Source organism: Pagrus major, chromosome 12, assembly GCF_040436345.1.
Source record: "Pagrus major chromosome 12, Pma_NU_1.0".
NCBI lineage: Eukaryota > Metazoa > Chordata > Actinopteri > Spariformes > Sparidae > Pagrus > Pagrus major.
In genome coordinates this window covers 4,115,857-4,258,550 of record NC_133226.1, presented here as the reverse complement: position 1 = coordinate 4,258,550, position 142,694 = coordinate 4,115,857, and the positions used below count along the sequence as shown (strand labels likewise).

Here is a 142,694-nt window from a genome sequence, read left to right as displayed (position 1 = left end):
TGCAGTGATCTCTCAAATGTGCTTATCAAACACTTGTGGCAGATATGTTACGGAGGCCCGATATCTTACAGTTTAAATTATCCAAGCATTAAATGTACAAATAAACCAGTATTGTCTGCGTACATTAAGGTTTTAACTTCAGGACAATCAGATGGAAGGTCGTTGATATATAGACTGGTTCATGATATTCATTTAAAATATCATCATAAATATTGTTACATTAGTTTTTAGATAAAACATCATTGATGTTTGATACAGGTATATTACATTAATCCAAGTATAGTACCATAAGTTGATCTATTACATTTAATATAGGAAAAGTTAGAAATGTTTTTCTATTGATGTTTCCGTCTTGGTTACAGTTCCCCACATTTAGTCCAAGTCAGGGAGAGGATTCGAATCAATGGACAGCCCATTGGAAAAGAGCTCTTCACTAAATACTTCTGGCAGGTTTATGGACGGCTAGATGAAACAAAGGTAGGTCATGATATGTTTATTTTTACAGCACAGCCCTTTTCATTTTTAAATGGAGCTGTTGGTTTTAAGTGACCATGGCTACTCATTCACTTGACTCGATGAAATAATTTAATGGATTAACCTTTGTTCATCTAAAGTAACAGTTGGCATTACAAGCAGTGATTTCTATGAGCTGATGTGAATCCTGTTTGCTTCCCAGCCTGAACTTCAGCCTCTGCTGTGTATTATCAGTGTCACAGGTTGTAATGAGTCTAATAGAAAATGAGACCCATCATGTCAGGATGAGCATGACCCTCATGTGACAGCACAGTTAGATCACATTACCGGTATTCAGTTTGCATTGAGGGTTGCTCTCTTTGGCATAGAAAAGTCATGCCGCTTATGCCGTTTTTCCAGTGTTCATTCAGAAGCTGAATCCAATTGGAAATCTGTTTTTAGGATTTTTGGAACATGTAGTGGCAGTGCACAACACTTTGTCACTTTGTGACTGTATTATCACACTTTCCATCCATCAGAAACAGAGTAACATAGTCATTGATTTGGAGATGTTTGATTATTGATACAGCTTGAGTGTTTACATGTAGTGAGAGTACTGAGATTATGACTTAAAATGTCAAAAACTAACCATCATGCAGCCTTTGCATTAACTGGTGTATATTATTGCACAGACACTTTGCATACGACGTGATGCAGCCTTTTTTTTCTCCTTCTCTTTGGACTCTTCAGGATGCCCATGGGGGGACAATGCCGGCATACTTCCGTTTCCTCACCATCTTGGCCTTCCATGTGTTTCTTCAGGAGAAGGTAGGTTAGCAGGCCAGTGCAGCAACTAGCTGCTATGCTAGCATCTAGGCAGCGAACCAGGGACAGGGTTGCTTATAGATGAACTACACAGAATATATTAACCATTTATTATAAACATCAGTTGCAACTTTACAATAAACAATTGCTAATGATAATATATGGTATATAAAGCATCTCATTGTTTCTTAACTGTCAAATAACTATTAACTAGAGTTTAGTTAACTATACATTTACCATTCTTTGATGATGGCGTGTTTTACTTTGCATGAAACGTCATGGAAAAGATTGATCGACTGATATCATGATCCTCAGGCTCACGAGAAAACAGAAACTTAAATGACTGACTTGACTAATTCCAATCTAAACAACCCTGCTCTTTGTCCAGGTGGATCTAGCAGTAATTGAAGTTGGGATTGGTGGAGCATATGACTGCACCAACATTATAAGGTAAGAATCTCCATTTATAAAGCTGCTTAGTCTGTGACTGATACATCTGTCTCTGACTGGAAATAATGAAGCAGAACTATTATTGGAATATTTTTACATTCATGATCACTGATTTGGTTCAGACTTGATATCTGTTCCAGTATGTACCATATCCAATATGTTCCATACAGCCCTGATTCCAAAAAAGTTGGGATGCTGTGTAAACTGTAAATAAAAACAGATTGCTGACAACATTGAGTGTCCCAACCTTTCTGAATCAGGGTTGTCTTAGAGAAAGAGTGTTATCTTTGGTTGTGCATGACTGTCACTTTGATACACAGACACACATTTGTAATATCTTTTATGACAATGTTTCTGAGCCAATAAAGTGCGACTGTAGTATCACAGTAACAGATCAACATTATCTAACTTTATCAGAGAGCTGAGAACACTTACAAGCAGCTGATTTAGTCCTGATGTATGCCTTTAAATAATAAGTAACTCTCATGCAATGCATTTAAACCAGGTTACTGTACATCTTTGTACACATGCAGCAGGCTTGCTCACTTATTGCCAGATACACATTGAGGTGTACGGTTGGAGTTACTTGTTTACAACTTGATGTGGTTCTGTATTAACAGGAAGCCGTGGGTGTGTGGGATCTCCTCTCTGGGTATAGACCACACTCAGATTCTTGGAGACACCATTGAAAAGATAGCATGGCAAAAAGGAGGCATCTTCAAGGTGTGTTGGCTGTACACATCAATAATGTGGCATTGTAACTGGACTAAATATTAATATGTCAGTAATAAGACCAAAAAAAGTTACGGGGCCACTTACTAGGGTTTTTGTTGTTGCTGTTGTTTTTTGTGCTTACATGCAGAGAGGATTAATAAAGGGTAACTTAACTCTGTTAGATTTTAGTCCTGATCTTCCACTCAGACAGTTGTTGGGGTTTGGCAGCTAAAAGCTGCAGATCAAAGGCAGATCAGCTGTAAACGACGCTTTGTATGTGTGAACTACAGTGGCCAACCTAAGAACATGTAAACAGACGAAACACGAGCAAATTAAGAAAATATCTTCCTCAATTTGACGACACTTGCATTGGAAATGCACTGTGAAATACAACATAACTAATCACAAGAATGACAGCCTGTAACACTTCCATTAGGAAGATGTGCAAATACAGAAGCAATGCAACAATAAAAACACACAAACCCTGAAAACACATGCAACAGAAAAATGTTGCATGTTCAGACACCACAGCAGAAGTGCTCCAAGGCTCTTGTGGGAGCGCTCTGCACCAACTGCAAGAACCAGGACTTTGTTCTGTAACAGAATGTGTGTTGTGTGACTGATGGTGACTTTTAGTAGTCAGAGAGACTAAATACATTTAATTATAAACTAATGTTGCTCCAATTGATTGGCCACTGTTCAGTGGACCTATATTTGTATTTAAATGGTTTGATTGGTGGTAAAGGCCAATCAGAAGAGCTGATCAAAGAAACACGAGGCAGTTTCTGTACTTGCTGCTAAAATCACATAGCGTGCTGCAGGGTTTGAGACTAATAGTTGGCAGAAAATGTGCTTTGAACAAACAGACTGTTGCCTAACAAATGACAAATTTAAGTGACTGCTACTGACCATGCTGACTACACCGAGCTGGTCTTCTCATGCTGTTATCTTTCTCACCACAGTGCTGTGTCAGCGTCATTTACAGTCACTTGCTGGCTTTTCAGTGCAAGACCTAAGAAAAATATAAAGATTCTCAAATACTCCCCCAGCACTGGTCCATCTATCCCCTAAGCCAGAAATGACTCACTGGGAGGACTGGAAAATATATTGCACTGTTTAGAGCAAGAGGGCACTGCAAATCTTACTCAAACCAGCAGGAGGCGAGCTAGTTAGCTATTAGCTGTTAGCAGAGTACTGGATTGTGTTTGGCTAACAGAGCTAATAGCTTACAGCAGAGCAAAACACTTGAGTTTAAACTTAGTGGAGGGATATTGAAGCCCTTTTAAAATGAAGCTACTCATCATTGTTCAGTATTTTTGTACTTCTTCTCCACTGCTCTGTCATCTCACTGGCTGTTCATCATGTTCAGCCAGGGGTTCCTGCCTTCACAGTGAAACAGCCAGAACATGCGATGTCTGTGCTCAGGGACAGAGCCAAAGAGATGGGGGTAAGTGACCATTCAGTCTTATAGTGTTTCTGTCGAAGATTGTTCAGCGAAATGTCAGATTTGAAATAAACTTGGTTGTTGAAATCCTTCCTCCAGCTGTTCAGTTTGATGTAATACAGTGTGACCTGTTGTTGCAGTGTCCTCTGTGGGTGTCTCCAGAGCTGGAGGACTACCAGGAAGATGGTGGACCTTTGCGCCTGGGCCTGGCAGGACAGCACCAGCGCTCCAACGCCTCACTGGCCCTCCAGCTGAGTCACACTTGGCTGCAGAGAAGATGTCTACCAGGTGGGACAGGATGTGAACCAACATTTGAACTGTATGTCAATGGCAGGAAGGACGTCATGCATCCAAAATTGAAAGAGATTGCTTCACTGTTGAGGCATATATGACCAGGAAGCAGCATTATAATACAAATACCGATCTTAAATATGCAAAAATGTAATTTTGTTGAGTAAAAAACATCTTCAGGCACAAGGAAAGAAGTTGGTTGAGACCTTGCAGTACATTAAAGGCCACACACACACACACACCGTCTGATGACATCCATATGAGCTTAATGTGAGAAACAAGCACACCATCGTAGTGCAGGAGGAGCTCACAAGCTATATACTGTTCAGTGTTCCAGCGTACACCAACGTGGGGTCGGCAATAAACCACTTAACCAATCATAGCATTAAAGAAAAAAGACCATGAAGGCAGTGGATCACTAAACAAAAACACATGTCTCCCTCACAACAGTCAATCACATGCAACATTAGATTTACAGCATGCAGGATACACAGTCAACCGCCCCACAAATGTTAACATACACGTACCTTGTATGACACCTCCATTAACAAATTCATTCATTTAATTTCTTTAATGACTGGCAACAATGACCCAAGAACATTTGTGGCCAGAGTCAGCTAGCCAGCATTTCGGCTCCTCCCACAAACATAATGTCTGAGAAAAACATAACTTTCCCCTATTTCTAAATGGGCAAAAGCAATGTATTCCTGTAAATGATTTAAGACTGGGTTCATCATGTCCTCTCTCAACAGATAAAAGCTTTTCATCCAGCAGTGTTGAGAACACAGGTCGACTTCAGGCCACTGGCTTCAAGCCCAGCCCCATCATGTTGAAAGGTGAGTCCTGAAGAACAATCACTTTTGATTAGATCAAAAGGACAATGGTCATTACTTTACTGCTTTTTGTATCTCTCTACTAATTCAACATGCTGACATGTGACAGTTAAATTAAGAGTTGGGACTTAACAGTGTCAGTCAATAAGGCACATTATATAACTTATATATGTGTTTATATATATTTATATAATTGTTTCTGCAACATCAGCAGCTGAGAAAGCAAAAATCGGACTTGTAGTATCTCTATCTTAAAAGGTAGCAGCCAACACATAGCTGACAAACACTCAATTATCCAGAAATGTCATGAACTGTTTTTTTTTTTTTTTTTTTCAACAAATTAATGAATTAGAGAGTAGTGATTTACTGGTAGTTTTGATATTTGTGAATCAGAATTGATGGAAGTCAAACATTTAACAGTTCCCAGGCTAAATATGATATCATCCAATATGTTGTGTATCTGTGTGGTGTCAGGGCTGGCAGACACAGAGTGGCCTGGCAGGACTCAGACTCTGAAGCACGGAGCAGTCACCTACTTCTTAGATGGAGCTCACACCATGCGCAGTATGCAGGCCTGTTTACACTGGTTCAGAGAGACTGCAGCCCAGCATGAGAGGAATGCAAGGTGAACATCTCTCCCTGATCACATGACACTCACAGTGTGGGTTTCTGTATCTGCATCCATCAGACAACTTGATGTAACACTGTTTATAAGTGATGAGTCCTATTCATTGGTAATAAGATGATGAATGTTTCAGCATTCCCGCCATAAAAAACAACCACTGGACACATGTTTTTAAATAGCCACATATAGTGTAAATTTCAACAGCATTAAAACACAAAACACAACAGTGGGATGATCTGCTGGTGCAGAACATTTTGTCTCTTCCCACCAGCTTTTCATCCCAAAATGGTGTGCGTGGTGCACCTGTGATCAGTGCTTTAAGTGGGCTTTTACTGACCGTAATTGTGAGTGCATCGAAGTGCTGCCTGCCTCCTGCCTTCTGCCTCCCCCTGTGCAGAGCTCCACACCTGGCTCACAATCTGTAGTGGTCTTTTTTGTTATTAAACTTTTTATTTGAAGAAAAAATAAGTTATACATGTTGCTCTTAAGTTTGTATACATGCCACAAGTCTTATCCAAGTAAATAATGAAAGAAAAATAGGTAAATAATTCAAAAAAATTAATTAATTAATTAATTTAAAAAGAATTCACATCATTACAAAAGCACCCATACTCTTTCCTATCACAGTACTACAGTACTTTACAAGTTCTGGACTGGTAGGGAACTTAAGAATCCAACAAGTGAGAAGTGATAATGATAACTAGAAAAATAAAAATAGAATAAATAAAATAGATAAATGTACAGCAGTAAATAAAAGTAGACAATAACAGCTCTGAAATTAATCAATTTGTCAGCCCCATATGCACCTTTCTTCATTCATAACTTCTCCTGCAAACAATATCTTATAGTGGGGTAATAACGATTGCGGTGGCAAAATCAACAACACAAATAATAATAATTATAGATTAAATAAAGATAGTTTTCTGCATACATGTATAATGCTGACTGGTAACTGTGTAATTGCTGAAACAAAGAAAGAAAATTGAACCAGATGAGTGGAGTCAAAAACTAGGGGGTTTTATCACATTACCCAGTATCTTGCCTAAAAGTAGTGGTCTTTTTGACATATGTTCTATTTACTTCGCCGCAAGCAAATCTGGCAAGAAAACACAATGGTAATGTATTAGAAATAGTGTCACTGCTGTTTGTGAATGTGTTTTTACATATTAGTTACTCAGAACTGAGTACACACACACATGCACATGAATTTTTAAAGGCCAATATAATAACGATAGTTGGGAGAAGGAAAAGGCTGATAGCTGATTAATCGACCGATGGTCTGGACTCTCTCCTTTCCTGGAGTGAGAGTTGCCAGGCAGGTGTGGGGATACTTAGAAACCCCTGAGCACTGATGTGTTAGAGTTCTCCCCGGAGAACAAGAGGGTCGCCTCTGTGCAGCTGCCAGTCAATCTGACTGTTGTTTTTGCTTCTGTAACGGCTGCTTGGAATACCCGGCCTTTATGGAGTCCCTGGGTAGCGTCCAGGAAGTGGTTCCTTCTGGGGACTCTGTAGTTCTCCTGGGGGACCTCAATGTTCACGTAGGCAACGGCAATGGAAACCTCTCCATGGCGTGGTTAGAGGTGTATTGAGTAGAGGTGTGAATCTTCACTGGCCTCGAAATTCGATTCGATTACGATTAAGATTCCGCTGTCAACGATTCGAATGCAAAACGATTCTCGATGCATCTCATTGCATCCTCACTGATCTATATTACTGCACATGGCTACTTTTTCATCATTCAAATTCCCCTTTTAATCAGAAAGTCTACAGCAGTCTACAAATTCAAAGCTGCATCTTTTCAATACATAAACATTACAAAACAAAGCATTTATCCATCTGCTGTGCCCTTCGACGTTTGTTGTTACCTACAGTAATATTGTTTTAACATGGCAGCTTTGAGATGAGGCATTTATTGTCTCTGCTGCACACACCTCTCAGAGTTGGACAGCAGAGTTGACAGAGCCTCCTCAGATCTTGGCTGATTAGCTGGGCTTGCTGTAACAGTTATTATTTATGGCTGCAGACGTTAGCTTCAGGTGAAAATGGCTAACGTGATAAGTGAGGCAGAAATCACGCTCGGTGTGGGTCTCGTCGGATTTTATGACCTTGCTGGGAAGCACAAACTGGACATGTCCTAGATGTCCGTTTTAAAAAAAATACTGACATACCCTCCGACATACCTCCTACGTAAGTAACGTTAGCCTAATGTCCGCCCACAATTCAAAGCACAGGAGCAATGTTGCAAAGTAACTTATTGTCCAGCTGAGGCCGCTGGCGATGCATCTTATATAATCGAGAAATTTTCACACTTCTAGTATTGAGTCAGGCCACACAGGGCAGTGATATCCCATACTGTATGTGTTGTACCAAGTGAACCAACTGAAATGGAACAGGTTGTAGTTGGTGTTTCTGACACCGGAGCCTTAATACCTGCTGGTCATTGCTTTAACTAAACAAACACTGTTCAAACAGCTGAACAATACTGATGTAAAACCTTGTCATGTCTGTGTTGTAGCGGACCTGTGGCCAGAGTGTTGCTGTTCAATGCAACAGGAGAGAGAGACTCGGCAGCCATGCTTAAACTACTGGTGGTGAGTACAGCTGCCTTCCACAACACAGAGAATGAGGCCAGCGTCTTCGCATTATGTTGTCATTTATATGGATGTCCTTGCAGACGGAATGTAGAAACTAAAGCTTAATTTTCTTTTTTTACATTTGAGCTAATTAACTATTTTTTCATCCCTATTTACAGTAAACATTAATATTTTAGGAATACATTCAATTATTTATTATATTATTCATGTTAAAGCAGCCCAATGTAGTTTAGGTGAAGAAATGTTAATGAGAAGAGAAAGATCTTCATTGGCTGATTTATTTTTTTTTTTTTTTCTGCCTAAACAAACTAAATAATCAAACTCTCTTTGTTTTCATGACTGAATAAACAAACTGACCTTAAAGGACAACACAATTTATACTGTTTTTACTTTATTTTATATTTCTAGCTTCAAACAATGTTCTGGGACCTTATTTTCCTCTCAGAACAGCTTGTTTATTCACTGTTGGAAAAAGTTTGTATCATTACCTCATTAATACTGTAGATATTAAAATTCTGACTTTATTCTCCAAAACTACATAGTGCCCCCATTTCATACAAATAAAATAAACATTTAGAATAGAAGGGTTAGACTTCAGGTTTGCAGAATAAGTCTCAAATGTAAGGATTTTGTTTCATGAATGAAGAATGGGGCAGATGTGATTGGCTCATGCTACCCACAGCATAAATGGGATTGAGGGTGTGATCACTTAAGAGCTGATCTTACACCTCACTTTGAGTAGAGGGAAGTTGATACAGTGAATGTCTTATTCTCTACCCACAGCCAATAACTTCTTTACTCCTAAATTGACCCTTCAAAGCATTCTTTAATTTTAGAAGTTTTGATGATCATAGCGTGAGGTTTACGACATGTGAAATACCTCTTGTCGGACTTGCATTTCCGCCGACAGACGTCTGTGTGTTTATTTTCACTCACTGGAGTCGCCCTTCTTGTCCGAATGCGCTGATTTGATTGGCTACGTTGCATTACGTGAGATAATTTACAGCACATCTGTGGGCCTCCATGGGCCGCTAAACCAGTACTATAAAGGCTGGAAAAGTGGTGCTAGTTATTATAGAAATGCTCCATTAACATGCTATGATTCTCGGTTATTGGTCCAGGTCCCAGGAATTTTTAACAAAGGTGGTGGCCAGTAAGACAAAGGCGACCGCCTTTGAGTTAGATAGGCAGGGAAAACCCTGTATAAGACTCTGCAGATTCAACGCTAAACATAAATGTATGCATGAGGAGAAACATACGGTGGCCCTGAGAGCTCAACGCGCTGTAAATAAAAAAAACATTAGCAAATTAAGAAAACATCACCAATTTGACACACATGCATAGACTTTTGTAAAGATCTGCAAAAAACACAACCGAATACAGAAACATGCTGCAAACACACAAAAGATAACCAAATACAGAAATGCAGCCAGTAGTCCCTTAGCGTCCTTAGGAAGCCGTTCCTCTTCTCATCTGTGCAACGTTTGTGTGTTTGGTTACGTTTCTCACTTTGCAGCGTGTTTTTCTCTGTTTCTCTGTTTTTCAGCATGTGTTGTCAAACTGAGGAAGATTTTTTTCTAAATTTGCTTGTGTTGTGATTATTTGTGTGTGTGAGCTGGAAGGCCACCATAGAAGTGAGAATAAAACCATATGCATACTAAGATACACCTCCCTGTTTAACCTGGTCTTGAGATTAGTACCAGGAAATCTTTTTGTTTTATCTCTGGCAACATCTTCTCTCCCAGTCTGAGCAGACACTTATTTCTTTTTCACTTGTGTTTCTTTTTCAGCCATGTCAGTTTGACTTTGCTGTGTTCTGCCCAAACATAACTGAAGCCATCGCTTCTTGTAATGCAGGTGAGATCAATGAACCTTTTGCTTTTGTGTGTTAGTAGTGAACATTTAACTCTACCTAAAATGAATAAAAGACCATACCAGCTGTATTTAGCCCATGAACTCCAAATCATGTGGACTTTTCATGACTGCTAATGTTCAAAACATTTTGTAGGTTGTAGATGTCCTACCTGCAGACAGCCAGTGGTTCATTTAAAGGAATAGTGGAATATTTTGGGAAACACACATTTTTGCTTTCTTTCTAAGAGCAAGAAGATACTGTAAAACAAACAAACAAACCCAGAACAACTTTGAACTTAATCAGTGGTTCTTTCATTCCATTCCTCTCAGACCAGCAGAACTTCAATGTTTCGGTGGAGAACATGTTGACTCGCTGCTTGGACAATGAGAGGAGCTGGCGTCTCCACAACAGCCTGGGGGACATCGAAGGCCCACAGCTGCTCATCGAGGACAGCCTGCCCCTGGTGCCTGAAAAGAAAGCTGACACCCTGGTCTTCCCCTGCATCCTCAGTGCCCTCCGCTGGATCACTCAGGGCAGGGACTCAGTGGTGGCAGACCCAGCCAAGACTGTCTTACCAGTTAAACCCAGCATCATGGCCAAAGCTGCTCCCCTCTGTGATGCAGCTGAGATCCACGTCCTCATCACTGGAAGCCTCCACCTGGTGGGTGGAGCACTGAAACACCTCGACCCAGCTTCCTCCAAGTAAATGGACCATGTGAAATTTAGTTGAGTGAATTTCAAAGCAGTTTATATAATGATTCTGAGCTCTGCTTATACACACATTTACCTTTTTGTGGAGGGAAATGATTTCTGTCTGTCTGGTTGAGGCATTTGAGAAACTATCTTTTTGGACAATGTCTTTAGGTGTTTACCTGAATGGGATTAGCTGCACCCAGGTGTTGATTTTGTCTTGGTAGCTTCACTGTAGTGGCTGATGGTCGGAAACCGCTAGTTTTGACCAAGCTCAGGGCCTCACAGCAGCCCCAGCTTCACCCAGAGCCTTACAGACGACCACACAAACATGTGGAGCTCGTGTCTTTAGTCTTAACTTGAAGCCAAATATGTTTACATGATGAAGTAGAGAGGCTACATTCATGTACACCACAATGTGCATTGAGTTGGCTCAACTGGAACTATGTGTGCTTTAGCACTCAGTGAGGCCACATGGATGTACCAGAGGGCTGGGATGGTTTTTACATTATCATACAAACATTTGTACAAAAACTGCAGATTAATGGGCACCAGAAGGTGCTTCATGGACTACATGATGTTATGAGTTTTCTGTTTTTTATTTATCTGTTTGGAAAACCTGACTATTACCTTTCACAGTGTTTTTAAATGAAAGCCATTTTGCACAGTTTCTACTTACATTTTGTCAGGATTTGACAAAGTGCTTCACACAGCACTTAGTCATCTTTGTTGTAGATGTGCAAATATTTTAACACTTGTGTTATCATCCTAACTGGCTTCAGTTATGTAAATGTCAATCAAATTCTGTGTCACTCTAAAATTGTGATAATATTTAAATTATCCTTAATTTAAATTTGCATTATCTGACTGTAATACCTACAATAGTTATTGTATGTTGTATGTAAAATAGTTTCACAGGTGGTTCAGCCACATCCATTTACTGTGTAACTTCAAGTGTGTTTCAAATTCAGTTTCAGTCTGACAGAAACTAAAGTGATTTCACTTGCGTGTGGGCCCATCAAGACGAAAAACGCACTTAAATCGAACTCATCACTTATTGTAAGTAAAGAAGATGAAATCTGCTCACATCTGAATTATGAGTCAATAAAAAATTGACAAATTATGCCACAACTGTTTTGATTTTTTTCTGAGAATCTAAAAACTTCATAAGATGTGTTTCCTGTCTGTGGCACTCAGCCCAGTCCTGTTGAAAATGTACATTTAAAAAAAGGGTTAATTGTGCTGGGGCTGGGGACTATTTTCAGCAGTAGATTAAAACACAATTGGAGCTCCTCTGAGTGCTTGGGGCAGCAGGATGGTGCCAGTGGGATTGAGTCAAAATAAATGACAGTGGGGTCCAAAAGGCCACACTGAAGATCTCTAAAATCTTCACATAAACCTGGAAAGAGCCAGAAGGTTTGAAGATTCAGAAGGTAGGTGAAAGAAATTACTATTTAAGAAAAATAATTTGTCTGTATACTTGATGCTTGTGTGATGCTAGGTTTTTGGACCATGTCTCTAGGCATTCACCTGAATGGGTTTGTTGTCTTTCTTCAGTGATTAGTGTACACTTGTTTGTGGGTTGGTTGATCAAGAGAATCAGGTTGTGTTGAAGAGTGGTGGGGACATAAGGACTCGGATGCAGAAAACAAATTTTTAAATGGTCTTCAACATGTAAGAGTTTAGGCAATGCCATGTCCAAGAGGAAAAAGGAAGGAGACATTAGATACTACTTAAATCCATAATATGTAAAATCCAGCAAATAACATGCAATGATCTTAATATGTCTACAAATCTTAGGCTATTCTAGCTAGCTAGCTAATCAGTCCATCCGGTTTATTTACAAGCAGAGTTATGAGCATCAACAACATTAAAACCACTGACAGGTGATGTGAATAACATTGATCATCTCATCACAATGCGATGTTCTGCTGGGAAACCTTGGGTGCTGGCATTCATGTGAATGCCACTTGACACGCACCACCCATCCAAACACTGTTGTGGACCAAGTACACCCCCTCATCACAACAACACTACCTGATGGCAGTGGCCCCCCAGCAGGACAATGTGCCCTGACACACCGCAAACACTGCTCAGGAACAGCTCGAGGAACACAATAAAGGGCCCAAGGTGTTGACCAGGCCTCCAAATTCCCCAGATCCCAATCTGATCGAGCATCTGTAAGAAGTGCTGGAGCAGGTCTGATCCATGGAGGCCCCATCCCCCAACATACAGGACCCAGAGGATCCACTATAAAACGCCCTGGTGCCAGACACCACAGGACACCCACAGGATATTAGGCAGGCGGTCATAATATTATGCCTGATCGGTGTATATAGCTGAATAAATGTGTGAATAAATGAATAACTAAATAGATGAATTAAAATAGGAATAAATAAATACAAATAGAATGTTTATGAATATGTATATAAATGGGTATATACATACAAAAATTAATTTAACATTTATATATTTGATATCTGATTATTTATTTATGGTGAGAATAAACCATCAAATTGCATGATTCATTATTGATTCATTCATACAGGCATTTCATTTTTAAATGTAATGTTTATTAAAGCATTATTAATTATTTAATGAATAGTGTTCTGGCCCTGGTAACCCTCCACATACACAGAGAGCAGAGGGCTGGAGCATCATTCGACCATTCAGCGGCCTTTCAGAAAAGTTGTTGTTCTCTTTATTATGAACGTTGTCCTCTTTATCCCCTCATTAAATGTGCCTTTGAGCTCATGAGCAAATGTCTCGTGTCTCCTGATAAGAGGACATTTCTTCTCATGTTCATCTATTATTTTTGAAAACCAAAAAATGCAGGCGCTTCTCTCAGCAACTATGAAAAGGCGGAAAAACGAGCAATACCTGAACGTCACCAGTCAGTGGAACGTATGACGTACGACGTACGGTGAAGAGACGTCAGTGACGTGATGAATACAGGGCGCCGTGCTGCTGGCGCTGAGTTTAAAGAGTCTGTGTAGCAGAGAGCAGTCGGCCCGGTGGTCTCGGTGCAGCTCACTTCATATCATACACATTTGAACAGAACCGGAGGAGCAGGACACACTCAGGTACTGTCACTCATCTGTTATACTGTATTCATGTCACGTAGCTGCACGAGGAAGTTAATGTTCAATGTCCGTGTGAAAATGAGCCAACGCTGGCTGGAGACTCACATCTGTTGTGTTCTCGGTCGAGAAATGGCTCCTCTTTCTCTCAGAGTCACTCTGAATCAAACTGCAGATGTGGAGACTTAATCTCCATCAGGTCTGAGTGTGAGTCGCTGCTGTGAGCAGGTTTACTTCAAACTGAAGCTCGTCTCGTCGATACCGCGCTTTCCACCGCAGCCAGGCCTCATGTCTGCGCCTCCTTCCTGGATTAATGAACTGCGAAGTATAAACTGAATATGAGAATAAAAAGCCAGAGTAAGGCAACACACATATCTCCAGAAACAGAGGGGACAGAGTATTTGTTTGTTCTGTTGGAGTCAGAATTGGCGGTCACACCGCTGGTGGCTACATCAATATGGCGGGCAGATCGAGGTTGTTCCCTGGAGGAAGCTAGGTAGCTAACGCATCTTTCTCTGAGACGCTGCTGCTAAAGGACAGGATTAAGTGTCGGGTCACCTCGCCAACATTTTGATATGAAAGTGTTTGATCAGTTTGTTCTTCCACCAGCATGCCACTGCAAGATCTGCCCTGCCTGAGTCTTCAGGGCTCCATGCTGTCTCAGTCCAAGAGGACCAACAAACGCAAGTCAAAAGGCTGTCTGAGTGAGGGCCTGGACACTGAATGCACCCCAACAGAGCTCATCCAGCAGTGGTCACCCACCCACAAGCACCAGCGGCTCATCAGCAAGGGGAAAGAGAACGATGACAACCAGTTTGTCCTGGCCAGGAGGTCGAGGAGGAAAAAGGAGTCTACATCAGGTAGGAAACAGTTTTCTGACCTCCTGTAAGCAGCTGCACTGTAGTGTGTGTACATATGATAACTGCCATTTTCTGCTCTTTTCCATCATCATTTCCCTCAGCAGGCCTTTCATGGGACCACCTGCCCGACGAGCTGCTTCTCAGGGTCCTCTTCTACCTCCCTCTGCAGGACCTCCTCAGGATGTCCACAGTCTGCAAGCGCTGGCATCGCTTGGCGTGAGTCTCCAACCACTACACTTCCTTACAGCTTCCACCAAGCAGTAACAGTAAACCCTAGATCTGACCCGAAGCACGTCTGTTACCGGGGCTTCAGAACTAACCTCCTTCACTTTTCCAGCAGTTGGGGAAACTATTTGGTCATGAGTAGCTGAAGCACTCGTACACATTGTAACCTTCACTGTACATTTACTGCCAGATTGAAGAACTTAGTGCTAACCTTCACCTCTGCTCTGCTTGCATCCACATCACTTCTCTGCTTACTTGGTCAACCACACATTCCCTACACACGCACACACACGCACACACTTGGGTTAGGGTGCTTGGCGAAAATGCAGCTGAGGGTTCTTCCACCCAGCCTGGTCCTAATCTACTGCTTTCTATTGTTATTACATTTACACCCAGTGCCACTGATTCACTCTCATTCCCGATGACTCTTGCAGTCCCCAAGATTCTTGATATAGAGCTTAAACCAAACAACACAGTTTAATTGGCAGCCCAACAGAAGTGCATATGTCAAGATATAAATATTAAGGGCCGACCAACATGTTTTTTTGTTCTGTTTTTCAGTGCCGATGCGGATTTATTAGTAATCAAGGAGACCGATGACTGATAATTGGAACCAACATATTTCAAATAAAATCTTGGTGTCAAAGTTAAGAATAACCAGTGATGGAATATAACTTAAATTTCTCGAGTACTTTAGTATTTCCATTTTCTGCTACTTAATACTTCCTCTCCACTACATTTACTAACATTGCTAACTTTAGTTACTCTGCAGATTCAGATTATTCCGTGCTGACGGGCTATTACATGTGATGTGTAACCAATCCGATAGTGTTGTTGGCAGGACATTGAGTGAGACCACAGAGTGGTGACTACAGATGGAGAGGATGCTGCATCAGAGCCAAACGATTACATTTTTAAATCAATTTATTTTATTGGCAATTGGACCCCAAAAATCCTGATATCAGTTACTGGAAAAATGCTGAATATTGGCCACGATAATGGGTCTACCCCCAATAAATATAAAGGCAAATGTCTTTATAATATACCACAAAAACTATTTACCGTCACTATTTTATGTAATTTTTCTCATATTACAAAATGCAGCTGCCTCTTCATATTCTGTTGGTTGTTTTCCCCTCGTTAGAGTGAGCTATATAACATCTGTTGTTAGTTCTGTAGCAGAGGACGGCAGAAAATTAAAATGTCTAGACTTTGGATGGCAGTCATCCATCATTACATTCAAGGTGTGGCTTCTAGAAGTCTAAGTTTCTGCAGCTTGACTGCAGAGAATGCACATATTGATACTTAACAATGTGACCGGATCAAAGAGGGTTCAGTCAGGGCCGGCTGTGTACTGCAGACTGTCTGAGACGTTGTGTCTGCCTGTGTGTCTGTTCCAGGTTCGACGAGTCCCTGTGGCGCAGTGTGGATCTGGAGGGGTTGACCCACATGGATCCAGCTCTGCAGCAGGTGCTGAAGACCGGAGTCAACAGGCTGCGCTGCCCTCGCTCCTTCGTGGAAGAGCTGCATTTCACTGACACGGGGTGAGTCCAGCTCCTGGACAGCTATTAATTCACAGAGGAAAATAGTCCCCAACCAATGCACCATTTCCTCCGTTTCAGTAAATTGCTGATCCCTTTTTTTTTTTTTTAACATGAAACACAAGGTAACTAGTTCAGACAGTCTGTTGCACATATATAGAGTGAGGTTTGAATTCAATTGGGTCGTTACAATTTGAATATTAACTTTTCCTTAAACATTTGAATGACTGTTTGAATTTTGGATAAAAAGTGAGAGCCCTAATGGTCAAATCAGAAAATATTGAAGTACTAATGTCCGTCTGTTGTAGTTGCCACTTTATATATTTGTAAAGGTATGTCAATTTATACATTTAATGCATGAACGAACACTACACACCGACTCAGTATGTTATTTATGTACTGATGCTGTTAAAAGTTTGGCACCGTAAACCTCAATTAGGCTGTCACAGATCTAAACTTTGCTGCTGTTTCAGGTTACTTTCTTCCCTCTGAAATAGAATAGAAAGGAGAAAATGAACAAACAAATTAGAGGTGATTGTGAAAAAACAAAAAACGTGTTGTCCGTTGTTCAGCCCACTGCAGATCGTTCAGCTGGATCTGTCCAGCTCCATCATCCCCACCTCGGCCCTGGAGAGCATCATCTGTCGCTGCAGGCTGCTGGAGAGTCTGAGCCTGGAGGGCCTGCAGCTCTCAGACACCATCATCAGGTATGTTTCAAACGTGTCACTCATTCAACCCCCTAGGAATCCTTTGTGATGTTGCTCATACCTCACTTACTTTTCTAGAATGACAATGATTCATGAATTAATTATATTAATTTATATGACATAAAACAGAAAAGTAGCATCTCCTCACATTGTGGAAGCTGGAAACGGCTTAAGTTTTGCATTTTCTCTTGGAAAATGATTTTAATGATGAATCAGTTATCAAAGTATAGACAGAGGTGGGTAGAGTAACCTAAAACTGTGCTCAAGTAAAAGTACTGTAACTTGTCAAACAGTTACTCAAGTAGAAGTAAAAGAAGTGATCAGAATAACTATTTGAGCAACGATACAAAAGCACTAAAAACGTTACTTTACTAGTGAGTAAGACAACACAATAACAAATCGTCTCCTGATTAATCAGCCACATTTACACCAGGACAATATTCAGTCTGTATCTCTCGAGTATGATCACAAAATATTACATTATCATACACTATTATAAATCAAGCTTCTTGTTACGTTCTTTGGTTGCTGTCTCCTATTTTATATTATGATTTTGTAATAAATCAGCAGATCTTGTGTATAACAGACTGTTCTGTCAAAATGTAGAGTGTCCACATGTTAGTGTCCTTAAAGTTCAGTTATTCCAGTACAGACGCTCACTTCAATGACTTACTCAGGTGAATTAGGAGATAATGTTGTGCCTGTGATGTTTCATCATGTGCTCACTTCTTTACTGAGACCTGAAATAGACCACCTGTGGTTCATTATATTAGCCATGTCCACATTGGTGTTCATCATTTTGTCTCTATTTTTCTGTCTCTTTTCATCAGGTTACATCAATAAGCATGACTAGTCAAATGCACGGCACCAGGCGCTCACACACCATTAGCTTGAATCTTTACATGAGGGCAGACAGCAGAACAGTAGCAGTAGTTATGAAGCATGATATACTGTGTGTGTGTGTGTGTGTGTGTATATATATATATATATATATATATATATATATATATATATATATATATATATATATATATATATATATATATATATATATATATATATATATATATATATATATATATATATATATATATATATATATATATATATATATATATATATATAAAATCATATAATCAAACGTATTACCACAACAGACACACTGACATCTCTGTCAGCAACGGGTTTTCTGATGTTCTACTGACTGTGGTCAGGCATGGCTGTGGTCAGATGACGGAGCACCAGCAGACCTGGGACCAGCTGACCACCTGCCTCTTAACCGAATGAACGCATAAACTAACAAAAGCAGTGCTATTTTAAAAAAAGGGTGATAAATGTTTCCAAATGTAATGAAGTAAAAGACTTTCTCCCGAAATCTACTCAAGTGAGTGAAGAGTATGCTGCGTTAAAACTACTCAAAGTTACTCAAGTCCATGTAACAGAGTAAATGTAACTCGTTACTATTCTAAAGCTGTCAGAGCACGTGTGTCTGGGTCAGTGTGGTCTTTCAGTAACTGATCCAGTTGGATGATATTTGACCATTGTTATTTCTGCCTCAGCGCTCTGTCCAGGAACCCAAACCTGCTGCAGCTCAACCTGAGTGGCTGCTCTGGCTTCTCTGCTCCAGTTCTGTCTGACATGCTCCAGTCCTGCTCCAGGTCAGCTCCTCTGTCCATTTCACCGGTTTAAATCCCGCTGTTGAAAAAATGACAACAGCTCATCCTTCATCTCTGTCAGTGACTAATGCTGTGTGGGTTTTGTTTGTTTTTCCCTGTGCAGTATAGACCAGCTGAACATATCATGGTGCGACTTCGACAATAATCATGTGAAGAGTGTTGTTCATAATGTGAGCTCCGGTGTTACTCACCTCAACTTCAGCGGGTACAGAGAGGGCCTCACGCTAGATGGTAAGTGAGGGATGTTGGTGCCGGATCAGCCATTATTCAGCGTGCCTCATATATTCATTCATATGGTTTTTATTTCAGAGCAGGTTGTTTCCTGTCTCTTCAAATGCAAATAGTATTCAGTGTACTTCAGTTGATGCTACACTAGATTGTTTTCCTCGACATAGTCTGTACAATCGCTGACCTGTTTGTGTGCCTCTGTTCCACCAAAGTCTTCGTCGTTCATCAACAGGCGCAGTTCCACATTTTCATGTGTTACTGCAGGAGTTTATAGTTTCCTGTTGCAGCATAAAAATAAACTGCTTTAGAACCCAGAATTCATTGCAGATGACTCTCCAGGCAGGGTTTTGAGTGTTTAGGGATGCATGAGTGGCCAATAAGCAATAAAATGAAATAATTGTTGTTGTTGTTCCGAGAATGGAAATTCAGTCAGTAATTAGCTTGATAATGTGGAACATTAAACACAATGAGTCGATGTGTTCTTCATTCTAGGGATGACTAAGGCTCTCCAAACATTGGTCTTCTATTAGACAAATAAACATGTCAATTTAAAACAAAGTCCTCTTCACATTTTTGCATTTGTAAGATTCATATTATCAGCTGCAGTATTAGTGTCGGCCACAACAAACAGATAATCTGATGTCACACGCCTGTACAGTGCATGTTGTGTCAAATGACGCTCCCATGAACATATATTACCTCCATGTGTGACTTTGGGCTCAGGCCCTTCTTCAGACATGAAATAAGTGCAGAGATGCACCTTACAAGTACCTGTGGAGGCAGCCCACCTGACAGCTCATGTGACTACAAAAATACAAGAAATAAATGATTCACAATGGACACTACATATAATTCATATGTACAGTATTATCTAAACCACCTACATTTACCATAACGGGAACATCAGGTAAAAAAAACAATGTTATCATGGCCCATTGAACTTACTAAGTAAAGTACAGCGCTCAGCAGTTTATTTTTTTTTAAATTAAATTTTTTAGGGCCTCAAGGCTTTTATTTTTTTTTTATTGATGGCAATCTGATTTTTTTGCTCTTTTTATGAAGTTTCTCGAGTTGTGAAATGCGGTTAGTCTTACTCTGAAATGACTGTACTGTGTGTTTTTACAGATGTGAAGGTGCTGGTGACGAGATGCCCAAATATTCAAACTCTAGATTTAAGGTAAGATTGTATTCCTCATGAACTGTTTGAAACAAACTGGACCTGTGACTAGTAATCATCAGAGGCTCTGACATGTCAGGGGAACTGTTTCATATGAACTGTTTAAGTCTTCTAAAAGTGTTGATGGTAAACATTGACAAAGCAATGTCTACATTTGTCAACTTGAATGCTGTATCATGATCAGCATGTGATAATGCTGATGTTGCTCTGTGTCTGCTGGATGTGTAAATAGGCACCTGTCTGCAAACAACTTTACAAGGTGTGCCATGTGAGACGTGTTTTCTGATTGTTCAGCAGCCACAAACTGGTCAAAATACTCTGACTGCAGCTTCAGAGGATTTATGCATTAGACCTTTTGTTAGAAACATTTAGGCTGATAAAAAGACACAACTCAACAATGGTTAAACATAGAGCATAACTTGTGCAAGTTTGACCGCAGGATCTTTTGTTTTTATTCACGTTAGTGTTTTTCTCACCTCAAACTGCTGCATTACTTTACTGTACATTAGCCATAAGCTAGCAAGCAACAGCACAGTGTTTGTATGTTTGAATTGAGGTGAAGCTCTGACTGAACTCAGCACTCAGCAGAGACTCTAGTTCTCTCTCCTCTCTTTCCCGTCTCCTCTCTGTAATGTTACGTTCATGAAGTAAAGGACATTTGACTGTCGTTCAGTATTCATTGAGATTACTCTGTGTCACAGTGACAGCACTCTGCTGATGGCCGACAGCTTCCCTGTCCTCAAACAACTGAAGCACCTGCGGCATCTGTCCCTGAGTCGCTGCTACCACATCCACCTCGCTGCTCTCACGTAAGTTCCCCTGCTGCTGTTCACTTCTGAGTGACTGAGTTTAGAAGTCAAAAACTGAAGGGGTGTTATCATTGCAGTGACCTGGGTAAGATGTTCCCCCTGCTGGGCCTGCTGGATGTGTTTGGCATCATACAGAACAGCCACCTGCCCTCTCTGAAGAAGGAGATGCCTCACATCTCCATCAACTCCAGGCCCTTCTCCAGCATCGCCCGGCCCACGCCCACCAGCAGGCTCACCGGCTGCCTCAGCGACCGCACCATGTGGAACACGAAATGTCGGCTGAGGTTCAAACTGTAACCAGGTTTCTAAGCTGGGTTTAGCTTCTGTTGCTGAGTGTTTGATCCTGCAGTATTCTAACACTTCCAGGAAGTCGGCCCATTGTATTCGTGATGGAGCCATGTTTCAATGTTTGGTGCTGCTACAGAAGATGTTTTTAGTGTTGGCTGGCATTAACATTACTGAAGGTCACTTACCGGACCAAGCCTTTGAGTACTGAACATGCAAGCTCGTAGAGAAATGTAAGACTTTTATTTAGGAGAGTCACATTTGGATGTTGAATCCAGTTCTTGTTGGAATGTGTTAACACAAAGTTTTAGTGGATTTCTGAATCTGTTTGGTTCAAATAATGTGCTAATTTAAAATATTTTGTAAGGGAAACCTGCTTTTTTTAAAAGGCTGGATTGATGTAGGATGTCTTTAAATGTGTAGGGCAATTGATCCCTTAGACATTTTAATAATACTGATGTCAGAATTGTGCTGTTCTCAGCTGTAATGATGAATTGTTTGAATCAGCGAAGTGGTTTTAATGTAAAATGATGTGTAAACCAGCTGCACTGTCTGCAGTCTCCAGTGTCACTGTGTGCTGCTGGAGCAGTTTATCATTAATGTACAGCTGTTTTTACTATGAGCTCATTATGTCAGTGTTTGGTGCTTTATTTACCATTTCAATTAAAAGTCATATAGACTGAACTGTAACTGAACATGACTTTTAACTTGTAAACTGTTCATCTGAGTCTGAAAGTAAACCACTGAATACACAAACTGTCTGTTTGTTTTCATGGGTTTTGATTTAAGTCCTAGTTTTAAGTCAACCTAAGATGAGAGGTGCGTTCAGAATCTGCTCGAAAAATGGCACGGTGTATAATAATCCTGAGCAGACCCAGCTGATTAAGATTTTTTTGTATCCAGATGGATAAGTGTTTCAATAGTAACAGTGACTGAGGTGACACACATTTAGATCTGTGGGAAAGACATTGGTAGGGCTGAAAACTGATCAACAGCACATTTTATGACTGATGCTCATGTATTAGTGCTCATTGAATGGTTTGAGTATGAAAATGGGATGAATCATATGCTTTGGTCCATAGTGACCGGATATCAACCCAGCTGAACATACATGGGAGATTTTGGCCGAGGTGTTGGACAGTGCTCCACCACCACCATCATCAAAACACCAAGTGAGGGGAAATCTTTTGGAAAAATGTACATCCTTCCAATAGAGTGCCAGAGCCATGCTGCCAGAACAGCGGCTCTGGCCGCAAAGTGTCTTAGTAAGGTGTTAGGCCTCCACGTGCTGCACGTGGAGGCCTAACACATTACTAAATCACTTTGTTGGTTTTTCCTTCGTGTCACCCATGTGCACCAACACAACTGTGTAAACAAAGGTTGGGAAGTATTATCAGCTCACCTTATAGCAGGTGTCAGCAGTGGATCTGCAGTAGAATGGTCTCTCTTACTGATATAACAAGTGACATCATTAGATGTATGCATCAGTGTGTAAGCAGCATTTTACTGTTAAAGCTACAGCTACTGTACATATGTATACTGTATAAACGCTGGGGTCAGGCCCCTCCAAAGGGTCACCAGATAAATCTGAGGGGTTGTCAGATGATTATTAGGAGAGGAAAAAAGAAAAAAAAAACCTGACCCTTCAACTGCTATTTAAATAAAACCATCTGAGCAGTTTAGAGGAGAAATGTTTCGTAGTGGAACAGCTCACAGACATGGGACACTTGACAACAAGGCAAGGCAAGGCAAGGCATCTTTATTTATATAGCGCATTTCATACCAAGGCAACTCAATGTGCTTTACATAAAAAAGGAAGCATAAGACAAAATAAAAACAAACAAAACACTGAAAACAGAGTTAAAAGCAAGAGCAAATAAAAGTAAAATAAAAGAAAATAGATAAAGTTTTAAGTTCTCAGCTATAAGCACGTGAAAAGAGAAATGTTTTTAACCTGGATTTAAAAGTGCTTACAGTTGGGGCTGATCTCAGTTCTGCTGGTAGTTTGTTCCACTTGTGTGCAACAGGCCCCAACTAGACCGTTTTTTTTTTTTTGTAGGGGAGGACAAATGTTTGGGATCCACTGGTTTCATCTTCAACAGTTTGCTTTATTTTGTAAGCAAGAGTTTTCTTTAATGAAAAATCTTAATTTGTAAAGCAACTAGTAACTTGATCTGTCAAATGAATGTAGAGTACCTCCAACAGCACAGATTAGTTAATTGACTTAGTTTTACTTTCCATGGCTGCATTAGATCATACATTACAACAGAACCAAGAAATAGAAAAAGAAAAACAGGGAAAAGAACAATCCAAGAGTTTTGATATCACAAAAGGCGTGGTGGCTGTGCATCCATTCAAAAATCATCAAAATATTTTTTTCTTTAAAATGGTAGCGATCTCCCACCACAGAAAGCAACATGATCAACAGTCATCTCAATACAATTACTATAAAAAAAACAGAACTTGTGGATTGTAATACGTTGTCGTAGTACATAAATTTAAGTAACCAAAGCATGGGATTTATGTAAAGTCCAATTTAATCAAGTAACAACTGAGTTGTTGAGCGGTCTGGAGAAAGCTCAGAAGCAGAGGATGAATCTGCTGAATAAGAAAAGGCCTTTTTCACAGCTCACATTTGGACTTGTAGCACATTAAAGCACAGGTTTTACTCACAACATCAACAAAGACTGTCGTTCCAGCGAGTCAGCATTAACACACCACCACCCTGAAACTGAAGCAGCCACCATGACTTTCATTATTTATTGTTTTTTGGTTAAAATGTCCTCTGTACAAAGGGTTTACCCATTCACTCTATTACACCGTTGTATACATACAATGAAGGTGAACGGAATTTCATTTCAAAGATGTAATAGCAGCCTAACATGTTTTCAGGATCAGTGTGGAATTAAGTACTCTGGATATTAAATCTGACTGCAAACACTGGAACTACTTTCCACCAAAGAAAGTGTGCAAGAGATGTCTCACACCTGAACAAAACAAGAACTAAATGACTAGATACTAGAGCCATCTAGGTTGGTATTTTGGGTGAACTGACCCCAAAGCTCAACCTTTGTAGTCTGCATTTAGCCAAGCCTACGTATATGGACTGTCTGCTGTGCAGTGCCCTTTTTGGTGAGAGAAACCAGAGAGAACATGCAAACTCTACAAAATCGGCCCTGCCCCAACCGGGAATCAGGCCAAGGACCTCCTCTCTGTAAGACGGCAGTGCTAACAGCTGTGCCACACTGCTGCCCACTCACACACATGCATTATCTATGGAGGCTGACGGGGCGTTCCCGTCTGACATTGGGCGACAGTTGGGGTACACCTCGACAGATCTCCAATTCATCACAAGGCTGACACGTAAAGACAGACAACCATTCACATTCACACATACTGGCAATTTATTGTCGCCAGGTACCCTGTTGGTCTTTGTAGTGAGACAGTGGAGTTGACAGTACATTAGTAATAAATGTGCGGTTTGTGTAGGTGACAAAGAGACAGTAATGACTCAAAATAAGCACACAGAAGCTTTTTCTTTCATGTCTTTATCTGATTCAAAAACAAAACACTTCCTAACATACTGACACAATACTGTCATGAGAAAACCCGGTCTTTGGCACGCTGCAAGTTACAATGTCCTGATCATTTTGTAAGCTCAACTACAAACACAACGCTTCTTGGCTCACAGTCCAGGGCAGGGAGGTGTTACAAGGTGCGCCAACAATGTTTTTCTGATCAAGTGGGAAGACAAGTGTCTACAAGATTTCAGATTTAAAATCATGATGACTACAGTGCGACTCTAATTTCAGCATCACACAACAGCATTGTTCAACCATTCAGTGTCGAGTGGCTTTGCTGGTCTGAAATCGTATGTTTGAGTCACTTTATATATGTTGTGGAAATATCAGGTGGTCTGCCTCAGGCACTTCTACAGCTCACTGTCCCGCCCTGAGAGAGGTACAAGACAGACTTTTGACCTAAAACATGGCACAACATGCTCTTTAAGCATGGAGTTCTGTTTTTAGTGCACTTTATTTTTTCCTTTCAAACTTAATAATTAGGGCCAGAGTGGCTCAAACAGCTAGAAAAAATATATGCTATGCTCCAAAAATATCTTTAGTCAACAAACAGCCACTGTGCTTTCAGTTCACCAAATACACTTTATATACTTTGAGCACATATCATTTGAAAAAGAGAAGTCTGCTGATACTCGATGTGTTTCTTGTTGTCTGCAGAGCTCATGAGACGTGTGCCAGAGCTACATTGTTGTCCAAAACACTACTAAAACACATCAGTGAGCCACAATGTTACACTGGCTTATATGTTCCTTCATTACCATGAACACACACACTGTAGTTTCTGTTGACTCAGTCCCACATATACTGACCTGCTGCTACAAGAACTCATAAGAACAGCAACTGTGGATTAATCTGCCACTGAAAATAGTCCCCAACAAATTCACTGTTTCCTTTTTTAAAAAAGGGAAACAATGGACTGGTTAAAGTCAGAAAGTAAGTTGGACTAATTGGGATTTGTTAAAAAAAAGAACAGAATAACTTCATTCTTATCCTTTAAAGTCATTAACCAATGGCTACTCGGGTGTGAAAGCACATCACAATCTTCTGTCCATTTGCATCATCATCAAGGCTAGGTATCAGTTTTATAAGGACCAACATCTAATCAGGGACAGATTTAAACTATTCATTTTCTATTAGCATAAGCCCTCCTTACACCTGATCTGTCATCTCCTCCTCTGCCTACTGACTCACCTGTGATTTAATGCAGTGAAAGACGGTGAATAATGTTATACTTAAACATCGTTTAACACAGTATCTACAAAGTGGATTATAGTCATTATAACCCAGCAGATTCTAACTAGTTATAACCTGTGGATGGTGGGATGAAGATTAAAAAAGCAAAAGGAAAAAATGTCTGATTTCAAAATAATTCTGGAAAATCCACAATGCACACATTTAATAAAATAATAGTAACAATGATACCTTTTTCCCACAGGTATAAAAATATTCAACACTTGTGGAGACTAAAAGCTAAAAACTGGTTCTTCCCTTTGACCACATCCTTTTGAACTCTGGAGAGAAACCAGTTCAGTGTGGCGTGCTCTGGACTCATCTCAGTGTTCAAGAAGGACTGTGCGGAGCTGATCCTCATCACTCATGCTGATTGTAGCGATGGCACCGTCGTTGAACTCGAATGAAGTCCCACCGTCGACCACCATGCAGGCATCCCAACACCGTGAGCGGACACACACCCTGAAGCAGCAGAGACATGGAAACATTCAAACAGGTGCATCATTACAGCTTGTTCACAGTGTGAACTCTTATTCAGCTTCTGTTCTGAGACTGAGGAACATTCACTGACTTGCTGGCGAAGCCTCTCTGCCGACTGCTGGAGAACACTCTGTTGACGATGGGCTCCCTGATGCTGTACAGCAAACGTCTGTCGTCCGGACTGAACACCAGCGACTCGTTGTATTCATCAGTAACTGAACACAGACACAGTCAACATATAAAAACACACTAGCCTGAAAATGTACAACAGCAAATACAGGAGGAGTACCTACTCACCTTTCTGAATGAAGCCCTGATTAAGTGGGATATCAAGACCTGTTTGGGACATTCCTGAAGAAAGACGCATTGTTTGTCAATGAAGTCAGGTGATCTGGAGACAAAACTGCTTTACTTTAGATTTTAGTGTCAAAACCTGCACACACACGTACCAATTTTTAGAACCTCCTCCACAGCTTGTTCAGAAAGTTTGTTGATGTTGTATGACCTGTGGACACCAAGAGGGGAAACCATCATAGAGCAGATGGGTGGATTACTACAGGAGTTAAAGCCATTCTGCTCATTTCAAGCGTTACGCTTTTATTTGGGTGTCTATTAGAATAAGTTTACATGCTTTAATGTTCATAAAACACACATTTTCTTATACTACCCTATGCTGCAGCCCTTCTATTCACCCTGTCTGTATGACCCATTTTAGTGCCTGTCTCTTTAAAGGAACAGTTCACCCAAAAATGAAAATTCAGTCATTCAAATTTTAACTTAAAAAAGGGTGTAAATAACATCTTTTCAGATCAGTTTGTGATCTCGGGGCTTCTGCAGACTTTGATTACAGCAGACGAGCTGTATGGAGCCATTTTATGTTTTTTTGGTTGTTTTTTCCATTTTAAAACATGTCCCAGCTACTTCAGTTGTTTAGGCAAGTAAATCTCGTAAGACTCTCCTCCACACTGACAGTCTGCACTGAAAGTCAGTTAACAACAAACTCTGCTGAGCGTTTCTGTTGTGTTTTGGTGTCGTTTATCTCCGTAGATTTATCTCTGCTTCTCTCCTCTGCTCTCTGTCTGTGCCGGAATTTGACACACTCAGACTTTTATGCCCTGACAATGAAGTCCCTCTGACTCTAACAATAGCATAGCCAAAAGTGCAGAAAAAATATTTGAAATCGAAAACTGAATCAAATCCTGACCTTAATATCAATAGCCAAAGCATGGTATTGGAGAATGAAAAACAACATGGAAATCTTCCTTTCTACCATATGGGACATTTAACACAGAGGATATCCTATCACTATGTGCTCGTGAGTCAGCACTGACACATACAACAGCCCATACATGTCAGGCCAGAGAGAAAAACAGGGCTTCAGGGGAAATCAGGGGAAAATCTATCAGGCAGATAGGGATAGATGGATGGATACTTTATTGATCCCAAGGGAAATTTAGACCCATGTATACCCATAGCACTGATTTTAACTGGAAATAATCAATAATATTTAATAATGAATGTTCATAAATATCCTCTCACAGCTGTTCTGAGCATTTTACTGACAGAGCCCACAACATTGATGTGTAGATGTTAGTTATGTCTGACATCTGATTATAAAAATGATTACTTGTCTAATGGCAGATAAGGCTTGTTCAGAAATATCAATGCTATGTTGTCAGTAATCAGAACAAAAGGATTGCTCCCTTCTGTTGAAATTTAAAATTTGGAGAAAATGACACAAATTTGAACCCTAAATACACAGTGGACAAGGATTAGGCAAAAGTGACACAGCGATTGTCAAGCTGAAAGAACAGTGTTACATTTACCAGGCTTTGGATCCTGTTCCTGTGCAAATGCCGAGTCCTGAACTCTTCTGTTTTTCCCACGGGCCATCATCCACAGAGATCTCGTAGTAAGAAGCCCTATGAAGGGAGAGGTTAACATGGGGTTTGAAGGATTTTAACTTCACCCTGTGGTGGACAGAGATTCTCCAATGAGACAGAGAGACGAGCATGGTGGTGGTGAAGGGGCTGGGGATCAATGAGGGTTACAACATGCGCACAGACACAGGTACATAATGTTAAGATGGAGTTCCATTTATCAGTTCAGATGGCGGCGGTACCTGGAGGACAGAGATTCTCCGATGAAGATTTCATTGAGACTTCTGATGGGGAGGAGACTGGGCTTGGAGAATCTTTCATTTAGTGTTCCTGTCCCTGAGAAAAGGCGTGGGAGAACAAGAACAATATCTTACATAATCATCAAGCTCCTAATTAGAAGTGACAATCTACCCATTATCGTCAGACTAACCCTAATCTACATATTTCATCTTGTGCAAAATCAAGTGAGTCAGACAGGAGAACACAGACAGACAGAAGGACAGGAGGACTGGGACAGGTACACATGGAGGGTGATGCAGTCGTACTCTGCTGGATGTCCATGGTGGTGATACGGTGAGCTTGGTTGTGCTGCTCCAGGCTCAGCTGTTGCTCGTGCAGGTCAACAGGGGTGGGATTGATACCTGTGCCCTCTAAGTGCAGACGGATCCTCTGACGCCAAAGCCACCTGAACACAACACAGGAGAGGTGAGGGGACACGATCTGCTGTACACAGCATCATCAGGCATCAACTAAACCAGAGGACCACTATTAAATATCATACTACAGTCTGGAAGCTGAAAGGTTCACAATTCATCATTTTATCACTTCTTTTAAACGTCACTAGGTGTTTAACAAATGCTGCTCTAAGCACCATCTGGCACTTAATAAGACATTTGTTTAGCTTAGCTGCATTTTCAGTTGACCAGACATTTCCCACTAGACGTAACCCTGAAGCTGCATAAGTCAGTTTTTGGCCACCAGGGGGAAGAAGAACTCCATTACGAGCTGATAGACACACAGCCCTGACATGTTGGTACCTAATATGGTTGTTATGTCTAACATATGGCAAAGCACTGCCTTCTTACAGCTGCCTGTCGCAGCTGGACACAAGGTTGGTGGGAGCGCAGAGACTGAATCAAACAGTAAGTATCCCATTGAACAAAAATAGTTTATTTAATAAACTGCTGTTCGTAGATTCAGGTGACTCAGTAATCTGATTCAAATGCCTTATTTGCTATAAAACTGTTTACAATTGCTTGACAGTCTTTGCTTCACTGGACTTGTGGTGACTTATAAATGAACTCATCAGTATATCATATTACTGATTACCCTGTATTTGCTTTGTTTTGAAAGATTTTTGAAACTGGCACAATTTAAGATGTTTAAAGATGTTCATTTATAAAAAGCATTAGCAACACAACACAAAACAGTAAGTCTGAGTTGAGAATAGATTAGGTTGAAATGTGGTTAGGTTCAAACAATAAAGACCTGCTTCATGTTCACATTCACTTAATAAAATGATGTTGAAAGCACAGTTCCCATCTAAACAACACAAAGTATTTAGGTGTTAACCTAAATGTTTTTTAGACCCAAAAAATCCCTCAATCAATTCTTACTGGTTTTACTAAACTGTATAACTTATACTTTTTTTGCCACTAGAGGGTCTCTCTATCAACACAAAACACTTGGCCAGTTGTGGAGGAGAGAGTCGGTGCAGATTAGGGCTGTCAACGAATATTCTAAATTCGAATATATATTCGAATATTTAAAAAAAACGGAGATTCGATTGTGAAAATTAATATTCGACTGTGGAAAAAAAACACATCAGCGGCTGCTTTGCGAGTGGGCGCACTGCATGACGGGTCAGGGACAGGTCACTTGCACAGCGTCACGCACTGCTGAAAGTGAAATGCGACAAAAACCGTGGCAGATTCAGATGGCAGAGAGAAAAACGAATCGGCAGGAAGTTCAGAGCCCAACTTGGCAGCAGAGAGAGCGGTTTGGACTCCAAACAACCTAAAAATCCCCGTTTGGAAATACTTCGGATTTTGGTCAGTAGACGGCAAAAACGCGGAGCCTCGAGATAAAGTTGTATGCAAGCTGTGTAAGCTAGTTAGCTTACCTTTCCACCACTAGCAACATGAGGGGAGTTTGCGCATAGAGAGAGAGGGGGGCAAGCAAGAGAGAGAGGTCTACGGTCTTAAAAGTTTTACGGTATAGGCCATTAGTTCATTTACTTATTTTGTAACATACCTATGTATGTTTTCATAGACACGTTAAAACTAAAATAAAAATACTTATACAAATAGTTATGTCTCGTTGTATTAGTTTGTCCTCCTGTTATTGACGTAATGCGCAAATCTAGATATTCGAATGGTTCGAACCTATGTGTTTTTTTTAGAGGGAATATTCGAACGTCATTTTGGAGCAATTTTGACAGCCCTAGTGCAGCTCCAGACCTTCTGGAGGAATAAACACCCAGAGTCACAACAGATTCTGCTCTGATCTGGAGCCGTCACCGACGGGACGACTTTTTAACTTTTGGGATTAAAAAGTGGATTTATCTTCACTCCTGTTTATCAACCTGACTGCAGCAGTGATCCGTGGAGGTGACCTCCATTGTCGGGTGTTTATGTTCTGTAATGTTGACTGCTGACCGGAGCTGCAGGGGAAATGTACTTTACTTCATGAACGTAACTTTACAGAGAGGAGACGGGAAAGAGAAGAGAGAGAACCAGAGTCTCTGCTGAGTGCTGAGTTCACTCATAGGTTGACGCTCAGTGCGTGCCGTTGGGAGCTATCTTACAGCTAACGCACAGTGATCTGGCTGTTTGGGGCAAATAAAGACTTGGTTCATTGGTAGTAGATGCACCATTAAACATCCATCATCGCTGATGAAAAACTATGGACCACGTAATGTTTTAAATTTTTATACATATTATGTTTAGTCTTTTTGTCCGACTTCCTTCCTCACTCTCTGAATCTCTGCAGGAAGTTATAGCAACAGGCAACCACTGAGACACACCGTTACTTTGAGTAAACTTTTGGATTTCTCTGGTTTGAAGATCGTTGGAAACATTCAGGAGAATGTAAGACACAACTCAACAAACACATATAAAAACGGTCTAGACTCCATGTTTATCAGAGAGAAGTTGCAGCACGGCAGCACTCAGATTGTTTGTGGGCCAATACACACCTGAACTCACCACGGCAGAGTTTCTCCAGTGCCTCTGGGAAGGCATGAGTATACCGCACAGGCAGGCACAGATGACCTTCTGACCTTTGTTTTAAAAGAGAGAAACGAAAAGAACTCTGCTGAATATAAGAGGTCCGTTAAATAGTAACAGCATGACAATTTGGACTAACGTCCCAAGAGTTAGTGTAAGCTCTAATTGTTCTTTACACATTTAACAATCCAAGCTCTTCTCAAAAAGTGCTGTTCAGTGGTTTACCTCTCAGGGTCTGTGTTTACTCCAACAACTGGTTTGTCCTTGCTTAAAACCTTACTGGCAACAAGTAGCATTGTCCCATCACCTAACAAAACAAACTGCAGTTAGAGAACTTGTATTGTGTATCTGAAGCCTTTGTTCAGGTGACTTTTTGCCCTGTGTTGAATAAGTTAAAGTCCTGCCCATTCTGTGCACCATACCTGGACACAAAAGTTGGTGTTCAAGGAGGATTATTTTATTCAACGTTCATTTGTTCAAACAAATAGTAGATAAAATGACCATAAAAGCCAACTGTCCTGGAATTTATGAAATGTGCGACCAAATCACCATCACATTGTGCTAACAGCAACAGTCACTTCCAGGTGGACATCTAGTGGTTGATTTGCATTGCGGAGATATGTGACATTGGCTAATTTGTTTATTTCTGACATCATTTTCAGCTGTAACATCAACAGTTAAAGAATATATCTGTGTACATCTATCTGACGTTTCTGCTGTTCTCATGCCATGTACTGTGTTGTTTTGCTAGCATCTTTAATATTTACACAACAGTAACATCTCAGACGAACTGCTAATTTGGGTAAACTCATTTTCTCTAATAGAAGTACCTGGAAGTTGACACAAACAAACATTGTGGTTGGTTCTTTACTGTCACAGCAGCTGGAGTACAGAGAGCAGTGAAACCAAATGATCTAAACTCTTACCTCCAGCAGAGATAATGGCATCTGCCCATCGCACTACTTCTTCATTATATTCTCCTCTCTTCACCACTCGTACATCGATGCCTTCTCTCCTGCACACACACAAATATAAAACAGTCTTTTACATGTAGTGCCCCAGGTGCAAACAGACATTACTAGTTTGGTCCACAGGAATGTGGCTGTGTGTGTTCTTCCAGTGACAAGTAATCTCACCGCAGGCTCTTCACAATATGTTCCACATTGTTAGTGTGGATGTTGTGTCTTTCCAGCAGGCCGCTGTAGCTGGAGCCCTTCATGGCGAGCTGCAAAACACAGATACAGTCAAACTCAAGAAAATGAGGTCAAATGTTGGTTTGGCTTGGGATGTCACAGGCATACCTGAGGGCAGTCCTTACCAGCTGTTTGAGGTCCTCCTCAGAGAGCCCTGCATACCGATAACGCTGCTGTTCAAACTCATATCGAGTAGTCTTTGTGACCACTGCTACCTTCTCCGGTTTGAATCCGGCCTTTGGCTGCGATGAGTTGTTGCATGTTGAAGTGTGGAGAGGTCGAAGGGAGTGTCCATACAGCAGGCTGACAGCTCGATTCCCGAAGCACACCAAGTTAACCAGTGAACGGCGAGGCATTCTTACAAGTGAACACACAACCATTGACTCAATCACATGTCCGGTTAGTTCATTAAGTGTTGAATGGGGCCCTGCTCGGTACTGCTGTTACTGGCTCACATACCGGTTCATGTGTCAGTCCTCTGGCCAGGTGTAGCTACTGTCCATTCACAGAAGTCTGGGAGTTAGGAAGTCAGACACACACCCAGCTGTCAGGGAAGGTCACCAGGTCCACTGAGCCCTTTCCGAGCTAGCCGTGAGGTGACCCGTTTATAACTTAGAGGTTTAACTTTCCACGTGCAGCGTGTCTTCAAAACAGCGAGAGCAACAGTTAGTTTAGCTCGCTATTTCACTGTAAGCTAGCTGTCCTGCTAACCGTATTTGGTAAGGTTTAAATCCAGAGTACGGTTACCAGCTGAGTTGTAAAGGCTAAAAGTAGCTAGCAGCTTGCTCACAAACCGCAGGCGTGTGCTCCTGAATGTCACAAACTCCAACTGTTGCTCTGACCACTAACACACCACAGCTCCGTCACCGTCCGCAGGTCCGACAGGTGTCACAGCAGGTCACACACGGCAGGTTAACAATGACCAATACAACAGAACACCAGCGACACTGCACGTCCGGGTAACATGGCACGTACTCCGGTTGTACGTTTTACGTATGGCTACGTCGAGTTGGGTTTAATCTGATTGGCTACGTGGCTGTCAGTTCCAGCGGTGACGTTTTGTTTTGGCTCGTGTTCCTGATGCGTTCGGTGCCACGTGAAAGTCTGGAGAAATCATTACTACCAGAAAGTACTGTTCATCCCAGCAGTGGGTGATAAATGACCCCAAACATGTTTGAAAATGCGTCAGACACCTAAAATGTTATTTTAGGAAACTGTTCAATCAGGCCAACATCTTCTTTAAGTTTTATTTACCAACATGAAGGTCTTAAAGCGGTTCCAAAGCCCTCAGCACACATCCAGAATACAATTCGGCTTGGGAAACACGTAAAGGAGGTGTCTGTAGTTTAAATGAGCTGTCTGTAGTTTAAAGGAGCACTCTGTAGTTTAAGTGAAGAAATGTTAATGAGCAGAGAAAGATCTTCATTGGCTGATTTGTTTCTGCCTAAACAAACTAAATAATCAAACTCTCTTTGTTTTCATGACTGAATAAACGGAATAAACAAACTGGCCTTAAAGGACAACACAATTTATACTGTTTTACTTCAAACAGTGTTCTGGGACCTTATTTTCCTCTGAGAGCAGCTTGTTTATTCACTGTTGGAAAAAGTTTGTATTATTACCTCATTAATACTGTAAATATTAAAATTCTGAGTTTGAATTTCTTCTCCAAAACTATGTACTATATACTTTAATTCTTTTTGCATTTATTTGTTTGCTTGCCTAAACCAATAATAATAATAATAATAATAATAATAATAATAATAATGATAATAATAATAATAATGTGCGTTTGTTTTGTATACCCAGTAAAACAGAGGCTGTGAACTCAGTGTCCTCAATGGAAGCTACAGTCTGTGTGTGTGTGTGTGTGTGTGTGTGTGTGTGTGTGTGTGAGAGAGAGAGAGAGAGAGAGAGAGAGAGAGAGAGAGAGTGAGTGAGTGAGTGTGTGTGCCATCATGACATGATGTGATCCTGATGACACCTTTTGTAACAGGAACTAACGCAGAAGCAGTTTGGAGTACCTTGTCAGGTGTTTATATGTCTGTCTGTCTGTCTGTCTGGATGAGATCCATGAGGACTGAGTACTCTTATCATGGGGTAGTAAGGACTACTGGGTAGCCATGGGAGCGTGAACCTGTTGAGAGGTGTTGTGGCTGGTTTGATGGAGGTGTTGGCCTGAACTGGAGAATTTTCTGACATGAACACTTGGGCCAATTATAAAGCTGAACCTTTTCCATGTTCTGTTTTATTCTGAACACAAGGCAGTTGTTTATCAAATCCAGGAAATATTATTTTGTGTGTTACAGCACTTTGATATGTCAAATTATTAGTGAAAAGTACATGATGAAGAAATGTAATTCATGTCTTCTACTTTTATTTTCTATGTTCTTTTGAAAGTTGACTTTTGAATTGACATCCTTCTCGGTCCATGCATTCATTGTGAACTGTATAAATATGTAAAAAGTAAAAAGAAGTCCGAAGTCACTCTGGTTCTTTAGCTGCTGAATGCTCCACTATGTTCACCAGCCAGTCTCTAACCTTGTCTGTGTGCTGTATGCTGCTGAGCGGGTGGTGTACAGTGGGTTTGTCAGAGCACTGTCTCTAAAAACAGCTGCCTGCTGCTGTTCTTGTTGATGAGTCGATGAGAACAGTGAGACCGAACACCAAAACAAGGAGCTGAAAGAGGCTAAAGCGCTTCATAGAGTTGGGAGAACTGCAGTGTTGGCTGATAATTCTTTGTGGGTTTGTCACTATGAGAGACTCATTTAACATTACACATATTGATTTGATTCACTGCAATACAAATTGTAAATGGAGAACTTGAGTATTTTTGCAATGAGATAGTTCTACTTGTACGTAATACTTCTTCCAACAGTCATCGTCACCTTCAGTATGTTCTCTGATATCCTCGTTAAATAGAACATATTTCAGGTAAAAATAGGCAGACTGAAAGCTAAACTGAAGGATTTAAAACTATAAGTAATGAATTCTAAAATTCACTGAATTCAAAGTACCGACACGAGCACATTACATACATCTACAGAAATGTTTCATTCATTAGTGTGACAGTGACCAGGGAATAGTGTTTGTAAAAGGCTATGTGACCTGATTTTAGGGGTATTCTTCACTAATTATATTGAACTTCACCAGGGAATATTTTTCCATACAGTGAGGTCACTTATTACTGCACAAGCTCCACTTTTTTCTGCTAATTGTGGTGTGTCATTTACTCTGCGGAATTACCCTGAACTATAACACGTCCCGAGTGAGATGATGCGTATCAGTTGAACCTGGTTATTGTCTGATGCCAGAAACGATTCCTTACACGTCTCTACAATGTACAGACTCCAATAAAACAAGAAAAGTCTTTAAAACACAAAGAGGACAGTGGAAGGGAAGAGAGGAGGACAAGAAGTGTGGATGAGACGAGAGGTGAGGAGAATATCTAACTGATATCAAACTATCCTTCCCAGAGAAGTAATTCTATGATGATTTTCATAACAACTCTCAACAAAGTTTTTCATACATCTGGGCTTTACCTGAAACTGTGTCACAGGGCTAACAGTGTTATTATGGGAGCATCATTTTCTAATTCGTCCTCTTCGTCTCCCTCCCTCCCTCCCTCCCTCCCTCCCTCCCTCCCTGGATGTCTCCTCCTAAGTTTTTCAGTTACAGCAGTTGCAGGAGAGCACTCTTTCCCACACACTCAGAGTGTTTCACATTAGAGCTCCAGCTCCCAGTCACTCTGTCCTCCTGACTCCCAGTACGCTCCAGTAGAACCCCAGCACGTCTCACCCTGCCCCGCTGCTGCTTCCAGGACGAACTGCACCACTGAAGAAGATCAACCGTCGGTCCAAACAGGTATGTGACAACCAACCAACCTCTCTTTATGTTCTGCTCTAAGATACCCAGGGTTACAGGTTGCTTCACTTGCAGCAGGTGTTTGATTTTTTTTGGTGGACTCTTGGTCTCAGAACATGAAAGAAGGTGAAAACATTGATATTAAAGGATCAGCTCACTTGATCAAAAAAAGAAAAAATTAAACACACAGGTAGTTTTGCTGTCATTAGTCCATTTTTTGAGACATCTGCCTCCACCCCAATACAATGGAGGTGAATGGAATATCATTGGTAGTGCTCACAACATTGAAAAAATATCTCTGAAACAAATATTTCAAAATCTGGGCAAAGGAAACCCAAACTATTAGCATGACTAGAAACCACTAAAGGTAAGTGAGACGACATGTTGTTATTTGGCTGAATTGACCCTTTATATAGCCGAGTGAATGCTTTATACTGTTACATTTTGTGGTCTAGACCTCTGGTGAATTTATAATGCCATCTTCTTAGTGGTCCTTTAATGTCGTACAACTTTCTACTCAAGATTAAATGTCAAACAATATCTTGTGTTATTTTGTATTTTTTGCTTGAAAAGGCTGTTGGCACATAAATTTTAGCTTGAAATATTAGCCACTCGCATGTATATTAAAAGCTGGGTTTTGATTTTTTCAACTTGATAATATAAATACTTAATATAGTACATATATGCCCATTTGTGCCTTTAAAGACTTATTGGACTCTGTTCATACTGGTCGTGAAGAGATCCATTTCCACTGTGACTTCAGTGTTAGAGAAAGGGGGACACATCTGCAGTCTTTATCCTGAGCAAAAATACTCTTGAAAGTTTGGCTGAAGTTAATTTAAAGGTTCAGCAGTCAGTATGAAATTCACTTTGTGCTTCCCCAAAGCAGTTACTGCTGAACTAACTTTGAGCTGCTTTGAACTTATTATCTTTGTCCATTCATGATCACTCAAAGGACATCAGTGAAATGTATCCACTCATTGCCGGTGTCTTTGGAAACATCCTTGAGGAGCTAAATGTGAATTAGGTCTGTCCTTTCTATGCACAGGGACCAGACCAAAGGTTAGTTAGTGACCTGTTTGGAGTTCAGTCCAAGACTCAGATGTCATACATACACACTCCACACACACACAGTCACAGCGTGTTTTTACTTACCTAATACCAACACCTGTATTATTAGCTTAAATGGCATACTTGATTATTGTCACATGTGGGTGACATTTAGAAAGGCATCACGCTAACATGTACAAATTTCATATTGTTGGATTAACGGAGACTGGAATTCACTCTTTCCACAGTACAGTACACAGGACTTGTATAGCCACCGGTACAACTGGAAGTAGGAAGTGGAAGAATGGCCCTCTGTTATAAAGAAACAGTTTGGCTTTAATCAGACAAAAGAAAAAATGTTTCCACAGCAAAAACTATAGTGGTGATTATAAGGTTAAATGCATTTTCTCAAATGAATCATTGCCAGTGGGCTTTGGGTAAAAGTGAACTAGATACCTGACCTAAAGATGGCACCAATTCAGTCCAATGAGTACTGCTCACCTGGTACATATGCTAAAAAAGTTTTCTATCTTCCATGTTTACTCCTGGTTATGAGGCCCACTGAATATTTCTCATTTTTTTACATTGTGATGACATCACAGATTTTTAATCTCTTTCCTGGAGGAATGTTTTACAAATATAGAACCTCCACGGATGAAAAACTCATGACAGAAAGAGTTCGTTTGCAGGTGGAGGTGTCCTGTCAACAGTCTGACAGACGTCTTGTTTAAAATGGTGCTCTGTGGGAAAATACTTTGTGGTTGCAGGGGAATCTCTTTGCTGCAGCACTGGGAGTGGCCGCTGGGCAAAATTGTACCCAAGGCTGAGTATCGCTGCTGTATCCAGCTTTGGCGCTCATGATTATATAAATGACATTTTCCATTGTTGAACCATTTCATGACAACCAAGCTTTGCATTTTGGTCACAACAACTTTTCTAGGCTTTCCTTTGTGTTGTTTCAGCGTGGTGTCCAGTTCTGTCAAGCACAGCGCTCTGACATGCTGCTCCAGAGGCAGGAAATGCATTTTAAAAAATTACCCACCAAAATAGTTGCACAAGTTGAACTCAGCCCACGTCGTTTGAATGAGGTCAGTCCACTACACAGTGGTGGTGCCAACACAGAAGGCTCCACAGGAAAAACATGAAGTCTAACTGCAAAGAAAATCTCTGTGTGGTGACACTGTGTGCTGGAGAGATTGTTTAACAAACTTTAGATTGCACAGTTTACACATTTTTCTGGATTTTTCTCCTTCAGGCATGATGGTAAGTCTACACACATTCTATTTGCACTAATCAACATATTTGGGTTTACTGCAGCAGGATGCAGCGACTCAGGGAAGGCATTCACATACGCACCATGAAGGCAAAGAGGAAAGTGGAGGAGATCTCCAAAGAGGACATCCAGGCTTTCCTCAAGAAGAATGCCTTTGTGCTGTTTACAGTCGGGGCAGTTGTTGTAGGTGTGTATGCCTCTGCAGTCAGAGTCTTGTCAATGTGATGTAGACACAAACATTGGACACACAGGCCCACACTGCCATTCTCTCTGCAGGTATCGCTCTGGGATTCACGCTCCGCCCGTATAAGATGACCTATCGAGAAGTGAAGTACTTCTCTTTCCCCGGAGAGCTGTTGATGAGGATGCTTCAGATGCTGGTTCTGCCCTTACTCGTCTCCAGTCTCATAACAGGTATGACACATTCTCACATTATCACAAACATTTTACTGATCTGTCAATGGAGAGAGGACTTGTCTTCTGTATTCTCAGAGGTATGATTCAGTTTCTCTTCAGTCAGATTCTTCTATTCAGATGATATGAACATGATGGATATTGTGTTTATAGCCACTTTTTGGTCAGTTGGTGGTTCATGTCTTTTCTTCATCAGCAAGCACCACCTCATATCTGCTGTTTACATGCACTGGATATGAAATGGTGACTCAGCAGTCAAAATAAATCTGACAAAGCAGCTCTGACAGATGTGATCTGGTTTCAGCCATACACTCACACAGCAAGCTTAAATGCAAAATTTGGATTTATTTATTACATCTTTTTGTTCGGCTGTTCACATAATGTTAGCTTCTTGGACTACTTTAAAGTTGTGACTGTATATCCCAAACCAGGTTGCAGGAAATGACATTCAATATGTCCTTGCACCTTTTGTAAAAGAAAATGTAAAATATCAGAAAGTAACTTCATCATATCCCAATTTAACTGACACAGTTTGTTTTTTTTTGTTTTTTAAAAACTTTTGTTGGACACATTGGGCAGGGAGATACAGTATATCATTTTCATAAAAAAGTGGTGGAACTTGGGACATTGGTTAGAAATCTTTTTCACAGACAGAATTATTTTTCATTCAGGTGGACTTTGTTCAACAACCTTCACACTGAGTAATTGTTTTTTGGAAAATCTGAGGCTTTCTATTTCACTAAACTGCAATGGTTATACTGTACATGAGATGCACAAACTGGAGCCGTGGTAACTGGTGACATTTTGTAGACACAAACCTTTGTGTTTTTCAAATTGTGAAAAGATCCACAGTGTGTCAGATTGGTCTAATAACATACAAAAGATTGATTTTGCTTGGTGCCGGGATAGAGGGACAGCTTGGTAGAAGTGGTACACAGGGAGGTCATCTTTACAGCCCAGTAATGAGGAGGCCAGCCTCACCTCCAGCTCACTCAAGAGAGACTCCAGCTGGTTCAGTTATAGGAAAGATTTGGTTCAGATCAATTACAGAGGATGCTTCATCCTTGTGGCCTGTGCACTGGCTCGATTAGATTCTATTCTATTCTATTCAAACAGCAGTGGACCTTCAATTTTTCAAGGCAGTGCCCTCTGCCACGGAGACTTAGGAAAACACTGCACAAGAAAGTGAAACGTTTTTCAGTTTCTAATTTAGGAAAAGTATTTCATTGATCTTTCTCAAAAGCTGAAACATTACTGAGGCTATACAAATGTCTAAATTAGCCTTCAAAGAGACAAACTTTACTGTAAATTCTGAACATGTTTCAACTGTAGAGAAAAAACACGAGGTTTGTTGAACAGGTGCTATAGCTGGGAGAAATGTTGAGATTTTTGGTTGTGTGGTTGTGAACGAGAAGCTGCTGGTTTTTTAAATTTGACTGTTTTTAAAAAGATTTTTTCATCTTTCATACCCATGTAAGAAAACATCAAATCATCATCATAATAATCAGAATCAGCAATCTTCAGTGAGAGCTCAGCAACTCAGTGCATGAGAAAAGAAACAGAAAAAGAAAGGGAAAGCCTCATGAGCCTGTCGCAGTAGTATCCATGATTTCACCCATTAAGTGCAGTTTCTTCTTATGTTTCTCCTCCACCCAAGCCCCCTGGAAGAGCATCAGGCTTTGAAGCCCGTTTTTTCAGTGACCAAACCTTGTAGTTACACCGTCACGTGATGCACTGCGGCCCAAAAAGACTTTTTCCTGTAAGCTTACAATGTGAAAGAGGTGTCTGTAAAAAAGTTGGATACATTCGGCCCAATAAAATTTGAAAAATCTAGAAGAGTCGCGTGATTACATTATTTTATCCGCATTCAAGATAGCCAGGCGCTAAACCAAAGTTAGCCGGCTTGGTCGGTGGAAGTCTCTAGTGCACACGCTCAACGGGCCCCACAAAACGGAAGGTCCGGGTATTTTCATACCTGGGAAGTCGACTTGTTTTGGCTTCATTCACCACTGAGCTGCGTTCATAGGAATAAACACAGTCCCACCTCCAGTGCTGTGTCCAGATTTAATGTAATGTCCTTACCTCCACCTGGTGACAAAAATCGCCGTTTTTATCATAACAGAGGTTTTTATATGCAGTGCTGAGTCTTCTGGCTTCACATTTTGAATGACGAGTGGTGAGAGGTGTTTCCTCTTACACAGGCGCAGATACAAGCTAGTTGGCCATTAGCTGTGGTCTTTGCAGTGTGTAGTGTGCATCTTTTGGCTGAAACACAGACACCAGTGCTTTGATTTCACATTGGTGTGTCTGGGAATATGCCAGAGAAGAGTAGAAGAGTGCCAATATGTATAATTCATACTCAAAACAAATAGGGGGCAGCATATCACAAGCTAACTGCTGCTTACTGTAGGTTCTGTTAGTTAGTTAGCTCAGTTAGCCATGCAGCTAGTGGTCAAGATTGGAATATCGGAGAACCAGGGAAGTGTTGATGTTTACACCGCTAGCACAGGAGCTTTGGGGATGGGGCTAGCTCATTAGCATGCTGACTATAGTAGAAATCTCTGCAACACAGTAAGTAGACATCATAACATCAAAACTGTTATTTTAATAATAATTTTGTTAATTTTTGAATGTTTTTAATTAGAAATCTTATCGCACCTTAAAAGTTTGGCACAATCCATTCAACATGTTCAGATATATAAGATATTTATGGAATATGTGGCGGCAAAGAACCGCCGTACACACTGCAACATGTAATTTTGACACACGACTTGGTGCTGACAGAGCTTTTTTTCTTTCTAAAGAGCATGTTTTGATACTTTGATATTGACTATATTCCCATCCTGTGTCCATTAGGAATGGCAGCTTTGGACAGCAAAGCTTCGGGAAAGATGGGCATGAGAGCTGTGATTTACTACATGACCACGACCTTTATCGCAGTTTTCATTGGTATCATAATCGTCCTCATCATCCACCCAGGAAAAGGATCCAAGGAAGAGTTTGGAAAGCAACAGAAGATAGAGCAAGTCAGTCCTGCTGATGCCTTCTTAGATCTGATCAGGTAGCCTGCATAGCAGAACAATAATGTTACCAAAGTCTGACTGTAACTGCACAGCATCCTCTCTTAACCACTGTGTGATTTCTCATTTCAGAAACATGTTTCCACCAAACCTGGTCCAAGCCTGCACACAGCAGGTGAGCTTTACAATCAACACATATTAAAATGACAGTGCTTTGTATTCATGAACTCTCAAAACAGGTAATTTTGTGGCAAGCAGCTGTGAACCCCTGCAGTGTTCATCACGTCCCAATGAATAACAGATCCAACAACATGCCAGAGTTAAGGTCTGAGGCCACACACTGACTGTAACTGATTCATGAAGGCCCCAGCCATCTTAAAGCCTGACAGCTCGAAAACATTTCAGCTTGAACTTCACTTGAACCCAAAGTCAATGTGTTTGCTCCAAAACTCTGTTTGTCTCCTTCCCCTTATCCTTTTTGCTCTCTCTCCCCTCCTGACACACATGAACTCAGACACTGAGGTTAAGATGCTCAACCAACCCCCCCCATAGTTGATACACTACAAAATCTCCTGCACACGCTCTAGTCTTTTCTTCTAGGTGCTGTAACGTAGGCAACTGGATGTGCTCCAGTTTCTTGAAGACGTTTCACCTCTCATCCAAGAGGCTCCTTCAGTTCTAACTAACTGGAGGGGAGTTGCAGGCTTTTAAACTCTGTGTGGGAGTGTCCTTACAGAGTTGTTAAGGACACGTGAGAGCTCTGAGTTTCAGAGTCATTAGGGCCACTTGTGGGTCGTTGACTCGACTGGCCTTCATGTGGATTGTTAGGGCTAGGTGAGCCCAGGTGTGAATGGCTGGGAACTCAGTACAGCATTGTAGGTGGGTGATAAGTAATGTCGTAGGCCACCTCCTCTTCTCTGTATTTTCTGGATCCGTAGTCTCTAAGTGGCATCTTAACTTGCTAATCTTAAAGCTAATGTTTTAAAGGTATTATTTTGACACACAGAACACATTGTTGTCTCTCTTCATTACTCAACGTTGTACTGGTAAAGCTGAGGGTGAGATATGCCTCGTCATAATACTGACCTGATTGTGCCATGAGAGAAAATGTTGAGTGGGAGATTTTAAAGAATGAGAAAACTTATACCCCAGTAGTAAGGATGAGCCAGGAGGACACAAAACAGTAATTTAGCGTCTGTTTCAGCTGTCAAACTCTGGTGGTATAACCTTGATCCTCTAATTCTTTCATTCTCCAGTTCAAAACCAAATATGGAAAGCGAGTGGTCCATGTGACGGTGACGGTGAATGACACCCTCTTCAACTCAACCAATGCCACCCAGGAGATCATGGAAATCACCCGTGAGGAAGCGATCCCAGTGCCGGGTCAGGTGAACGGGGTCAATGCTCTCGGGCTGGTGGTCTTCTCCATGTGCTTTGGTCTAATAATTGGCAACATGAAGGAGCAGGGCCAGCTCCTAAGAGACTTCTTTGACAGCCTCAATGAAGCTATCATGCGCCTGGTTGCCATCATCATGTGGTAAGAGTTCATTTTCAGTGGGAGGAGCTTCTTGTTGAACAAATGTTACCATAACGTGTCTTCAATAACTCACTGTTCCTCTTCTTCTGTCAGGTATGCTCCTATTGGTATTCTGTTCCTGATTGCAGGAAAGATTGTGGAGATGGATGATCTGACACAGATGGGTGGTCAGCTGGGCATGTATGTCATCACAGTTATCATTGGCTTGATGATCCATGCCATTATTATTCTGCCCACTCTTTATTTTGCTATCACTCGGCAAAACCCCTTTATCTTTATTGCTGGGCTCCTGCAAGCTCTGGTGACAGCTCTGGGGACCTCCTCAAGGTGAGTCATGTCCAACTATGTCACAATTCAACAATTGAACAACACTTATTGCTGAAACAAACAGTCCTGGATTTTGGGAGTTACACTTGTCTGCAGCCAAACTCAAAGTTAGATATCTACTCTTGTTTGTAGCATAAAGACATAAAGCAGGTGGAAACAGCAAGCCTAGGTCAGTCGACAGATAAAAATGTGTTTGCTGAAAGCATCAATATGCTTCAAACTAAGCGTCTAATTGTCAAACAGGCCACCCACAACGTTTTGGCGTTAGAATTGTTGGGCTGCATCAAATGTTTGAAAGTATGTAGGGATTTTAGTAAAGCTTCTGGGCCTGATAACATCCCTAGCCCTGTACAAAAAAAAATTACCATCAACTAGCTGATCGATTTACTGTTATTACTGATATTTTTGACATACATCAGAATGCTGTTTGTTGATTTCACCTCAGCATTCAAAGCAATCTCCACCATGAAACTGATTGGAAAACATTCTGGGCTTGACTGGATATTGATATTGCCACAAAGAATACATTCGATTCTTTGTGGCAGCAAGCTACAATATCAACATTGGCCGCCCGAAATTGATTTTCAGTTTTTGGAACTGCACAGCACGCTCTCTTTCTCTCACATACACATGATATATTGTTTTGCCACACAGACTTACTTGGGCAGGCCACTCAGGTGTATTAAAGGCTGCTAAATTGGTGACCCATTTTCGCACTTCTTATATTTATTTTTTCATCTGCTGCTGTTGGATTAACTAGTGGTCAATCTGCCAATCTATACCTGTAAACCTATACTTATACCTACCGTATATCTATACCTATACCAGTACCTGCTCTCTAAAAAGACTTTTTACGGTATCAACACCATGTCCAAACTGGAAATGCAGACTGATTGTGGTGCAGCCTCTCCTGTTTAATGTAGGCCATTGTTTTGTGAAAGACTGGTAAAAACTGAACTTCCACCTGGTTCGGTACCACGTTGGTTCAGATCATTGCCTGCTGTTGTGAAAATGGAACTGCAGGTGAAAAATCCAAAACACAAGGTGTGTTTTTGGGCAACTTTATAAAACTTACTGCTGATGAAGAAAGTGCACAGAGCACACATGGGACCTTATTTCAGAAAAATATATAATATGCATAAAATATGCATATGTGGTTCGTTGCGAGAGACAGTTCATGTATTTATCTCATTTGAATTCCGGCATAAATTACGCATATGATGTTTGTTGTTTTAAAAGATGGGTCCCTTTGCCTCTTTCTGTGATTGGTGAACATTATTAGATAACAGGGGAGGGGCGGGTCACACACAGACTGGAGAACACACACACACACACACACACACACACACACACACAGAGAGAGAGTTACTTTGAAACAAAATCTGTGACTCCTGTCCTGGTTTTCAGACTAAGTTAATCTACTAAGTCATCATCACTGACTGAATCGTTAGCTTTAACAGTGGAGGTCCTCATTGGTGACTGAAAGTACTGTCAGCTATGATACACAGCACATTACTTCTGCCACTGATAACTGTCACAGATAGTTGGCTGCTGCAATATTACTAAACTGACAGTAGAAGAACTGCACAGAACATGGCATTATGAATGGTGAAATGGGCACGTACTGATACAGTGAAGTGCATTTGAACTAGATGCAATCGCATAGCTCAGAGAAAAGGGAACCAAGTTAAAAGTCAGACTATGAATCTTTATGCAGAATTATACGATAATATTCAAACAAAGTCATTCATAATCTCCACAGTAATGTATCACTGTTCCCTCAAACTGTTTTAATTCTTGCACGTTCCAGTTCAGCCACCCTGCCGGTCACCTTTAAATGTCTGGAGGAAAATAACAAAATTGACAAGCGAATCACTCGTTTCGTGCTGCCTGTCGGTGCCACCATCAACATGGATGGAACAGCTCTGTATGAGGCACTGGCAGCCATCTTCATCGCCCAGGTCAACAATATGGAGATGAACTTTGGTCAAATCATTACCATCAGGTAAAAAATAACAAAAGAGGACAACAACAGAGACTTATTCTGATATCAATAAATACAATCTCTCATCTGTGTATGCCTGTGTGTTTCTCTACAGTATTACAGCCACTGCAGCCAGTATTGGAGCTGCTGGCATCCCACAGGCAGGCTTGGTCACCATGGTGATTGTACTGACCTCTGTAGGACTTCCCACTGATGACATCACTCTTATCATTGCAGTTGATTGGTTCCTGTAAGTAAGCTATTTGTATCATGAACATGTGGACAATAATCTCGTAAATGATCTATTCAAACACAGCTATGTTTGACACATTGCTCTGTGAAGGGCTGTCACTGTAACTTACATCCCCACATCAATCACCTATGTCAGCTTAACAGTCAGAAGCAGCTCTGTAGCTACTACCACCTAGTGACACACTTCTCCTGTCTCCCTGGAGTCTTGTTCTACATCTTCCCTTTTGTATTGAATATTTTTTGCAATGAGTTTTAACATAGAAACATAATTAGGTTTCCCAAATTAATCATTTCAATTAGAATACCCTTCCCAGAAATTACTCAGCTAACTGGGGTAATAGGAAAAAAACCCTTCTCTCCTTTAACTAGGATGGACCAAATATGAGTGTCTGTCAGCCTTCCTTCATGAAGACAAGCCTTTCTTACACTGAACAGAACAAAGTACAGCGGCTAATGAATAAAGACCTGTATGTTTGAAAGCTGAGGGCTGTTAAACCAGGCTAGTGATTGTGACTTATTTTTCAAAAAATTATGTTTGATAATGGAGGTTTAAATAAGTCTAGCCTAAGTTACCATAGAAACTTCGCTCAAGACTAGCATGTTCAAGTCAGGCTACTTTTCAGACATAGTCCCACCTCAGGATTGAAAAAAGACAATAAAATCATTCCTCAACCTGAAGGACGGGAAGGATGAGATGAGGGCTCTATCCAGAGCCAAAAAAGCTGCCTTTCGGACAAGTGACAAAGAAGCATAAATAATTTTATGCTCAAAGACTGTGAAGTCTACTCCGCCTCCAGAGGACCAGCCACTGTCAGTAACCACAGCTGATGTGAGAGAAATCCAACTAAACTGATTATAGATAAGGCTGCTGGTCCAGATAATATACCTGGCTGTGTACTAAAAACATGTGCCGATCAGCTAGCTGATGTTATTGCTGACATTTTTAACATCTCATGCTAACAGGAGGCTGTTCCCTCCTGCCTCAAGACAGCCATCATCGTTCTTGTTCCTAAAAGGTCTGCTGTGTCTAGTCTTAATGACTACCGCCCTGTAGCTCTCACCCCAATCCTGGTGAAGTACTTTGAGAAACTGGTTCTCCAGCACATCAAAGATAACATCCCTGCCAGCCTGGACCCTCACCAGTATGCTTTCTGAACCAAAAGATCCACAGAAGATGCCATATCTACTGCCCTCCACTCAGTCTTCACACACCTGGACAATAAGAACAGCTGTGTCAGGGTGCTGTTTGTTGACTTCAGCTCAGCATTAGGTCTTAGGTCAACTTTATTGTCACTTCCACAATATGTTAAAAACATACAGAGGTGTGAAATATTGTTTCTCCTCATCCTAACTACTAGTGCAACAGAGAAAACTATAACAACAGAAAAAATGCCCATTCAAGACAGGTGTTGTTGTGCCTTCTTAGTGAGTGCTATAGTGTCTGTGGTCCAGAAGAGGTCATGATATCCGAGATGTTCACCCCCAGGAACTTAGTGCTAAACCTCTACGTTTATTTATATAGCATCTTTAAAGAGCAGAAAATCACTAAGTACTTCACAACAAAATGACAGAAAAACAAAAACAAAAACAGCCAGCCAGCCAGCAAGCTGGGGGCGAAACATAGAATATAAAATAGCACACACTTTTAAGTCAGCTTAAAAGCAAGTTTAAACAAATGAATCTTTAACTGTTTTTTAAATGTGTCAACTGTGTCCACATTACGTAAGTTCAATGGAAGAGAGTTCCAGAGGGTAGGAGCTACTACTTCAAAAGTACAGTCAGTCTCCTTTTGTCTTTAGCCTGATGCAAGGAACAGTTAACAAACCCTGGCCAGTGGACCTCAGAGTCCTACTTGTGTTACAGGGCATTAGGAGCTCTTGAATGTAGGTTGGTGCCTCACCATGCAGGGCTCTAAATGTGATTACCAGGATCTTGAAATGAATTCTGAATTGTATGGGCAACCATTGTAAAGACATAAGGATTGGTGATACATGAGATCTTTTAGTGGACTTGGCCAAAGATTTGGCAGCAGCATCTTGTACAACTTTAAAAGGTTTATGGAAGTTTTGCTTAGACAGGTAAAAAGTGAGTTGCAGTAATCAAGTTGCGAAGAAATAAATGCATGAATGATTATTTTCAACTGAGGTCTTGGGACAATGGGTTTGAGTTTGGCAATGTTTCTCAGCTGATCAAAGCAAGAATGAACCAAACTGTTAACATGCTGGTCTAGAGTCATAGTCTGACCCATAAAAACACCCAGATTGCAGATAGTAGGTTTAACTGAAGAGGTTAAAGGGTGAAGACATTCATTCACCTTTGGAACAAAGTCATTAGGGGCAGAAATAAGACTTTCAGTCTTGTCAGTGTTGAACTGTAAATGATTATCAGCCATCTAATCCTTTATACAGATTATGCAGTTTAGCAGAACAGTTGAAACATTTGAGGTTTAAAAGAAATGTATAATTGAATATCATCTGCATAACAATGGTATGAGATGTCTTTAGAAATTAATTATTATCTGCCCAAGAGGAAGCAAATACAGGGACAAGAGCATTGGGCCCAGGGCAGAACCTTGGGGAACCCCACAGAACAGAGACTCAGCACATGAGGCTTAACTGTCAACTGTCACCAAAAAACTCCTGTCTGACAGGTATGAGGAAAACCAATCCAGAGCCGATCCTACAATACCAACCCACTGCCTAAGTCTGTTGGTCAAATAGTTTAAAAGGCAGCACTTAAATCTAATAATACCAACACAGAACAACCCGCTTCAGCTCGCAATAGCAGATCACGAGAGTCACAAGTCACAAAATTGTTCAGTTTTGTGACTTGTGGGATTTTTTTTTCATTTCAGTTACATGCAACTTAAAAAATAACGTCAAAGATAACGTTACCCTAAAAAATAGCCGTAGTTACCTGTACCTTACGTGTTGTCCCACTCATTTGCCCCTCAATTCTCTGTTTTTCTCTGGGTTGTAGGGACCGCCTGCGTACCACAACCAATGTTTTAGGGGATTCGATTGGAGCCGGCATTGTGGAGTTTCTGTCTCGACATGAGCTTCGCAGCAAAGATGTGGAGATGGGAAACTCGGTGCTGGAGGAGAAGGAGAGGAAGAAACCTTACAAGCTCATCTCCCAGGATAGTGATTTTGAAAATGACAAACGTGCTCACAGTGAATCAAACATGTAGTTCAAAACTTTGAAGATCTGCCACATCTGTTAACACGTACAAACACTTGCATCTGGTTCTGTTTTGGGGAGTAGGGACCTAATTGCGAGATGTTGTTGTCAACTATAGTTTAACTGTCATTACTTCACACTTTGGATTTGTTAACATTCCCTATTGTCATGTCCCAGAGGTGAATTTCTTACATTCCTATTTCTTCTAAAATTACCAAGAAGACATCCTTTAATACTTTCATCTTCAAATAGGACTGGTAGTTTCTGCTGTGTATGTTCACTACTATATTGAATATTTTAACTTCATATTAACCTCATGTAGACATTGAGGTGAAAGTAGATTTTTATACATGCTGGATGAAGGATTTAAAAACTAAAGTGGTGTTTTTGAAATAAACCACAGAGCATCTAAGACCAGTTAGCAGGGCCAGAAAGGCTGCAGGGTACAATCAGTCCCATACAGTCATGGCGTCATGAGTTAAGTGATTGCTTTTGAAGATATCATATGAACAAATTATACATTCAGACTTTTACCATTTTGTCACTAGGACATGATCAACTTGACTTAAATTCCAATTCTATCTACATTGTCCCAACATTAGTTGGTTAGTATTGTGGTTATTACAGGTGATTACAGACATTTTATGATTCAGTGGTACAGCTTCTTTCTCACACACCTATAATTGCATGTGCATGTGTGTGTGCACATTCACATGTTGACTATGTGTAACTTGCTGATTTTTTTTTACCAACATTACTAATTCACTGTAGACATGAGACAAGTGAATACGTTCGGTTATTTGTACATGCTAAAGCCTCTGACTTCATTATGAAGGTGGAAAACAGATTTCCAAGTCTTGACTGAAATTCAAAAACTTTTTGTGAGAACAGTTGTCTTAGTTCTTGTTTATTATATCTTCAGAGAAATAAACAGAAAAAACCTTTCTGGCCTGTCTCTCTTTTGTTGAAAAGTCAGGGGTTGTTTCAGTTGGTTAAATAAACTGTATTTTCTAAATTGTTCTCATACAGTATGCATATTTTTGTTTGTCCCTATCACTTACTTTATTTAAAAAATAACATAACTGTCCAGTAAAATAGCTGTACATCATAGTGTATCAAATGAAACACGAGTGCAGAGTGCACACACTGTGAAGACCAGTGTCCCTTCCTGACAGATCATCGCTCCATGTGAAAAATCAAATGGTTGAAATAAGTGAATAAAGTAACACTGATTCAGATTGTTTAAAAGAAATGTGTAGTATCTGAATCTGACACAGATAATTAATGAGCCAACTAGACCTAACTTAAAGGATCCCTCAAAATCAACCTTCATAGACTTCATTATGTGCAACAGGAGTGAAAAAATAACTGCTTCTGGTGTTTTCAGTCTCAGTATCATGACCACTGTCCTTTAGCCTGTGTCAGAAATGCTAAAATAAAAAAATCTCACTCTAAAATCATTATTAAAAGGAATCTCAAACAATTGAACGAGAAGGCTGTGACCTTGCTACAAGTAATATACATCACACATGTGAAATATCACACCTGGACCTACCTCTGGACTACTTTACAAAATCCTTTCTGTCAACCATTGATAAACACCCACCCTTTAAAAAGCTTAGGGTCAAAAACAGATCAAGCCCCTGGTTCTCCACTGACTTAGCATTGATGCTGAAGACAAGAGACAAAGCCTAGGCCCAAGCAAGGTTTACTGATGAAGCAGCTCATTGGTCAACATTTAGACTTAGACTTAGAAATACATGCACTACTGCATTAAGAAAGGCAAAAGCTAATTACCACATCGAACTGATTTCTAGCTCCCTTGCAAATCCATCTAAAGCAGTTAATGTAAATAAAAACAAGTCCTGTGGATCTTTCCCTCCCTCCATCACACTTAATGACCACCAAATTGATAAACCGTCAGAAATTTGTGATGCGTTCAATGCACACTTTGCTGCTGCTGGAAACCAGTTTGATATGGTATATCCTGGTCTTGCTCATAACAGCCACCCACGAAATCACTTGTCCTCAATCCATTCCTCTCTGTTTTCACTGCAGCCGTTCACCTCCTCCACTGTTAAAGACGCTCTTCAGAACATTGACCGCAGGAAATCAGCTTGTGAGGATAAAATAGATCCCTATTTCTTACATATCTGTTTAATCTCTGGCAAACTTTGGCATTCCTTTCACTTAATGATGTGCTGAGTCCACACCAGTCCGGCTTCCAAACCAAACATAGCACTACTACTGCAGTTACATCAGTCACAAATGACATCATATGTGCTATGGATAAGGGTAAATACTGTGCAGTCCTATTTATCGACCTAACCAAAGCATTTGACACCGTTGACCATGCTCTGCTTCTACAAACACTGAAAGATATCGGATTCAATTCCAGTTCCCAAACATGGTTTCACAATTAGCTATCTCATCGACAGCAGTGTGTAACTCTCGAAAACTATCAATCTGCTTTTTATCATTAACAAAGGGGGTTCAACAAGGCTCAACACTGGGTCCTGTCCTGTTCACCATTTATATCAATAAAATTACATCCTACATAACAGATTGTAACGCCCATCTCTACGCAGATGACACAGTTCTGTACTGCACTTCCAACACCCCACAGTCAGCAAGCCTTTGACACTTTACAACGGCCACTTCTCAACCTGAAATTAGTCCTTAATGCAGATAAGAGCAAGAAACCTCAAAGATGATGGTTTACATATCACCACACTATCAGGACACAATATTGACAGAGTTACAGAGTACAAATATCTAGGCATCTGGTTGGATCAGAAACCAATTTCCCCTTGCCCTGCAGGAAACAACTCATCCAAGCAGTCTTTTTATCAGTTCTAGATTATGGTGACATCATCTATAGACATGCCTCTGTCTCCACTCTAAAACCACTGGACTCAGTGTATCACTCTGCACTTAGATTCATTACTGGTTACAGCTACTCCACCCATCATTGCACTTTATATGAAAAGGTTGGATGGGCACCTTTGTCCACGAGACGAGACATGCACTGGTTCACTTTCATCTATAAAGTCTTGAAAGGCAACACGCCATCATACATCAGCACTTTATTAAATAGGTCTCATAGTAACTTTTCAACACGTTCAAGTGATTACTTTATGCTCAACGTTCCCTAGATTAACACTGAATTTGGTAAAAATGCTTTCAGTTACTCTGCTGCATCGTCCTGGAATACTTTACAACAGACACTCAAACTCAACACAATCGTTTCCATGGACCAATTTAAAAATATGATTTAAAAATATGATTTCCAGCTACTCTGCTTTTGAATGTAACAGTTTTTAACAATGTTAGTTTTTGTTGTTGTTTGTCTCTTTGTTCCCCTGTGCTCTCGACATCATTGTAAATGAGGGCTTGCCCTCAATGATCCCCTCAAGATTTAAATAAAGGTTAAATAACTAAAATAAAATACAGGGGCAATAGTGTCATGAAGCAGGTTCAGAATGTTTGATAAAAAACTATTGTCAGAAGCTACTTGAGGAATTAATTTGAAAAATGAAACCATATATATATGATTTGCTTTTCAAGCTGTATATCTCCATCACAAACCAGACTTCAGTTTGAGAGCCACAGAGTAAGGAAGTCAGAAAGTATTGAGTGGCGATTAACACAACTAGTTGGACCTGGAACCCCCTGAAGTCAGAACCGGTAGGATGGCGGCAGGGGCACTGAGCTAGCAGGACATTGGCAGAGATGTTGAGCAGGCTTGACTCAAGATTTCTTTATTGTTATTATACCTACGTAGGTACAGCAAAACCATATTTGGCATTCACTCTACAGTAAATGTAAATAAAATAAAAGACATGTAACAGTAAACAGAATGTAAGGGAAAGACTAATAGACAAATATATAGAACAGAAAAAAAATAAATACGTAAAAGCAGCATCAATAATTAAAAGCAGCATCAGTGCAAAGTGTTTCCAATGAAGTTAGTTAGTGGCTGTTCTGTTCTTGTGGCCAGGGCTTGATCCTCCTCATGGATGGATTGGAAAACCTTGACAATATACTCACTATCAGAGTCTTGAGGATGACTTGATAAACTTATCAAGAAGGCCAGCTCTATCCTGGGATGCCCTCTTGACCCAGTGCAAGTGGTGGGAGAGAGCAGGATGATGGATAAGCTGTGAGTCCCACCCCCTGCAGGTCACTATCACAGCACTGGGCAGCTCCCTCAGCGATAGACTGATACACCCCAAGTGTGTGAAGGAGAGATATCGCAGGTCCAAGTGTGTGAAGGAGAGGTATCGCAGGTCCTTCCTTCCTGCTGCTGTTAGACTGTACAACCAGCAATGCTCCCAGTAGACCTCACATGTGCACTCAAACTCTACACATATCCCGTTCTCATTCTCACTTTGGTTTGAACTAACTGGACAATTTTTATGACCCATATTTATTATTTGTAAATAAAAATGCACTGGCCACACTGTGTATAATTACACTGTTCATATTGTAAATATTATGTATATACGAGTCTATTCTATTTCTTATCTTTTTATTTTATTATATTGTATATTTTTTACTTTTATTATTGTTATTGTAATATTCCTGATGTTTGGCTGCTGTGACACAGAAATTTTCCCGGGACAAATAAAGGACTTCTGATTCTGAATGAGAGGCTGAAACCAAGGGAGGCAAGTCTCTGCTGGGTCCATGGCTGGTCGAGTCACACTGGAGCAGGGAAGTTGGACCCAAATGCACGAGATGGCAGGCAGGAAGCTAAATAACTTCCCTAATCTCCTAACCAATAAAGAAGAGAGCGGGGGACTGGTGAGAAGGGACAATCGTGTTTCAGCACGGTACAGAGCAACTGGGCCAAGTGTGAGTGTGCTCTTTTAGGAGTGGAAGAGAAAGGAGGAGGAGGGTCATCAGCTGGGGTTTAAGAAAGCTGTTGTCATCTCTCCAGTCCAATCCAGAGGGAGCAAGCACCTCGAGGTGACCCATCAGGAGACTCAACCTGTTTCCACCTCAGTTCAAACACACCAATAGTACATGCACACACACGCACACGCACACTCTCTCACACACACATACAAACACTGAGGTGAAGAGAGGGAGATTAGCAGCAACACATATGACCAGGGTCATGACAATTTATCAGTGAGGAAGGTGGAGGAGATGTTATTTTATGATTTTTAACTGGGTTAATGGACTATTTTTGTGGAAAAAACCCATCAGACACTAATATTCAAAGCAATCTGTTTTTACTTGTTACAGAACATGTCTAGAGGGCATCTGGAATTTAACCCAATTGTGCACCCAAACTATTATTGGTGTGATGAGGAAAAATGCCAATTGGTCTTGAAGTGAGACATAATTTGGGCAATTATCTAACGGTACAATTTTTTTAGATCTATTTAAAAAACACACTTTTGTCAATGGTCAGGATTATTTTCAGAAATGAGGAGAAAAAATGATGTTATTGTGTGAATAAATGTCTATATTTCTTTACACTGCATGTGTGTGCTTATCTTTGATATTTGACTTATGAGTTCATAGATATCAAATACTTGATTGTCCTCCTTGTAGTTTCTGAGATACCATAAAGAAACTACATTTTTATTGCTTATTCTATTCAAAGGCTAAATATAGTATGATAAGAAAAAGTCAGCCTTCAGCCAAAATAGTCTGACCCAATTTGAAAATGTCTTCAGATGTTTGCATAGGCGGGCCCGAGAACACTTCCACCAAAGGAGTCAAAATTACAGTTGGGAACACAGAGGCTGATAAAAGTAGCATGAGATATGGCCCATTAGTTTTACTATAAAGGGTGTGGGACATAAGAGAAGCCTCCTGCATCACTTGGTTCTGTATTTACTATTTTATGTGACAGACAGTAAGGCAGACAGACAGACAGACAGACAGACAAACAGACGGATGGACAGGCAGAGAGACGGACAGACTGTCTGTCTAGACAGACAGACAGACAGATAGGCCACAGTACATCAGAAGAAAAGCTTGTGTGTTTTACGGGTGATGTGTTGTAAGGGACATTGTGACATTCTCCTTGTTGAGATAGAAAGTTGCTAATTCTCTGAAGAATTGTAGACTCAGTGTGATGAATCAGATCTCTGTAATACAGGCAGCATGGAGAGAAGACCCACAGTGTTGTCTTCCAAATGTCTCTGACCAACAGAACATTGGTTACATACTTTATGACAGTTGTTAATCACTCCTTCCACAAACAATGACCGCATGATGTTTGTGTTGATCATTCCTTTCCCAGGACAGGGACCCTGTGATGATTAATTGGACAGTAAATGTGATCCTATCTACCTTCCTGTTAACACTGCCCCTCATATGACTTCCTGCCCTGTTCTAATACTAACAAACCCCCACACCTCCTCTCCTCTTAACCTGATATGTTCTTTACCATACATTGATTTCTGAATTCAAAACTATTTCATTGCCACAGCGTGTAATTGAGTGTGTAACCGAGAGATGGCGACAAGACAACATATGGACTCACACCGCTTGTTAATCTATGAAGAAGAAGAAGAAGGAGGAGGAGAGTGTACGGCAGCCACTGGTTGAACAGCTGGTTCAGTCTCCTGGTCCCTGAGCTCACACAGACACTGTCCGGTCCCTCCACCATGTCCTCCACTGACCAGACGCGTACAGACCTGGGCCGGGCGCTCTGTATCATCACCGGGGCCTCCAGAGGCCTTGGCCGGACTGTAGCGAGGGAGATGTCTCGGCTGGTGAAGCCGGGCTCGGTGCTCGTCCTGGCGGCCCGCTCCGCTGACGATCTGCGGGCTCTGAAGGTGGAGCTGGCCGAGTCGGAGGCAGGCAGAGTGGGCCTGGTGGTCGAGTGTGTGGTGGCAGATCTGGCTGAAGTGGAAGGACTGGAGAGTGTTGTTAGAGCATCTGAAGAGGCCTTCACTGAAGACATGGACCACATCATACTGTTCAACAACGCCGGTAAGAAGACACCTGTAGAGCCCGGTACTGTAGACTACCAGCAGGGCTCAGCATCACTGATCCAGCCAGGTTTAAAGTTCATACAGACAATGTCTTCGTTAGAAAAGAGTTTCAATTACAACTATTAGTTATCAAGAGTCACATGGAAACTGACTCTGGAAAGATGATTGTCATTTTCAAAATGTGTAAGTCCCATTCACCTCTGAGGTTTCTGTAGCAATCTAGAGGGATCAGTACCTCTAAACCTGGACAAATACAAAAAATCACTTGCGCTGATGGATATTAAAAGAGAGGTAAGTGAGAAAAACCTGTAGTTTTTCTTTCATTTGGATGAAACTACACTTTAATGCTCTGACCAATGATTGGGCCCGCCGGATGTTCTTAGCTGATAATAATAATAATGATAATCACAATAATGATAATAATAATACTACTACAATGTAAATATAAATTGCTGGTCATGCTGTTTTATTTTTGAGGTAAAATGCTCTTTAAACATACTGCTAGGAACTTTTATCTGGTTATGAAAAACTCAATGTAACACTGATGCCTCTATATGACCTTCATCAGCAAACCAGAGACCATCAGAGAGAAGACTCTAAATTTCTGTGCATCATTTAGCATATTAACAATGCAGTAAAGCTTTCTTCAGCCCATGGCCAGCATTAAGCTTCAGTTTGGGCACCCTGCTCTGCGGTAACATTCAGATTTGACCTGCTTATATGCACAGATACCCATATCATCATTCAAGCTCTCTTTTAACCCTCTTCAATTATTATTTGTGTAACACTAGTTGATTGCGACATTCAGTATGTATGAGGATGGAGACACACTATAACACCTCCTTCCTTCTCACTCCAGCCTCCTTGGGTGATGTGTCCCGCTACACCCAAAGCTTCACCAACATGGCTGAGGTGGATTCCTACTTGTCTTTCAATGTCAGCTCCTCACTGTGCCTCACTGCCAGCATCGTGAAGGCTTTCCCTCAGCGTCCAGGTTTAAGGCGGACTGTGGTCAACATCAGCTCGCTGTGTGCCCAGCAGCCATTCCGCTCCTGGGTGCTGTACTGCACCGGCAAGGCTGCCCGAGACATGATGTTCAAAGTCCTGGCAGAGGAGGAGCCGGACCTGCGGGTGGTCAGCTACGCTCCAGGTGAGGAAGTGTCCGTTTGTGCTTGTTGCATTCAAGTCTACCTCCACTGACATTAAAATTATAACTGTAATATATAATTGTATAATATATTTTGATAGGCAAGGCAAGTTTATTTGCATAGCACAATTCAGACACAAGGTAACACAAAGTGCTTTACATGGGCATGAAAATGACATTAAAAATTGCATTTAAAGTACATTAAAAACAAGCAGGAAGCCTTAAAAGAGACGAGACTAAAGAATAAAAGTCACAGTGCAGCTCACAGCCTTACAGTTGCTTCAAGAAAAGGCAGTGTCAAACAGAAAGGTCGTCAGCCTTGATTTAAAAGAGAACAGCAGGATTCTGAAATCTATTCTTTGACAGACAGGGAGCTAGTGTAAAGATTTGAGAACTGTAGTGATGTGATCTACTTTTCTGGTCCTTGTTCGGACTCGAGCAGTGTATGTATATGTGTATGTATGTATATATCTATATGCATTTATATTTATATACTATTTTTGTTTTTTCTTCTTTTCTCCTTTACTCTCTCCACCACTCAGAGGCCATTCTCCTGACTGCACACACTAATACATGTCACTGCCACTCACACACATTTCCAAACATACTTAAACACACTTAATTCACATACTGTATACTCTGCCTAACCTCTATAATCACTCCCTCTGGACACTTTATGTTTCATTGTTTGTTATTATCTGCTTTTTCTGCCCAGCGTTGATCGCCTTGTCTTCCTTGTTGTTGTTTAAAGTTGTTTTATTTGTTGTTGTTCTGTGTGCACTGGTTTGTTTTGTGAACTAAATCACCAATTAAAGAATAAAAAAGAATTAAATGTACACCTCAAGCAGACAATAACCAGTAATAAACACTCCACAGCTCCTCTGTACTAACCAGACAAATGTGTGCATTCTGTCCATTCCAACCATGATCTCTTTGTCTTGTTTGAACTCTTGAACCTCATTCATTTCTGTGTCCTCTGTACTGAACCAGGCCCTCTGGACACAGCTATGCAGACGGTGGCCAGATCCACAACAGCTGATCTCAGCCTCAGGAAGTCTTTCACAGACATGTTTGCTCAGAGCCAGCTGCTCAGCTGTGAGGCATCCTGTGCCAAGCTGATGAAGCTGCTGCTGGAAGACACCTACACATCAGGAGCTCACGTCGACTTCTACGACCTGTAGACACAGTGTAGGTACTCATAGCCGGTTAGCAGTGAGCCAGATTATTTATGCGTGTGCCTTGATTTTTGATTGAAAGCTTTATACGCTTTTTACTGCCCTGACCTATTTCACAAAGAGTCATATCACCAAGCTACTTTTGGTGTTAATGGACCTTAGATCTGTGAGTGCTGTGATCAGAGGAAAACCTACAGTATCTGTGTCGTTATTTCCTGTCATATCTTCCCTCACATTTATAGTCAAAACTATCCCCCCTAAATCGTTTACTGTATGTTTAACATCATCAGTTGATATTGATATTTTAATAATGATGTTCTTGATGTTCCTTCTTTCTGTCTGATAAATCGTAACTACAGTGGAGTCTGAAGGTGTTAGTTTTAAGGTGCCTTATTTGTGATATCTGTTACAGTATGTTAATGAGATGCTGTCTTTTCTGAATACTTGGACTCAAATAGTAAAGAATGCTTCTGTAATGCTGAACATAGGCATTTTAATGTGTGAGGGAAAATATGTTCCTCTTTTTCTTTTTCACACAAAATTATTTTTCACACATTCCTCTATGAATGACTTGTTATTTCTGTAAAAATGTTGATGAGAAATTTATACTTTGTAGGTGCAAATATAATCTTAGGCTGTTTAAGCGAATCAGAACTGTGAACATGATATAGTGTATTACAGAAATACATTACTGAGGTTATTTTTGTTTTTTTGTTTGCCTTTTAGTACATGCCATTGACTGAAGACATTCCTACATACAGAAAGATCATAGTACATATAAGAATGATTATGCGAAGTTACCAATTTAGAGAAAAATTAACTTTCTATTTTTTTTCTTTAATGTCAAAAATCCCCATTTGTGCACCTTCAAAACTGTACAGTATATACTGTACTTGTAAAATTTGACCTGAGAGTGTTCATAGATGAAAAAGGTTGAAAAAGTTCGATGTGTTTAAGTAGAAAAAACAAAAAGCATTAAACAGCAGACACAGTGAGCTGAACACAGTGATGTGTTTAGCAGCTAAAGAGCCAGATAGTTGTTTCAGGAGGTGGTGGAGACCAAATGAATATTGGACTTAAATTCATCACACAATGCAAAATAAATGCAGATGTTGGGCCATGTGTTCTGCATATAGACAGCTGTTCACCATATCAACATTATATGATGGTAATATGTCAGTGTTGTGTTGACAGATTGTCCTGCTGCCCCACACAGGGCCGCCCATGAGTGGATAAAGGGCGGCAAGTTTCCTGGGGCCAGCAGTAATCATGTACATCTTAATAGAAGCACTGATAACCAAAATTTTATTTTAAAGATATAATATGTAAGATTGATGAATTAAAATGTGTAAAAACTACTCTACCTTTGTTCTATTTGTTGTTGAGTTGTGTTCATCCCAAAAGTTTCCTACAATGTTCAAACCAGAGAAATCCACAGTGTGTTTCAGTTGTTCTCCTGTTCTCACATTTGTGCCTGAGTCACGTACTTAGATTTCCATCAGCAGTGGTTGTTTAATGGTGTGTTCAGTACCAGTGTAATGAGTTTGACTGCGGGATTATGTGTTTATTTGTGCTACTCATGCAAGTATATATTCGCTCTGAGATTACTGCACATTAAGCGTAAACTAGCGAGCAATGGCACACAGTGAGGGTGTGTGTCTGTGTGTGTGTCTAGAAATGAGGTCAACCTCTGAGTGAAGTCAGCACTCAGCAGAGACTCTGGTTCTCTCTCTTCTTTTCCCCCTCTCCTCTCTGTGACGTTACCTTTATGAAGTTAAGTACATTTCCCCTCCAGCTCCAGTCAGCAGTCAACATTACAGAACATAAACAATATAACCTCTGCGGATCACTGCTGCAGTCAGATTGATAAACAGGAGTGAAGATAAATCCACTTTTTAATCCCAAAAGTTAAAAAGTCATCTCTGAGCTCTCCTCTCGTCAGTGAGCGGCTCTAGATCAGCAGAATCTGATGTGACTCCGGGTGTTTATTCCTCCAGAGGGTCAGGCTCTGCACCAGACTCTCCTCCGGAGCTGGCCGGCTCTGAGATGCTGCAGCAGCTATTGCCCTCACCCTGCCAGCCCTTCCCACACAACACTGAGTGAGATACCCCTAGTGGCAAAACTGACATATTGTGCAGTTAAACCAAAATACTTACCTGCTTACTAAAACAACAAAATAAAATGTTTCATAGTGAGAACACCTCCTGAAAATATTATGAGTTATTTTTTGTATTCAGAATCAAACTAAATGCTATCTAATTTTGGTAAACTTTCTATGGTATAACTTTAGACCCAAATAATAATGTCAGGACCAACATTCTTTAGTCAACTCAGAATGTTCCCTCCAGCCAGGCTGAACGTTACTAGCCAAGACGCAGCTAGCGTCAGTAAAGGAGCCACCGCAACCTGTGTGAAAGATGATGATGTGGATAATAGTAAAGACTGTGTGCATGTGCAACAATAATATGAGTGAAACAGATCTGGGGAGGGCCCCTTCACCGGACCTTTTCAGGGGCCTGGCCATTTCTGTCAGCAAAATAATAAATTAAAGATTGCTTTTAAGGCCTACTGGCTGGGGGACAGTGACAGGCTATGAGCAGTTTGATAATGTATATATAAAAAAACATCCAGCAGAAAGGCTGCCACTAAATCTGAGCAGCTCCGTTTCCTGTCATGTGCCTCTGACAGACGGCCACAGCTGCCCCGGACCAAAATACCACAGGAGGAACCAACCCAAAGAAGGGGACTGCACCCACCACGGCACCCATAGACTACCTCTACCTTCACTGCCTCCCCTGCTCTCCCCAGCCCCTCTTATCTCCCCCCTGCCCCTTCCCACACTGGGGAGGTGGTACAACCCCTAGAGGGGGCGAATTTATTTTTGGCTGCAGCAGGGGTCGGGCTAAGGAGAGAGGGGTTGAGTGCTCCTGAGTGAGAATTTGATGAGAGGTGTCCACTCCCTGCCACTTGTTTAGTCCCTTATCCCTCGGCCCGTCCCACCCTCAGCCACTCTCTCCTTCGTCTCTGTCTCCTGTGTTTTGTTTGGCCAGCACAATGACTGTGGGGAACATGGAGAGTGCCGAGCTGTTTGATGCAGGGAAGAAAGGTCGTGGCCTGAGGGCCACCAGAGAGCTCAACACCGGGGAAGTGGTCTTCGCTGAGCCCAGTTTCGCTGCTGTGGTCTTCGACAGGTATGGGCCTCCTGGTTGTATTTTTTAGCTGCATGGATGAGAGGACTGATCTTTTGTCACTCAGCATGTCTTTGCAGAGTTGGCTGACACACTGCAGGTGTGTTGTGGACAGTAGGTCAGGCTTCCTCAACCTTCTCTCTGTGACCTCATTTCTAGGTGCCCAATTTCTCATGACAGCAGCAATGAGAAAGCTGTCAGAGTGTTATGTGAACTTGAGCATGACGTACCTTTGGATTCAGTTTGCAGGAGTAAAGACAGCTCTGCCAAAAGGATTATGACACCTTTCAAATTAATCTATTGTATTAATCAGTGTTAGAGAGTCCAGTGAGCTCACATGGGGTCTGAACCAGAGGGGTGGAAATCTCAGCGGTGGTGTGAACAGAGAAATAATGTTTGTGTCTCTCTACATGCAGTAAAATCATGTCTGTTGAGTCTGTGCGTGCTTTAAGACATTGGTCATACACTTTATTTTTAGACATTGTTTATGATCTTCATGCTACAAGTATTATGTTGTCACAACTGCTAAAATGTAATTCCTGTATCACCTTTCAACAACGCGAAAAAGCCAGTTTAGTGGCAGTTTGCTCTGGATATGGGGACAGTTGGCAGAGCTGAGAGGTCTGGACAGTTCATTATGTGGCAGCAGATAAGAAATGTGTTTTTACCCCTAAACCATTCAGTGGTTTATAAACCAACAGTGGTCTGAGTGAGGACTAGCAGCGGCTCATTGTATTTTTCTCATGTGTAACCTCTCACCTAGACTTCTGTCCTATGGGTCATTCCATGCCAACTCACCCAGAATCCAGACCTTTTTCCAGTTCACGTCATGGATTTCTCAGAAAAATTCATGTTAAAACGTGTATTAAAGTCATGGCACCTTGCAAAATCTTATAGCTATACTTTTATAGCTATGATTTTTTTAAGTTTGGCCCTCTGAGCAAAATTTCATCATTTTTGTGATTCTTTGTATGTGTATTCTAAACCTCACCAATCACTTAGCTTTCATTGGACTGGATTGCAATTTGTCCTGAACATTCAAGAGACCCTAAAGAAACTTGGCAACATGCATTCATTTAAATAGCTGTTGAAGATGTTCACAGTAATCAGATTAATAACAATATATAACGTTTTACCCGAAAGAAGAATCTCATACTTCACTCGCTGTAATATTACCTTTAGTGGTTTTACTGAGGCGGCACAGTGGTGCAGTGGTTAGCACTGTTGCCTGGGTTCGAGACCTGGCTGGGGCAGGGCCTTCCTGTGCAGAGTCTGCACGTTCTCCCCGTGTCTGCGTGGGTTCTCTTCAGGTACTCCAGCTTCCTCCCGCAATCCAAAGAAATGCAAAAAAGTTAGGTTAATCGGTTTCTCTAAATTGTCCGTAGGTGTGAATGTGAGCGTGAATGTTGTTGTTTGTCTTTACATGTCAGCCCTGTGATGAACTGGTGACTTATCCAGGGTGTACCCCACCGGTGTACCCCGCCGTCGCCCAATGTCAGCTGGGATCTGTGTTGTTTTTACATGAATGGAATGAGCCCTACAGGTTTAAATGTCTTCAGCAGGCTATCTGTTTTCCAAAGCTGGACCCAGTAACCATGCAGTGCAATGTTGCTGTGTTTTCTGCAATTTTTAACTATTCACAGAAATACAGTATTCTGTATTTCTGTGAATAGTTGTGTGGATATTAAAGGTGAGTGCAGCTTGGTTTGTCTATGTGCTTGAATGCCAGATTCAGATCTGGTAGCACAGTGTTTGAGCCTTATAAGAGCTAGTCGCTGCAGGATGTTGGCTCACTGAGGCTTTCCAACATAGCAGGCATGCACTGAGACGATCTGCCTAATGTAAGACGGGAGCTGTCCAAAACTACAGCCAGAACAGAGCTGTGTGTGTGTGTGTGTGTGTGTGTGTGTGTGTGTGTGTGTGTGTGAGACAGAGAGAGAGAGAGAGAGAGACAGAGAGCGAGAGAAAGAGAGAGAAAAGCTGCACAGAGCTTCACTGCGTTCCAACAAGCATCAAAAGCATTAACAAGTCTGCTCAGTGTCCTGTTGGACAGGCAGATGGTCTCTGCTGAAGAAACCGTTTACACACACAGACACATGCTGCTGTCAGCTGTGTGTTCACACACACACTGCACTGAGCATCCAAACAGCTGAGAAACAAGGAGAGAAAAATGAAATCATGTTTACAAATATGGATTTACTTTTCTTCACTGTTTAACAAAACTTTCAGAGCTGTGATAAAATGTACAATATATACAACATATACGCATGTGTATGGGTTTTATTTCTGCATTCTTTATCTTTAACAATATTTCATGACATGATTGAATGAATGAGTGAAAAAGTTTATTATTGTGTCATCGAAGGAAGTGCAACTTCCACATTTTCAAACTAGAATGGCACTCAGTAGAGTGCATACCTCTGCCAAGGCCCAACAGTCCCCTTTTGTACTCACTCACAGATACCAGCCTCCTAAATACACCTGATGTTTTTCATCAAGAAATGAAATGAATTACTCCCTGAGAAATTAACGAAAATGTCAAAAGCACGGCCTTATATCTCACAGTCTTTTTATCCAGACCCATTTATTCTGGGCTGAGACCTCATCTGTTTTCGTGTAATCCTGTTGACAAACCAACCAACCAACCAACAGACAGACGCAGGTAAAAACATGATCTCCTTGGTGGAGGTAACAACAAAACATATCTAAAAGAGAAACAACTTAAACAACTTCAACAATGAAACCTTCAGACCTTCATTATTTTGGATGAGATGCAAACATCACTGACGAAACAAACAGTTCACTCACAGTTTAGGGTTTTGTTGAGGCTTTTGAGACGAACTTAAACAATCTAATATTTAACAAACATCTCTGATCTTGATCATCTGTACGCCAGAAAATTTCAGTCGAGCCATTTCATGAAGTACTAGCTCTTCGTTGATCATAAATCGATATCGTCGTGTTGTCTCAGAGTAAGGTTAAGGATGACTCAGAGCCAAGTAACTGCATCCAACTGTAACAACAGTCAAATATGTTACAAAAGAGCTCAGAGAGGAGAGCAACATTTCTGTGGAATTTAAGGAATGACCTAGACATTTTTTTTAAAAAAGGAAGTCTTTAGGTACAAAATGCACTGAGAGACGCTCACCTGTCTTTTCTGACACACACACACACACACACACACACACACGATTGTGCCTCTGACACAAAGTTTTTGTTGACCTATTTAACAAAAGAAGCCAAAGAAGACCATTCTTAACCAAAGTATGTGTTTTAACAGAAACTTGTACAGAGTGTAGGAGGGATACACACCTGTACAGTCTCATACAGCCTGACACAGCAGCTCTGAAACAATCCCTCTCTCCCTGTTTTTGAGGCAGTAGTTTGTGTTGTTTAATTGTACTGCATTGCATTAGAAAGCCTTCCTGCTAAACCAAACCAGCCAAAGTAGCATCAAGCTGTGGCAAATATTGTTTTGATTACTAATCACAAGCACACTGATGTTTTTCTGTCAAACTGTGAAATCCAAAAGGTTGGCTGCACAGCAGAGGTGAGTGTTCTGTTCAGAGAAGGCTGAACTGACTGTAGGTCTTTTGCCTCTTCATTCACTTTAGTTGCCTGTCTTTAAAATCTCGGCCTGCAGTTTTTAAGATATCAATAAAACATGTTTGCGGTGCAGCAGTGATGTTCCCCTGTTTTGTGTGTGCTTCCCTCTCAGTTTGGCCACTCAGGTGTGCCACAGCTGTTTCCGGCACCAGGCCAATCTGCACCGCTGTGCCCAGTGTAAGTTTGCTCACTACTGTGACCGCACCTGCCAGACTGCATGCTGGGACGAACACAAGCAGGAGTGTGGAGCCATCAAGAAGCTCGGCACGGCACCCAGCGAGAATGTTCGGTAAGGAACACCCTGCATTGACCTGAGAGGAAGCTGCAAGAGATAAATCAAAGGAAAGTGGTATGAAACTGTATCCAGACCTCACAACCAGTTGCTCTGTGGTGAACATATTAATGTGAGGTTCTGGATAAAAATGTTGGTCTGTGATGATTTGATATGATCATTTTGAAGGTATTTATTAGGCATTAATCCTACTACTGTACTTCTGTTCGTCATCATATCAGGTTTATTGTCTTGGAAGCTTGATGGGAATAAGACACTGTAGGAGTCTTAATTGAATTAATAAATCATCCAACAAGATCTATTATCAGAGGATGTGCACAGATTTTGATTGACAACACATGACTGTGTCTGTGTGGTAAGTGTAGGGTTTAGAGGTGACTAATGTTGTATCTGGTTTTAATTTGACAGTGATCTCTCTCTCTCCTGCCCAGTCTGGCTGCTCGAGTGCTGTGGCGTATACACAAGGACACGGGCATCGCGTACGACAGTCAGCTGGTGTCAGTGGACCAGCTGGAGGACCACGTGGCCGACCTGCCTGAAGAAGACCTCAAGAAGCTCAAGAGCGACGTGCACAAGTTCCAGGGCTACTGGTCGCATGGAAGAAAGCAACACCCTGTTGAATACATCTCACGCATCTTTGGCATTGTAAGAAGGAATGTCTCATTATGCATTATCATTATATCTGTAAACTGCACATTAAGTCCTCAAACTACAAGATGAAAGACATCCTCAGAAATAAACCATGGTGCTTTATATATCCCATACTCACTCCTTCTCTCCCTCACCCCTCTGTTTGTCCGTCTGTCTGTCTGTCTGTCTGTGCAGATCAAGTGTAATGGATTCACCCTGAGTGACCAGAGAGGCCTGCAGGCCGTTGGTGTGGGTCTATTCCCCAACCTGTGTCTGGTCAACCATAACTGTTGGCCCAACTGCACTGTCATCCTCAACCATGGCAAGTAGGTATCCGAAGCAATGGCGTAGTTGTGTGTGTGCCAGGGTGTGTCTGTGCCACCCACAGAGGCAGCTGACACACCCACCCATAGCCTTACCAAATGGTTTTGTTCTAAACTTGGGCTCCAATCATAATATATGTTCATTTTAAATAAATTCAAAATTATTTTCGTCAAAAAACTAAATTCACCATCATACACAGCCGGCCAACCAATCAGTTTTATATAAGTTGATACATGCGCAAATAGGCATTGACCTGCATCCCCAGCGAGCATCATGAGAGACTGACGTTAGCAGTGTAGTAAACAATGCAATGCCTGCAACTAATGCGAGAAAACGCTAGTTTGTCAAAATGAGACAGAGGTCGCGGTTTAATTTCTTCAAAAAAACCTTGCATTGATGTCCAGCTGGACACGAGGCTGACAACAGCTCAGGAGGATGTTTCTCCATTATCCTGCTTCAGTACAGCTGGCTGTGCCTGGAGAAACTGAATTCATGTTGCAGAAATGGCGTAGATGTATAAAGATCCATGTTTATCAATGTAAACTGCAGTTGGAAATAGCTGATGATCTCTGTTTATTTTTACACTGACATCTGACATTCTTTGAACTGGCAGTTTTATTAAATGCCCAAAGACCCAGAAACCACCACTGCTGCTGTGCTGGAATAACGCTGCCTGGCTCAAGGTGTTGTGTCAGTTACTGAACATTACTGTATTTAGGAATATAGATTGTGAAAACATAACATGTAGTACAATCATAAAACTAAATTTTGACTGATTTTGTGGAACTTAATGCTTTAAGTCTCTCTCCAGTCAAAGATATGTATTTAATCTTGTTTCTCCAGTTGAATGTTTGAGGTTCTCTGTGTAGAATGATGTGTGTGCAGAGTTTGACACTAAAAGGCTATTCTCACATTCGTTGCTCAAGTGTGAATTTTCTCTGAACTCATTAAAATCTGATTTTGAGAGGTGGAGCTACAAACATGATTTTTGACATCACAAATAGTTTGGAAGTCAGTCCTGGTCCAGTATTCAGCAAACAGTTATGTGAAGACTGGAAGCCTCCAGGTCACAAACACTGAGAATGGACTTCACAGTGAAGGAGGAGACATCTTGTGTCCGGCAGTTACACATGTGAAGTAAAAAACACATTATTGAGTTTTTAATGAGGCACAAGGTACAGGTGCCATTTTAAGAATTAACACTGTAATTTCATTTTTTTACTCCAAAACCGGGTCAGACACACTTATATAGAATTTTTAAGTATGTCTTAATTCATGTGTGGAGGGAACTTTGGGACAGAAGGCTAATGTGACACATATATTAATGTTTAAATGAATTGACAATGATTGTTCCTTTCTTTTACAGCCAGTCAGCTTTGAGTTCCGCTCTCCACTCTCAGAGGAGGTATGTATCACAGGTGTTCACCCCTCAGCCTCTGTCATATGATGTCACTGTCAATTGGGGTTGCAACTGGACACTTGAGTCAATAATCCATCACATAAGTTTTTGTACAAATTAAACAAACAAGTTATAATGTGTCAATGAGAGGTGCTGGTTGGTGGATGTGGTTGTTTCTCCTGTTTGAAGTCTTTTTGCCAAGCAAAGTTAGCCAGCTGCTGACTCCAGCTCCATACTTATCAAACAGAGGTTTATCAACGCTCTCATCTAACTCTGCAGGAAAGTCGAAAAAGCTTATTTTCACAATTTAATAATCGACATAAGTAAGTGAATATTTGGTTATCATACTTAGTATGTAAAAACATGGCAGTACAAGATATGTCTGCTGATATTATGTACAGTCATGGTCATTTCCATCCACTCATAAAGAACATGTTTATCATGGCAGTCTTCAGTTCCAGTAATTTCTACAGCTCTCAGTTTTCTGTGATGAACAAGTGGAACACAAACTACTTTGATACGAAAACATTCATGAAGTTTGGTTCAATAATGAATTTATTATAGGTCTTCTGAAAATGTGACCAAATCTGCTGGATCAATAATATACATACAGTAACTTGAACGATCAGTTTTGATGATTATAGAAAGATGTGTGAATCAAATGTTCTTTGTAGCGTGGCCTCTTAACTTCTTCTGAGTGATTCTGAATGCTAACAGCTGCTGACTTTTCTGGGCCCATTGAACTCAGCATTGATCTGAAAGAGCTCATTATTGATTTGAACAAGTCAGGAAAATCCCTTGGAGCCATTTCAAGGCAGTTAGAGGTTGCATGATCAACTGTACAAACAACTGTTTGTAAGTATAAAGTGCATGTCACAGTTGTGTCACTACCACGATCAGGAAGAAAACACAAACTATCACCTGCTGCTGAGAGAAAACTGTCAGGATGGTCAAGAGTCAACCAAAAACCACCAAAAAGCAAGTCTGCAATGAATTAGAAGCTGCTGGAAGACAGGTGTCCACAGTCAAGTGTGTTTTACATCTACATGAGCTGAGAGGCTGCCGTGTGAGAAAGAAACCCTTGATCCAGACGCAGCACCTTAAAGCTCCACTGAAGTTTGCTGCTGATCACATGGACAAAGAAAAAACCTTCTGGAGGAAAAATCTGTGGTCACATGGAACAAAAATAATAAATATAAATATAATAAATTAATTATTGAACCAAACTTCATGAATGTTTTTGTGACAAAGTAGTTTGTTTTCCATTCATTCATCACAGAATCATTGGAACTGAAGACTGACATGATACACATATACATATATATATACATATATATGTATATATATATACATATATATGTGTGTATATCTTCTTCCTCTGTGTGACAGAGCTCCATTGTTAAAAACACACACATCAGTGAGCCACACTGTTACACTGGGTGACATGTTCCTTCATTACCATGAACACACACACTGTAGTTTATGTTAAATTGATGAAATCCCAGCAGCTGAAAAATGTTTCAGCAACTTAGAAAAACAGGCTAATTTTAGATATGGTGACAGAGACTATTTACCTAATACAGTGGGATCTGACAAGGTTTTATGCACAGCAGTAGACTGTGTAATAGAAGTGGACGTAACCACCGTGATGTCACTGGAAGGGGTTCCATCTGGGGATGGTTCTTCTGGGGGACTCACATTTGGAAACGATGGAGAGACCTGGAAGTGGGGGATTGGGAGGAATGGCCCGCTTGATCTGAACCTGAGCAGTGCTTTGTGACTGGGCTTCTGTGCTAGTCACGGATTGGTTTAACAAACACCGTGTTGGAGCATAAGGCGGTCTACTTGGTGTATTTGGTAGACTTCAATACAATCTGACTTCTTCTTGCAACAGTAGTAGAGTCGCCCCCTGCTCCCCTGTAGAAAGAATGTAGGTTAAAGGCACTTCTGTATTGGCTTCACTTTCTAGACCCAGAAGAAACCTCCACTTAGTTTACTGTCTATGGCTTTATGTGACAGGATCTTCTTTTCAAATTATAGAGCGTCTAAACCTTTTTTGTCAAAATCATCACAGGGATCACGTACTTGGTTTGAACTGACTTTAATGGTACACGCTGACATGCACAGACACAGTATTGGGATTTGCTGCATCCAGATAGTGAAGAGGGGTAGCATAAAACATGTATTATCAGGTCCCAAAAACCCGACCTGATCCTGTCCTCCTCTTTCTCAGGATCGAGCTCCGAGCTATGGGGATAATCCCGGAAGGCGCGGAGCTGACTGTCAGCTACGTGGACTTCCTCAACGTGTCTGCTGACCGCCAGAAGAAACTGAAGGAGCGTTTCCACTTTGAGTGCACCTGCGAACACTGTAGCCAGCACATTAAGGATGACCTGATGATGGCTACCGCAGAGAGCAAAGTGAGTGAGGGGACAGGGGGAAGATTCTACTGATTTAAGATGGGTTTATAACAGCCACACTAAATAAATAATCTCTTCTATTTCTCTGATTCATTATAATAATACAGCATATCCCTGTTAGCTGTTCTGTCATTGTGTCTCCCTCACAGCCATCTGCTGACAAGGTAAAAGAGGTGACAGCCTTCAGCAAAGAGTGTCTGGAGAAGATTGAAAGGTCCCGGGTTGAGAAGGAATATCCAGAGGTACAGAACACTGCTCTCTGCTTTTTTCCCTTCCTTCTCTCTTATTATCTTTCACTGTCTATGCTTCACCTTCTTGTGTCCATTGAGTCTTCCCCCCACATTTTATCAATCATTTCACAGGTGGTGAAGTTATGTCGTGAGTGTCTGGAGAAGCAGGAGAACGTCTTGGCTGACACTCACCTGTATAAGCTTCGTGTGCTCAGCATTGCCGGTGAGGTGCTTTCATACCTGCATCACTTCTCTGAGGCTGCAGAACACGCTCGCAGGATGGTGGAGGGATACATGTGAGTGTTGACAGAGTGAACACTGTGAAATGGACCAACCATTCCAGACCCTGATCAGTAGTCGTCAAGGGGAGTTTATGTTAACAAACCAGACTTTTTCCAAAATGCAGTCATTAGCGGAAATTTCTTTTCCGTTACTGTGACAACCCTGGTATTATCACAAAACCATCTACCATTTATCTGATGGAGATAGAAAAACATGGACGCTCGTAATTCATTCACAACTTCACACAATCAATCAAATCATCAAATAAAAAGGAACACTTTGTCATTACCTGGCCAATAGTGATGCTTTCTACGCCACTTCCCTCTGTAACTTTCACCTCTCTCTGAACAGGAAGTTGTACCACCCCAACAACGCCCAGCTGGGCATGGCCATAATGCGGGCAGGTGTCACCCACTGGCATGCAGGGCAGATAGAAGCAGGTCATGGCTTGATCTGCCAGGCCTACCGCATCCTCATGGTCACCCATGGACCCAACCATGCCATCACCAAAGACCTGGAGGTACGTAAAATACGAGTTTACTTCGATGTTTGCTGAAAAGAAAAAATGGAATATGGTCTAACTTACCACTGTAAGCACAATACTCTCTTTTTTATACTCTCAGTCCATGCGCATGCAGACTGAGATGGAGCTGAAGATGTTTAAGCAGAATAAGGATGAGTACCACGCCATGAGGGAGGCTGCTCTGAAGATATAAAAACATCACAGGCCTCTTCGCTGCATTAATCACCTTCACCACTGAAAACGATGACGATGAAGCTGATGCTCTGACACATGTCTAACTGCACTGACATGTACATAAACATAGCACAAAAAGCAAGGAAATTCATGTTTGATAGATTATTGTTTTGTTGTAACTGCTTCTTGGCAATAAATCTTATACCTTAAGTCTGATTATTTCCCTTTTAAATGGTGCCACATTTGTAAGGAACATGCATTTGTGGGATGAGCAGCAGAACTGAGTATGTGGGTTGCGCCCATGAAAAATTAACCAAATCTTCTCTGCCAAACAGCTTATTCTGCTATTGACTCTTGTTTGGTGTTGTTTGGTGGATTGGATGATTGACGTCTGTAGAACCAGACCAGGCTGGTGACCAGCATGAGGAGGAGGTGCCAGGCTGTTGTGGCTGTGTATGGTTCTTCCACATGCTACTGAGGTTCCTCAGTTTGTTAAATTAATAAATTGTTAAATTGCCAATATGTCTTGTTTCTTCAGACGTCAATCATCCAATGCACCAAACAACACCAAACAAAGGCAATAGCAGAATAAGCCGTTTGGCAGAGAATATTTGGCAAATGTTTCATAAGTGCAACCCACATACTCAGCTCTGCTGCTCGACCAAAAAAATGCATGTTCCTTACAAATGTGGCACCATTTAAAAGAGAAATAAAAAGGCTTATCAATGGTATAAGATTTATTGCCAAGCAGCATTGTTACAACGAAGAAATAATCGACCAAACACAAATTTCCTTACTTTTTGTGCTATGTTATAATGTATATCCTCTAAAGCACTGCACCCAGTCCCTGTGCTGAGTCTCTGAATATCCAGTATGTCTCACGATACACTGTTGCATGTATCTGTATGTACAGTATCTACAATAAAAGTGGAGATATAACATGTATTGTTATCACTTACTTATGCACAAATAATAAGCACTCCTGACAACCAGGGCTCAAGCTAGGAGTTTAAAAATACTGAGTTGATGAGCCCATCCACCCCTCTCCTCCATCCAATTATTATTATTCTGTTATTTATTAAGTAATCAGTGTTATTGTCTGTGAATTTTATTTCTGTGCATAAAAATGTACAGTAGGTTCAGTTCAAAGCTTTCTCCACACTGCCAGGATTACAAGTTTGAAGAAGAAACATTTCCTGTGTTTTTATATCTATTTTACATGCTGAGTCTGAAAAGACAGACAAATGTGAAACTAAAATCACACCGTATGCTGTGAAGAGTCGTGGCCACAGCAGACCAAAGAGGGAATTAAATCACCTACAGCAGCTGATAGAAACTTGAAGCTGCAACCATAATTTTCATATTTACTATGGCAAGAACAATGTGTAAAGTTAAAAGCATTGTTCATAGTGATGAACAGAGAGGCAGTTAGTAAATGACAGTGCAGTGCCCCTCAGCACTGCAGAGCACTTTTAGGCAAATTGTTTTGCTTTTAGGCAAATGGTTTTAGTGCTCTTGTGTGCAGCAGCAGCATAAAGCTATTTTTTAACTGAAACGTTCTGTTGAACCCACTGTAAATATCTCCTCAGAGGCAAATAGACACATTCAGTGACTGGTTGGGGAACACAGTGGAGCATTTACTTTCAGCTAAAGACACCAAACCACAACAGGTGGTTGGTTAGGTTTAAGCACTTAAACTACTTTAGGTTTAGGAACTAAAACTATGCAGTTAGGTTTAGACACTAAACCTACCTGGTTAGGTAAAGGCACTAATACTACTTTAGGTTTAGACACTAAAACCACTCGGTAAGGTTTAGGAAAACATTGGGTTTTTTTGTAATAATAACTATGTTACTACTGTTACTTCAACTTTAAATGTAACATTATGTAAGTAAGTCACATACATAACATAACTTCACTATGTTAGTAACTTTAGACAACAGCTGTCTCCTGAATGAAAGTCCAGTGCAAACTTATTCATTCACTATTTCTGCACACCAGAATTGGAATTATTAGTTTCTGGCATGGGTCAAATTAGCCTGGAAAAAGAGCTTTTTGAAACGGTGAAGGACTTAAAGTTCACTCATCATGTGCAGCACTACTTGCCTGTGACCTTGCAGTTCAAAATGTCTCCACTCACTGTTTTGTAGGAATTGTTGCTCCTTACAACACAATGATCAACATAGTGCTCTGACAAGACTAAGGTTCAGCTTGAAAGCACACAAACACGTTTTTGTACGGAAAACTTTAACCAGAAGAGCAAAGTCCACACTAACATGCACTGGTTTGATGGAATCTTTCCCCAGAGAAATCATTATCATCCCTGTGCTTTAACTCTAACAATATTCTGAACATACCATACACCTGTTGACTAAGTTTGGCTTCGACAAAACCAGGAATAAATACACATATTGTTTTGAATACAAGACAAAGCTATTACATTTACAGACAGTGAAGGTGAGACATTGCAGGGAGGCTTTAAAGGAGCTACCTGAGGCAGCTGTAAAGTAAAATAGTCACTCAGCTGAGATATTTCAGACATTAAAAATCACACTTTTATTTGAAATATTGAAGTACTGTATTGACAGACATATCCTATTAAATAGGACAATAAGAATACACTTTATACAGATTTTTCCATTATTGATACAAAGTTGGAGAGAAGAAGGCAGAAAGCAGGAAACCTACGCATCATACAAACAGTATCAAAAAGTTGAAAATAGAAGCTCTGTGCATCACTGCATAGATCACAGTGAGCCCTGAGAAGCCATCTGTTCATGGGCATCTGCATAGAGGTGAAAGGTCATCCAATAACAGTCTGCTCATTGTAGTAGTGCTTATTGCTTTTAGAAATCTAAGCAAAAACTTGACACTTTGATCAAGTATTCTATCCATGTCACTTTTTCCTATTTTTGATATGCTACAATTTAAAATGGATGTGGCATTGTGCCAATATTGTACACATAATATATCATAAAACATGTATTTAGAGTTACTGAAACAGAAACACAGATATCCCTCATTAAATAAAGAAAATATTCTAAATAAAATTTTAAATTAAGTCAATACATAGCACAACAGGGAGAAAATGAAATTAAGAGGTTTGAATATTTTTCAAAGCCACTGCATATAACATCTGTTAACATTACTGTACATTAGCGTTATCGGGCAAAGGTCCATTTGGAATCACACATCGAAAAACCTCAGATGAGATTTCACAGACTAACTCAGAATTTCAGATCAAGCAATAAAGTGACAGCTGTGTGTTTAGTGTCTTCTCCTGAGATGATCTGTCCCTTCTTCTTCTCATTGGACAACACAGAGCTCAGTGCCGGACTGATTGTGAGTCTCTCCCATCCCCTCAGTGTCTCTGTGAGTCCTGCTGTGCTCGTCCGACACTCCGTCCTGTTCGTATGAATGGGGCTCCAGATTCTGCCTCAGTTCCATCAGCAGCTCTTTGCCGTCACTTGATGGCAGGTTTCCCAGGTAGTACTGAGGAGCCAGCTCCACAAGCCTGCAACAGAGAATGGGTTTACATTATATTTATGTTTATGTACAAAAAGAAAAACTTGAAGTCCCGGAGGTGGTTGTCAGAGGCAGCAGGATTCATTACAGGAATAGTTTTGGAAAAAAACTATTACTCCTGGAGCGCGGGGGCGATTAGCCTAGCTCAGCATAAAGACTGGAAGCAGGTGGACACAGCCAGCCTGGTTCTGTCCAAAGTTCAAAAACACTCTTGCCTGCTTCTCTACAGTTCCAAGACCTCTCCCTCAACAACCACCAGGTAGTTTGACTCGTAAGTTCATGAGAGCACGACTGATGGTTGTTGTCTTTGCAAATCAAGTAGTTTGATTGATAAGTTCGTTAATGAAAACTTTGATGAAAAATATTTATTGACAACCTTTTTTTGCGAATGAAAATAAGAATTAACTACATAAAAAAAACTGAACAATAATTTCAAAGATGGATAAAAAGACTCATGAAATAATTACCTTTTTTAATGCCAAGTCTAATTGAACGACTTGAATGCATCTTTAGAATCATACATCTGCTTGATGCTGCACTACTGTCAGAGTTGGGGAAGCTACTTTGAAAGCATAGTTTTACAAACTACCAATTACTTTACACTGGAGGAAGTTGGAACTATAGCAAAGGTGCCCTAATGTAATTGTGATACAAAATTACAACAAAATATGATTAAAAAAAAATCACCTGCCAGCAAAAAAATCTCAAATGAGTTTATTGCAAAAAGTGCTTGATTGTTCCATATACCAAAGAAACAAATACCCAACTAATCATGGGAGTGTAAGGAATGTCAACTTTACAGTAGAGAAGCAATGATTGTTTGTAGTTTCAGTAGTTAACCGCTCAAAAAATGGCAAAATAGTAATTTAACTACTTAAATAACTACACAAACATATGTAGTTGAACTACGAGCAAACTACTGAAAAATGTAGAAAAACTACTTTTTTGATTACATGTATTCCACTACTTCCAACACTGACTGCAGTAAATAGAAAAGTATTCATTCAGTAAAGTTGTGTCTCTGTTTGTAATGTAACCTGATGTTACAAAATTGTTTCAGATATTCTGTCAATGCAATTTGTAAACTGTGATTTTGTTGTTCTGTTCTGTACATGCGACATCTACTGCATGTCTGTCTGTCCTGGAAGAGGGATCCCTCCTCTGTGGCTCTTCCTGAGGTTTCTTCTATCTTTTTTCCCCTCCTGTTAAAATGTTTTTTCCTCACTCCAAACGATGGTCTAAGGACAGGCGGTGTCGTTCACTGTGCAGATTTGTAAAGCCCGCTGAGACAATGTGATTGTGATTTTGGGCTGTATAAATAAAATTGATTTGATTTGCTACCAGTTCTTGGTAGAAACAGATTTTGTGGACATTCATGTACAGTCCACTGAGGATTAGACAAGAAGCCCCAACAAAACACCTACAAGAACATGCAGGCATCACGCTGATATTTATAAAAAGGTAACAACATAACATTATCAAGCACTCTGGATTTCAGAGATTTCATCTATGTGCTGCTGTTGGAAGGAATGAGAAAGTTCCAGGATAAATGGTGATAGTCAACTATATCAATCTTTCTCTAGATATTCAGTAAAGAATTATCACCATGGAACAAAGACAACAGTATTTTTGTGAACATGTTAGTGATGACAGTTTCTGAATGATAAGCTGCTCCACAGTGTACAGGTAGCTGTGTCAATCCTAATGCTGATGCTAGTTTCTATCCAATCATTCAGAATGATCCCTGGATTCACTAAGGAGCGTCAGTGGACACTGTGTGTGATAACAGCAGCTTTTCCACTGACCCTGTGACAGACAAGAAGATGGCTGTAACCATGGTAACTGTACACAACAAATATGACAACAGCTGTAGCCTCAAAATGCTTAAACATTTACTCCCTGGCATTTAATGAAATTTATGATAACAGAGATTAGTACATACATATATGTGTTGACATGACAATATAGTATTTATTTATTTATTTTATTTGTTTAAATTTTATTTTATATGAGATCCTTGCTGTATTTATTTATTCTATTTATTGACCTTTTGAATGTGAAACAGCTCTCATGTGTTGTGTTATGTGTTAGTGTTTGACACTTTGTATAAATTGAATACTTAAATAAAGAGAAAAAAAAAAAAAAAAAAAACATTTACATTTAAAATGCAGAGAAAAAATGTGACTAAAATGTTTGCTGATTAAAACTAACAATTAAAATGTGACCAAAACTAATGACAAGACTGCTGTTGGTCATCTGTGTGTTTGAGCAAAGAAATCGTCAAAAAAAAGGTGCTGTGTAAAATCCAATGGACAGTAAGTTGCACATCTAAAAGCATCTAATAAATCTCACAGCGTGACTCACATCTGTGGGTGGACTTCAGAAGCGATGCGGATGCAGTTATCGCGGGAGATGGTGAATTCGTGGTAGAGGACCCAGCTGGGGGGGTCTCGGCACGGCTGGCGGCACAGGTAGGAGGAGAAGGGGTGCAGGTGAGCCACATGACGGTGAGTTAGCAGGAGATAGTTGCCTGAGCCATCCACATCATGAGCCACCTTAAGAGGAACAACAACAACAAATGAGCAAGACAATATGCGAGGAGGTGTGAAGGACTGTAACATGTGAAAGAAAGATCTGTTGAAGCAAAAGACTTTAGTAAAACAGTGATCAACACTATGCAAGGTCAGGTTAAGCCAATGCACTAGTTTTATAATAATAGGTTCCACTTTTCCTATTAAAAAAAGACACATGATGGCATATTTATCATGTAAATGACAATACGGAAGTCATATTGACCAATCACATTTGAGTGGGTTTTGTTTACATGCAGGTAAACAGTCCATGTGGAGAGCAAATGGGATGGACACATTGGTCAAAATGATCTCAGAATCCATTGGCTATATCAATTTAGCATTTATTAGCTTTTAAAAATGTACTGCATTCATATGCAGTTATCTGTTTATAGAGATGAGTCATCGCTCAACTTCAACTCCCCCAGTGACCGAATCATTGTTAGATGATCGTTGAAGATTGAAACAAATATAATATAATATAAATATAATGGCATATGTAGAAGGGAGGGTAAGAAATAACAAACTGATGACATTTTTATCACACAGAACAGAGAACAGGCTGTTTACTTTGAGGAAGAAGCCTGAGATGAGAGCACGCTTGATGTTCGTGCAGTTGTCTTGGCATCCAAAGGCAGGAGGAGAAACAGGAAGCTCTATTCGCTGCATAACCTCCAGCAGTTCCGCTCTGATCACCACAGCCAATCGTAAGGCCACGTGACTGAGGAAGTTTGTCGTGCACCACGCCTCATCCTGATTATCTGCAATTACCACACACAGACCCATCAATAATTTATGTATACATTATGTGTTCACAAGACCCGTAATAATACATTATTGCAGAGTTCCCACTGATGTCATCATGCTTCACTTTCTACTACGTTCCATATCCAAATCCAACCCACTGTTTTTGCTTATGCTAATATTAGAAAACATTCCTGATTGTTGATGAACCATCTGCAAGAGCATCTGATGTGAAGTGTCCAGTGAGGATGTAAGAAATAACTTTGAGATGATCGGTGGGAACCCTGTAACCTTCTAATGGAGTTATGTAATGGAGGCTGAAGTGTACGTACGCTCCATGAAGGCGTTAAAAATATTAATGAGCGTCATGTGGTCTCCCTCTGTGTGCATTAGAGGTCTCCAGTGTGTGACAGCAGCCTCCTCTCTGCCGGCCTCTGCTGTCACAAAGCAGGAAGGAGCTGACACAAGACAAAGATCAGAACAAATGTTCACTCACATGAAATAAGGAAAGATGAAAATATGTTATATGAACACATTATGCATTTTCTTGTTTATAGTAAAATGATTGACTGTTTGGAGTTACCTGTGAGCATTGCAGCTATGGTGAGCAGCTCATCCACACAGTCGTACTCGCAGGCAGCGATCAGAGCTTTGGCCAGCGACGGCTCCAGTGGCAGCTCCGACATTATGATGCCCACCTCTGACAGGTTCCCATCATCATCCAGTGCTGCCAGGTAGTCCAGGTCCTCCAGGGCCTGCATTAGAGCCTCAGGGGCTGGGGAGGACAAATAAATATGGAGGTGAGAGGGAGGAGAAAGAAGTTCAAAGGGCTGATATAACACCAACTGCAAGGCACTGAGATGCAAACTGCAGCAGTGCACATCTGTGATTCATGGTTTATATACAGCTGTTTGTAAGATGCATAGCGATGATGTAATGTAACTATGTGTGGCTTCACAAGATTAAAAACTGTGACATGATGATGGTGAAACACAGTAAACTTTGATTAGTAGCCGTTTCCTACTCAAACAGGAGGAAATAGTGCATTTGTTGAGGACTATTTTCAGCAGCAGATTAATCCATATTTGATGTTATAGTGAGCAGTTGTGGCAGCAGGACAGTGTGTGTGGAACTGAGTCAAAATAAACTACAGGGCTCATTACATTTTTGTTAATTACAGTACAATACAGTACAACAAAAAGTTAAACAGCATATGCTTCAGAATGACTCTGTGCTGCATCACAGTCCTTACATCCTCAGTTTTATTCATAGTAGTTCATAAAGGTACCTGGTCTGTCCAGGAACTTGCACTGTCCCATGTCAGCAATATCGAGCCTCTTGAGCAGCAGCACCAAGTGGCTGAGGTTTTCCTCCACCACCCCGGGGCAATGAGCCTCCCCCATCCCCTCCTCATATAGAGACTGGGGGTAAAGACGGAGACACAGCCCTAAAGAGCACATGTAGGAAAGGGTCATGATGACTGCAGTTGTTAAATTGCCAATTACCATTTTGTTTCAAAATGTCATTAATAACTAAAGCAATTAACAACTGAATACAGTAGCTGAACTGTAAAATGCCTTTAATGAGAATGTCATAATGTGGATTGTTCTTAAATGCTTTTGTAAAGCTGAGTGTACACAAAATGTGTGCTGAACCAAAATGTGATGTAGTTATTGGGCATGCAGGGCCGCCTGTCTGCCACAGTGTCTCTTTTGATCCGAGCACTAGGAGTCACCAAAGACAACTCTCAGACAGGAAATGTCTGCACTGCACTACTGCAGCTGGTAAAGACCTTTGACCTACCTGGAAGATGGCTGTTCACCCTTTGAGAACGCATGTCAGCCTGGTGTTTGCTGATTGACCTCAGGACCTGTGAGTTTGCTCTTATTTGTGGGTTGTAAACCTGTGGCAGAATATCATTGTCAGAAAAAATGTCACAAATGGGAATGTCAGGTTTTTACATGATAGCCTGAACATGTTAGTTTTGTTCTCATTTTAATCAAGAACTCCTTGTCATCTACAATAAAACACTATCAAACATTTTGATTTTAAGGTCCAGTGTGAAGGCTTTAGGGGCAGAAATGGAATATAATATTCCTAAATATGTTTTCATCAACAACCACTCAAAGCACTTTACAACACAAGTCAGCATTCACCCATTCACACACACATTCACGCACTTGATGACAGGCTACTGTCTAAGGCGCCTGCTCATCAGGAGCGATAACCATTTCAGTGTTTCCCCTAGGATGAAGTTGTGGCAGGGGAGGTGTCACAAGTGCACATTTTTGTTTTTTTGTATGTTTGCAAAGTGCGCCATCCGGTAGGTTTCTATGTGTCTGCTGGCAGCACAGTTACTCTAAGTACATAATGTACATATGAGGTGTGATGAGCCAGTTTTTTAAACTCACCTGAAAATTTTAATCTGCACAGGCAAAAATCAAATATCACCTTAGCAGGGGACAACTACACAACATTTTTCTCAAGAGCAACTTGAAGAGGACACCTAATGTAGTGGTGTAACTCAAACACTCCAACATTCTGCCAGATAAGAAAAACTACATTAATACTGCAAACACTGCTAGTTGTGTTAACAGTGATATACTGTATTGTGCTGTTTAGTGATAAAATAACTTAAATTCGTGGTCATCTTTTATGAATCCGTCTAAATAAACGTTAATATCTCTGAAGGAATCTGTCTGTCTTTGATTGACAGCGGTCATGTCCCTGTGTCCCTCACGCACAGTAAGGCCTGAGCTGATTGATATAAAAATGTCTTTATATAAACAATATATATCAACCAAATGTTGTTTATTTCACAGAGTAGTGTTCATTCACATTTTCCAAACAAATGACTGCGTTTGCTGTAACGTCACTGTGTGACGCTTGTGTGAAGCAACATTATTCTGCGGGAATGATCCTGACTCCATGTTCAGCATTGCTTGCTTCAAGTGTTCACATTTGCCCGATGTTGTTGAGCTGAAATAATCCGGTATGCGTTAAGTTCATCGTTTATTTGTAGCATTTATTTATTTTTAATTGAAGCGTCCATGGCGCAAAACATCAGAGATAAAACCTGGCCCTCTATACACACTCCTCTTTCCCCCTCCTCAGCAGCAACAGGCAGATTTTAACAGCGCCGCACCACCGCTGCTATCTGTATGTAGGGGAAACGCTGCCATTCATATGCATACACATACAATTTTGGGCTCAATATTATGCATATTATAAGGGCATGTCGACATGTAGACTGTAGGGGACGTGAAGCAAACCACTGACCCTCCGATTGGTGGACGACTGCTCTACCTGCTGTGGCCCAGAACTGGCTCTAGAGAGGGGCTTTCTGCTTGTTGTGTTTTTACAGCCACTGCAGGGCAGGCTGAGGCGAGGGGTATTTGGCTGGTTCCATTCTGCAACCTCACTGCTAGATTCCACTAAATCCTACACACTGGACCTTAAACAATCTATAACTGAATCATGAAATGTGTGAACACAAACTCACAGTTCTGAGTTGACGGCCTGTGTCTATGACATAGCGAATAGCCGGCAGGGAGAAGGAAGCCTCAGCGAGGTTATCCGTGATAATCACCCTCCTTTTGACCCCTGCACCTCCAGCTCCCAGCACCGAGCTGTCCACACCCTCAGAGCTGTTGCTCTCCCTCAGTGTAGAAGCTTCGGGATTGGATTCGTAGACCCGCTGGGTCTGCCCACCCAGTCCAGCATGGAGAGGGAGGATCCTGAGAGGACCAAGCTGAGGACTCAGAGCTACACACTCCTTCTCTAGCAGTGCCACACACTCCTCTGTCTCCTACACAGTCAAGGAAGAGAGATAATGTAGACTCAGTTTACATCCACTCTCAGACTCTTCACATACCTGAGGCCTGAAAGGTGTTTCTCTTTTATGTGTGTGTGTGTGTGTGTGTGTGTGTGTGTGTGTGTGTGTGTGTGTGTCTGTGAGTGTGCGTGTGAGTGTGTGTGTGAGTGTGAGTGTGTGTGTGAGTGTGTTTGTGAGTGTGGTCACGCGCTTCACTGAGGATTAACCAGAACAGATCAGTGTCATCACAGAGGACTTTGGCTTCCAAATGTAGCTTCAGCTAACACAGGCGCACACGCTAGGCTCTGCCCCAATGGAGGCCAGGAGGAGTGGTAATGTTGACACAGAGGGAGGAAAATGTGCATGAAATACTGCAGGTCAATATGTACAGATGAATTAACACATGGCCAGAGAACACATGACCGATATGCTGTGTTCTCTATGTGCTGTTTGTGTGTGTGAAGCAGGACACCAGACACCTGCAATGCACCAGAGGCCTCTCAGGTTGAGCCGTCCTTGTTTCACTCTACAAGACAAAAGGTGGTGAAACTCTACAGCACACCACAGGGTGAATGTTGGTTTCACCAGTTTTTCTTTTGTTAAAAATACAAAAGACAGTTTCACTCTGAAAATGAAACGTTTCCTACCACAAAAATGTTTAATCTATTACTGTTGCTCAACTTCTGTTTTTTTTTAATAATTGTTGTAACTTAAAATCAGCACTACTAACTTTATTTTTTATTTTGGCAAATAGTGAGACAGGAGCAACAATAATACAGCCTTGAAATATAAAACGCTGGATGACTGCTGCAACAGTTTAGATTAAAATGGCAGTTTGGTCTTATTAATAGGGCCCCATGGTGAACTCTGCCAATAGGACTCATAAGGTATATATATACATATACATATACATATATATATATATATATATATATATATATATGTATATATATATATATATATATATACATATATACATATATATATATATATGTGTGTGTATATATATATGCATATATATATATATATAAATATATATATATATAAATATATATAAATTTACTATTATTTTTAACTATTAACAGATGGGCATATGTATGCAATGTATATTTATATGTGTGTATGTATGAATGTAACATTCCTTAATTATACTAACACAATGTACACTTGTAAAGGTTAACTGAACAATGTTAATTGGCCTGCAAGCTCTAGCCACCCATTCAGCTATCACTGTTGAATATACACTTTTTTTTCACAATACTTGGGAAGTTTAAAAAGCATTCTAAGGGGTCCTGTTTCCTCTCCTCCCAGAATAGTATCATGAGGTATATAAAGTAGCACAAAGGACTCTAACATAGTTTTGTTTTTTAAACCCTTGTGTTTTAAAGATTAAAATAAATTTAGTTTGTATAAAGAATAAAACTTGTACCTGTGCACTGGCCAAGAACACCATAATGTCTCCTTCCTCTCCTCTTCTGTGCAGATCCAGCACCATGTGAGAGGCAGCAGCCACCGGTTCCTTCCCAGATGAAAGCTCCCGGTACAATGTCTCCACCCTGTTTATCGCAAGAGGCTTCCTGTCCTCCTCCACCTCGTGTCCATCTTCCTGGTCTCTGGTAGGGGGGTCCGAGAGCAGGCTGTCCAGAGAGAGGTGAGGGACTGATGGTCCCAGGAAGGCGGACAGGCGAGGTGCCAGCGTCGGGTGTGTGAGGAGAACCACTCGGAAGTTATCTGGCCTCTGCCGGCAGACGTCACACAGCAGTCCCAGCATCACGTCGGTGGGCACGGTACGCTCCTGGAGCTCATCCAACACCACAACACCATACTGATGCAGCAGAGGGTCTGACATCATTTCCTCCAGCAGGAGAGTGTCACTGACAAACCTGGGGAGAGGAGAAAGAAACAAGAGATGAGGAAAGAGCCAGCATCCAAACCCCACAAAAATCAGCAGAGTCATAATGTGCTTTGACTCATAATTAAGAGATGAAGTGGCTTGCAAAATGACTTAAGACTTTTGGCTTAAAGCTATGACTACTATGGATATATATTTTTACATAATCATTCAAGTGCAGGAAAGGACACAGAGATCAATTGTCGATGAGTACATTGCTATAACACTTGGCCACTTGCCACCTTGGACAGCAACCTGCAGAGACCAGAGAACAAAGAGTTCATTTTCATTCAGACTCATTTCATTAATTTCTCCTCAGTTTTGGAGAGCGCATTTTTGAGCAGTGATATCTATTTATTATTTATTGTACTTGTACTCAACCAGTTTATACTTTATTGCTGCATTAGATCCAAAGCACCACTTCTTTAATTTAATTTATTTTATCAGATCAATCAGATTAAAAAAAACAAACAAAAAAACACTGATCACGAACGTCAGAAAAATAGAGAATTTGTAATCCGATAATTGGCGAACGTCTCATTATGAAGTAAATGTTGATGGCACAATGTGATGGATATAGAATAATGGAACCAGCAGCATTTTCATTGGTTGCCTATAAACTTCATTATCACTATACAGTTTTGTCTGCCACCAGGTGCACCGTCACCCGGGAAAAGGAAGGTTAACTGGTGACCCATTTCTATTATAGACTAAATGATTGAATAAAGTCACGGTTTGTCCTGTGTTGTTGTTATTTGTGACTCTGAGGGGGAAAGGTGTTTGTCGCTACTTTAAGGACATTTAATGTGAGATACTTTAAGACTCACTCAAGCACTATTTGTGTGGATGACTTTCACTTTAATCAAAGTACTACTTGACACAATACCTATACTTTGACTAGGTAATTTTTACAATATTGCTTGTACGACTTAATCATCTTTAAAAATCTTTAAAAATGCGAGCTGTGAATGTTATTTGTACATTTTTTATTGAGTTTCACACATTGGTCGGGTCCATAAAGACAACTGTGTATTAATAAAATGTTGTTTATTTGACTTTAATGGAAAAAGCTTCTGACAGTGAATTAATACTGTAGATATTATTGGTTTTACTGCCCAGAGGAAATAAGAAATGGAACAAAATTATTTTGACACTGAACTCACCCAGTACGGTTGAGACCATTAAAGAGTTCAAAGCAATTTACCACATTACTATATCTCAGTGACCTCTCCTGTGAATGATTAAAGGGGAAACACAGATTTAGATGTTGTTGTTGGTAGCTGTCATAATTAAAAACAACTGAAAATGAAAGTCAGTTAAGGAGGAAATTAATAGGATGTTATTATCCAGTGTCTGTCGTCCATGTATCCTAACCTGAGCAGGGTGTCGGTTGTACAGCTGTCATCGTGAGACACCCTGTAGCCCACCTCCATACCCAGGCTGAGGTCCATCTCATCAGCCACACGAAGGGCTAGACTCACTGCTGCCACTGAGTAGGGCTGTGAGCAACACACCAGGCCCTGAGAGAACTCATAGGACAAAGCATACTCCACACACCACTGTGGCACCTGCAGGGACAACAGAGGAAGAAGAGAAGGAAGACAGAGGTCAGCAAGAGGAGGACAAAGTAATAGAATACTGGGGACATGAGAGATTATACATAGTTGTAAATTACTTGAACATGTAGGTGAAGTACTTTCCACCCTAGACTTCTTAGACATTTCTTACTTCTTACAGTTTTTAGTTTTCATTGGCAACTCAAAGTGGAAGTTCAGAGTGGTTCAACAGCTCACGCCAGGAGAATGTGGACAGGTCAAGAATCCACAATCACTGGGGCGCTGCTTTAGCCCTCTCTCATCCTGTTTCTCAAGCCACAGACACAAAGTATTGGTCAGTAGGGCTTATTACTTCCATCCACTGTCCAAGTGCCTCTCACCAATCTTAAAGAGTAACTTAAACTGTGTTTACAGGTGTCAGGGAGTACTACTACATATGTGAAAAAAGTAGTATAAAGCCTTTTTGCGGCTCCAGAGGAAGCTGCATGTAATCTAAAAAATTGCCTCCAGTGATGTCGCTCAGTTGCTCAGTTGCATTGTGGGCAATGTCATATGACTTATGGTAATAAATTAAGTTCTCTGTGGGCAAGCAACTAAACTGTCATCCATGGATGAGTAGATGGAAAAAATAAACACCGCCCTACAATGGACCTTGAATAAATATTATCTCAAAGCCTGCATTAGGTCTAATGATGAGGACAGTGAAAGATACAGGCTGAACTGTCAAACAAACACTACAGACATCAGGGAAGATGCCATCACTTTGAGGAAGCGACTGTGGATTTAATTTAAGAATAAAGAACTCATTCTGCATAATATTCAGATCTGCATAAAGGTCTCTGATCTTCAGAGGCTTCAGAGTTGTTATAAAAAAATATAAAATATTACATGTGAGTTTCATTTTGAGCAAGATACCAGTTTTTCTTCTTCAACTCTGATTGAGAGTGAGGGCAGCAAAAGTGAGATATTACATGCAGCAACAGTAACAAGTGTAAAGGTCAAAGTGACAGTGCCCTAACAACAGCGGGAATAAGTCCATGTCACCACAATGATAAAAATCCAGCACAAACACAAAAGGAGAAAGTGTGAGAAGTGTTTGTTTTTCTTTGATTTCTTTAGCGACACTTGGCAGGAGCATTAAGTGTGCAGGTAGAGAAGAAGGTGCTGGAAAGGGGAGCTCATAGTGTTTCTTGATTAAATGAGTGTTCAGGTTACAGCAGAACAGTGTAACTCTGCTGTCATTCATTAGCCTGAGGGGAGTGGAGCTGAGGAGCAGGTGGAATGATAACCAGGCCATCGCAGGGAAAGGCCCCACACTTAGAAACTGTTAGCAGCATAACTCTCAAACCATCAGCTTGGTTTTTAATTAAAACAATTTAAAATACACGCAAATATTGATTTATTTATTCATTTATGCGTGTAAGGGTGACTGAGCTGGGCTAACTGACCAATTAATCACAAAAGGTCAGGGTAGTATGTCCCCCCACTCTTTCTCTCCTCATAACTCATCACCTCTCTGCTGTGTGCGGTCAAGTAAAGGCAAAACACCCAAACCTATACAAAAAGATCAACACATAAACCCATTATTATTGTCTTACAATAACCTGGTTAATCCTCATCTGTTTATATGTCTGGTCTCTGTGGCATGGAAACATCTTCCACATTTGGCTACTGCCATCTGCACATACTGCACGTCACACTGTACCTCAAATACTATAGTGGCAGCCGGTCTCTATGATTGCTCTTCCAGCTACACATTGCACTACCACTACATTATTACGTTTTCACTTTGATCATGAAGATGACACTACTCTATAGATTATAGGCTGCAATATAGTATAGAATTGAGTGTTAAGACATATATTATATAATTCAGAGAACATAAGAGATCCAAAAGAAAACTGAAAGAACCTCTCTGTGACTTCAGCACCACAGACAGCGTCATGGATTTATCGATACACAGAACAGTTAGGCTAATGGCGACTATTTTTGTTAATTTTGCACTGCAGAGTTTCTGTATACAGTATCTGTAGCTGTTTGTGTTGAAGGTGACTGATGCTTATTGTGTTACATGAAAATGGATTTTGTAAAAACAAATTCTACACAATAAATTTAAGTGTTACGTAAAGTACTATTTTATATCAGTATTGAAACTGGCACTGGGCACAAGGATACAACATTTTCACTCATCCGCACCCCTCTCAAACAATGTAATGGGAATACTTTATAGTATTAAAAACATGGCTAAATATAACTGTTTTCTTTCTCATGTATTTACCTAATGCTACTATAGTTGAAACAAACACTGTCCATTTAAGAGCACTAATGGTGAATGATGAGCGTTTGACCTGAATAAATCCAGGTGATTACACTTCATGTTATTTTGCCGCTGGCCCTGTTGGTTCCTGGTTACCTGGGTGCTCTTTCCAGCTCCACTGGGTGCACTGAGCAGCACCATGTTGTGGCTCTCCAGGTGCTCCAGTAGACTCTGCCTGAGCCTCCACACGGGCAACTTCTGCCTGTCTTCCAGCAGGGAGTAGTAGCGCGAAGAGAAGGGCAAATTATCATACGGGTTCACTTCTAGGTCTCCCATCCCTTCCTCCTCCCCTCCTTCTCTTCCCCCATCTCCATCATCATCCAAATCTCCAGACAGGAGAGAGGACAGGGAGTCATGGGCCGTCGAGGGTGGCACCCGGGATCCAGGGGAGAGGGAGGTGGAGGAGTGCTTTGCTGGTGACGATGACATCATCAGCAGGGGGTGGGGATGAGGAAGGAGTGAGGGCCTGGTTCACAGAAAGGCCTGAGATTACCTGCAGAGAGGCAACAACAATAATGATTGATGGTTACATGAGGCAGTGGAAGGTGTCAGGAGAGGTGACGTTAGTCCAGCAGTGATCAGAAACACTTTGTGACAAAATTCTTTGAGCAGGACTCCTGCTGGGAGTGATTTTGAAGTTATGAGTTGCCTGCCGTGCCAATCAGCCTGACACTGAGCTGACAGTACAGTCAGCTGACAGTACAGTGAGAGCCATCGAAAGTCAACAACAAGTCATAAAGCAACAGCTGAGAAGAAGAAAAAGCAAAGAAAATATTATCTCAGTCCACAGTAGCTCCTGTCTCTACGAACATGTTCTCCTTCCCCCACACGGGCCACTCACAGGAACCTGTAGCATGTTTGGTATTTAACTGTGGAATGCTTTCTCCACCCAGATGCCACTGAGTGTGTGTCGGCAGCTGCAACGGACATGATCCGTTCAGAAAGGGGGGACAGCACGCACCTTACTGGTGTGCTGATTTATTCATGTTGGGGGAAGACAGACAATCTGACAAACACAGAGAAACACACTTAAAACACAATTCCAAGCTTCTCCTTCATTGGTCGTCCAACAACTACGGGTGTGAAATATGGGCACAGTCTTTGTCATTTTATATCATCATATTGATATATTGTAATTGAGCGGATGTATTTCCTGAACATTTCAATAGAGAAACCTTTGTGTCAGCTTTTGGGAAACTTTTTTGGTAGAAAAAGTCAGGCATTAAAAAAGAATAATTTTGTGATGTGTAAAATCAAAGTAAAGGTATTATATATGGCTGGGTTTCAGAGCTAAACACTGTTTTGTAAGACTAAATGTGTCTACCCCCTACCCTAGACCACTGAAATCAAAAACTATCTGTTCACTTTCTGGTCAGAGCTGTAGTCTAAATGACATAATCTGAAATCTGATATCTAATTGTTCTCATATAAAGGTTTTTATGTTCAATGTTTATATTTCTCAAAGCAAGCTATGACAAAGCATCACTTTAGTATCTGTGACAAAATGTGGGTATCATTTGGCACCAGTACTGGCACTAGTATCAAAACATCTGATCCATCGTATGATGTATTAAGTTACACAGACATTATGAATAGAGTATTCAACAGATCACACTCATAACAAAAGACATATTAAATAGCAGGGTGGGTTAACAGCAGCAGGTTTATCCAGCAGGAAAGACACAAGAAGTAGAGCAATGGTCATTTAGGGCTATAACTTCCATTGTCCATTAATCTATCGATTATTTACCAATTAGTTGCTCCATCTATAAAATTTCAGAAAATGGTGAAAGATATTTAGTTTACTGTCATAGACGAGGAAGAAAACCAGAAAATATTCACATTAACAAGCTGACAGCAGAGAGGAAATCACTAGGAACAAATCTAACTCTGGAATTATGTAGATATATATTCGCCTTCGGGTCACAGCAAAGGACCCTCTTGCTCAATTACAGAGTTTGTCTCAATGGTGAGCCTGACTAACGGTCTTGCTTCTAAACTGCTCCTTTTTTTAAGATTGGGGGTTGACCCATTATCGGTTCAGCATTTTTCCGATTATCAGTATTGTTGATTTTTTTGTCAGATTATCAATAAAGTAAACTAATTTAAAAATGTGCTCCTTTGGCTCTGATGCAGCATCCTCTCACACAATGTCCCGCCCACAACACTATCTGATTGGTAACACATCACAATTAACAGCCTGTAAACACTGAATAATCTGAATCTGCAAAGTAACTAGTAACTAAATGTTTCAAATAAATGTAGTGGAGAGGAAGTGTAAAGTAGCAGGAAATGGAAATTCTCAAGTAAAGTACCTGAAAATTGTACTTGAGTAAATTGCACTTAGGTTTATTCCACAACTGGGCACAGTTCATTTTTACTACAATTGAACATCTGTCCAAAATACAGGTTTTCAGTCTTCTTGATTTCTTAATAATCAGTATCGGCCCTGAAAAAAGCCCTATCAGTTAACTTCTTTTAAAGATGAAGCCACTGTTTCCCTGGGACATACACATTACCAGTAAGGCTAACTCCTGTGACAGTACTGTAGCACCTTTGTCAATCTTATAATGAACATTTCAATAATAACAGTGTGAGTATTTTGTGTCCCTGCTCTGTCTGGAGATAGGAGTATGAAGTCAAGAGGATTATCTAATATGAATCACCCATGGGTGGAGGCATAATTCCGGTTTGTGTACAGGTCACTTCAGACAACACAAAGGATGCTGTGGAACCAGTGGACTGCTTTTATATCACCAGCAACTCTTTCTTATCAACACTATAATATATCATTTACTACACAATTAATTCAAGCTGGTTGGCTTCATTGTTACAAGCACAGTGTCAAATTATTATGATTTTATCAAATGAATGTATGGGCCTGAATATACACTCTATAATGCGTCCGGGCTGATGTGACCACTGGCCTCTCAGCTCAGCTCATCAGTAACTGGCTGCTCTCTTATGTCTCATGTCTTTGTACTGTCTGTATTCTGCTACGAACAACGTGTCAGCTGGCGAACAAAGGCGTAATAACAACAACACTGAAACGGAGAGGTGAGCACGTACAGCAGCAACATGTCAGAGGGTGGAACTGACCGATCTCTTACCTGTGAAACATATCGGCGGACAGGTGAAGAAGCCAGGCACCAACAGTCCGCCCTCCCTCCGCTGTTGTCTGCCGTCTACTGTGGCTCACAAAGCGCCTTCACATACCGGACAACGACGGAATAAAAACAGCAAAGGCATCAAAGGTGGACGACAGTCGTTCACAGTCACCTTCCGCGAATTTTAACAGGCTCTGGCTGATTCCTGTGCGCTGACAATGACAATAAAAGACGAAGGTGGTGACTGGTTGCTTTAGCTAGCAGCCGCCATGTTTGGCTGTCTAGCTGTCAAACCGCGTGCTACATTCAGGGCTCCTCGGAAAACACAGAATTTGGTTTGAGATCTGGACAGATGTTAACCCAACGAGCACCGGCCAAGACGCTCTCTCTATACAAATGTATTACAGCTTTTATTACATCTTTGCATTATAATTATTTATTCACTTTTTGTGCACCTCAGACACTTGTTGGTACGAGGACAAATACCTAAAAATATCATAACAGCTTAACTTTAATCATTCTATTACAATCTAAGTAATGCTTTGTAATGATCCTCAGTTTACCACTGTTAACCCTTTATCAGTTACATACATCTTGGACGTGGTACCGCTGGCATCGAGTTCATCAAGCCAGTCCAACCAGTGCGACATTGTTATGGAGTAATAATAATAATACTACAGGAGCCTTCTGTGAGCTGTAGCGCCACCCCAAGGCAGAAACCTGGTTTACCATCATGGTTTACTGAGACGGAACTGAACCGTCATTATTGTGAATAATAACACCTGTGCTCTGCTGTGACAAGTCATAATGTGAAAGGGATCTATTGCATTGTATTGCTGTAAGATCGTCCACAAATGGTACTTCATATTAAGTTCCTCCATGTTTAACCTGTCCTGCTCTTGACAAATTAAAGTGAATGAATAGCACTGCATACAGGTCCATCTACTGAGTTTAAGGAAGACAATAAATATAAAATACATGATGAATACAAATACCTAAAACCTCCCTTTCTCTTATGTAGCTTCTCCATGATGGCTTCAGGTGTCTACTGATGTAGGAATGAACCTCTTTGTTCTGTTACGCTCATTGTTCATACAGCATACAGGCAAGAACATCAGCTGAACTCCTGAAGGGTAAATATCAGTCAGTATCAGAAACTTCTGAAATGGTGCTGAGCCCAAACAAGTAAACTCCTTTTTAATTTTAGAACTTCTTGATGTTTCGAGACAGTTAAACTCGTAGAAAACTACTGGAATTTATTCTTTCACATACAATGACATTAGTGTTTTGGCAGGAAGACTGAACATTGCAAATCGTTAATTGGTTTGTGGTGTATGACATCACTGAACAAATACAAAGACAAGTTGTATTACAGTTCAGACCAAAGTCCATCAAAGAGGCGACAGGAGACCTTTCCCATCAACATCATTTACTACATTCAGATAAGGAGGTGCATAGATCAAGGACAGGCTGCCACAGTCACCTGACCTCACACACATACAGTTTAATGTCCAATCAGGGTTTCTGAAATAAAACCTCAATTTACAGTACAATAACACCTACATAATCAGATGTAGTACGTCCCTCTGTTTTTCCTGACTGAACTCACAGACTGGATTTTCTCTCTCAGTCTGTCCTCCCAGTCCTTGCACCAGTTCACGCTCCGTTCCAGGTTCTCGTAACGGGTGGCCAACTTGTCCAACTCCAGCACCGCCCCAGGTAGGTCAAAGGTCAGGCCGGCCTTCTCTACTGCTGCCTGAAACTTGGCTGGAGATGCGGTTGCAATGTAACACCTGCAATAAGAGTTTCAGTAATTAATTAGAAAACTGTCAAAAGTCAAGGAAAGACCATTTAAGTAAAGAGAGGTCATCAGATTTACTGGTTCATGTCTTGCAGTGAAGTGAGAAATGTCTTGTGTGTATGTAGTTTAATAGATGAATACAGAATGTCTGACCTGTTGAGTGTTGGGCTGTGAGGACAGTGGTAGTGATGCCATACAGCCACCGCTGTGTGTGGACACAGCACATACTGGTTTTCGTCCCAGCACCTCCTCATGGTCTCCAGGATCCCTTCATCTGTCACTGTTCCAGTCAATAAAACTTGTGACAGCTAGAATTAAAGAAGAGGGATGGATCACAAACATATCAGGGCGTTAGATGGAGGGTGTGCTCTTACTAGACATGTAGAGGACAGGCATGCCTGGATGTATACAGTAAATGTTGAATGACTGTTACCAGTCTGCGGTGGTTTTCAGGCAGAGAGTGTCTATGTGACTGTTGAAACTCCTCCATCATGTTCTTCACTGAAGCTCCGTCTCTGCCCAGCAGCAACCAGAACACTCGCTCCATGTTGTACGGGTCCTACAGGCCAACAATCAAGCAGAGTGGCAGTAAAGCAGTTTAACTGTTGAACACAACACGTCTCCTACTTCACTGCCAAGTCCATCCTCACTGTATGTGACCTTCATGTTTCCTGGACTGGAGGCAAACAGGAAAAGGAACAGTTCAACAATCACATTAGCAGATATGCAGTAATTCTGTACAGTGGAGGTTTTGATTGAGCATCAGATTTTACCTGTTGATATCACAACTGCAACACCAGATGGAAGTCTGGATCACTGTGCTATTGTGTTCACGTTCTTTTACTTACTTTGTGATACAGAGTGACGATGGGCTACGCACATTCTTATAGAACTTGAGTTACATCCAGGTTACTCACTGCCTGCCTTGTCTCATTGCTGGACAGGAGACTACTCCCATGCATGTTCTTACATTCACTATGATGGAGAGTTTTGAATGTGCACTGGAGATGACTGGAGAAGTGTTACTGAAAAGGGTAAGATTACTTTCTTCAAGTTCTATAATATTCTCTTCACTATCAATAATCTCTACTGGCATAAGACAATTATGGGAGAAAACACGAGCAATCCAATCTGATCAGTCACAGTTCTTGCAGTCCCCACGTGTATCTCTGCAGCTGACCAGCTCCAAAGTGTTGCTAGGAGGCACATGTCAGGATTTTTGTGCAGGCTCAGAAGCTTTAAGCTTTAAACCATTTGTGAAGAATAGTTAAATGTATAGATAGATAGAGATAGAGATAGATAGAGACTTTATTTGTCATTGTACAAAATACAACGACTGTGGGTTTTACAGTTGTTTGTGTAAAATGAAACAGATTTAATCTGATAGATTACGATTAAACAAACAACACAATGTGGTCATTATGAAGCTTCACAAGTGCATTTCTGAACTTTGGATAAAGATAGGCTAGCTGTTTCCCCCTGCTTCCAGTCTATTGCTAAGCTAAGCTACCCATGTCCTGACTCCAGCTCTGTATTTAAAACACAGACGTAGGTTTGATATCCATCGTCTCATCACACTCTCAAAGAGTATTTCTCAATATTAGCACCCCCCTGATATTTCCAACTGTACTACATGAACAGTTCTGAGTATTAATTCAAAAGTCATCTTCAGGCTCATTGATATGAACACCTGTAACTACATACTGTGTAACTGTCTTACCTGGATGTCTATGGCAGGGGCCAAAGTCTGTGTGACATCAGCTGCCATGGAAAAGTCACCAGTGGTTACCGCTCGGTGCACTATGTCATTCGAATTCACCATGGCAACCAGCTTCAGGGGCAATCCCATCTGCTTTACAATGTAGCCAGCTGAGACACAGTGAGACAGTGAGGGGACAGGGACCGAACGTTCTCATGAGAATCACGTTTTCATAGCTTCAAAACATTTGAAGGAAATGATCCCCAGAATGATTATCGACTGCACTGAATCGCTCAGATCAGTGATCAGACTGAAGGCCTTGGCTGTTTAAACTTCTACTACATGGAAAACATGCAGAAATGAATGCTGAAACATTATTATTTGGTTGCTCTGACGTTATCAGCCGATTTGAGCTTATCATCGATGTATCATATAAGTATATGTGTTAGCTGACAAGAAAATGCAGTAAACTATGCCAGAGGTCATTTAGAAACACTGTCTCCATTACACTACAGCAGAGAGCACTGACAACCACCTTTTACTGATTCTTATCATGTGTTAAAGATACATTTGTGGTCTAAATATGATATTAATCATTATTGGATTTAATAAACTCACTGATAATGGATATCTGGTATTAGATAATTCCAATACCAATAATCTTGAGCAAACAAAATCACCACCTATTGCCAGTTTAATGTGAAGATGTGCTTGCTTTTCTGTCAACTAAAAGCCCTCAGAGGTTTTGGACCATTGGTCAGGCAAGACTTTCATTTGAGCTTTTGTAATGTGTGGTAGGAATTTGTCAAAATTTTGACCTTTACAGATAAAGCTGAAAAACTAATTTATGCATGAATGAAAATGCAGAGACAAATAGCCTCAAATATACCGTATACCCTGCTCCCTCCTGCCCTAGATGAACAGCCTGCATGCTGACGGACTGGCTGAATGATTTACCTAACAGCAGTAATCAGCTCACCTGCAATGTTCCCCGCCCCTCCGGTGGGCACCACCACCTCCAGCTCTGGCAGCTCTCCGTCAGCCTCAGCCTCAGCCTGCTCCATACCACTGAGCTCCAGGTAGGCGTAGATGAAGTGGGCCAGCTGGATCATGACTCTGGACCAGTTGACCGAGTTGAGGCTCATGAGGCTGTAAGTCTTGACCAGCTCCTGGTCGGCAAACAGCCGGCGCAGTGGCTGGTCGATGTCGTCAGAGCTGCCGTCGGCTTCAGAGGCAAAAACACACTCAGTCACTCAGTCTGACTGTGATAACTGTGACAAGAATACAATTTTGGCTTTTTGGTTAAATAACAGCCATTAGTCCTTTGGCCTCAGGCTCACCTGCGAACACATGGACATTATCCTCAAGGCAGGTGATCATATGCTTCTCTTGGACTGGAGTGATGCGTCCACGAGGGTAAACCACCATCACCTCCAGCCCACTGAGACCCTTCGCACTCTGGATGGCCGAGCCGCCTGTGTCTCCTGATGTACCTGGAGAAGAAACCCACAAGCGGGCTGACTCAGACCCTCACATTTGTCATCTCTGATACTTTATTCCATCTTTGTGCTTCTTACTTCCTCTTGGGAGTGTGAATGTGCTTGTAAATGCCATGATAATCTCAATGTGGACTGCCAGTGTCACAGTGAAGGATCTTTACCTACAGATAAGTAATGTCCTCTGGCTGAAATACCACTTTCCTGATGTTTCGTTTTCAGTTTCCATATCTTTTCTGTGTATTCTGCAGTGTGTACACTGTTTGCATTCCTGTTCATGGTCTAACAGTGACAGAATAGGATCCAACACTGATGCTTATCAGAACCATCTCTGCTTGATTTGAGGTTTCATTTGTGTTTCAGGACGTCGGCCTCGCAGAAGCAGCTAAATCCAAGTTTACTTCTTAATTTCACCCACTAGCATGAATCATACAAGGTCTCTAGCTGCTGACTGAACATCAAGTTTCCTTTTCATACTAAACAATTCCAAGTTTATAACAGTATTCTTATCAGCACTGCTGTGGGAAATGTTTGTAAAAACTAAAGACCATTCCTAAAAGCAGAGGGCTATATCTACACCATTATATCTCATTTTTAAAATGCTGTTTGGTCATTTTAGTAGAAACCTCTGTGTTCAGTGAAACACAGGAACAAGAACAGAAAAAAAACTGAATCTCTTCCTCTTCTTTTCAGTTTGCTAACAACTAGAGCTGCAAAAATTACTTAATTAATCAATCGAAAAAGAAATGAATCACCAACTATTTTCATTTTTTAGACAAAATCTTTCTGGTAATATTACGATCTCTTTGTTGTTTATCACAGTAGATAAAGACTCTTTGGGTTTTGAGCTGTTGCTTGGACAAAAGGAGCAATGTGAAGATGTCACTTTGGGCTCTGGGAAATCGTGTTTAGTTTTTTGACATTTCTTAAACTAAAAGATTAAGTGATTAATAAAATAATCATCAGATTAAATGACAATGAAAATAATAGTTAGTTGTAGCCCTAGTTGCAAAGCAAAGGGCCAAACACAAACTGTTGACACAAAGTCAGAGGAACATCATTGTCAAAAAACCACTGTATGCTGTAGCACGAAGATCTCCCTTCACTGGAACGAAAAGAAAGGAAAAACAGTCCCCGACCAAAAGTACACTTCAGTATGTGAAGAAATCTGTCCACATACTTTTGACCACAGAGTAACTTTTTGGTTAAACACTTCAGTACAGACAAAATGAACAAAACAGTTGATTTGATTCTTGTTAAGCTGTCATAAATATGTGCTTTCAGCATGTTTCCTACCAAGCAGCACATGATGATGTAAGAAAAGGTGTTTGACTCCAAGGCTTTTATTGGTCTGTAAGACCTGAACTTACACCCCTTGCCACAAACATGAAAGCTGAACAGTATTCTACTGTTGTAGGTTGATTTGGATACATGTCTGGACTGGATCAGTGCATGTTTAAAGCCTTTAGCCGAGGCTGCAGTCAGACTCCAACTGTCATCGTCAGAGGAGCCAGAACAAAACAAAAGACAAATATATTTATAGATATTTCCATTAACATTTACCTCTTCATGTTGTAGACCGTATGAAACGAGCTTTGAAAAAATTGTTCCTTAGTTAAATCAGAGGACATTACAGGTTTTATTTCTCACCTACAACAACAGTAGCTCTGTGATTCTCTTTTTGCAGGAAGTAGTTGAGGAAGCGCACAGTGCAGGTCATGGCCAGGTCCTTAAAGGCCAAGGTCTGTCCATGGAAGAGCTCCAGGACTGACAGGCCATCCTTCAGCCGGGCGATTCTCACCACCTCCGGCACTGAGAAACCAGACAGGGCTTCACCTACCAGGACTGGGACGAGACAAGGGAGGGAAGAGAAGAAATCATTTCCACAGCTCTGGTGTAGTGGAATAGGTTTCCATAAAAAAACGATTTTGTTTAATTTGATGACTTGTTTCTTGTTTAAAGTCTTTGAAATGTGTAAATTTTCTGCCTCATATCTTAAATGAGCTAACTTTGAATGTTAAGGGACTCTTACTGTGTCTTTAGTCAGCTGTGCACTTTACATTTTTGCAGACCTGTTTTTAATGCAGGTTATACAATGTACATTTTTTTTCTTTACATGTATCTCTATGAAGAGGGAATGTATCATACCTTGACATCAAATGAGATGTTATGCTAACAGTGAATATTTGACCAGCTCACCCTCCAGGTCCTTTCTGGGGATCAGCTGAGTGGGGATGAACAGCGAGGCGACTTCCACCACCAGTTTGGTGTAGGGCAGCCCCCTCCAGCCCCTCAGGGTGTCTGGGCTCAGCGTGGGCACACTCTCGGGCATGAACATCCCCCCGTCTGGAGCAAAACCTGAAAACAACACATCCCGGAAGTCCCATCCACGGATGCCGCCCCGAGTACTGCAGTACTGCATCGGAGAGTCCTGCGAATGGAGATGAGAGTCTAATACACACACAGGCTCCACATTCTGTGTCCTATCAGTGACATCTATTTTGGTATACCTATTGTCTCTCAGCCAGTATCATCTCTTACATCTACATCTTTTATTTATATATTTTTTATTTTATATATGGGCCATTCCATGCCACCTCACCCAAAATCATCTTATAATGGATTTTCTTGAAATAATTCCTGTTGAAATTTCTATTAAATCACTGTTCACACTGTATATATCTGATTCTGATCACATCACTGTTCACACTGTATATAGTGTGAACAGACACCACAGCAAATTCCTTCCTCCAAAAAAAGGAGTGGCATTTTATCGTCTACTATTGCACTGATATTTTTGTAAATTTTGTAAACTATGTAATAAATGTGAGAACATGAAAGGCTGTTTGTGTTGACAATAACTGAAATGAAACATTCCAACCTGCTGGAAAGGCTTTTGTGCCAGCTTTACTCAAATGTAGGTTGCCGTGGTTGTGTAGTATGCCTGCTTACACAGACCAACGGAATGAGCTGTTCTCAGAATTTAGTATCAATGTATACCTCCAAAAGTTTTACTTAGCACTAATTGTGTAACACAAGACTGCAACTGAGCAATGTTGAATATATGGGTAAATAAATATATATAAAGCAGTAATTAATTCCCTCTTTACAACTGTAACAACTTGCAATAATGAATTTGCAAAGAAACAAATGAAATACATAAGATAAATGGCAAAAAGGGTTTGAACTAAACCTTGAGAAAGGGGGAAATACTGCCCCCTATTTGGTTGAAGCAGGTGGCTGGAAACTACAAATAGCTCCATTAATAAAATCATGCCTATAAATCTGTGCTCTCAGTTTTAATGGAGTGTTTTTACTTTGTTGTATTGGTTCAAAATAAAGGATCTGAGTATGTCCTCCACTGCTGTCAGCAGGGGCCCAACTGCATTTCTTTAAAGATTTCATCAGACGGTAATAAGCCGGAAGATAGAGTCACAATTCAAATGAGCAATCAACACTGTTTACGTTTCACTTTACTTTAGCCCATGACCTCCTGTATGACAGCTATCAAACCTGCTAAGTCAGCACAGACTGAGTGTACAACTCTATCTGCTACACTACCACAGAGCATGCACAATACTTACCACTCTGGAGAGCAATTTCCTCGTTAATAAAAACAAACTGTGGCTTGGCCCCAGTCTCTGCTGCTATGTTTCTACACTGAGAGGGATAGATCTACTGACAGGTCGTTCACTGTCCCAAGGAAGATAAAACTTGAACTTGAACTTTGGAACAGCTTACCAGAGGAACTACTTACTTATTATGAAATAGGCTTAGTTACTGGTTCACTTAAGACACTGTATCAATAATTTACATTTCACTGATTTTCTCACTCATCCATTCGTGCACTAGCATTTTCTCATTTCATAATAAAATGCACATACTACTTCAATTTGTTTTTCTTTATGGATAAAAGAAAGGTTTATGATTCAGATTATTTTGATCATGTCAGCGCTTTTATGAACAAACTGAATTTGACTTTTCTCCTGTCACTTATTGTTATATAACAATATAGTGTTTTATACGCTTGTGACTAATGGTGCCTTTAATTAATTGCTGCAAATACATTTAGCTCTCTGTCCAGTTCATGCACTGTTTTGGGTATTACAACCCCAACTCCAGAGAAGTTGGGACGTTGTGTAAAACTAAGAAAAGTGATCATTTGCTGATCCTTTTAGAGATAAACTCAATTTAAAACAGTGTATACCTAATGTTTGACATCATCAACTGTGGCAACAAAAGAGTCAATATGAGAAGCAATACTCTCTATATTAGACTACCCCTATTGATGCTAATAAAGGTATTACCTGTGGCTGGAAAGGTGAGGCGCCAATGAATTTATCTTTGCGTCTTTTATCATACTTACCTCTAGATTTTATTTAACCTCAGGAAAAAAAAAATTGCACTCAGGATGGCTTGGGTTTGTGTGTTTTCTCTTCCTCTTCTGTCAGAGGTGGTCCTGGGTGTTGGCTGTCCCTGACGGGTACTGTGGGAGAAAAATATGATTCTCCCAGATCATTCTGTCCTCATACAATAGGACGTCATACGTATCCTGTACAGACGTTAAAGTCTGGATAAGGATAGTGAAGACTGCTCTGTGAGGAGCATATCTCATGGTCTCTGCAACCTGGTCATTCAAAGCTACTGTAGATATGTCTACAGAACAGATGTCTGACGAACCAAGCCAAGGCAAAGCTGACTGTTTGCGTAAAACTCGTAAGGAGGCCTTCGACCTATCTATGTTAGCTGACTTAGTATCTGTGACCTAATTATATCCTATCCCTCTGGCTAGAGGTGGGAAGAACTCTGCACTCACACCCCTTGCTATGTTGTTAAACAGATAACCATGTATGGGAGGGATGCTGCCTGAAGCTGTAGATATAATTTGAGCAGTTGGGAGGACTTGTTAGGATTAACATGATATTGCTCTGTGCAGACAGATGTACTGTTAAGTTGTTCCTCCTTGATCAAGTGTGTATAAACTATCTTAACGTAAGTCATCGGTGTCTCTGAGTCTTCTTCATCTCTCCTGAATGGTCAAGCGAGCCTGTGTGGTTTCATAAACCAGTTAAATTCTGGGTAAACCCAAAGAGTGCACTGCCACGTTATAACTAAATAATGTACTGAATTCACTATTCTGTTAGTATCTATATGTCTTGTACTTATAAATCTCAACAGGCCATACCTGCCATACCTGTGAATGAATACTGTTATTACAAGTATTATACATTTTATTACTATTATTTTCACTTCCCCCTTTTTACTTTATTCCATTAATAATAATATTATTCTAGAGAAAACCAGCAGTGTTTCACTCATGACTCCAGAACAGCTTATCACAAGAATCAGGAGACTGTAGCCCCAACATGACTCATCCCTGAGGTAAAGGTGCAGTCCCACTCACCATATAAAAAGTGCCTCGGTAGCACCTCTGCCCTGATGACGCGACCACCCTGTTACAGTGTACTGACAGTTAGCTAGTTTAAACACAGCACTGTTCGCTGACGTCCGTTTGCCTCAGAGTTTATATGCTAATTCGGACACTTCGGAACACACAGCCTCTTTGAATCAGTACTTGTCTGGAAAACTCTAAATGAGTCGCGTTATGTCTTCATGAAGTTAAGACGCACTTTGTTGTTTTTCTGACACAGTACCCGGATGATCCGTTGCAGGGACTCTGGACTAACACGTCTTCCGATTGGCTCACATGACGGTGGGCGGGACCTGTGCTGAGCTGAGGCCACGCCCCCTGTGGTTTTCCCTCATGTAACCTTTTTTCTTTTCTCCAGATACAAACAACTTATACAAGTTCAACAAACAAAACACATCAAATACAATTCAGAATTTGGAGGTCTGCTCATGAAAAGGAGTAGATTTGAAATGTCCAAATAGTCTAATAGTTTTTGCCAATTTCTGTTTTTTTTCAGATCTAAATTTTCAGCGGAAGTCAAATATGATTTAAAATCTGTAACTTTAAAAGTGTGACAGGAAGGCAATCTTTCAAGCTCATGGGACCTGAGACGACGAAGAGAGACAAATCGTTTATTGATCCTGTTTGAATTGTGTCATGAATCACATATATGATGTTTGTTGATTTAAAAGATAATTTTCCAAGTCAGTAAAGTCTCAGTTTGTCATCAAAATGCACTTCACAAAGAACAATGTTGGATACCATCATTCATTTTTAATGCACATCTGCAAACATGTAAAAACATATATACAAGTCTTAACACTGGAGACGTTACAAAAATGTGCTTACAAAATTGGAAACATGCAATTAACTGACATTGTATAGTGTACATCACCCCCCCACCTCAACACACACACACACACACACACACACACACACACACACACACACAGTCAGGATAGAAATAAATACACATAAAAAAAGGAGCATGTGGATGCCATCAATTAGTAACAGTTCCTCTTTTGCACATGATGACAAAATACCTTCAAATGCAAAATGTCTTTTTGTTTTGGTCTGACAATGCATGTTGTTTCTTGCTCTTTCAAACTAAATAAATATTCTGGACAGTGTGGTGTGGTCATTTTGATAAAGGTCAACTGTGTGACAAAACAGCATTAAGTGTAAAAGTACTGCAGAGCTGCAGAGATGCTCTGGCCTACAAATCTTGTTCTTCCGATGAAATGTCACATCATCATGATTTTAATCAGGGGTTTTTTCCAGTAAAAATGAAAATTGTGATGCAAAAATGATCATTCCCACTATTTGAGAGTCATATCGCACTTGAAATATCTGTCAAATTTATTTTTGTCGTATCATGCAGCTCTAAATCAAACTATACTGTAAATTTGTGAGAAGTTGTTTAGGATTTGCATCTTTAGTAGGAACAATGATTAATTTTGACACATCTCAGAAAAATGACTCAAATACCATCCAGTATTTGACGGGAAGAGCAAAAGATGGCTAGTTTTGGCAAAAGAAAAAGATGCCATTGCTGATCTGTTGTGAGATGCTGACAAAACATTGTAGCTTGACACAATTTAGAAGAACATCCCCTTCAGTTCTGATAAAAGAGAACTTCTGACACAGACACCACAAATAAATGTGTTCTCTGAGTAGCTTAACACATTTTAAAGAGCACTGTCTCGTTACTTACTGTTTGTTAAAGTAAACAGAGCTCACACACACACAGACACACACACACACACACACACACACACACACACACACAACAAACTCAAAACAATGTTAAAGACTACATTTCAATAGTGTATTTTAAATCAGATGATCAAGTAAGATTAGATCTGATCTTCTGTAGCAGAAAAATCAGACAGGGAAAATCAGAAGTATTTAATGCCCCATCCAATTTATAAGGAGTGTCAATAGAATTATGGAAAACATTACATTACATTACAGAAATGCTTCATTAGCCCTGCAAGTGGTGTATGTTACCGTTCTGGGCATGTATTAGAGCAATACTTGGAAAAAATGCTGTACAAGATGAGATGACACTGAGTGAGTTACAATGACCTTTTCAGCTTCTGTGTTTCATATTAACCTGGGGAAGCATTTCAATACCAATGGAGCCTTCATAGGAGTATGCATTAAACAATTCAATAAGCATCATCAACATATTTTAGGCTTTTACGCTTTCCTTCTTTTTCTGTTTCCCCACTGATTAACATGTTACAAGCTTGTGACTGGATATTTTGGCAGTGGTAGATTTAGGCCTGCAGTTACACATTTACATTAAAATAATAGTCTAGATTGAATCAAGCCGTAACACGTCTGCCACAGATCATACAGGATGTGCATAACACAAGATCAGATAATAAAAGATGGGAATCACCCACTTCTTTGAAGCCGTGCTGATGTTCACACTGGACATTATCAGGTTAATCTACACCAAGGGTTTCAAACTCAAACTACTTCAGCTCGCTTGACACTTAGCTCATGAGCTTTTGGTGTTTAAGCTAACAGATAAAAGGGAACAGAGTAAAGAGCAGGAAGAGGTTTTTTTTAATGCTAAGCATCATGTCAAGAGACTTTTTAACACCTAGCAGTCCTGCTTACTTCCTTTTCTGAACATGAAAATAAGCAAGAAGAGAGTTGACCATAACAAAAGCTGAGCCCAGGAACCCAAAACAGACAATTTTTCCCTCAGCAACATTTTTTAGTCTTCATACACAACAGGCTGCCGTCATGTGGCATAATTTCCATTTTGGCCAATGACAGCGTGGAAACTTTGTAGTGGCAACATTTTTGTGTTTCTTTTCTTCTCCAGCATAATGGAAGAATCACTAGCTGTGGGGTATCCATTAAAAAATGTTTTTGTTACGGACCAAAATGTGTCCTTAACACTGAATATTGAAAAATGTCTAATCAGACAATCTTTTTTAGTTAAACTCTTTCATATAATTTCAATTGAGATCAAAGTTTTGTCAATTAAAGAATATTTTATTTAGGCACAAATCTTAGCTTCGCTCAAAGTATCGAAAAAAAGAAGAGCTGTGGTATCTGTACTATTTGTTACCATATTGGTACCTTATCATTTTGCACTAACATCAGTGGATTTCAAACAATACTGAGCATAATTACTGTAGGCTGGTAACAGCAGAAACCAGCAGCCTTCCAACAATGACTATGAATAGATGATGCTGCTGTGCCAATCACAATGAGTGATTGAGAGAACAATGATCAGCTGACCAATTGATAGTAGATCGACAGAATCGGCAATGACTTTGTTAATCAAATAAACATTTGTAAAGTAATTTTTCATGTGAAAATGCTGTTTTCAGCCTCTTAGTTATGGAGATATATTTTCCTGATTTATATTAAAATGAATATTTTTGGGTTTTGGACTGACAAAAGAAGACATTAAAAGACATCACCTTGGACTTTGAGATAGTTGCACGGACATCTATCACTGTTTTCAGACATTTTATAGAGATTAACTGATAATGTAAATGATAATTTGTTGCAGCCCTGGAAACTACTATAGAGACACGTGTAAACACAGGTTGAAAAAAAAAGCTAGGTATGTTCAGTGTGAAAAGCAACACAACTCACTCTGATGGTTCTTGCTCTTCTTTCAGTATTTTGTTGTGTCAAAGTCATATGACTTTCATCTACATTTCGACTGGGACAACTGATACAATATTCATTAGGCAAGGCCCATCACTTCATATTGATTTTACCCAGGCAGAAAATATCACCAGGAATACTGTCTCCTGTTTCACATCATTAAACCGATAAGGCATACATGTTTCTTACATTAAAAATGTTCAACTTCTAAAAGTTAAATAAAAAAAGCCCAAAGAATAAACATGCACTATTGCTCAACCCAGTTAAACATTTGCTCAGTCTGACTACATACATGGTCGCAGTGGGATTTCTGTTTAATTTTTGGCTCCATTGTAAAACATTTCAGGTACGTTTTCATGACAAACTAAGATCGGTAGTGTCAGACTAAGGTGGCTCCGTTCCCTCAGATGTTCAGTGCAAACATTATCTGAGTCTCCATGGGAGAGATGGTTGTGAGAGGAGCCTTTTCCCACAATGCATCAAGAAACAGATGGCATCTCCTCCTCACGTCCAGGAAGGAAAAGTTTCAGCTTGTCCCCAAAGGTTTCACCACGGCAGTCCCCACTGACCAAACATCAGACATAGAGTTAAAAAGCAGAGTGCGGGCTTTTCCCAACACATCCGTTTAGGCTCTTCATTGACGAAGTCCTTCCATGATACATGTTTGACATGACAATGTTTTTTTATGTTTAAACTCCCACCTACCACATCCGAGCTGAGGGCAGGGGGACAAGAGGGAACAGGTTAGGAGTTATCCTGCAGCTCTTTGGCCCTGGTCAGGATGGTGTGGACATCTGAGATGGGGTAATCCTGAAAGGGACATTAGCTGTACTATAAATCTAAACATGACACTTGAAGGTTATGTTTCCCTGTGTATTATAGACAGACTTACCTGCAGTAATCTCATATTCACTGTGAAGTCTCCTGCCAGTAAGTTATCTCGGATGAGTCTGTGAACAGAAGAAGACAACAGAAACCATGATTCACAAGAAGAGCTAGAAGTACCAATGCTGTAGGACAACAGGGAGCACAATCTGTAAAGCTCACATGAGCATGGCGCAGCAGACCAGGATGAGGAAGTGGAATCGGTCCTGGTCAGAAAACAGGGTGTCCCAGATCCGGATGACGTCTGGCAGGAGGAACTCCTGAGATAACAACAAGGTGAGCCAGCGGAATGTGAAATACTGTGGTTTGATGTTCTGCTCTTCCTGTGAGGACAGAAGAAAAGAGGAAATGATTATGGACTAGTGTTGTTTGACTTGAAAAAATGTCATCCTCAGAATGTCTCTCTCCTCTCCACTAAATACAAACACAAAAAAATTATTTTACTGTGTGAGTCACGACTAAATCAGTATCAGTTGAGGATTAGTTGTATCAGAGTAGCATTATACAATATTAATCTCAATGAGGGCCAAACAAATAATCAAAATATAATCCAAATTGCAATGTGGCATAGTGCAATGTCAGATTAACAGAATTGCAATTTTTTGATGAAGGTAAAATGTGTTAACAAATACCTAATAAATGTAGCATTGTAGTGCTACAGAGATGCCCTGGTCAACAAATCATATTCCCCAGACAGAAGGGAACATGTTTGTTTGGTATAGACCCCAGTGAAAATCACATCATTCACAACCATTTGTTTTGTGAAAATTAAATTTAAAAATGTAAAAAAAAAAAAAACACAATAAAAAATTAAAACCATGACTCATATCACAGCATCCGTTGAAATAATTACAATATGATTTTTTTGGCATATCATTCAGGCTTAATTTCAGTGTGCCAAAAAATATGGGGATTTATGTTACGGCTGAAACAATAAATCAATTGACAGAAAATAAATCAGCAATTTTCACGACACTTGTTTTCAAACAAAAAACATGTATCACAGTTAAACGTAGATTTGGGGTTCTGGATTGTTGTCAGACAAGCAGACAAGCAAATTGAAGACATCACATCTTCCTGACATCACAGGAAGATGTTCTGGTCACAGTCTCTTTTAAGAGCTGATGCAATGTAACGGGATCAAGTGGACATTTGTTGTCACAAATAACAACATGGGGTGTGGGTGCCAAAAAAAGTGGACAGATCTGCCAGTTGATCCAGTAGTTGCCTACCAACAATAAACTGTATAGGCTTCAACAACAGGCAAAGCGTTGTGCCTCCCATATTGCAACCTGTCTGATCAAACATCCCTATAGCTTTATTTAACTGAGAGTGGGAAGTGGAGGTGGGAAGGAGCCCTCGACCTTACCAGCTTGAGATAGAGCTCCAGGTCTTTGTCTTTGAGCATGGAGTACACACTCTCCATCTTGTAGGTGATGCCGCACTGAGAGTCATCCAGGCTCTTGATGAAGTTGTCTCTGTTCTCTGACATCAGGTTGGTGAAACAGAAGAATGTATCTGCTTCAGCATGCTCTGAACAACAAAGCAGAAAACAATGCATTTATTTCCTGTTTGTGGAATATGTTCACATTTTCAGTTCAAATGTTACCGACCTTTCCACTCGCTGTTGGGGTCCGTGGCAAAGGTGTAATATATTGGTCCAACAATCTCATTCATGCCCTGTACGTAGGCAATCCCAGGGTTGAGTTTGGCATAGATAAAGAGGATCCGCTCCACCACCTCCCAGTGTGCTTCACTCCCACTGGGCAGCACCTCATATTCGTTAGATGGATACAGGTTCAATGCCTTTCCAGGTGAGCTGACCTGGGAGAACAGAGTCAGTTCACCACAGGGTATCGATTAAATGCAGCACACACAGAAGGTATAGCGTTTACTATATTAGCCAGCTCATTTAAGCATATTAGTATGCTAACATTAAGCTAATTGTTTGCACAGATTCTTGTGTTTTGCACAGACTTAGCGGTTTACTGGTCACTAATGCCACTGAAAACCACGTCAACATAACCCAAAACCCAAACTGTACTGACCACACACAGACACACATCAATAGTCACTTACATTGGTGACTCCACTGCGGTTGCGGTTTACAGTTTGTGCTTTCAAGGTAGTTTGTTCGACTCGTCGACGCAGCGTCTCATAATCGTTTTGAGGGTCCAAGATAAGTTGGCATGGATATTCTGTGGGTCGCTGAAAGAACGCCATGTCTGGGTACAGCCGCCTGCAAAAAAATAAAAGGGAAACACTCCTGTCATACTTACCTCACGTGTCAATTGCTTCAAATAAGCTGTTCTTATATGTTTGGGTATTTTTGCTCTTCTGATCCCTTTAAAAGAAGGATTGTATGTCTTCTATACTGTATACACAATGACAGGCTGTGGACCTTTTCATACTCACATTCTATCAAGAGGAAACAAACAGATCTAGAATAGTTTTTAACAGTTCATACCTTACATCCTTGTCAATTTGTAGTAGAATTTCATTATCTTTGAAGTAGTTATTCCACCTGCTGTCTGGGTTTGGATTTAGAGGCTGAAAAAAATTAAATAAAATAAAAACAAATGACATCACTGCTCCAGTTAGAAGTGATTTGTTTCACCTGTGAGCAAAGAGCCAGAAATGTTTTTTCCATGTATGAAACCTTCATTGCAGACTGTTACTGTTATTTTTTTCCCAGCCCAACACTGATGCAAACATATATTTGCCAGTTACTATCTTCACTGCTTAATACTAAGTTTTAAGTCAAGTGCTTTAGCAACAATACTGATTCTCCAGTTCAGTGAAAGGGTTTCTATGACCGCTCCACCACCTCGTAGTCTATGACAATGATTAAATGAATGTATGTGTCACAGCAGTCAGGGGTCCATGATTTTCTGATCAGACATTTCACAAATTATTTTTACATGATTACATGATTGAATAAAATATTGTAATATTAATGAGACACATTTTTGATATTTATGCTAGATAAAATCATTGTTATATTAATGATTATCTGAGTGATATAAGTTGGGCTTATGTTTAGTAATACTGTATAAAACTAGGCCTATTTTAATATTACTGTGTTTTTAATAAAGTAAAAAAATAAAAAAGTGTTAGCTATTTTTGCTGCTGGAGGCCCTAAACTAAACCTAATGGTAGAACTGCACAGTATACATTATTTAATGTTTTATCAGACAAATATTAATCCAAAAAAAACTGCTTTTGTTGTCCAATTGAGGACAAAATGTATAAACCTGGACGTAATATAGATCTGCAAAGCAGTTACACACACATCCAGCTGGTACAGTTGCCAGTAGGTCAGGTTTACCCAAAGAGAACATTACACAGTTAGTCCGGCCAAGTCACACAAAAAAATATGTTTGGACTCAAGTGACTGGTCTCACAATCTACTCTTCCTGTTTGTGTCTGTTAGACCTGAATGTTTGTTATTGATGAAAATCAACTAGAATCTCATGTAATCACCAGTCTGCACTCTGCCTCATTAAGACGTTTCTAATAAGCATACTCTTAAATGTACAGGCTGTTCCTTTCACTTCCTTCTGCAGAGACTGACAACAGCCACCACCCTGCTAGGTACAAACCACTTCATGTAACATGTAGCTTCTCTAAATCTGGCCTCATTTCAGTTAAACACTGCTGTGAGAAAAGAACAATGGACAAAGGAGACTGGACTCACATGGTCCTCCATCGTCACATCTTCTCTGGAAAGGCCCAAGTTGGCTTTAGCGATACCAGGCTGGATGATCATTTCTTTTAGGAACTGAGAGTACACCTCCCTATAAGACATATGGGACAAAGTGGAGGAAAGAAGTGAAAACTTAAAATACACCTTGAGTTCTTATGTTCATATCAAGGCTACGTGTAGATTAATATACACTCATCTAAAACATTTATTACTAGGCCTGAAACAATTAGTTGATTCTAGAGCTTCTCTGAGTCACATGATTTTAACTTCTAATGGGCATTTTTCACAATTTTCTGTCCATTGAACAAATAATCAACAGATTAATGATAATGGAAATAATTGTTATTTGCAGCAAACCATACATAAACTATTCACTAAACTGTCCTGTCATAGTGTCTTTTCTCAGGAAAGACAAATCAGAATCCCTGTAGGCTGTGACATAAACAAGGACAATGGAGGATACAATAGTGGAGGTGGTTTCTTCCCAGCCAGCTTCACTATGAGAGAGCACCATAATAAACAACCTCAGGCCTGTTCAGTCACAGGTCAAGTGATCGAGGTTTTTTCTTTTTTTAGTCAGCTAACAACATTAGCTAATGTCATCAGCTTCTCTTACTGATGGGTAGCAGCTGATGTCGTACCAACACGTAAAAGTAAGCAACGTGGTTCAAGTCTTCAACCTGACAAGCTGTTTGATCGGGTCTCATCATGTTCTCCTTACCTCTGCTTTTTGAGGAAAGACTCCCATAATGTCTGATCGAGAGGTAGGTAATTGAGAAGGATCTGAAAAAAGGGTCAAACAATCCCATGAGTCAGGAACACAGATCACAACATAAGTATAGACAACATTAATATAGCAAGGCCATATTGTCTGATCTGTCTCACATCACAGTCTAATGGAACATTTTACATGTCACATTTTGTTTATAACCCATACCTTCTTTCTACTGTTATTCCTTTGACTTTAACAAAGAGACACTTGTAAAGGAAAGATGCAAATGACAGTTTTCATGTACATTTCCATGTATAATTTACATGTCTAAAACTTTCCATAATCATCTTCAACCAAGCTGGAGCCACAAACAAGCCCATCATTACCAACTCATGCAAACTGCTGTTCCAACCCACATACAGTAACTTTAACTTACTGAAGGTTTCTATTTGATGTCGTGGTGCAGCCATAAAACCCTGGAGCTTGGCTTTGAAGTTCATGTTTCATACAAAGCTCAATGAAGTGTAAGAGACAGAATGTGTACATGGTACCAAAAAGGGTGGAAAAATGTTATTGTCTCTACAGAAATCTTCAGAGATTAATTTCCTGTTTGTTCCTGTTGAGGAGTTTTCAGAAATATGAATTCATATCAGGTGGGCCACAGACTGATCGCTGGCTCCTCCTGTCAACATCTGCAAGTGAGACACAGAGTTCTCAACGGGCTGTGCCTCGCATGTGGCTCCATCACCATGAGGTTTGAAGTGTGTGTGTTTGTGTGTGTATGGGTGGATGAAAGGTTTGTAAAGGGCTGTGTCTGCATCTGAACTCATTAGGTATGATTTCAGCCTGTCTGGCACATATTCAGACTCATGTAAGAACCAATCATACAAACATTTCACATAAATCATTAAAGGGGCACCACTGTATGTAGTTTTAGAGAAGAAATTCAAAGTCAGACTTTTGATATTTACAATACTTTCTCCATAAGTGAATAAACAAGCTGCTCTCAGAGGAAAATAAGGTCCCAGAACACTGTTTGAAGCTAGAAAGGTGGCAGGGTCCGCCACATATAAGCAAAGTAAAACAGTATAAACTGTGTTGTCCTTTAGGTCAGTTTGTTTATTCAGTCATGAAAACAAAGAGAGTTTGATAATTTAGTTTGTTTAGACAGAAAAAAATCAGCCAATGAGGATCTTTCTCTTCTCATTGAGTGTTCCTTTAACCAATTAATCAAGATATTATAGAAATTGTACTTTGACCTACTGCAATATCCAAATTGAAGAAGCTGCAATTTTCAGATGAAGGTCAAATGAGTAACAAAATAGTGTTAAAATGAAGTACTGTTGAGCTGCAGAGATGACCTGACGTACAAATCCTGTTCTCCATATGTGATCAAACATGTTTATTTTGGTACAGACCCTTGGCATCTAACTTCTTGTCAAGCCATTCTGTTCTAACATCTGTCATAGTGCAGCTCTGTGATGACTCAGCATTCACAACAGTAGGAATGTTTCATGTTTTTTTTCTGACACCACTACTGACACTGCTAATGTGGTCATGTTTGATCTGCTGTCTTCTGAAGCCCTGCAGGTGTTTTCTTTTTTTTATGAATGAAATTTGGCCACTTGAACATGTAGCCTTTGTATAGCAGTTTGGGGGTGTTAATTACATAATTACATAATAAGTTTAATAATTGCACACTACTTCATGTACTTGTGGTGTTCATCAAGTGGAAACAAGCCATTTTCAACCAGTCTGACTGCTGAATCCCTCTTGGAACACTCACATGCGCAATCCTCAAGGGAAAAACTAAGAGAGGATATGAAAACAAAACTGTTCTTGCATGAGGCCCAATGTGTCATACACATATGTTGATTCCAACAACAACAGAGGCAGGGAAACTTACTTTCCAGCAGAGTGCTCGTATGCCTCCTTCAAAGGGGATTCCTGAGTTGAAAAAAGTAAAGGTCAAAGGCAGAACAATAAAATATCTACACCAACGTTATCAGCACAAAAAATATTTAAGTGTGAAAATTACCATTGAAGCACAGCTCCCTCAGTGTCTTCAAGTTTATGTTTTCCTCACTTAAGGATACTTTGAATTCCTGTATCCTGAAATAAGAAACAAGATGAGGTCAGAACTGATTTCATTTCTGAATTATAAAATATCTCTTCTACATTATGAACAATAAACATTTGTCATTACTGTTGACACACACATTCTTTATGAAAAGATGCTTTCTCTGGCATAATGTCCGTAATCTGTAATTAGGTTAAATTTAAAGGAATAGTTTGACATTTTAGGAAAATGCACTTTTTTGGGATCAGATGATAGAATCGATTTACAAAACAACGAGCCACTGCTGCAACTATATTCTAAATCTAAACTCAGCCCTGTATTGCCCATTGTTCTCACACTTATCTGACCATCAAAGCTCAGTTATTATGGATGTGAAACATAAACCTATAAATATAGACCACACACTAAAAGACCACGCACTGCAACCACAAGACATGAACTCTACTCAGTTCAGTAGTAGTGAATGACTTGTTTCGAGTGGTTTGATGATCTGGATCACATTAGATAGAACAGTATTTATGCTGCCTTGTAACTAGCACTGTAATAATATTAATATGAATTAATATTAATAATGCAAACCAAAATCACAACCGTACAAATGACTAAACCTCGACTGTGACATCTCTATTCATCGACTCTGATCATTTTGAGATTCTTAGCATTAACCACCTGTACAGACATAAGTGTTGTCTTTTCCTGGTTTTAAAAGGTTCATTACGGCAAATATGTCACTTTATGAACTCACCACAATGCTCTACTTGTTCTAATACTTGTCTTTACCCAGTTAGTCATTACATCCACATTACTGATGATACTTGATCAAAAAGCTCAGTGTGTTCATATTTAGTCAAAGTACCAGTTCTTACCCAACAATACTGTCACAATATCGAGGTATTTGGTCAAAAATATTGTGATATTTGATTTAGTCTCCTAGTCCTAACATTAATGAAGTGTTTTAGAGGAGATTTCAAAATATCAGGTATATATTCTATATTTATATTTCAGGTACTAATGTAAGGCCATTGCACCCAGCCCGACCTAAACCTAGTCTGTGAGATGAGGCCCTGCACATCTGCTACAGACCTGCAACATGTGTACATTCAATTCCTATTAAAAAGTAAATCCATCCTAAACAGATGAGGGTTGAGAAACACCTATGCCTCCCTATATTATTTTATAATGACCATCAATGCTGTAAATAATAAGCAGAAGTGGAAAATACTATAGGATAAAATAACACTTAAAAAAATAAAAGCGATAAAACATATAGTCAAGTAGTGTTGGGAGTCATTGCAAGTAATTACTAATGGAGATTCCCACTATGAGTCAAAATAACAAATTGCAGCACAGAAAATGTTCAGTGAATTACACAGAAAATTTGATTAACTGTCTTTCCACACTGAGTCCAGTGCATTTTCTAAGGAGCATTGTCCGGCTAATCTGTCATTAGCCAATCAAACGTCAGACGACAGTTTAACTGGAAATTAGTCACATTTGTTTTCACCCTTTGCACTGACAGAAACACACTGTCAGCAAACACAGCTAGCTGGGTGGTAGCTATTTGTTAGCCAGTTCGTGCTTAAGGAAGTATGATGTGTCAGCTGATGTGCTAACAGTTAGCTACCGTAGCTACTAACAATGGTGAAGTTGCTGTATAATTAACTTACAAAACGCCCCGGAGGCCAGCCGTTTATGACATTAAATGTGATGTTTTAAAATGAGCAAAATCATATCAGCATGTACGAACTGTATGTGTTTGCAACTCTTGCCTTAAAGCTAAACTTAGCTTATGTTTGGTTAGCCGAGCTGTTGTTGCTGCTAGCTTACCACTGAAGTTAACACCAGTTTTGCGGGGGGATGCTAGCTGCTACAATAGCTGATGTACCAGCACTTCTTCGTGGTCCGTGTGTTCTGCATCCCACGTGAGAACAAAGATTTACAAGTGTCTCACCTGTTTCTGTACGCAGTAGACATGTCTGGGCAGGCGGCGGTGTATTCCTCTGTTTGCAAAAAAAGAAAGAATTATTGTCCAGAGGGAAGTCCTGCTGTCACTTCCGCCTTCACCTCCACACTGTGGGCACACGCGCCGCTGCTTGGATCCACAGTCAAGTGTCAGAGGATCGTTCCCAAAACAGAGTCCCTCATGTGTTCCCGAGGGCCAGCCTGTCAAGTGTATCACGTCTCTGTCGTCTCAGGGGTTTTCCTCAACACACACGGATACATAAAGGAACAGCTGATATTAAACTTGTGGATGCAGACAGACTTCTAATAAATATGCAGCTGTAGACTACTTCCAAACAACTAAAGCGTGTGTTGTAGGTGTTTTACATGTCATGTCGTGTTTGGTGTGTTTAGTGGATTATTGTTAGTGCTTTGTGTTTACTGTAGAAAGTGACATACCTTCTGACAGCCACTAGAGGGCAAAAGGGCTTCAGGTATTTAAATCAGTAGCTTCTGTAAGTCAGTACTGTGGGATGAAGGTACAGAGTGAAGATCCAGAGGGAACCAAAGAGCGAGTTACCACCTGGGTGTTAGCGCTGCTTTACACCTGAGGCTGTGCACATTTAGTTGATTTTCCTTAATTTAGTTGTGCATTCCACAAGGCTTTTGCCCTGACAGATATTCACTTAAAGGGGCTATATGTATTTTTGGAGAAACTCAGAATTTTAATATTTACAATATTAATGAGGTAATGATACAAACTCAGAAATATGTATTATTTCCATTAGTGAATAAACAAGCTGCTCTCAGAGGAAAATAAGGTCCCAGAACACTGTTTGAAGCTAGAAAGGTGGCAGGGTCTGCCACATATAAACAAAGTAAAACAGTATAAATTGTGTTGTCCTTTAAGGTCAGTTTGTTTATTCAGTTTATTCAGTCATGAAAACAAAGAGAGTTTGATTATTTAGTTTGTTTAGGCAGAAAAAAATAAGCCAATGAAGATCTTTCTCTGCTCATTAACATCTATTCAACAAAACTAGAATGCCCCTTTAATTATTGCATGTTTGTTATCACTTTGTGTGTTCAGTGGTCGTTTTGTGTCTTTTTGTTGTGGTGGACTTCCCATCAAGAAACATTAAAGGGTAACTCCACCAGTTTACACATTAAACTGTGTGTACAGGTGTTGGGGAGTACTACTGTATATGTAAAAAAGTAGTATAAAGTCTTTTGTGGCTCCAGAGGAAGATGCATGTTATCTGACAAACTGCCTCCAGTGATATCTGTAGTATCAATTTTCATCATTTGTTTTTAAACTGTCCATAACGTTATCTTCAGATCACAAGTTAATTATTTGGTCAACTTCAGATAACAAAGCTTGTTTTCTCATGATAATGGATTAATTTATCTCGTCATCTCAACAAAACAAAAGGCTAATTATTGTAAGGGATAGGCTCACACACAGAGGTCAACTGAAAGCAGATGTGATTCTGTCCAGTACAGTACAACCAAAATAATTCTCATTGGCATAGAGAAAAGAAATACACACATCGGTGGGTGTTTGAATGATATAATAAATTATGTATATAAATAAGTATGATTAAAGTACAGTTGATCAAAAATGGATTCTCCTTAATCTGACATCTTAATTCAATTGTTACAGTTGTCAAGATGCTATCTTTGCATGCTGCTGATCTAATAAAAATTATAATAGAGGAAATAACCTTTTATTTTGTCACAGTAAAACGTTGATTATCTTATTATTTAACTTGTGATCTTGAGATAAGTATGTTAAAAAAAACTGCAAGCTCATCGGCTTCTGTAGAAAACATCAGAGAGGTGGTATTACAAATATGTGGCATCTTTCTTTCACTCACTTACAAAATGATTGCACAAGCTGGCCAGATCAAGAACTTTTGACACCATGCAGTCTGCTCATACTGCTTTTGTCCACAGGGGGCGCCAGAATAAATACAAATGAAAGTTTGTTGCAGCTGCTTAAAATTAAGATAAAAAAAATCAAATATATGCTTTAAGGTTGGTTAAAGAGAAATATTACAAAGGAACTAACCCTTCTGTATGAATGGGTTTGAAGAAAAAAATGTTCCCATTTATGATATGTTTTTCTTTCCAGGTAAGTTATGCAGTAGGCTATTTACTACTAGGACTACTGCTACTACTACCACTACTACTACTACTACTACTACTAGCACTACTACTACTGCTACTACTACTACTACTAGCACTACTACTACTACTACTACTACTGCTACTACTACTACGACTAGCACTACTACTGCTACTGCTACTAGCACTACTACTACTACTACTACTACTACTACTACGACTAGCATTACTACTGCTACTGCTACTACTACTACTACTACTACTACGACTAGCACTACTACTGCTACTACTACTACTACTACTACCATTACTACTAGCGGTTACACCCCGCCTTTCCGAAACCCCGCTGTTCCGAAAATAGACTTCCATTCTTCATAATGGCGTGGTTTCCCTTTTTTTCTAAAGACCCCGCTATTCCGGAAAGGCTATTGTGGAACCCCTGACCCTAACCCTATTGGGAAGTAATTGGAACTTGAAAGTTGGATTCGGAACAGCAGTGTTTCGGAGTGGGGGTGTTTCGCAATGGAGGTGTTTCGGAATGGAAGGCCGTCCCCACTACTAGCACTACTACTACTGCTACTACTACTAGCACTACTACTACTACTACTACTACGACTAGCACTACTACTACTACTACTACTACTGCTACTACTACTACTACTACTACTGCTACTAATACTACGACTAGCACTACTACTGCTACTGCTACTACTACTACTACTACTACTACTACTACTACTACGGGGACGGCCTTCCATTCCGAAACACCCCCACTCCGAAACACCGCTATTCCGAATCCGACTTTCAAGTTCCAATTACTTCCCAATAGGGTTAGGGTTAGGGTTTCCACAATAGCCTTTTCGGAATAGCGGGGTCTTTAGAAAAAATGGGAAAACAACCATCTATTTTCGGAACAGCGGGGTTTCGGAAAGGCGGGGTGTAACCTACTACTACTACTACGACTAGCACTACTACTGCTACTGCTACTACTACTACTGCTACTGCTACTACTACTACTGCTACTGCTACTACTACCATTACTACTAGCACTACTACTACTGCTACTACTACTACTACTGCTACTGCTACTACTACTACTACTACTGCTACTACTACTACTACTACCATTACTACTAGCACTACTACTACTGCTACTACTACTACTACTACTACTACGACTAGCGCTACTACTGCTACTACTACTACTACTACTACCATTACTACTAGCACTACTACTACTGCTACTACTACTACGGGGATGGCCTTCCATTGCGAAACACCCCCACTCCGAAACACCGCTATTCCGAATCCGACTTTCAAGTTCCAATTACTTCCCAATAGGGTTAGGGTTAGGGGTTCCACAATAGCCTTTTCGGAATAGCGGGGTCTTTAGAAAAAATGGGAAACCAACCATCTATTTTCGGAACAGCGGGGTTTCGGAAAGGCGGGGTGTAACCTACTACTACTATTACGACTAGCACTACTACTGCTACTGCTACTACTACTACTGCTACTGCTACTGCTACTACTACTACTACGACTAGCACTACTACTGCTACTGCTACTACTACTACTGCTACTACTACTACTACCATTACTACTAGCACTACTACTACTGCTACTACTACTACTACTACTACGACTAGCACTACTACTGCTACTACTACTTTCATTACTACTAGCAGCACTACTACTACTGCTACTACTACTACTGCTACTACTACTACTATGACTAGCACTACTACTAGCACTACTACTACTACTACTATACTAATAACTATATGAATACTACTACTAATAATAACGATGATGATGATGATGATGATGTATTAGGTTAATAAAACAGAGTATAATGTATTGTTGGCCATTAGAGAAAGCAGAATAACATGAATGTACCAGAGGCGTCTTCAAATAGGAAGTGGAAGGTCGAGTGATGGAAGTAGAAGAAGAGGAAGAGGAAGACCAGGAGGAAGAGATGAAAAAAGCAGGAGGAGGAGGAGGAGTAGTACAAGTAGGTGGAGGAGGAGCCTGTTTGTTGACATCGGACGAAAACGAAAATCAGATGAGTGAAGACTGGTGATAATAACTCAATTTCTCGCCCTCATCGAGACATATAGCCCTGGCGAAAGCTAAGGTAGAGCTGATGAGCCATGCACTCAAACACCGCCGACCACTGTTTGTAGCCTGCCTTTCCACACAGCTCTTAGCTAGCGCTAGCCCTACTGGCTAAGTTAGCTAGCATCATAGCTGGGAAAGTCATCGTTAGCCACAAGCTAATTTAGATGCTGTATTGCACTGGTGACACCGTATCGGCAAGTTAAGGCTTAACTTAACATAACAAGTGTTGCTCTTTGGTATTTTGGGTTGTTGTGAGTAAGTAGGTTAACAGTTTTTGTCAGTTTGTCAGTAGCTATTTACCGTTAGTGTTGTTAAAGTGAATTATTCTGCATAGTAGCTAGCGAGCTAGCTAGCCGTCTTAGTAACAGTCTGCTGTTTCTCCCTCACAATTCATTGCTATGTGTGGTTAACTGGCAAACCTGTAGTACTAACCGAAAGACAGTGTACGCTAGGTTACTAGCGTCTGCTTTTCAGCAGTCATTCATCTCAGTGTAAATCAGATAACTTTGTCAGTAAGTTAATGTTGAAATAAGTTGTTGCAAACTAGCCAACATTAGTTGCTAACAGTTGCCAGCCATAGTCATAACGCCTTGGCCAAGTATGCAAAGGTCTCAGTTTATTTTGGCTGTAGGGTAATTTGACAGTAAGGTGCCTGACTTAACAGTTAAATTAGTAGACACAGAAAATACAGTAAGAGTTTGTTATTGACTGTAAGTTAATGTGTCTCATGTACGACTTTATTTAGGATTGATTGTCATTACTGTCATTGCTGTTACTGTTAATGGGCACTGCACAGAACATTTTATACACAAAGAAATATATTAACCTGAAACGTTAATGTTTAGCACAGTGAATGAATAAGTACAATAATGACGCAGATATTAGCCTATTGTTAATTACAGTGACTTCATATATGGTCCATCTTTATTCACATTTGTTTACTTGATCATCGTTTCCAATCAGTCCTCAAATTGACTTTGTCCACTTCACCCCTCCAAGGTCCCCTGCACTGCCCTGTCTTTGATCTGAGCCGGAGAAGAAGAGGCAAACATGGCAGCCAAAGCAGGAGACAACCCTGACAGCCTCATGACTCTGGCAACGGTGTTCTGCCTGAGGAACCTCAGGAAGACCATGTGCTACCAGGGGTTGAGGAACAAGCTCTGCCTGCGCTCCGACATCTTCCTTCCCAGCGAAATCTGCGACAAGCTGGTCAACACGTACGTTACAACACACAACAGCTGATGTTGATCAAATGTCTGAAATTTCAGTCTGTAAAAATGCCCCGTGTTTGTTACAATATTACAGAGACCCTGCCTGACGGGGGCTTTCATTATTATTGTTGTTTTTTGTTTTGTGAACAGATATATGGAGCTGGTCCACACAGACAGTAACTTTGAACCAGAGGAGAGCTTCTTCCAACTATTCTCAGACCCTCGAAGCACCAGACTTACCAGGGTACAGCTGAGAGAAGACTTCGTACGTGACAGAGACTTGGAGGCCATTAGAAAACAGGTGGGATGCTGCAAGTTGGTCGAAGACCAGTTTTTCAGGATAAGCTGATGACGTCTGAACAGGTTCCTTTTCCAGTTCACCTTTGTATAACATAGCATCTACAGTACTTAAATATTAAAAGTACTTGTCATTTACTTTTTAACCCAAAACTAAAGGAACTATTATTGCTGTTTCAACCCTCAGTCTTATTTACATGGTTTTGGCTATAATTCCCATCAGGTTATAATAAAATTCTCCTTAACAACTTAATTAAAGACACATAGACCCAATAGTAGAAGACTACTTAACAGGTTGTATGAAGCAACATAACACAAGCTATCATCTCAACCTTGTAATTGAAAATGAAAACCAAAGAGAGCCTTAAAGTTATTTCTCACACTGTCGATTGTGAATGTTAGTTTTTGGTCCAGTTTTGATCTACCTTAGTGTTTGTGTGTGACCAAAAGTCATATCTCAGTATTTTCAGGCTGAACGGCGATACACGATATATATCTCAGTGTTTTCTTGGAGGTGGGCTTAATAAAACAGACTCTGATCTCCACTATTTTCCATTTGCAAAAACATGGAAATGAAGAATGGTATGAAATAAATAGTCGGGCTGTCTGTTAACGTTTTCTGCACATAGCACCAGTGCTACAAAGGGTCAAAGTTCTGCAGCACAGGCCACAAAACTGAGTATAAAAGTCCTTTGTAGTTTGAGATGAGTTCAAATTCTGTGTTGGGGGAGATACAAATGAATTTTCCATGACTTCAAATGAACATAGTGCTGAGAAAATAGACATTGTTTTAAATATCTGTACCTAGTTATTATTATAATGTATGCACATAGGGTGGACAGAGACAGAGAGAGAGAGACTTTGTCCATCTTACGTATGTCTTGTGTATGAAATGTCTGTATTGTCACTGTGCTGCTTCTTTGCGCTGCATCCGGGCACCGTCTCATCTGCCAAGTAGAACAGCAATATACTATGATTCACCTGACACACAAACGAGCACACAAACACTTACCTCACACAAACAAGTGTGTCTGTCTCACACACGCAGCACAGCGCTGTATTGCACATGTGCTACTGCTGTAATTTTATTCATGGTACAGGCAGACTTTTTGTAGCACGTGTCACACTGTAGAGTGGACAGTGTAGACTAATTAACAGAGTGATTAAAATACAGTAGGAGTGCTGTGTCTCGTTCAGTGTTGCAGGAGAACTTGAGAGTGAGTGAGGCGGAGCTGCATGGAGAGTGTGAGAGGAGAGTGATGCAGACGGAAGAAAAGGGGTTATGTAGCGGAACATCACATTATATCCACATTACACAGTATTGTCTCAAACTGTACCTCATTAGAACATCTATCAGTATATCTTAAAAAGTGGATACACCGCCCTGCCCCAGTGTGTGTGCACGGTTTTAGAAAACAGTGAATGATTATAAAGGACAGTTTAAGTTCACCTTAATTAAGCAGTATTAAGCCATTGAATGTAACATATTACACAATATTGTCAGCATGCTTTTCCTTCATTGACCACGTTGAGGAGAAACTCTTCACTTTTTCAAACCTTTCTTTGTTTGTGCATGAAGGAACACAGTGTAAGCTGTTTCTTATTATGATGCGTGGGATTTACTCAGGAGTTTACGGTTTGCTAAACTAAACAGGTCTTTGACAGAAATGATATTGCAGGGACTGCAGTCAGTTGGAATCTAGAGAGACCATGCACAGTGGAAATGTTCCTGGTGGGCTATTTGTCAACGGGGGCCAGTGAAACACAACATATAGTTTCAGTTAAATATCCATAACCCCTGCTCAAAGAGAAAATCCTCAGTTCTGTGTGACTGCCGGGCCACTGCAGATGCGTATTACATCTTTCAGCCTCTCTCTCTCAACCTATTACTGTTGCTGCAGCCCATTGGGGCTGTACATGGCCCCGCCCCTATCCTGTCACTGTTAGGTGGGTGAATTTAAGACATGTACATTTGGGAGAAACTAAAAGAAAAAATGTAACGGTGGTTCTGAAAAGCCGAGAGAGAAGAGGTTGAAGAACCTTGTGGCCCAGTTACCTGTCAGTCATCTGAGGCTGTGAACCTGAAGGCACTGACAGCAGATAATAGTCCATTGAGCTCAACAATACCAGTTCAACAAGGTTTTGCCTGGATGGGGCGCTACATGAAACACCGTTTCTATTTTCTAAATGTTGAACACAAAACCTTCATATAGCCTTCATTATAACAGACCTACCAAGCTGTATGCATTTTGACATCAAAGTATGCTGGTACGTTTTGTCACTCTAAAGCATGCAAAAAGCTTGTGACACCTTGTTAATCTGTGCATTTAAACACAGTCAGTCTGCTGAAGCTGGAATGACAGAATGTGTAATGTCATTCCAACAGACCAGCTCGATACACAAATCAATAGCAACTCTTCTGACCATTACATTACATTTGTTTCACAGCTATTGTGAATAAGTGTAGATGATCTCTTGGCAGCATACGGCAGAATTATCTGTATCTTTGTGTGGTAGACAGGAGGGTAATGTACTGTGATGGTACTGTAAGTTCACTTATGTCTTCAGTTGATTGTGAACAGCATTTCTATAAAGTATAACCCAGTCTTTCATGATTGAAGCATACTTGGGTACATATGGTCACAATTTAAAAACAATTCACTGGTGTTCAATAATGACTTGCTTTGTGTGTCTGCCAGGACCTGATTGAGCTTCACCTCACCTACTGCAACAGTCTGTCATCCCGCAGTTTGAAAACACTGACCTGCTTCCGTGAGACCTTGGTGTCTCTTTGTCTCTTCGGCTGCAACCACATCTTCTACCGGAAGGGTGGCGCCCCGCTCGCCTGCAATGAAGACACCGAGGATGAGGAGGAGGAAAGCCCTGCTTCTAGGCAAGCAATAGAGACAGACTTTAACTTCCAGGGGTTCAACCGCCTCAGGTTGCTCAACTTAGGGGGCCTGCCTGATGAGGTGGATGCTGAGACCCTGCTCAAACCCCTGATGTCACTCACCTCACTAGATCTATCTAATGTACAGTTGCTGGGAACAGCTTTTCTCACACAATGGAAAGACAGACTGGCATCTCTTGTTCTCTACAATGTGGACCTGTCGGAGGAGTTGGTCAGTACAGTGGTGGAGATCGTTCATCTCAGGTAAGGTGGGAGGGGGCAATTATCTCTAAGTTGTCATTAAGCTCTTCACACCCTGGTGTTGCAGTCCTGCCTGCTTCATGTACAGTATACGTGATCAAATGAAACACAGATTTAACTGATGTGTTGCTGGGGAAGAAAACAGCATTTGTTTTCCTTTTTTCTTTGTAGCTTCAATTTATTTATTCAAATTTAAATCTTGATTATCCACTGGACTGAAGTTGTACCATTGAACGTGTGTATGTGACTCATCCAGTAGGCCTTACTGAGACTCTGTAGCCCTTTTTAGCTGCTCAGCAGTCAGATACATTTTGCTTTTATTTACTAAAGGACCAACTTTTTGCAGTTTTTACCTAAAAGAAAAAGTTCCCGTTGAAAATTGTATGACATGTTGGGCATTTTAGTAGTCATCAACCAATCACACTGTGGCCATTTTCCTCTGATGTCGTGCTCAGGATGGGATAATGTTATGCTGCCTCGTTCCAAGTTGCTGTTCATATGAATAAGGGTGCTCTGATTGATCGGGCATTGATCGTTATCGGCCGATATACGTTGTAAAAAGTTTAATCGGTGGACTCAGCCTCTTTATGCGCTGCTAAATTGTCACAGCCACATAACCACAGGACTCTGCTGCTTACTGGCTGCTAACAGACAACTACCTTTCCTCCTGCCGATATCAATATGGATGTTCAGTGCCCTCTTGGTTTTACCAGCGCGATATATTAGCAAGGTCCTGCCAGCAAGCCGTTTGTGACTGAGGGGGTAGACGGACCGGTACCGCGGAACACCTCTCGTATCGTTAGGTCTCACGTTGAGAGGCCAGCCGGTGACTATAACTAGCACTGACACAGCGCTGTGGAGAGAGATAGCGACGGTAGCAGCAGGAGGAGACGGGCTCCGTTGGAGTCAGAAGTAGTCCGTTCAGTTTCTCATTTGGGATTGTCTGCCGTCCTGCGTGGGAGGAGGAAGCAACGCTGTTTGTTTGCAACCAGAGCTAACAGCTGACTGAGCTAACAGCTGACTGAGCTAACAGCAACCAGAGCTAACAGCTTACAGCAGAGGCAAACAGCGGGACTGAGAGTTTCTGTTCACAAGAACATGACGTGTTAAACAGTGAACTGCAGTTTAATGTGACACCACAACATGTTTACACTAAATAAATTGCTGAAGTAGACTAAATTAGCTGAGTACAGTTGACTTTGAGTTTGGAGTTACAGACACTTCACATAAGTGTTCACTATATCAATCTTCTGTCAGAGATGAATGTAATCAGGTACAAATAGTGACCAGGTGGTGAAGTACTGGCTTCAGGTCACAAATACATCACTAATGAGACTGAGATACAGAATTATTCCCAAATTCTTTGTTACTAAATTCTGTGTCCTGTTTACTTTTTTATATTTAAAAACATGAAATATAATTTTAAGTGCTGTATCGTAGGCAACTGGACTTGTTTCAGTTTCTTGAAGACGTTTCACTTCTCATCCAAGAGCCTTCTTCAGTTCTAACTAACTGGTTCACTTCAAACCTACCAACACACTGAGGGAGAAAATTGTCGTTCCTAAGGCCAAAACACCCAGGCATAAACAGAGTAATGTAATTTATACTGTTCAATGCAGCCAGGACTGCACAGATTTGTACACTGGGGAGACAAAACAACCTCTCCATAAACAAATGGCACAACACAGGAAGGCCAACTCCTCAGGTCAAGACTCTGCTGTCCACTTACATCTGAAGGAGAAAAATCATTCCTTTAAGGACAACGATGTAAGATGGGCGGCTGTAGCTCAGGTAGAGAGGGTCCAGTAATCGGAAGGTCGCTGGTTCAAATCCCTGTCGAAGCATCCTTGATACTGATACTGAACCCCAAATTGCAGTATGAATGTGTGTGTGTGAATGGGTGAATGTAACAAGTGTTGTTAGGTGCTTTGAGCAGTCAGTAGACTGGAAAAGCGCTATAGAAATGCAAGTCCATTTACCAAACAGAAGACAGATGGTTTGAAAGAGGAGTAAAGGAATCCATCTATGTCAAACTGGAACGACCGTCTTTGAACAGAGGAGGTGGCCTAAGACATTACTTATCACCCACCTACAATGCTGTACTGAGTTCTCTCCCCAGACATCTTAACAACCAGTCACACCTGGGCTCACCTAGCCCTAACAACCCACATGAAGGACTCTGAAACTCAGAGCTCACACGTGTCCTTAACAACTCTGTAAGGACACTCCCACACAAAGGGAAAAGCCTGCAACTCCCCTCCAGTTAGTTAAAACTGAAGAAGCCTCTTGATCATCTTGAAATGATGAAACATCTTCAAGAAACTGAAACACGTCCAGTTGCCTATGTTACAGCACTTACAATTACCCCATGACCTGGATGACTGAGAACCTTCATCAACATTAAATATAATTATTATTTCCTCAACATTTTAATGCCACTTAAATGAACCATACCACTAATAACTAACAACTTTAGATGACAATAAAGTAAATAAACGTCCTTTTGATCGATGATCGGTATCGGCCGATACTGCTTCCAGTGATCCATCATTATCATTTCACTACTTCCTGATTTGATTTCAAAGTAAAACAACATATTTAATAACCCATTAGCTAATTATAGCACTCAACCATTTTATTAAATGTGTCTAAAATGTAGGTTGATATTTGAGTTTTTCCTCTTTCCTATTGTATCATATAACAGATCAAACAGTAATGTTAGCTACAAAATGCTAACGTGAGCTGCTGTCGAACAGAAGCTAACAGCTTATCAAATATGTTGTGTTATCTTGAAATGTGGCCTGATGTTGATCAGTCAGGCAGCGATGAAATGTTAATGACTTGTCAGACTTTTATGTGACTTGCAACCTGTAACAGAACGACATTGGAGCTTCCCACCTTTAGCGTGATATCAGAGGAAAATGTCAGCCTCATTGTTTATCCGTCCAGCCACAACTTCACTCTTGTGGTTCACTCTCACCGCTCTGATAGTGTTGTTTTAGAATGCAACAAGAATCTGTTTTCAGTTGAAAAGTTCTGATAAACCCACTGTACATCACCTGACCAGCACAGAGAACTCCATAAAGAGGCGGTCCTACCTGCTCATGAATGCGCAGAGAGCAGGATCTTCCTGTTTGCTGCTAGATGTGGTGATTACCGCTCTGTGTTCCTGTTGTGACGTAGAGAGGAGGGAGCGGATTACTAACTGCAAAACAGACAGGAAGTTAGCTAAAATGACGACAACACTTACAGCAGCTTTCAGGTTGTTCAGTTATCCATTAGTGACTGACTAATGGATAAAATATAGATGGATCTTATTAGAACATCTGTAAAATCTATTCACCCACCACTTTCATCTTTTTTCTGTACACACAGTGGAGTGAGGAGTAGATTTGAATTTTTTCAAGTCCGTCATATAAAATATTCTCCCGTCAGTATTATAACATTTGTAACAGCCAAAACTGAATTTATTTTAACGTCCCAGTAGTTTTGTTGTTTCCTGTGTATGGCCACTAATCATCCAGAATGTGTCACTGACAACACTATGCATTCTTCAGACATCTCGACATCTCGCGGGAGAGCAGGCGAACCTCCAAGTTTAAGATGACAAGGAAGATCCTGACGGCCATCGTACAGCGCCTGGTCAATCTGGTGTCACTGGACATCTCGGGTCACATTATGCTGGACAACTGCACAGTTCCACACTTTGAAGAGGCTATGGGTCGGCCAAGGTGGGTAACCGACTCCATAGTGTCCACTGGATACACAATAATGTCTGATTCAGAGTTTTGGGAAATTGCTTTTACATTTTAATTTGAATTTATGAACAAGCTCTCTCTGTTTCAGCATTGAGCCGTGCAAGAGCAGCATCTATCCTTTCCAGGAGCTGAAGAGGCCCCTGCAGTTTCTGGGCTTATATGACACCACCCTTTGCAATGTGACGCACATCCCTGCGTATAAGGTACTGGTTGTCTAAAGGGCTGGATACACATACAGTTTTTGGCTGAAAATAGTTGTTATGGGCATCACAACTAAAGCGACATAATCTGTTCATATCCGGGCGAGTTGCTGCTGACAGTCAGAAGACATAAAGAGCCCTGACTATTATTGATGATTAAACTGGAGAGATATGGGATTAGAGGGGTAGCACACAAATGGCTCAGTAATTACCTTGACAACAGATATCAATATGTGGAATTAAACCATAACAAGTCTGACTTGTTGAGGGTTACATGTGGTGTCACACAGGGGTCTGTGATGGGTCCAAAATTGTTTATGTTATACATTAATGACATTTGTAAAGTGTCCAAATTAAATTTTGTTTTGTTTGCTGATGACACAAATCTGTTTTGTTCAGGCAAAAACCTAGAGCAACTGGATACAGTGGAAACAGAATTGGATATCAATATTAACAAGTTTTCATTAAATATAAATAAAACTAAATATATTATATTTGGACATCAAAAAAACAATAATCAAGTACAAATAATGATAGATAATATTGAAATAGAAAGAGTACATGAGAACACATTTTTGGGAATTGTCATAGATCACAAACTTTATAAACCACGTTAATCATATTAAATCCAAAATATCAAAGTCCATCGCAATATTGAATAAAACAAAAGACATTTTTAACCTAAATTCATTACTCACATTATATCGTACATTCATACTTCCATACATTACATACTGTGTGGAGGTTTAAAATTATCGCCAACCAACCAACAAATTATTCATACATTCACAGGCACTCAAATTCAGTGAAGTTGTGATCTCAACATAGCATCACTGTTTTCCATGTTGCCAGACTGTATCCAGAGGTTGTTCCAAATAAGAAATTATCAATATGAATTGAGAGGGAACTGTATATTCACAAAAAAAAGACCAGAACTAATGTAAAACAAAGATGTGTCTCAGTATACGGAGTAAATTTGTGGAATGATTTAGAAACGGAAAGGAAAGAGTGTAATACACACGATAGATTAAAAAATTATTTAAACACAAGATGATTAACAAATATAAAACAGAAGTATGAACACCAGAGTGTACGTAAAATGAGTGTTGGGTTTTTGTATTTAAAAATGTGTATATTCTTAGTTGCTGTAATTTTCTTTTATTGCTCTGTATAGTTTAAATGCAGCTGACAAAATATATTAATGTTAAAAGGGTTGGTGTAACAAGGTAAGGCTTCAGCCTGCACCTTTTCAGTCCTGTTTTGTTTATTTGTTTGTTTGTTTGACTTCTTCTGAAGCTAGAAAGCATTAAGTTAATTTATTGTCTATCTACCAGTGTATTTACGTTTTTATAAGTTGGAAAATGACTGACATAAACTAAACTAAACTAAATTGAAAATCGGTCAAAAAGAGTTTTGTTGTTTATTGTTGAAACCCCCAAATGGTGTAATCTTTATTTTTGGTGAATATTATTTGAACTTGCCTAACCCTAACCTGCCAAAACCAACCACGATAAAGTCAAGCTTAAAATAAGAATGAAATTAAATGAAATTAATGTAAATGAAAGTTGTCAAGGCATAAAACCAATCGATCTGTAGATCTTTACAAATACAGAATTGATGCTTATTAACAGGCAGGTTGTGTTTTGTGGGTTAAATCTGTGTTGCCGGCCTTTTTCAGGTGACTGGATCCAAGAATGAGGACCAGGTCCTGAATGCCATCGAGGCTTACACAGAGTTTCGCCCTGAGCTGGCCCACAGAGCCATCAATCAGCTGTTTGACATTGCTAGGATACAGCACTGCAGCCAACTGCTCCGAGCTTTGCAAGTATGATGACTTTAAATGGACTTGTTCTTTGAAGGTGGTGACACCAGTAACTTGTCATTATTTTTGTATGTTACGCCTGTGTCAGGTATCACATCACAAATGTTTTATCCTTTCAGCTTGTCATAGCAGCGTTGAAGTGCCATAAATATGATAAGAGTATACAGGTGACGGGCAGCGCTGCTCTGTACTACCTGACCAACACAGAGTACCGCAGTGACCAGAGTGTGCGGTTGCGCAGAGAAGTGATTCAAGTGGTACTGAATGGAATGGAGCAGTACCAGGAGGTCACTGTAAGTCTACACTGTGGTCACCACACCATCACCATCTCTAATTAACTAGACTCAGCTCAAAGTTTATTTGTGGAAGTAAAATACTTGTATTTTCATAATATTATGCTCACAATTCCGTACTCTTAATCTTTGATCAGAGATTTTCTGATATAAATCTTCATTTTGACAGACACTGTTTTGTGAAGGCAAAATTCCTCTATGGCCACTTGATACAACATCTAACATTTAAGAGTGGCTTCTTTTATTGAGTGAAAAAAGGGGTTTGTAGAAAAACATGTTAATATTCTTCAAAATCAGGTATTGAAAAAAGTTCAGTGTTGTATCCACTTTAGGACCAACTAGGAGTTTTTGTTTTACACTTAAGCATTAATTGTTTTGTTGAGCTCTGATCTACATTATATTTCTTTTTAGACTCGTTGTGGAGTTTTCAGTTTTGAGTTGTAAACCTTGGTGTGTCCTCCTCTCTTTCTCACACCAGGTCCAGAGGAACTGCTGCTTGACTCTGTGTAACTTCAGTATTCCAGAGGAGCTGGAGTTCCAGTACAGTCGGGTCAACCAGCTGCTGCTGAAAATCCTGGAGCCAGCCAGGCAGGATGAGTCCATCCAGAGAATTGCTGTGCACCTCTGCAACGCTTTGGTTTGTCAGGTGGACAACCATCACAAGGAAGCTGTGGGAAAGATGGGATTTGTCAAGGTAAACTCTCAAATACAGAATAAAACCAGATAACTTTGCATTTTTTAATTTCCTAGTGTCCATAAACACAGGACAGTGACAACAGTTATCAAATACACATTCTCTCCTTACCTTAGGCATGAAATTAGATTTTTGTTAATTTTTTTGGTCAGTGAAAAACATTTAAAGTCCCACTTCATTAGAATCTTTATTTTGTCAGTTATTTACATGCAACCACACCTGGAATTTGTCCTCTTGACCCATACCTAGCTACACATTGTAAGTACACACACACACTGCAAACTAGCGCCCAGGGAGCACATGGGGGTTTTGGTGCCTTGCTCAAGGCACCTCGGCAGTAACCCAGGAAGTGAACTGGCACCTCTTCAGCTACCAGTCCACTTCCATTTTGTGGTCTGTAGCTGGACTTGAACTGGCCACCCTCTGGCCCCCAAGCCAAGTCTCTACCAACTGAGCTACACAGTCAAATCTGAGTGGGAAACTCATTTGAGCCATCTTAACTTTTCAAGGGCAGTGTGCAGACAGTGCAGAGCCCAGGGATCCACTGAGTTCTCTCCTGTTACTTAGTCAAAGCCAGTGGCAGGAGTATTTCTAATATCTAGCAAGCTTATTTTTAGGATGGCAGGAAGCCAGAGCACCCAGAGGACACTCATGTATACACGGGGAGAACATGCACCACGGTGTGATGACAGTATTGTAGTTATTTCAGTTGTGTCTCTGTGTTGGGAAAGCTAATTGGAGTTCATACATATACCCAAAGAGTACTGAAACTTCCTCTTTAAGGACAGAATTGGAAAAAAGAAAATGAATAAGCTACCCGGGCTTCATTTTGTACTAGTTCCTAGACATTCTGCAATAGGATCAGTATGCAAACTAAAGTCCTTTGTTCAGTTTCATCTGATAGGTTAGTGTCATTGATCTCAAGATTTCTCTTTCCAGAAAGACTCGAGAACAAGAAACATCCAAATGCAACCAGCATACAAGAACAACAAATACAGAATAAAACCAGATAACTTACAATCGAGCAACAAATAGAGTTCATAAGAGCAAAGTGAAATTGGTAATAATTATATAATCATGGAATTATCAATACTCAGTAAAATGTGCCAGAAGCTGGTGAGTATTCATATGGAAGCACAGTGTTGCTGTTAGATGATGTTTGACCTATCAGTGTATCAGGCTGTGTAGTCATAAAACCCACTGAGCCCTCTGACAGGCGGCACCATTCTCCAGCCATGACCTAATGGATCTGTAAGCTGCCTTAAACTCCGACACTTAACCAAGCAGAGCAGATAGTCATCGGATTGACTCAGCACTGGCTGGATTCATGTGAATGCTATGTCCCACTCAATTGTCCCGCTGCCATCATTGTTAATCTGGTTTTACTAGTCTAATCAGTAGCCAGTTAGCAGCCCCTCTGGTATGAGAAACTTCTCATGAATTATGTCTTTAAGCTGCCTTGCCAAAGAACTGAACATAGCTTTGTTGTGAATTTATGTGTGAGTACAGATGAGTCTACTGGGTCATCAGGTGGGCACCCTCTCAATAACTGGTGTTTCATGTAGTTGGGCCCACGATACACAGAGGCCTCAATAAAATGTAATAACAGTGAAAACATTGACTGAAACGCTACACAGAAAGTCAGTTTGATTTCTAATTTTTGAGTTACATATGAATTATGAATGACAGTCTGCTGTCAAGACAAATTCCTGAGTATTTAGGATGACTGCAAAAGTCATTCTCAGGTTAAAGTTTGGCAGAATAGTCAGTGACAAGTTAACATGTACTTGGTCTTATCTGTGTTTTAAACGTCTGTGATTAAGAAGGAACATCTGGACAGCATCAAAGGCAGACTGATGATGAGTGGGTAGAACTCAGGGCATGTAGAATGATATTACCTTCATAGAAAATGATGTTGAATTACTGATCAGGATGGATACGTTATTTAGGTATAATGTTAACAGTAATGAACCAAGATTAGACCCTGGCAGCAACCCATTACTCATGGAAAGAGGACTTGATTCACCACCATCAGCCACATGCTGTGTGTCGGAAGGAGAAATGTGTAGAAATAAACTGGGGGACTGTGACAGACTTTGCTTATACAGAGAGACCTCACATAAATGATGTGGTGTGATAATAGGCTGTCTGTAAGGATGACTACAGAATAACCTGCTGCCCCACCTCACTGATAAGGTTTCAATTGGTGTTCATTATGATTGATATCAGTTAACATTTTACATCATTTTACTGCAATTTTACTACTAGGCAAGCTTTCTCAACATTTCAATGACCTCTGCAGTGATGCAAAAATGTCTTTGCTGGCTCTTCTTTTGCAGCCATGCAGTGAACACAATCTTACAATGCACTGGGTTGGTTTCTTCAGTGTGAACAGATGTGCAAGCCTTCGGACTCTATATCGACTTTTACCCTGTGATTGTAAAAGATCAAAACGTCCACACTTATATCCAGTGCACCACTTGTATGATCTTATCTTTCATAGATGTTTTTTGCTTGCTGTTAAGTAGTGAGCTGTATATTTGGAAAATCTCTCAGCCTGTAGTTGTTACCTGTAGTATCACACCCACACCAACCATTGTTGTTTTGTCGTAGTGCTGCTGTGGTTGTGAGATCTGCTGTCAGCTGATTATGTTAAGTTTATTTTTCCTTTTTTCTCATTTACAGACGATGTTGAATTTAATTCAGAAGAAGCTTCAGGACAGAATGGTGAGTCTCCGTTTTACTCCTGGATCTTTTGAGCGTGAAATTGTATTGCTTTTGACACAAACCTGACTCGGTTATTACCTGGGGAACACATTGTTTGGTAGACAGCTGAGCAGATGGTATTTCATTATGAAGTTTATTTTTCAAATATAAAACATAGAGTCTAATGATTAAGGCACATACATATGTCAACGGTTCATCTCTTGGACAGTAGACCTTTGTTGCATTTCATTTGCCTCTCTTTCTCTCTCTCCTCCTGTTTCTGTCTATGCTGACTCAAATAAACACAAAGATTTCCCAGTATAATATCTTAAAAAGAAAAAAGTCAAATAACCATCAAATACTGTTTGAATCAAATGTAAGTCTTGTGTTTCCCCTCAGTGTGACCAGGTGATGGAGTTTTCCTGGAGCGCTCTGTGGAACATCACTGATGAGACGCCTGACAACTGCCAGATGTTCCTTAACTGTCGGGGCATGAGTCTGTTTCTGGAGTGTCTACAGGTGAGTCCACACTCACACACTTTTTCGAGGTCCAGACATACATTGATAGATTGTCTGTGTGTGTGTTTCTTTTACTTACACCTCTCTTCTTATTGTGTGATCTTACTCCAGGAATTTCCAGACAAACAGGAGCTTCACCGCAACATGTTGGGACTTTTGGGAAACGTAGCTGAGGTCAAAGCACTGAGGCCACAGCTGCTCACCCCACAGTTCATCACTGTGTTCAGGTAAGAGAACTGCTGGCACCAGTAGAGACTAAAAAATATTGTATTATAATACAAAATATCTTAAAATACTAGTGGATATTCACATCACCTGCTGTTTGACATACAGCTCATGTATGATCATTTTATTAACTTCCTGCTTTTCATTTGATTTGCCATGTACTTGGACACAGTCAGATGTAGTTATCAATGAAGATTACATATAAAAGGAAAGTTACCTGGAAATTCCACTGGTGGCATGTATGTTTCGGAACGGCTCCACCGTTGGCTGCGTTTTGAGTGCAGCACGGCACAGCACTGCCGGATAGTTGGAGTTGCAAGACCGAGGATAACCAGAATCAGAATCAGAATCAGAATCAGAATTCCTTTATTTGTCCCGCAAATGGGGAAATTTCTTTGTCACAGCAGCCAAAGAACAGGTATATTACAATAAACAATAATAAAAGTAAAAAATAAACAATACAATAAAAAGATAAGAATAGAATAGACTGAATGAACAGTAGTGATTAAAAACGGTTAAAAAGTACAGAAAGAAATATAAAAAGAAGAAAAAGCTCAAAGGTGAGCGAGAGCTGCTGTAACAGGCTGCCACTCACGCGGCGCCATCTTGACAATCAATTCCGGCGATAACTACAGAATCACGTGCGACCGCAGTTATACGTATGTGTAATAAACACAACAAAGTTTAGACAAAAGGTTAGTGTTCCCAACCGAAGGACTTGAGGAAGTTCTTGGATTTGTCTCTTTTTTTTAATTTTGGTGCTGGCGTCAACACCAAGTGTTTTATTATGAACCATTACCGGATGTTATGTTGTTGTTTTCGGTGTGTGACTTCGGCTGAATTGCTGCGCCGTGCTCCGGCATCCAGCAGAAATCGAAGCCTTGTGTATCTGCTACAGAAGAGTCCGGACTGCTGGAGCTGCAACGGAGCAGATACGCAACGCAGCGGAGCCAGTGGAAGTGCACACATAGACTAGAGTGAAACCTATCAGCTCTGCTGACGTTGCGGAGACGGACTGAACACAGATCTGGTGGAATTTAGGGTTTACTGTTGCATTTTGCAAACAGAACAGCCATTTTAGAGTAGTACTTTTTATCTGAACATAGTGTTCATAGTCAGAGGTGATATAGTTGTCTGCTTTGTGTGAGGGTCCATATTTCATAGAGACCTCTCATCAGATAATTGTTGTCTTCATCTGTTCCCCCTCACTGTTGGATGCTTCAACAGTAACCTGCTGGACAGTAAGGCGGACGGGATCGAGGTGTCGTACAACGCGTGTGGTGTACTTTCACACATCATGTTTGACGGGCCTGAGGTTTGGTCGATGGAAGAGCCGAGAAGAGACACAGTGATGGACAAGATGTGGGATGCCATCCAGAGCTGGGATGTCAGCTCACGCCGCAACATCAACTACAGGTGATTTATCTGTTTATTAATGTCTTAATATTCTTTTTTTATTGATTTAATGTACATGTGTAATATATATTATATTTATTATTATCAAATGTTCGTGTAAAAATGTCTAAGATGGATTGTATTGAGTAACACATAAAAATACTCGATACCAGGGAGAATCGTTCAGATTGTGCACATCATGATAAGCAGCTGCCACTTAATGTAGCAACTGGTCACATGTCGTGATGCGTAATACTGAACAGGTTGAAATGTTAATTTTACCTTTTGCTAGGAATTAATTGCCAATTATTCGTCATGACATCACATCAAATTATTGATCATGGATTATAACCTCTTCACAATATTAGTCAACACTTACCACTTAAATGTCACACCACTAAAAAAGAACAACATGCTTTCATTGATAAGTATGTTATTATAATTTGGATGTTGATGTTGACCAGGCCACTGTTTGTGCCTCTCACTTATTATCATCACATCTGAGTTACAGAGCTAAGCATTCTTTTTTTTTCTTTAAATATAAAACCTTTGACAAAAAGTGTATTTTTACATTGGATTTTGGATTATTGCAGAAAATAATCTCTGTGGAAAATGCAAGTTTATGATACTTACACGTTTCATTCAGCAAGATAAACTTCAACTTTTTTGAATTGTAAATGAAATCAGCAGAAGTGAAAAGCTAACACAGGCTACATGAACAACATCACAGTCACATGACTTCAAAGTCACCATTACTAAGCTTCCTACTACATTATACTATACACACTTTACTATAAACTGATCAATGTACAAGTTGTAATGTTAGAGATAGAATAGTTTGTAACTAAAATCGGCGTGTACAGACAACCTCTGTAGTCTCATTTAGACACTTGGCAACCACCGTTTTTAACACACGTAACTTTATAATTCACATGTGACATATCGTATGTCATTCAACAAAACATGAATCTTTAACTTGTGTTAGCCACATACCTTTTTTTTAGGCATCTACCTGAGCACCCATTGACGTCCAAGACAAGGGAACCAGAAGTTTTAAAAAAAAATAATAATAATGAATAAATAATAAAGATAAAAATGTATTTCTGGGTTGTAGGACTCATTCCTGCTGCACTGTATTAGCTGTTAGTGTTAGTATGAATACTGTGGGACACCTGAAAGTAAAATGTGCATTGTGTCATTATTATGATTATAAAAGTGTCAAAGTGATATCGGTGTATGTGTGTAGATATGTATGTGACCCTGCTAGATCCAGAACTGTGTAATAACATGAGTATACAGTGAGTTGAAGCTGTGTTGTAGTTGAACAGCCCAGCTGTCAGTAGTGTTCCTCCTTCCTGAATTGTTAAATTGAGTTTGGTCTCTCAGGTCATTCGAGCCCATCCTGCGGTTGCTGCCTCAGAGCATCTCCCCTGTCAGTCAGCACTGGGCCACATGGGCTCTCTTTAACCTGGTGTCAGTTTACCGTGAGTATCTGCTGCGACAATGAGACTTGTGACGTCACTTACAGCAGGCTTATATCACATGTTTCAGCTAATAGACCAGAATGATAAACGGGTACATGTTCCTGTACTGACTAAATATACTTTTCAAATGATTTTCTTATGTTTGATATATGACTTCCCTTTTTACTGTGTTCCAACGTTACCTTTTCTTTTTCACTTGTCACCAGGCTGCTTGTTCTTTCATTCAAGTACACGCCCCACCATTCTTTACTGCTGATAAGCATAAATTGTGCTGTATGCAATACTGCACATGGATAATTCTCAGTTATTCTCTTTCTATTCATTTTGGCTCTGCAGCAAGCAAGTATTGTCCCCTGCTGATAAAGGAAGGAGGAATCAGTCTTCTAGAGAAGGTCCTGAAGCTGGACAGCTCACACCCAGAGACCAAGGACATGGCCAGGTGAGACTGAAAGTTCTGTATATGAGCTGTGTGTACTCAATGTACATGTTGTACTCATTGTCGCTATGTAGCCTGTCAGAAGGCTCTGTTTGCCAGATACATTCTACAGCTGATGATTCAGTCACAGGCTGAGCAGCAGCCAGACAAACTAGTTTTACTTTCTGTTGCACTGAGTAAAGAGAAGTAATGAAAGTATTTGGTTCAAATCATTCTGTTGCTAACAGTCATCAATTATTAGTGCAGTAATCTAAATAAATAGAAAGGCATAATGTCACTTTTACACCTTTACTTCAGTTCTTCAGTCCATGCAGAGGAAGAATAAGAGGCATTCTTGTCTTTGAGTTTGGTCTGTTGTACACAGGGCGTAAGATAAGGCCCTTAATCATGAAGTTACATGGGCTGACAGGTGACTCGTTGATTGTTGGTTTTGGTGGTTTGATCATCCTACATAATCAGCAGTACATGGACCCAGGGAAGGAAATCCCATTCTGACAGCAGGTCATGCTGCACTACTGAGCCTGTTGTCTTTCTTTATTTTCTGTGGTGTCACCAAGGAGTAACTGATTACTGTCGAAACTCCATCTGGAGCTTGTATGTCATCAATGATGATGCATGTTTATAAACGGGATGAATAAGAGCCATCTTGTACTGTAATATTACAGGGGAGATAGTTGGAGTGGATACTCTGGATTACATTTTGTCCAGTCCCTGAGGAGGATGAACTGATGATTGTTTACCTCAGGTCCGGGGTCATTGTCAGCTCTCTGAATTTGGCGTTAGCACGTCTCACAGCATAGCTTCAGTAACCAGGAGGAGTTAGAGGGAAATTAGAAGTAGCATTAGCTGCTAACACTAGTGTTACTTGTGCTGACTGGTCCTCTCAACAACAACATCCCACTACCTTTTTACATCAGCACCAATGTTGTTGGTGACACTGTCAGATTCACAATACAGCTGCTGGTTTTGAAGACAAAATTCAAAGTAATGATACCCAGCAGTGTTAAACATGGAGGTGCTGAGTGTTAGAATGCTGTGATGGCTTCAGGCAGGTATATGACTGGAGAAAAAAGTGAGCTGGCAGACAGATGGGGGTGTTCCCATACCCAAAGCTTAATCTTTGCACCCCTACTTTATTGAGACACTGCAGCATGCTGCTGTGATTAATTACTGCGACGTGAACGTGCATTGTCAATGAGTCACCTGCTGAGCTGAATCAGACTGATCCTCACATATCTAAGATACAGTGCAGTGCAGACTCCTTCACATTTTTTTATGTTGCAGCCTTATGCTGAAATCGTTTAAAATAATTTCTTCCCCTCATCAGTCTACACTCAATACACCATGATGACAAAGCGGAAACAAAACTTTAGACATTTTTACAAATGTATTAAAAAGGAAAAACTAAAATATCACAGTGTCATAAGCATTCAGACCCTTTGCTATGACACTTGAAATTTAACTCAGGTGCCTCCCAATTTCTCTGGAGTCCACCTCCACCAAATTCAATTGATTGGACATGATTTGGAAAGGCACACACCTGTCTGTAGAAGGTCTCACAGCTGAAAATGTATATCAGCAAAAACCAAGCCACGAGGTCGAAGGAACTGCCTGCAGAGCTCAGAGACAGGATTATGTCGAGGCACAGAACTGGGGAAGGCTACAATAGAAGCTTTGAGTTTCCAAAAAGCACCTAAAGGACGAGAAACAAGATTCTCTGATCTGATGAAACCAAGATTGAACTGTTTGGCCTCCATTCTAAGCGTCATGTCTGGAGGAAACCAGGCACCGCTCATCACCTGCCCAATACCATCCCAACGCTTAAGCATGGTGGTGGCAGCATCATGCTTTGGGGGTGTTTTTCAGTGGCAGGGACTGGGCGACTGGTCAGGATTGAAGGAAAGCTGAACAGAGCAAAGTACAGAGATATCCTTAATAAAAACCTGCTCCAGAGCACTCAGTACCTCAGACTGCGCCGAAGGTTCACCTTCCAACAGGACAGTGACCCTAAGCACACAGCCAAGACAATGCTGGAGTGGCTTAGGGACAACTCTGTGAATGTCCTTGAGTGACCCAGACAGAACCCTGACTTGAACCTAATCGAACATCTCTGGAGAGACCTGAAAATGGCCGTTCACCGACAGTCCCCATCCAACCTGACAGAGCTTGTGAGGATCTGTAGAGGAAAAACGGCAGCAAATCCCCAAATCCAGGTGTGCGAGGCTTGTCGCATTATAGCCAAGAAGACTCGATGCTGTAATTGCTGCCAAAGGTGCTTCAACTAAGTACTGAGTAAAGTGTCTGAATACTGATGTCAATGTGATATTTCAGTTTATCCTTTTTAATAAATTTGCAAAAGTTTCCTCTTTGTCATTACGGTGTATTGAGTGTAGAATGATTAGGAAAAAAATCATTTAAACGATTTCAGCATAAGGCTGCAACACAACAAAATGTGAAAAAAGTGAAGGGGTCTGAATACTTTCTGAATGCACTGTAATTATCAATGATCAATGATGGTTTCAAAAATCTCCTCACTCCTCACATACATTACCTTTGCTCCGTGATGTAGCACCACTGCTTGTTTTCCTTGAATCCATTTGTCTTTAAAGCCTAAATTCATAAAATGTCATCATTTCCTCTTTATTTAATGTGAGGCAGGGTACCTTCACTGTTGATGATGAATGTCTGTTAGGGTGGATGATTCATTGATTTTAAATCTAAATTGCAATTTGAAACAACGTGATTATCAAATCACAGAGGCTGTGATTAATTTTGCTGTGGGATGTGCATCTAATGTTAGGTGCATTTTAGATGAATTGGATGTATTCACTTTGAAATAGCTTATTAAAAAACAAACTCTATGTAAGCTAATGAGTGATGCTCATTTGTTTCTTACAATGTGTGGACCAAGATCCATCTTCTCAGGAGCTCCCAGCAGCCCAAGGAAACCCAAGCCCAAGAATGGCATTTGTACCCCAACATTGCATTACTTGACAGCTTATGTCAGTAGAGGCATAGAATTTACCATCTAAAAAGCTCTTAGACAGTTTTAACCTTTAGCTAACTTGTACCATCTTTTCCTTTTCAGCAAAGTAATGGAGCAATGTGAAAACTTCAAAGAAGACCCGATGGAAACAAATCATGGACAGGAGGTAAATTATGGACAAAGAGGTTGACACCACAGGAGCCATGATTCTCAGCAAACATCAATCAAACCAACCTAAGGCCCCTCCTACTGTCATCACCACAAGGGTCAATTGTGTGCATTTTTCTTCTTCTTCTCATTCTTCTTATTTTGTAGATCAGAAATGTGTCTCTGACCCTCTTCACAGCAGTTTGGACAAAACCTTAATATATGACACATAGGACTTAAGATGTGGTGCATGGTGTTTTGTTGTGAGGGTGCTTACCTTTGCTGCACATAAGCATCTCTTCTGTTGGGAGGGGTTGGTGGGGGTGGGTGACTGTTATCTCTCAGTGTGCGCGCACGTGTGGGTGTGTGTGTGTGTGTGCTTGTGTGTGTGCGTGTGTGTGTGTGTCAAAGACTTACGGGCAGAACAAAGCAGTCGGAGTGATTCTCAGTGGAAGGAAACAGGTCCTCCCCAGCTCACTACCGTTAACTGTGTAACATTGAACAAAAGGCTGAGGTGCAGCGCCATCAGAGGTCGCAGCGCTCACACTGCTCTCTTACAGTCGCTCATGCTTGTGGAGGCCACTGAGCCGTTGACATGTACAGTGAATATTAGCCATTATGTTTGTAGGCTGCAGAGAAGCGTCACACTGATGTTGACAGGAGGGAAGTCTTCCCAGATCTTGTGGCACAATGATGGACTTCTTTGTTATATATGTAAATATTCTCTGTTTGTCTCATCCTTTTACTGTGTGTATGTTTTATAATATAACTGTAAACACTCATGACTTTACTCTGTATTTAAATTTGTTTAGATTGGACTGACAGGTGGTCAGTGCTAAGAAACTATATACTGAATACCCAATCATTCAAATGTAGTCTGGCAATCCTGGACTCTTTTTAGATGTATTTCATCCTCGCCTCGCTCTAATATTATCTGGCATGTTATCCTGATTCTGTAGTTTTATCTTACTGGAAGTAGTCGTGACTTTCAACAATGAGGGAGGTCAAATCACTCGAAGCAAATACACCATATGGCCAAAAGTATGTAGAAACTGCAGGCACAAAAGCAACTCCAACAAGAAATTGTTTTCCCAGTTGGTGCAGAGAGGCTGCATAGAGCCTTGACCTCAACCACATCCAACACTTTTGGGATCAAGTGGTTTGTTGACTCTGAGCCAGACCTTCTGGCCCATCATCACTGTTGGACCTCACTGATGCTCTAGAGGCTGATGGGAGCAAATCCCTGCAGACAGGTTCCGACATCTGGTGGAAAGTCTGAAACCAGAACAGTGGAGGCTGTTAAAGCAGCAGTTTAGTGCACGTGGTTTTGGATTCCCATGCGAGGCAGATGGATTTGTGAGATCACATGATCATTTAATCTCAGAAATCAATCTTGCCAGGCTTTTATTGGCCAAATCACAGTGGTTCAACCAATTAGCATCCAATGAGGAACTACTGGCAGCTACAGGGTTGGGTTTAGGTGTGATGACCATTGAGATAGGCGACTGGTCGTTTGAAAACAATAATTGTGGCTCCTCCAGAGGTTAGCATAGCTGCTATAGCATCAGTTACATCAGAACTGAAGAGTTTATTTCACTGAAAGAAAAAAGTAAAGAACAACACTGACGGCTTTTCTCGATGGAAAATGTGTTTTCACTCTTCTCTCCACTGACTTCAGCAAGAGTTTGATTCGCCAGCGGTCTCCCCTGGTGGCAGTGCTCTCCTGCTGTAGATCTGATTGACTGAAGTTAGCCGGTGATAGCCGGTGATAGACAGATGATTCGCCCAGTCACCCTCTAAGCATTTCTGGAAGTGCCTGCCCTTTTCCATACAGTCTAAAAGTGACTTCCCCGACGGTTCTGTGTGACAAGCTGTCTGGCACGTCAGGTTGGTTTGGGAATGACTTGTTCACCGATCACATATGGGCGTAATGTTAAATAAATGACTCGACCAATTCAGTACTGTAACATAGCTGGACTCTCAATGAACTCCACGCCTCCAGATATTAAAATTTTCTAACTTCAGTGAG

At 40.5% G+C, this 142,694-nt stretch overlaps 10 protein-coding genes across 18 annotated transcripts in view; 6 read left to right on the top strand and 4 right to left on the bottom strand.

Annotated features, from left to right (window-relative positions):
• The window catches only part of LOC141005795 (folylpolyglutamate synthase, mitochondrial-like), a 16,722-nt gene extending 4,825 nt beyond the window's left edge, over positions 1-11,897 (top strand). Inside the window, exons 5-15 of the mRNA XM_073477828.1 lie at positions 363-477; positions 1,204-1,281; positions 1,667-1,728; positions 2,349-2,451; positions 3,812-3,889; positions 4,027-4,174; positions 4,930-5,013; positions 5,485-5,635; positions 8,151-8,226; positions 10,020-10,086; positions 10,414-11,897. Of these exons, the coding sequence (XP_073333929.1) occupies positions 363-477; positions 1,204-1,281; positions 1,667-1,728; positions 2,349-2,451; positions 3,812-3,889; positions 4,027-4,174; positions 4,930-5,013; positions 5,485-5,635; positions 8,151-8,226; positions 10,020-10,086; positions 10,414-10,790 (1,339 nt within the window). The 3' untranslated portion in view covers positions 10,791-11,897. The remainder of the gene's footprint in view (positions 1-362; positions 478-1,203; positions 1,282-1,666; positions 1,729-2,348; positions 2,452-3,811; positions 3,890-4,026; positions 4,175-4,929; positions 5,014-5,484; positions 5,636-8,150; positions 8,227-10,019; positions 10,087-10,413) is intronic.
• A 1,839-nt stretch (positions 11,898-13,736) lies between these two features.
• On the top strand, positions 13,737-22,121 carry skp2 (S-phase kinase-associated protein 2, E3 ubiquitin protein ligase). 2 transcript variants are annotated; one of them, XM_073478217.1, is made up of 10 exons: positions 13,737-13,857; positions 14,464-14,714; positions 14,819-14,930; positions 16,340-16,483; positions 17,053-17,187; positions 18,747-18,845; positions 18,967-19,094; positions 20,217-20,268; positions 20,970-21,077; positions 21,155-22,121. In XM_073478217.1, exons 2-10 carry the CDS (start codon positions 14,465-14,467, stop codon positions 21,372-21,374), a joined length of 1,248 nt encoding a protein of 415 aa, XP_073334318.1. In that variant the 5' UTR covers positions 13,737-13,857; position 14,464; the 3' UTR covers positions 21,375-22,121. The 2 variants fall into 2 exon arrangements, with proteins under 2 accessions (XP_073334318.1, XP_073334317.1); XM_073478216.1 differs by having other exon boundaries at positions 14,816-14,930.
• A 2,773-nt stretch (positions 22,122-24,894) lies between these two features.
• On the bottom strand, positions 24,895-33,503 carry nadk2 (NAD kinase 2, mitochondrial). 5 transcript variants are annotated; one of them, XM_073478053.1, is made up of 13 exons: positions 33,413-33,503; positions 33,079-33,310; positions 32,897-32,985; positions 32,687-32,775; positions 31,986-32,067; positions 31,730-31,813; positions 29,055-29,218; positions 28,776-28,869; positions 28,480-28,623; positions 27,103-27,158; positions 26,951-27,004; positions 26,745-26,868; positions 26,313-26,635 (listed from the first exon to the last, which is right to left on the bottom strand). In XM_073478053.1, the coding sequence occupies exons 1-13, from the start codon at positions 33,418-33,420 to the stop codon at positions 26,497-26,499; spliced, it is 1,359 nt and encodes a 452-aa protein (XP_073334154.1). In that variant the 5' UTR covers positions 33,421-33,503; the 3' UTR covers positions 26,313-26,496. The 5 variants fall into 5 exon arrangements, with proteins under 5 accessions (XP_073334157.1, XP_073334154.1, XP_073334153.1 ...); XM_073478056.1 differs by having other exon boundaries at positions 24,895-26,635; positions 28,480-28,575; positions 29,079-29,218; positions 33,079-33,413; XM_073478052.1 differs by having other exon boundaries at positions 33,079-33,413.
• Positions 33,504-36,777: 3,274 nt separating this feature from the next.
• LOC141005907 (excitatory amino acid transporter 1-like) lies at positions 36,778-49,864 on the top strand. The gene is made up of 10 exons (XM_073477969.1): positions 36,778-36,817; positions 39,185-39,327; positions 39,417-39,554; positions 42,411-42,615; positions 42,707-42,749; positions 43,831-44,111; positions 44,205-44,438; positions 46,249-46,443; positions 46,538-46,672; positions 49,654-49,864. Exons 2-10 carry the CDS (start codon positions 39,189-39,191, stop codon positions 49,862-49,864), a joined length of 1,581 nt encoding a protein of 526 aa, XP_073334070.1. The 5' UTR covers positions 36,778-36,817; positions 39,185-39,188.
• A 6,553-nt stretch (positions 49,865-56,417) lies between these two features.
• Positions 56,418-60,493, top strand: LOC141005832 (sepiapterin reductase-like). The gene is made up of 3 exons (XM_073477872.1): positions 56,418-56,811; positions 57,673-57,963; positions 58,951-60,493. Exons 1-3 carry the CDS (start codon positions 56,484-56,486, stop codon positions 59,139-59,141), a joined length of 810 nt encoding a protein of 269 aa, XP_073333973.1. The 5' UTR covers positions 56,418-56,483; the 3' UTR covers positions 59,142-60,493.
• Positions 60,494-62,189: 1,696 nt separating this feature from the next.
• On the top strand, positions 62,190-72,289 carry smyd1a (SET and MYND domain containing 1a). 2 transcript variants are annotated; one of them, XM_073478077.1, is made up of 10 exons: positions 62,190-62,326; positions 66,042-66,218; positions 66,653-66,866; positions 67,047-67,177; positions 68,542-68,580; positions 70,808-70,994; positions 71,144-71,236; positions 71,357-71,520; positions 71,858-72,026; positions 72,130-72,289. In XM_073478077.1, exons 1-10 carry the CDS (start codon positions 62,190-62,192, stop codon positions 72,220-72,222), a joined length of 1,404 nt encoding a protein of 467 aa, XP_073334178.1. In that variant the 3' UTR covers positions 72,223-72,289. The 2 variants fall into 2 exon arrangements, with proteins under 2 accessions (XP_073334178.1, XP_073334179.1); XM_073478078.1 differs by lacking the exon at positions 68,542-68,580.
• A 2,446-nt stretch (positions 72,290-74,735) lies between these two features.
• On the bottom strand, positions 74,736-92,020 carry LOC141005738 (ATP-dependent RNA helicase DQX1-like). Its single transcript, XM_073477731.1, has 12 exons — positions 91,731-92,020; positions 88,717-89,113; positions 86,122-86,315; positions 84,286-84,739; positions 82,545-82,850; positions 80,846-80,945; positions 80,331-80,489; positions 79,626-79,817; positions 79,375-79,500; positions 78,869-79,059; positions 78,093-78,283; positions 74,736-75,717 (listed from the first exon to the last, which is right to left on the bottom strand). The coding sequence occupies exons 2-12, from the start codon at positions 89,050-89,052 to the stop codon at positions 75,510-75,512; spliced, it is 2,457 nt and encodes an 818-aa protein (XP_073333832.1). The 5' UTR covers positions 89,053-89,113; positions 91,731-92,020; the 3' UTR covers positions 74,736-75,509.
• Positions 92,021-92,963: 943 nt separating this feature from the next.
• On the bottom strand, positions 92,964-102,351 carry thnsl2 (threonine synthase-like 2). 2 transcript variants are annotated; one of them, XM_073477733.1, is made up of 10 exons: positions 102,128-102,351; positions 101,090-101,209; positions 98,923-99,154; positions 98,374-98,568; positions 96,568-96,720; positions 96,207-96,452; positions 95,249-95,397; positions 93,962-94,087; positions 93,682-93,836; positions 92,964-93,520 (listed from the first exon to the last, which is right to left on the bottom strand). In XM_073477733.1, the coding sequence occupies exons 3-10, from the start codon at positions 99,143-99,145 to the stop codon at positions 93,295-93,297; spliced, it is 1,473 nt and encodes a 490-aa protein (XP_073333834.1). In that variant the 5' UTR covers positions 99,146-99,154; positions 101,090-101,209; positions 102,128-102,351; the 3' UTR covers positions 92,964-93,294. The 2 variants fall into 2 exon arrangements, with proteins under 2 accessions (XP_073333834.1, XP_073333833.1); XM_073477732.1 differs by lacking the exon at positions 101,090-101,209 and having other exon boundaries at positions 93,092-93,520; positions 102,128-102,218.
• Positions 102,352-103,939: 1,588 nt separating this feature from the next.
• Positions 103,940-115,227, bottom strand: tbc1d13 (TBC1 domain family, member 13). Of its 2 annotated transcripts, XM_073477735.1 has the most exons (13): positions 115,110-115,227; positions 113,117-113,190; positions 112,985-113,025; positions 111,088-111,149; positions 110,358-110,457; positions 109,128-109,210; positions 108,740-108,899; positions 108,274-108,484; positions 108,030-108,193; positions 106,823-106,983; positions 106,668-106,725; positions 106,481-106,585; positions 106,250-106,339 (listed from the first exon to the last, which is right to left on the bottom strand). In XM_073477735.1, exons 1-12 carry the CDS (start codon positions 115,130-115,132, stop codon positions 106,520-106,522), a joined length of 1,203 nt encoding a protein of 400 aa, XP_073333836.1. In that variant the 5' UTR covers positions 115,133-115,227; the 3' UTR covers positions 106,250-106,339; positions 106,481-106,519. The 2 variants fall into 2 exon arrangements, with proteins under 2 accessions (XP_073333835.1, XP_073333836.1); XM_073477734.1 differs by having other exon boundaries at positions 103,940-106,585.
• Positions 115,228-119,269: 4,042 nt separating this feature from the next.
• zer1 (zyg-11 related, cell cycle regulator) lies at positions 119,270-141,447 on the top strand. Its single transcript, XM_073477851.1, has 16 exons — positions 119,270-119,357; positions 120,341-120,558; positions 120,703-120,853; positions 123,549-124,003; positions 127,558-127,731; positions 127,847-127,961; positions 129,637-129,783; positions 129,900-130,073; positions 130,552-130,767; positions 133,453-133,494; positions 133,873-133,992; positions 134,104-134,219; positions 135,445-135,633; positions 136,999-137,096; positions 137,433-137,535; positions 140,621-141,447. Exons 2-16 carry the CDS (start codon positions 120,392-120,394, stop codon positions 140,706-140,708), a joined length of 2,355 nt encoding a protein of 784 aa, XP_073333952.1. The 5' UTR covers positions 119,270-119,357; positions 120,341-120,391; the 3' UTR covers positions 140,709-141,447.
• The last annotated feature ends 1,247 nt before the right edge of the window (positions 141,448-142,694 follow it).

Excerpts from the sequence above, each read along its gene's own strand:
- skp2 (XM_073478216.1), top strand. The coding sequence starts at position 14,465 with ATGCCACTGCAAGATCTGCCCTGCCTGAGTCTTCAGGGCTCCATGCTG. Across the intron at positions 18,846-18,966 it reads ATGCTCCAGTCCTGCTCCAG|TATAGACCAGCTGAACATAT; the intron begins GTCAGCTCCTCT and ends TTCCCTGTGCAG. Across the intron at positions 21,078-21,154 it reads ATCCACCTCGCTGCTCTCAC|TGACCTGGGTAAGATGTTCC; the intron begins GTAAGTTCCCCT and ends TTATCATTGCAG.
- nadk2 (XM_073478052.1), bottom strand. The coding sequence starts at position 33,333 with ATGGTTGTGTGTTCACTTGTAAGAATGCCTCGCCGTTCACTGGTTAAC. Across the intron at positions 32,986-33,078 it reads AGGAGGACCTCAAACAGCTG|CTCGCCATGAAGGGCTCCAG; the intron begins GTAAGGACTGCC and ends TGTGTTTTGCAG. Across the intron at positions 27,005-27,102 it reads GGAGGAGGTTCTAAAAATTG|GAATGTCCCAAACAGGTCTT; the intron begins GTACGTGTGTGT and ends GTCTTTCTTCAG.
- LOC141005907 (XM_073477969.1), top strand. The coding sequence starts at position 39,189 with ATGCAGCGACTCAGGGAAGGCATTCACATACGCACCATGAAGGCAAAG. Across the intron at positions 42,616-42,706 it reads GCCTTCTTAGATCTGATCAG|AAACATGTTTCCACCAAACC; the intron begins GTAGCCTGCATA and ends TTCTCATTTCAG. Across the intron at positions 44,112-44,204 it reads CTGGTTGCCATCATCATGTG|GTATGCTCCTATTGGTATTC; the intron begins GTAAGAGTTCAT and ends TTCTTCTGTCAG.
- LOC141005832 (XM_073477872.1), top strand. The coding sequence starts at position 56,484 with ATGTCCTCCACTGACCAGACGCGTACAGACCTGGGCCGGGCGCTCTGT. Across the intron at positions 56,812-57,672 it reads CATACTGTTCAACAACGCCG|CCTCCTTGGGTGATGTGTCC; the intron begins GTAAGAAGACAC and ends TTCTCACTCCAG. Across the intron at positions 57,964-58,950 it reads GGTGGTCAGCTACGCTCCAG|GCCCTCTGGACACAGCTATG; the intron begins GTGAGGAAGTGT and ends GTACTGAACCAG.
- smyd1a (XM_073478077.1), top strand. The coding sequence starts at position 62,190 with ATGACTGTGGGGAACATGGAGAGTGCCGAGCTGTTTGATGCAGGGAAG. Across the intron at positions 71,521-71,857 it reads AGGATGGTGGAGGGATACAT|GAAGTTGTACCACCCCAACA; the intron begins GTGAGTGTTGAC and ends CTCTCTGAACAG. Across the intron at positions 72,027-72,129 it reads CCATCACCAAAGACCTGGAG|TCCATGCGCATGCAGACTGA; the intron begins GTACGTAAAATA and ends TTATACTCTCAG.
- LOC141005738 (XM_073477731.1), bottom strand. The coding sequence starts at position 89,052 with ATGATGTCATCGTCACCAGCAAAGCACTCCTCCACCTCCCTCTCCCCT. Across the intron at positions 86,316-88,716 it reads GAGCTGGAAAGAGCACCCAG|GTGCCACAGTGGTGTGTGGA; the intron begins GTAACCAGGAAC and ends TTGTCCCTGCAG. Across the intron at positions 79,818-80,330 it reads CAAGTTCCTGGACAGACCAG|CCCCTGAGGCTCTAATGCAG; the intron begins GTACCTTTATGA and ends TGTCCTCCCCAG.
- thnsl2 (XM_073477732.1), bottom strand. Across the intron at positions 93,837-93,961 it reads CTGAAAACCACCGCAGACTG|CTGTCACAAGTTTTATTGAC; the intron begins GTAACAGTCATT and ends CTTTAATTCTAG. Across the intron at positions 93,521-93,681 it reads CACAGCCCAACACTCAACAG|GTGTTACATTGCAACCGCAT; the intron begins GTCAGACATTCT and ends CTCTTATTGCAG.
- tbc1d13 (XM_073477734.1), bottom strand. The coding sequence starts at position 115,132 with ATGTCTACTGCGTACAGAAACAG. Across the intron at positions 113,026-113,116 it reads GAGGGAGCTGTGCTTCAATG|GAATCCCCTTTGAAGGAGGC; the intron begins GTAATTTTCACA and ends TTTTCAACTCAG. Across the intron at positions 108,900-109,127 it reads CAAATTGACAAGGATGTAAG|GCGGCTGTACCCAGACATGG; the intron begins GTATGAACTGTT and ends ATTTTTTTGCAG.
- zer1 (XM_073477851.1), top strand. The coding sequence starts at position 120,392 with ATGGCAGCCAAAGCAGGAGACAACCCTGACAGCCTCATGACTCTGGCA. Across the intron at positions 130,768-133,452 it reads GAAAGATGGGATTTGTCAAG|ACGATGTTGAATTTAATTCA; the intron begins GTAAACTCTCAA and ends TCTCATTTACAG. Across the intron at positions 135,634-136,998 it reads CGCCGCAACATCAACTACAG|GTCATTCGAGCCCATCCTGC; the intron begins GTGATTTATCTG and ends TTGGTCTCTCAG.